This window comes from Oryx dammah, unplaced genomic scaffold (genome assembly GCF_014754425.2).
Source record: "Oryx dammah isolate SB20612 unplaced genomic scaffold, SCBI_Odam_1.1 HiC_scaffold_23, whole genome shotgun sequence".
Taxonomy (NCBI): Eukaryota; Metazoa; Chordata; class Mammalia; order Artiodactyla; family Bovidae; genus Oryx; species Oryx dammah.
The window spans coordinates 55,623,287-55,729,481 of record NW_024070207.1 but is presented as its reverse complement, the minus strand read 5'-3'; the positions used below and the strand labels follow the sequence as shown (position 1 = coordinate 55,729,481).

The 106,195-nt window shown below is 48.9% G+C and overlaps 1 protein-coding gene and 1 pseudogene across 7 annotated transcripts; both read right to left on the bottom strand.

The window, feature by feature from the left end:
* Nucleotides 1-184: 184 nt before the first annotated feature.
* LOC120881581 lies at nucleotides 185-1,397 on the bottom strand (annotated as a pseudogene).
* A 10,390-nt stretch (nucleotides 1,398-11,787) lies between these two features.
* Nucleotides 11,788-78,179, bottom strand: ZNF185 (zinc finger protein 185 with LIM domain). 7 transcript variants are annotated; one of them, XM_040265484.1, is made up of 24 exons: nucleotides 78,093-78,179; nucleotides 66,431-66,506; nucleotides 66,167-66,290; nucleotides 65,887-65,952; nucleotides 64,077-64,118; nucleotides 63,897-63,974; nucleotides 63,305-63,394; nucleotides 62,382-62,468; nucleotides 61,616-61,699; nucleotides 61,343-61,384; nucleotides 60,016-60,090; nucleotides 54,805-54,891; nucleotides 51,550-51,654; nucleotides 49,614-49,712; nucleotides 47,149-47,244; nucleotides 46,266-46,355; nucleotides 39,945-40,139; nucleotides 28,291-28,482; nucleotides 24,556-24,666; nucleotides 23,477-23,557; nucleotides 21,403-21,474; nucleotides 20,293-20,395; nucleotides 15,254-15,352; nucleotides 11,788-14,324 (listed from the first exon to the last, which is right to left on the bottom strand). In XM_040265484.1, exons 2-23 carry the CDS (start codon nucleotides 66,462-66,464, stop codon nucleotides 15,254-15,256), a joined length of 2,052 nt encoding a protein of 683 aa, XP_040121418.1. In that variant the 5' UTR covers nucleotides 66,465-66,506; nucleotides 78,093-78,179; the 3' UTR covers nucleotides 11,788-14,324. The 7 variants fall into 7 exon arrangements, with proteins under 7 accessions (XP_040121418.1, XP_040121420.1, XP_040121419.1 ...); XM_040265486.1 differs by having other exon boundaries at nucleotides 61,343-61,381; XM_040265485.1 differs by having other exon boundaries at nucleotides 64,077-64,115.
* Between the last annotated feature and the right edge of the window lie 28,016 nt (nucleotides 78,180-106,195).

The following is a 106,195-nucleotide window of genomic DNA, read 5'->3' as shown; positions in this document are numbered from 1 at the left end:
GGCTTCCCTGCCCCTCTGCCCCACTCAAGGCCCCCACTGTTTGTGTGGACTGCCTCTTCCCCCATTACACTTTTTCTATTGCCTGCTAGCAGAGGGTGTGCCTGGATATGTTGAGCCTATGCTTCCTAGGCCTTGGGGTGGTTCAGTGGCTCCAGCCCCTCTCTCGTTCCCGACTCTTCTGCTGTCAGCTGGGCCTGGGCTTTGCTGGAGGCTGGTTCTTGGCCCTAGGAAATAATGCCTGGCTGTGGCCTTCCTCCCCAGTGTCACAGCTGGAGGATAGCCGCCTGCACTTCAGAAATGGGACGGTTCCTTCCTGGATGGTCTGAGTGCTGCTCTCAGCAAATGACCCTGCCTGCACCATGACCTGAGGGATCAGGACATTGTCTTCTGGCGCCCTGCAGACCCTTTCTGCTTGACTCTGGTTCTCCTCAGTCACTGCCATGGTGGCCTCACACTCCTCTTCATCTCGAATGAGCTTCATTAACTGCAGGAAATTGGGCACACACTCTCACTGATCCAGTAGCTTGAGCTTGCCCTGGAGGGCAGTGGTCATGGAGGCCTGAGCTAGGATGTGTTTCAGGCAAGTCATGTCTGTGCTTCTCACTGACAAGGGGCTGTGCTGCACTGCTTTCTGAATCAGGGGCTTTAACTGTACCAGACTTCTGGAAGGTCTGGGCTAACTTAAACTGTAAGGTTCTATGGGCCTCTTTAGCCCCAAAGATCTGCTTCAGGGCCCCCAGGCCCTCCTCCACTGTCATGGAGTCACTGCTGGCCCTCAGCACCTGCATGATGGACTGGGCAGGGCCGCACAAGCTCTGCAGCAAACACCACCTCTTCTCTACCTCATGCACCTGCCATAGCTGCATCATCTCAGTCACCTGCTCCAGCCAGGTTTCAAAGCTCTCTTCACCTGGGCCTGGGAGAGTGTTTCCTGAAAACGTCTTGAGTTTTCAGTACCACAGGCTTTCTTTCAGAGGCTGCAAGACTGGTTGCCTGACTTTATCCACGCCCTCCAGCTCTACACCCTCAGAATGAGTGCTGTACCCCAGGGTTTTGGACACATCTACCATTCTTTGACTCTCATCTTTTAGGAAGTACTTCAGTCTGTTGATAAATTCCTCATCTGGGCTACGGGTTTCACCACTTCCCAGGTACCTCCCTTTTGTAGGATCCAGCTAGGCACTGTAACATAATTGATGGTGTCAGTCAATTCAAGGAAAACTGCCTTAGCGTGGTCTTCCCTTCTGAACACTGTGCCCAGCACCCTGTAGGTGCAGAGGGACTCAGCCCCTCCTCAGGGTCTCTTTAATTTCTGCCTCACTACACTCCATGGGGATCCCCATGATTAGCAAGGCCTTCCTAGGGTCCAGGTCCATTCCTCTGCACCAGTCCTTCAACAGTCACAGCCATTGCTCCCAGTTTCTATGGACTGGTCTAATACTAAGGGCAGTAATCAGCTCACAAAGTGTGACGAGGAGTCAAGGAATTTTGGGTCAATGCCAAGTATGAAGGCAGAGTCGTTTCTGTTTTCCACAGCCTATAAATGCAAATGGAGTGAGAACATCATTAATGCCCACCCTCCCAACCCCCACCAAACCCCCTTCCCTTTCTGGTCACAGGGATTCAGCCCCTGTTTCCCAGGGCTTCCCCAGTCATTTGGTGGAAGGGTTTCTTTAGGCCCAGCTTCCCCCAGCTCATCCTGTCCCTGCTGACCTCCACTTGCTGTGGGCTCTTCCTCAAAGTCCCAGGACTCTGCTGCTTGTCCTGGAGGTGCCTGTGGTGAAAAGGCCAGAGGTAGAGGTAGGAGGTGGGGCCTGACAAAGCCTGTGTGTGTGTGTGTGTGTTTGTGTGTGTGTGTGTGTGTGTGCTCACACCCATGCTCTGGCTCAAGGCTGTTCAATCCCAGGGCACCTGGTACCCACTTCTCTGGGGCAAAGGTTAGAGGATGAAGAGGTCCAGTTCCCTTCTTTCTTAGAAAATGCCTAACAGATGAGAAAGATGACTGGAGCTCTGCACAAGGCAATGAACTGATGGGTGAAGAGAATGTGTGACAAGCTGTGGTGTTGCCATGGATACTGAGAACAGCATGGGCCGTGGGTTTGCATCACTGAGGGGTGTCATGTGGTAGGTAAGGTTAAGGAGCAACAGGTGATGTCATTGGCCTCTAACCAAAGAAGTATCCTTTGTTGGGGGGGAGGGAAGATGGGGGGTGGGCAGCAAGTATCAAGAGCTGAAAACAGGAACCTATGGTTTCTAGCTGTTTGGAAGCTAGACTCAGAGGCAGAAAAGAGACCCAAAAAGGGTCTCCAGTGCCACACTGCAGGAACAGACGACTCTGACCCTAGGTGTGACCCTACCCTGCAGACCCTGTAAACCTTGGCAGGCAACCCCACCCCTCCTGCTTTTTGCCAGGGCTACAGAGGCCTCTTCCACCTGTTCACCACGCTGGTTAGGGATCCAGTGGCAGTGCAGATGCTAGAATTCTACCCACAGGCAGCACCAGACCTGCCCTCCAGCGCTGCGCACAGGCAGTTCCTGGTGCTGGGGCAGTGGACACTGCTTCATTGGATCTGTTCCGGGCAAGGCCGAGGTTCTGCCTCACAAGCCCCTGCTCAGGCTGTGCCAATTCGGAGTCTACAGAAGCGCTCACAAGCACTCTGGTACAGGGGTACAAGAAACTGCTCAACTGGTATTCAGTGCTAGTGCAGTTACGATTATTACTGCAGTGCGTGTGCTTAGTCGTGTCCGACTTTTGCGACCCCATGGACCATAGCCCATCAGGCTCCTCTGCCTATGGGAGTTTTCAAGCAAGGCTACTGGAGTGGGTTGCCATTTCCTCCTCCAGGGAGTCTTCCCAACCAAGGGATTGAACCCGCGTCTACTTGCATCTCTGGCAGATTCTTCTGCCCAATGGCTAAGCCATTGGGAAGCCCTCAATTATTATTACTCTGCCCTCAATGCCAGCCCTCTTTTAAACCTTAATCTGCCTGAAATGCAGGAGACCTGGGTTCGATCCCTGGGTTGGGAAGATCCTCTAGAGAAGAGAACGGCTACCCACTCCAGTCTTCTGGCCTGGAGAATTCCATGGACTGTATAGTCCATGGGGTCGCAAAGAGTCAGACACAACTGAGTGGCTTGCAGTCCCTCTGCTGCTGCTACTGCTGCTAAGTCACTTCAGTCGTGTCCAACTCTGTGCGACCCCATAGACAGCAGCCCACCAGGCTCCCCCGTCCCTGGGATTCTCCAGGCGAACACTGGAGTGGATTGCCATTTCCTTCTCAAATACACAAAGTGAAAAGTGAAATTGAAGTCGCTCAGTCCTGTCTGACTCTTAGCAACCCCATGCACTGCAGCCTACCAGGTTCCTCCGTCCATGGGACTCTCCAGGCAAGAGTACTGCAGTCCCTCACTGGCTCTTAAACCTTGCCCCCGATATCAAGTCCCACCTCCACCAAAGCGCAACTAGCCTTAAGTCCCACCCCATGACACAGAGCCTCCCTGCACGTTTGACCCAGGTCGCCACCAAGCCCCACCCCGTCCAAGTCCCACCTCCAATGAAACACCACCCCCAGCTGAGCTCAGCCCCTGATGCCAATCCCCACCCCAATGAAGTCCAATCTCTGCCCCCACAAAGCCCCACCCCTTCCTGTGACCCAACCCCCATTCAAGTCCCATCCCTAAGGAAGCCTTGCCACTACCTAAGCCTGATCCCTTCTCCCACTCAAGCCATGTCCCCACCTCTTCCCAAGCACAATGCCTGTCCTAAGGCCCGACCTCACTCAAATCCAACTACTGTCCCAAAGCCTCCGCCTTCATTTCCCTGTGGTCCCCACCTTCACCTAGGCCCACCTTCCCAAATCCCTTTACACACTCTCTACCTCAAACACCCCTCAATTCCAGAGCGGGAATACGTCTAATCAGTGGAAGTTGGTAGAGGCCAGGAGAGAAAGGGCCGAAGCCACTTCCCCTCCAGGGTAAGGCCCAGAGCTACCAGTCCTGACTGCAATGGCTGTGAGCAGGGTTAGGTGTGCAAGAGGTTCCCTTGCAATTCCAAAGCTGGTCACAATGTCTGGAAATGGCACGGTACTGGTGCATGCCAGGCCTGATAAACGGCATGGTCCTGGTGCATCAGGCCTGATATAGTGGGATCCCACTTCCAGGGGATCTTGATAAAAATGCAAGTTCTGATTCAGGAGGACTGGAGTGGGACTGAGATTCTGTGTTTCTCCTTTCTAGAAAGCTGGGTGGTTACTGAGCAAGATACTTGCAGAATCCCCTTTAAGTGCAGGTATTTCCTATGTCTGAAAAGGGGAACACAGACCTAAATATGCCTGACTTTACTAGAAAGTACTATTGAAAGCCTGTTAAATCAGTCTCCTTCCCATGCCAAGAAAAAGTGGTTACCTGCTGGTGTCAGAAAATCACAGACCCTCAAGTGGGGCATTTTACCTGAGGGCTCTCATAACACAAGTCCTATGGCTCTGTGAAACCCCCACTCAACCACATGGCATTACAGGTATGATAGGTATCACAAAAGGTGATACCATGGGAAGAGGTGTTCTGATTGTCATCCTAGAAAACAGTGGAGGTTAAGAAACATGTCTGAAAACATATTACATTATATTGGTTTCAAGTGCATAACATAATGATATTTGTACATGTTGCAAAATTATCACTATGATAAGTCTAGTTAACATTTATCAATGCACATAGTTTTTTTTTTTCCTGCAGTGAGAATTTTTAAAAATCTACCCTCTCAGCAACTTTCAAAAATACACAGTACATTACAGTCTTTTTAACTATAGTCTCTATGTTGTACATTACATCCCTAGGACTTATTTATCTTACATTTATGTTTATGTGTGTATATGTGTATATAATATGTCCTACCCTGATGGTATTACCAAATTAGATTATGAAAGCCCTTCAAGGAGCTCCGTTATGATTGGTTTAGAGATGAAGTGGTTTTTATGAATTGAACACTCTTAAAGTTCTCAGAAATTAATGAAAGTGAATTTACTCTCACACAACTTTATTTTAGCAGTAATCATGTTTTATATATATTATGTCAGCCTTAAAGATAGTTTCCAAGATCTTTTGCTAACTTAAAACTTGAACTTAAACTAAAATAACTATACAAGATGTGCAGGATATGTTTTTGTTAAGGAAAAAGAATTTTTTCCTAAAGTAAAATGACTGGTTGTTCCTGAATGAAAAAGATGAAAGGGCAGGACAAAACCTGAATGGATATGGTTCACAGAAAAGTGATTTTCTTTCTTGTGGTCTAAGCTGGCTAAAAATCAACAAATTTGTATATAATATTTTAAAAACTGAGCTATGATATCAAATAGTACACTAATGCAAAACTAGAATTTGATTTTTTCTGTTAAACTGGAAACAATTCCTTAGATTATTGGTAGTAAAATTACTAAGGTTGTAAAATGTTTTTTCTTTACTTTTTGAGTCATCTGCCTAGAAAGCAAAGATTCTTCCTTATCAGAATAATTTTCTTTCCTTTATGTTGACTTTATCATGGCCTTCAATCAAGACTTGTCAATTTTGAAAGCACTAAGGTTCTTTATAATTGCATTTCATTCAATAAGTACTTTCAAAATATTTTGTCACTTTGGTTAAATAGACAAATAGTGTTTGTTATGGACCTATGATCTTATTTAACCCAGTGTTCAAATTTCCTGACAACTCTTTTTTTTTTCTTTTTTTTTAATTTATTTATTTTTAATTTTTACTTTACAATTCTGTATTGGTTTTGGCATAGATTGACATGAATCCACCACAGGTGTACATGTGTTCCCAAACATGAACCCCCCTCCCACCCCCCTCCCCACAAAGACAACTCTTTTATTTTACTTTCCCCACACTCAAATCCTAAGTGATATATTCTTTGGTTTTTTCCTCCGCCATGCCAGGAGGCTTCTGGGATCTGATTTCCCTGACTAGGGATTGAACCCGGACCCTTGGCAGTGAAAGGGCCAAGTCCTAACCACCGGACAACCAAGAAATTCCCGTGAGTGATATAGTCTTTATTCTGAAACCCTATTTGAGTTTTCCCATAAAGACCCTGGAAAATCACAAAGGATCTTTCACCTTGTAAAAATTTTATTTGATATATTGAGTTTCATGGGAGGCTTTGTCAAATCACAAGAGATGCCTAACCTAGGTTACATTTGTGTGGACAAAATGTTATTGAAATCAATGTTTCAAAAACAGTATGAATTTCCTGGAGGTTTGTCAATGCCTTTACTGTTTATGATATGTCTTGGTGCTGCTTTGCCTGATATTAAACTGTTTAAATTCATGCAAAGATGGGCATGATAAAAGAACAGAAACAGCAAGGACCTAATAGAAGCAGAAGATATTAAGAAGAGGTGGCAAGAATACACAGAACTATACAAAACATGTCTTAATGGCCCGCATAAGTCATAAGTCATGACCCACGATGGTGTGATGGCTCACCAGGAGCCTGACATCCTCGAGTGTGAAGTAAGGTGGGCCTTAGGAAGCATTACTACATACAAAACTAGTGGAAATGATGGAATTCCAGCTGAGCTGTTTAAAATCCTAAGGGATTATGCTGTTAAAGTGCTACACTCAATTTGCCAGCAAATTTGGAAAATTCAGCAGTGGCCATGCACTGGAAAAGGTCAGTTTTCATTCCAATCCCAATGCCAACAAATGTTAAAACTTCCATGCAGTTGTGCTTATTTCACTAGCAAGGTAATGCTCAAAATCCTTCACACTAGGCTTCAGCAGTACATGAACCAAGAATTTTCAGATGTACAAGCTGGATTTAGAAAAGGCAGAGGAATCAGAGATCAAATTACCAATATCCACTGGATCATAGAGAAAGCATGAAAAAAAATCTACTTCTGCTTCATTAACTACACTAAAGCCTTTGACTGTGTGGATCACAACAAATTGTGGAAAATTCTTCAGGTGATGGGAATGACAAACCACCTTACCTGCCTCCTGAGAAACCTGTATGCAGGTCAAGAAGCAATAGTTAGAACCGAACATGGAATAACGGACTGGTTCCAAATTAGAAAAGAAATATGTCAAGGCTGTATACTGTCACCCTGATTATTTAACTTATATGCAGAATACATCATGCAAAATGCCAGGGTGGATGAATCACAAGCTGGAATCAAGATTACCAGGAGAAATATCAATAACCTTAGGTATGCAGATGATACCACTCAAATGGCAGAAAGTGAATAGAACTTAAAGGACCTCTTGTTGAAGGTGAAAGAGCGGAGTGAAAAAGCTGGCTTAAAATTCAGCATTCAAAAAACTAAGATCATGGCATCCAGTTCCATCACTTCATGGCAAATAGAAGGGGAAAAATTAGAAACTGTGATTTTATGTTCTTGGGCTCCAAAATCATTGTGGATGGTGAGTGCAGCCATGAAATTAAAAGATGTTTGTTCCTTGGAAGGAAAGCTATGATAAACCTAGACAGCATATTAAAAAGCAGAGATATCACTTTGCTGACAAAAGTCCATTTAGTCAAATCTATGGTTTTTCTGATCTTCCTTGTAGCTCAAACAGTAAAGAATCTGCCTGCAACACAGGAGACCTGGGTTCAATTCCTGGATTGGGAAGATCCTCTGGAGAAGGGAATGGCAATCCACTCCAGTATTCTTGCCTGGAGAATCCCATAGACAGAGGAGCCTGGCAGGCTACAGCCTGTGGGATCACAAAGAGTCAGACATTACTGAGTGACTAACACTATTACTACTATGGTTTTTCCTGTAGTCATGTACGGATGTGAGAGCTGGACCATAAAGAAGGCTGAGCACCAAAGAATTGATTCTTTCAAACTGTGGTGCTGGAGAAGCCTCTTGAGAATCCTTTGGACTGCAAGATCAAACCAGTTAATCCTAAAGGAAATCAACCCTGACTATTCATTGGAAGGACTGATGCTGAAGCTGAAGCTTCAATACTTTGGCCACCTGATGCAAAGGGCCGACGGATTGGAAAGGACCGTTATGCTGGGAAAGACTGAGGGCAGTAGAAGAAGGGGGCAACAGAGGATGAGATGGTTGGATGGCATCACCAACTCAATAGACATGAGTTTGAGCAAACTCCAGGAGATAGTGAAGGACAGGGCAGTCTGGCATGCTGCAGTTCATGGGGTTGCAAAGAATCAGACACGACTTAGGATTGAACAACCACAAACAGTGTAGTGCTATCAATCATAATTCTAGTTATCTTTTTTAATGTTGCACGCCACAGAAACAACCAAATTTCCTTGTCAGGTGCATTATTTTTGTGTTGAACTCTCATTAGATCTTTAACTATGGCATTTTAAATCTTTTGTCTTGCACTTATGCTTCCCCAAAAGCGCTTGCAATCACCTATAGGCCACAATGCTTTATCTTCAAGAAAAAGGGACTGTCTCAGACCCTCAGGTAAAGGACTTTGCCAAATGTTCTGAGGCACAAGTTTCTGATGCCATTACTTAAATAACTGAAATCCTATCACTGCAGTGAGCCGGAGTTTCCAGAACTCTAGGGTATAAGCTGATAGATTCATGAGACTGCTAACCTGAGACTAAGCAAACAAGAATTAATTACATAGGACTTAATGAACTGATGGAGGACGATTATGGGTTTTGTTTGGAACATTGCTGATGCTTTCATGCTCTATATTTTGGATAAAAGAAACAATTTCTCATTTATCTTAAGCTATCTATAACTCTTAACAATATAGTAGGCACCCAGAAGAGCAGGTCAGCAGACAGGAGTTCCTGGGCAGCGGGGGATGGGATGAGGAGGGAACACAGGGAGCATTCATGAGTGAAGCTGTGTTCAGAGGATATTCAGAGAAAAAAGAATCCTGCAGATGTCATTAGATAATGGGCCTGGCACACAAGGTGCTTCTTGGGCTATAGCACTATGCAGAAGGTCTTCAGTGTATACAGTGAGGAAGGTCTGGCACAGGGATTTTTCATGGGACAGATGGCATGGTGCAGAAGCCACTCACAGGCAGGGTATACGGTGCAGAGGAAGGCTGGATGGAGACAGCATTTACAGGGTAGCCCATCAGAAAAACAGTGCCACTCTTTCCTAAGCAGGAAGGGTTGAGAACAGGAAATCAGTGGCTTTCACAACCAGTAGAAGGTTGGAGCAGTGAAGGGGAGGGAGGCTGCTGCTGATACACTAGGAAAAAGCCCCCAGTGATTTCAGCTGCAGGCAGGACTGTCATGGATGATTCTCAGGAGGTTTCCCAGAAGTCACTGGGAAAGAAACCAGGTATAACCTCTCTCTGACACTCCTTAGTGCCCAGTGCTGCTGCCAGAGAATAAGGGCTTCTTCATCTCTCAAAGTACTCTAGTAGCTGGATAATCAAACCTGGAGGCACTTTGATGAGGGATTCTAGAACATGTAGTTCCTAGGACTATCCCTTATATTGAGTAGAAAATGTACAAAGGGGCAGAGATGTGGCCTAGTTGCTAACAGCCAATCCAGCACGGTCCAACTCTTTGACCATTCATCATCCATAATACTCTTCTCTCCATGATTTTCTTCCAAATGGTAACAGTAGCACCACCATGCTTCTGCTTAGCATGATGCAACCATTCCTCATACAGGTGAATGCACTTCTGTCTTCTCCAGGAAGGCAGGACGGCAAAAGTCCCATTAGATACACTCTTATTCTCTGGGGGATGTCTGTTCCTTCTCTAGTTCTGCTATAATTACACTTTGATATACTGTACTCTATAGGTTAAATTATATTATTAATTATCACCCACACAATTCAAACACAGCATTTGGAAATGGGAGAAATAAAAAATAATGGGCATGAGATTCAACCATATAATAACAAAGCAAGACAAAGTATGTGTAGCTTCTATAGTTGTTATTTGGGCAACTGGCCATGGGGTCATACTCAGTATTTATAGCTTCCTTCTTCCACTAGCACTTCAGTTCCCTATGACCTCATCTAGATGTTTGTGATTGTTTATGTGGTGGTAGGATACAAGTCTTTATTCCTAACCAATCCGATCCCTTACGACTCCTGCCTGCGTGAGTCATTATAGTCATCCATTACATTATATTATTGGATATGGGAACACTAAGAGACACTTTCATATTTTTCTTCTAGGTTCCAAATATTGTCCTTCTTGCCTCCACGGTGTAGTAGTAACTCCATTCCCCCTCAATAATCAGGAGTAGTCAGCCAGGGGGTAAAATAATACCTGTCTTGTTGATTCAGTGCCAAGAGGGTCCTCAAATGGCTGGGTGGCAATCTCAACTTCAAATTCAATATAACCACTGTTGGGTCCCCTGGTGGAAGATTTCCTCACTGGGAAATTCATGGGGAAAAGATATTGTGCAGAAAAACAGGACAAGAGGAATGTGTTGTGTGGAAATTCACAGGTGGAATACCTTCATAAGTAGAGTCCCCCAGAGGACCCCATGTGGGGTGTATGGGTTGGGGGCCCTCATAGGTGTGGATCTGTAAAGAGGGAGGAGGACTAGCAAAGGCTGAGTGTGGGGATCAAGTGGCTTGCTGGGAACCTGCTCTGCTAAGTCATTTTTCAAAATAACACTACCCTGTTTGGGCGGGAGGGGGGGTGATTGTATCACTTATTATCACCAATAGAGTCCTGGAAATATCTGGTTAGGAGCTATTGTTATAGATCTTGTCCTTCAAATTGGTAAAGCATCTTCTTCATTTCCCAATGGTACTCATGTAGCCAAGATGGTGGCTGAGGTTGTGGTGAGAATGTAGCTACAAGGATACTAGTTCAATATTTACTGAATACTGGATCCCAAAGTCCCTACTCAGTAGTGGAGGGATTTCTCTGTCATGTCTTCTATCTTTGAGCTGATTTCCTGATCAACCCTTTTTGGCCTCAGGTGGGATCAAGACATAGATGGCATGTAAATTATATTTTTGGGTACAAAACTTGGAAGCATGGATCACCTGATATGAAGAATGGCTGTTCAACAGGATTCTGACAGCCTTGGCCACTGGCACTAATGAACAAGATGAAAAGTCTTTCCTGTTGGTACACATCTGGAGGAATGGGTTGGAATGTGTGGTTGAGTGGGCACCTTTGAGGAGAGGGTTTGAGAGATGTCTATTCAGAATTACTGCCAGAGTTGATGGGAACAGGGGTATTTAAATGGGAAGAGTTGACAGAGGAAGAATCCAATAAGCATATTTATATATTTTAGGGGCTAGCATATAAGAGAGGGATTATAGATTATCAGTGGATGATAGTTAAAGGAAACAGGTTATAACTCAACTGAGGAATGCATTTCCAGAGACAGAATGGGCTTGTAAAGGACTGTGCTCCTGGTGATTGCAAGTACTCAATAAGGACAAAGCAGCCACCTATCAGCAATGAAGGCATGGGTCCAAAAGAATAAAACATTACTCATTAAGATCTGACAAGTCTAAAAAAAAAATCTGACAGGTCTATTGAATAGGAAGGAACTCCAAAAGGGAGGGGGGATATATGTATATGTATAGCTGAATCACTTTGCTGTATAGCACAAACTAACACAACACTGTAAAGCAACTACACTCCAATAAAAATATTTTTTTTAAAAAAGAGATCTGACAAGTCTAGAATTGCACACCTCCAGTGCATGTATAGTTTCTAGATAATGCTGGGGCTTTTTTTGCTCTTTATATTTGATACTTTTAAAAGTATTTATTTGATTTTGTAAAGAGAATGGCTTCAAGTAATAGGAGAAAATTAATCACACAGCCAAATGCACCAAGTTATTACATTTAAAAAAGGAAACATTAACATTTACACATAAAGTATCTCACCATTTATTATGTTTGTATACGTTACTGTGAGTCAAGCAAGTATGATTAAAAATTCTAGGCAAATAAAAAGAAGCAAAGTGTAATGCAACCACCTCTCTTTCTTAAGTCTGCAGAATTGTGAGCCATTTCAACCATGAAAGATTTTTTCAGATTAAAATCAGTATCTTGCACATTGGTTCTAAAACTCCCTTAAAGACAGAGTGTATCTTGAAGGTGGGGAAGCCAGCCTGTCTTGGACCTCTTTCCTTTTCACTAATTCATTCAGCACCCATGTGTCAATCCCTATCATGTGCCAAGTCCCAGGCTGAGGGCTAGTCTTGAGGAAAACCAGCTCATATTTTGTGTCAGGACATGGCATGCTGTGCCAATTTTCCCCTCCAGACCAAATCTGATGCACATTCATGTAAATAAATGGAATATTCTCTGATCATTTGGCAAGAAGAATAAGTCCACCATCCAGTGTGCACAGGGCTCAGAAACTGGACAGAGATTTTTAATTAAATCAAGAGAAGGGGTGGTCCCAAAATGGTGGAAGAATAGGACGGGGAGACCACTTTCTCCCCCACAGGCTCATAAAAAAAAAAAAAAGATTATTTGAATGTGGAGAAACATCCACAAAACAACTTCTGAACGCCAGCAGAGGTCACCAGACACTCAGAAAGGCAGCCCAATCTCTTTGGAATCAAGAGAAAAGGTCATTTAAAAAAGGCCAATCATTAAAATGATTTGATCAGAAAAACTGTCAGTTTGTCCTTTTGCGGAACTTACACAGTGAAAGTGAAAGTCACTCAGTCTCATTCTACTCTTTGTGACCCCATGGACTACACAGTCCATGGAATTCTCTAGGCCAGAATACTGGAGTGGGCAGCCTTTCCCTTGTCCAGGGTATCTTCCTAACCCAAGGATCAAACTCAGGCTTCTTGCATTGCAGGCAGATTCTTAACCAGCTGAGCCATAGGGGAAGCCCAAGAATACTGGAGTATGTGGCCTATCCCTTCTTCAGTGGATCTTCCTGACCCAGGAATCAAACTGGGGTCTCCTGCATTGCAGGCATATTTTTTACCAACTGAGCCACCAGGGAAGCCCAATTTACACAGTAATTCTGGTCCCAAAGGTGGAAAAGCCCAGTTGCATGGGCCTACATCTGTCCATCAGGCCAACAGGAGTCCCTGTTCCAAGTTCCTAGGGTCTTGGTAGTTGCTGTTAGCTTGGGACAGAGTCTGGACTGGAAAATGAGACATCACTGAAGGCCCTGTGCTCAGATCAGTGAGCCCACTGGAGCTTCGTCTGGGTTGACAAGCTCTTCTTTGGGAAGATCTGTGAGTCAAATCTCTTCCCAGCTAAGATTATTTCAGTTCAGAAGTGTTTTCATGGAAAAGGAGGGTGAGGGAGCCCAGTTTGGCTCTTCTTGTATTTTACCCAGAGGAGGAGTGCAATTTCCCACCTGCCTCTCTTTGTACAAGTGTGCCTCAGGAAAGGTCTGAGGGGGGCAGGTTCCCCGGGAGGACTAGGCAACCTCCACCCAGGCTCAGGACTATGGCTACAGTTACTGGAGAGACACAGCAATGGTTCTGACTGCTTATCTGAGCCTCAATATCCTCATTTGCAAACTAGGGAGAAGAATACCCTCTTCACAAGATTAGAATGGGGATTAATGCCATCACTCTGTTATAATGCCTGCTATGTAGTAAGGCCTCAAGAACACTAGCTAATTTCTCCCCCTTCATAATCTTGCTGGAGTCTATACACTCTAAGACCTACTTTAGGGGATCCCTGTGTAAAGTTTAGGGGTTGGAAATTGAGGTCAAAGGTATCAATCAGCTATCAAAATTCAGACACAGATGTCCATTTGGTCAGTAGGCTCTTCAGAATTATATCATAGAGAATTTAAACCTAATATGTAAACTTTCTAATACATGCCCACATGCTTACGGGGAAGAACTCAGCTATATTGAAAGGTAGGTAGGAGGAGGTAACTAAAATCTTCTATGTAACTCAATTCAAAGCAACAAACTAGTTGTAAAAGGATATGGAAAGTTCAAAAAATATATATATGGTAAATAGACAAGCTAAACATTAGCCTATGTTGCTCCCTAGCATTCAGTGTGTGCAATTTACCCACCAGGGATCATCGACATTCTTTAACCTAGCCCCTAAGAAGCTTCAGGGGGGTCTCCTTCTGCTTTCAAGTCCCAAAGTCACACTCAGGCCATCTAAACTCATCAGGAAGCTGACCAATCTTAGGGAAGTCAAAACGGAATTATGGTTCAACACTCTGCTTGAACCTGAAGTAAGATCATGGATAAGAAGTACTTTTTCAGCTATAAAAAGGTACACACACAAGGAATTATCATAACATCATCAAGATACGCTACTGGATGTAAGTAAGTTCAACTTAATAAGGGCAAAAATATGAACAAATCAAAAGCATGAGGAAGGAAGTAAGGGAAGAACCAGCAACTTGGGGCAACTGGGGATAGTCAAACTTGTCCAGGAGTCATCACTTTCTTCTCAGCCTGGAGGAAGTAAAAGAAAATAGAAGTATCCATAAGATTGGAAACACACACCCAATCCAGTGAGCAGTCAGAATATCTTGGGGAGGGCGACTGCTCCAGGCATGGGAAGTAATAGTCCAGATCAATGTGTCTTCTGGAGAAAAGGCAGAACAGGCTTGTAGGTGGTGGAGGGCCTGGTTGCTACCCATTCCCATTGCCTTCAAGAGAGATACTATGTCCTGTGCTTCTAGTTGAACAGGTGCTAAGGAGGAGGGGCTGCCAGGATCACTGGTCCCCATAAAGCTCAGACACTGAGGTCAATTCCACTGGTTTTTAGCATGCAAACCTGTGTTCAAGCAGAGTTGATAATGTGGACCAGAAGCTGCCCAAGCACCAGGACAGCACCATCACTTCCCACACATGCCCACTTATCCTGGCCTTTACCTGCTGCTGGTCCCCAGCTAAATATCTTGTTTTACTGAATATCTTGGCTGTTGAGTCCTGATCTGATGCTATCTGAGCAATGGTAGAGGAAGCCCAGGGGACTGTAGCAGAGAAGCTGAATCTGAAGTCTTGGGTTGAGGTCCTGGTTGTGCCATCTACCAGCTAAGTGCTTCTCCATGTCCTTTTCCTTTAGGTCTTTACATCCTTGTCCCCAGATGGGCCAATGACCTAGCAGGGCAGCTAGGGGGCTTAGGTGAGGTGCTGCATGGAAGGTGCTCCTTGAGAGGAAGAGACAGTGGCTTCTGCAGCTTGCAAATGTCCATGGGAAAGGTCTTCATCTGTACCACCTAAGACTTCAAAGTGTCACAGGGCATAGGGACATGAGGACTCAGGCACCCTGAACATAAAGGCTAGGAGAGATAGCAGTGCCTCAGGTCAAGACTCAGGGAGACACTAGGGCACATTTCTTCCCCCTAGTAAATTTCCTGCTGCTTAGCAGCACCCACCTAGAACAGCTTCTCATAGCATTTCTCACAGTGGATGGTATCACGGTGAATGAAGATCTGATCCAGAAGCTCACCCATTGGTTTACTGCAAATCCCACACTGAAAGAGAAAACATGCTAGAGGTCAACATACAAGTGCAGCAATCTAAATGAATGGAGTGGGCAGGCACCAAGCTGATGTCACATCCTGGACTTTGAAGCATACAATTAAAAATGGCATAAACAGAGACAAATCTCAAACAAAAACAAAAGCAACAGTAAACCAAAAACAAAAACTAACAGGCAGAATGATCACACGGTCGTTAGGAGCCCAGGTTTCAGAATTGGGCCTGAGTTTGAGCCCTAAATCGACTGCTCCTTAGCTGGCTGGGCTTGGGTGGGTTACTGAGGCTCTCTTTCCTCATCTATTGGAGAGCTTTAATTGTGATGTTGAAAGTGAAAGGAAGGTGATATGAAGGTGCAATGAGAGGGAAGGTGATTTCAGCAGTCCAGCCCCTCTGGCCTGCCTCTCCAGCCAACTTCTAAAGGATGAAATGTCTATCCATCTGCTGCAGCCCCTCCTGTTCTGAGAGGTTAGAACAGAGGGGCCTGCAGACAGTCTCAAATAAGAGGAGACCAAGAATCCCCATATGTCTGGGGCTCCAGCTATCTCCAGGCACACCCTGGACAAGCCTTCTGCTTCTGGCTGAAAGTAGTGGAGATCAGCTGCTAAGATCCATAAGTCCCTCTGCTTATTCTCACCCAGCACCTCTCTGACGTCTTTCTTCTTCTACCTTTCATTTCCTGTCTCCTGGCCAATTTTTCACTGTAAATTAATGAGCCCTCTGTCATTTTAGTTACTGTAGGCCAGAGCTTGAACCTCAACTTAGCCAACTAGTGGTGGTGATGCATTTAGAGGATAACCTCTGCAAACAGAAAAAAAAAAAAAAATCAACAACCCCGGCTTGCAACGTCCCTCACGCTGTGGAGAACAAGGAGCCTAAAAGGCTGTTATGATGCTGTGGACATTAAGTGTCCTCTCTTTATTCCTAAACGTAGCAATACAAATTAGTGTTTTAAAATGTTATGCCAATCTAACAGAGGTAAGATAAACCTCCAATAAAGGACAGTGACAGATGAATTTATACAGATGAACCTGAGCAGTGGACTGGCATTTCCTGAGAGGCCGCAGAGTACAGCTCGGAAAATATTCACTTTGATTTTGGAGCCAGGATTTTGACCCTCAGTTCTGAGCAGCTCTGTGATCTTGTGAAAGTGATATCCTTTCCACCTCTGTGCTCATTGCCCCCAGGGGTGGGTCTCAGGCACCCTGCCCATATTCTAAGAATTTCCAAGAATACCAGGTCTCACTGTTTTGCCACAATTCTAAGTTTCCCTGCCCTGTGTGTGACCCAGTTGGGCAAGTTTAAAATTCCTGCCACTGTGGGCCTCCTCCTCCCATGCCTGCCAGCCTCCTGCTGGCCTCTTCATTTGTATTCCCTCTGCATGCATGATGGATACCTGTTCAGCCACCTGGAAAATACCCCGGGATATATCTTCATCTCTGACTCCAGACCCACCTCCCTCACAAAGCCTTCCCTGGATGCCCACCCACTCCAACTCTACCTTTCCTCTAACACTGGGCTCTGTGGCACCAAATGTGCCAAGAGTTGCTTAAGTAATTCTGCTCTGTGTTTAACAGGGGTGCTCTGTGATTAAGGTATATAAATAAAAGTTGAAACAATTCTCTGGGATTTTTTATTTAACATTCTTTCCCTCTGTTAGCCAAGTTCTAATTATATAATATGATATTATTAACTACAGACACTGCAATGTAGATCTCTAGAACTAACCCATCTTGCATACCTGACAGTCTATCCTTTGACCATCACCTCCCCATTTCACCTCCTCCCCAAACTCCTAGCAACCACTGTTCTACTCTCTTCTAAGGATTTTGCTATTTTAGATTCCTCATATAAGTGGTACTAAGAAGTGTTTGCCCTTCTCTGTCTGGCTTACTTTGCTTAGCACAATGTCCTACAGTTTCATCCATATTGCTGCAAATGACAGGATTTCCTTCTGTCTGTAAAGGCTGGATCATATCCCATCTTAATGTATATACCACATTTTCTTTATCCATAAGTCACTGCATATTTAGATTGCTTCCATGTTTTGACTATTGTTGACAATGCTGCAGTGAACAGGCAGTGCAGAGACTGCTTTGAGAGCCTGATTTCAATTCCTTTGTGTATATACATAGAAGTGGGATTGATGGATCATAGCATAGCCCCATTTCTAATATTATGCTTGACGTGGTGTTAGGATAATGCTGGCTTCATAAAATGAGTTTGGAAGTGTTATTTCTTCTATTTTTGGAAGAGTTTAAAAGGATTGGTATTATTTTTTCTTTCAATATTTGTTAGAATTGCCTGTGAAGACCTGGCCCTGAGTTTTTCTTTCTTGAGAGGTGCTTGGTTACTGATTTAATCAATTTATTATTGGTCTCTCCAAGCTTTCAATTTCTTCTTGGTTCCATCTTAGTATGTTTCTAGGAATGCATCCATTTCTTCCCAGTTATCCAATTTATTGGTATTTAATTGTTGATAACTGTTTCTAATAACTTTTCACTTAAGTCCAGGAATCATGAAAACAGATGGGTCTTTGCCAAACCACATGTCACAGTCTCTCTCTGCACCTCTACTCTTGAGTCAACTCTGCATCTGCACAGACAGAGGGGCTTCCAACACCTAGCATTTTGTTCCTTTCCTCCAATGTTCTGAGCCTCTCTCTACCTCAGCCTCTGCTCTGGCCAGACTCTCTGTGGACCAGCAGCTTCAGCATTGTCTGGACTTCTTAGACAAGCCAATTCTCAGGTCCCACCCAGATGTACTGAGTTAGAAACCTTGCTGGGGCCCAGCACTCTGTCTTAAGAAGCCCTTCAGGGGATAGTGAAGAGTGAGTCACATGCTCCAGTGTGAGAACTGCTGCTCTAGACCTCATCAAAACCAATAAGTCATTTGCCCCTCTCATGTCCCCCAACTCACTTGGATAGTCTCTGCCATCACTTCACTGTTATTGTTCCCTTGAGCACAGACTAAACCATGCCAACTCACCTGGCATAGCCTCTGCCCCAGTAAATGCTAGTAGTCCCTGTTTCACCTCTGTGGCTGAACCTGGCTAGGGAACAACACACTACATGCTAACTGGTCTCCAAAGGAATGCACGAGTCCTCGCCTCAAGCAGGCTCTGCGGGGCCCATCCACCCTCCTTGTCTCTGAGACAATTTTCAAATCCTCTCCTTTCTTCTCAAATGTCCAACACTCCTCCCCATCCCTTAAAGGTGATCCTGTTTTCTCATTCACTGAGAAAAACAGAGGCAACTACTGAAGAAGTTCCTCATTCTTCCACCCATCAACCTGGGAACCTCTCTATAATGACCCACAGATTCAGCCTTTTCTGTCCCTGTCATGTGTTAACTGGTGCCCATCTTTCTCTCCTCCAGATGTACATCAGGATCACCATCAGCATCCATTTCTCCTGCACCATCAGTGTCTGCTTGCTACTCTTACCACTCCCATTAGCATAAACCCATGCCTGGCACCTCTGCCCCACTGTCCACTTGCACTGCTCTCTTACAAAGCCAACCCATCAGGAGAGTGTTTCAGAGTGACTCTGTCCATTCCCACATGAGCCCACTCCAGTCAGGCTTCTATCCCCATCAGTCCACCAAAACTGTTCCAACTGTGGTCAATGACCACCATGCTGCAAAGTTCAAGGGCAGTCCTCAGGCTTCATCCCATTCAGTCTCTCAGCAACCACTGACACTGGAGACCACTGGAGTCTCTGTAGAAACTGTGTCACTTGGGGCATTATATTCTGTGTGACTTCTCATCCTCCTCTGTAGACCCTCTCCTCTTCCCAACCTCTAAATGGTAGAAAGACACAAGGGCTCAGCATCAGCCCACATCCCCAGCTACTCACACCCTAGATGATTTCATCAGCCCTGGCCCTTCCCTGGAACACAAACACACATATCCATATGACCACAAGTGCTCCCCATGTAGCTCTCCCTGAAATTTCACTCATCTACACCTCCCCTTTGCTCAAACCTGCTCCCCTACAGTATTTCCCTTCTCAGTAAAAGGCACCATTATCCTTTCAGGTAACAGCTGGGCCCCAAACTTTGGAGTATCCTTTGACTCCTCTCATTTTTTCACACCCCACAGACTGCCAGCTCTATTTTCAAACAGTATCCCCAATCCAGCCACCATCTTGACATCTGCCATGCCAACTCCCTAATCAAGTCACTGTTTTGTTTTCTCTAGCTTCAGTCAGACCTTGTGTTTCTACCACCCAAACCCTCTAGTAGGTTCCAGCTTCATTTAGAATGAAATCTAAAGTCTCTCTGTGTCCTCCAACACCTACATGATCCAGTTCTTTGGCATCCTTGTGACTTTATCTCCTACCACTAATCTCTCACTCATGCTATTCAGGCCATGTCCTGCCCCAAGGCCTTTGCACTTGTTGGCCCTCTGTTGGGAATAGACTTTCCCCATAAGGCTGATTTTGTTTCCCCCACAGTATTAAGCACATAGAATTGCCAACACTCATTAGCTCCTTTAGACTTGAGAGCTCACTCAGCTCCCACTTCTGCAAAGCCCCTGAGATGGAGCATGAGCATTCAGAAATCAAGCCTTCTCCACACTCTGTGAACCCAAAAGGAATCCTCAGCTCTGGATGATGTTCTTGGCAACACCATCCCTCTTCCTTACTGCTGCTGCTACTAAGTTGCTTCAGTCGTGTCTGACTCTGTGCGAACCCAGAGACAGCAGCCCACCAGGCTCCCCCGTCCCTGGGATTCTCCAGGCAAGAACACTGGAGTGGGTTGCCATTTCCTTCTCTAATGCATGAAAGTTAAAAATGAAAGTGAAGTCGCTCAGTCATGTCTGACTCTTAGCGACCCCATGGACTGCAGCCTACCAGGCTCCTCCGTCCATGGGATTTTCCAGGCAAGAGTACTGGAGTGGGGTGCCATTGCCTTCTCCAACCCCTCTTCCTTACCTTAAAGCAATAGTCATGGCAGCAGATGCCAAGGTGTTCTAGAGTAATCTTTGGACAGTCTCGGATCTCCCGGTTGCAGTAAGTACAGATCCCTCCACTTGTTCTGGGAAATGAAAAAGAAGAATCCACGGTCAGGCTGGTATACAGGCTACTGATGTGATGCAGCCAGACTCTGTGCTTTTGATGCAGGCAGCCTGACACCTATACCTGTAGTGTGCAACTGGCCATGTATAGCCTTGGGCCATGCTGGACCTCAGCCCATTGTAGACCCTCACACTGTTTCCAGAAACCAGTCACATATCTTCACCCTACTCTCTATCATACACGTGGACACTGCAATGTGATTCTTATTCCAGGCAGCTTGCTTCCCGCTGTCCCCCTGCCAAACATATCTGCATGGTGGGCTATTCCTCTCTAGAATGGGAAGACCCATGTCTTCTCCTACAGGAGACATGTTCTTATATGCCCTACCTGGTTCCCTGTCTTCATGATCTTTCTCTACATGCCTGGGACCACTGGGTCCTGCCTGGAATATCACAGGGACAGCAAGGAATATCGCAATGTCAGTGTGGCTGTGGAGCCTACTGGGACCTCATACTGGAGTCCTAGATACCGACTTGTAGATTGAGTATCTCTCCAGTTCCAGGATTTCTGCCTTTGTTCCTGGAGTCACCCCTGCTTTTCCCCCTCAGACAGAACTTGCCGAACGTCCCTGACTGCCCTGCTGCTGACCCAGGGCTCATTTTCTTGCATTGTTACTAAAGACTCCTGCCCTCGTCACAGCTCTGTTCCTCCCTCGTATTTTACCACCACCAGTTCCAGCTCACAGTTAGATGGCAGAGCAGTCAGGGCCCTGGGGTTCATCCTAGCTCTGTCACTGATTCACTGTGTTTGCCTTCTGGTCTTAGCTGGATTCAAAGGCTTTGGTTGCCACAAGTGTGACACCTGGATGAGGGAAGCATGTCCTATGCTGTGGTGTGACACATCACATCTGGAAATGGATCAGAAGTAGCAAAGCAGAAGACAAAAGCAAATGGACTTAATGGCTACATCTCCCTCAGCTGCTTCTCGTCTGTAGACCTGTGTGCTCCCTGGTAACAGCAGACTTACCTCTCAGAGTATGGAGTACCATCATATGGGAGTTTCTCCTCCATGTTGCATGAGTCCTCATTGCTGCCAATGCTGCGGGGAGTGTGATGGGAGAAAGGAGGGGAAAAAATGGGAGGCAGATCACTACTGCAGTCACTAGTGGAGAATGCTTTTCTGATTAACCCTGTGGCCACAAGCTGAGATGTGACTGCCTGACTTGCCATTGTCTGTTATGCTAAATGGTAAGGGAAGCTTTAAACCTGGTGCCACCAAGGCATAATTCTTGCAGAGAAGATCCTTTACCTTGGGGGCAAAGAAGACCTGCCATGATGAGGAAGATGACAATGTGTGGCTAGGATTCTGGAGGCTGTGCATACCAGAACTGTCACTTTCACTGACCAGGGGGAAAGGACCATGACTTTTCTCCCCACATATATACCTGAGTTATAATGTGACAGTCACCAGAAGCCCACTCACAGCAGAAATCAGACACTAAGAATATGAACAAAAAAGGAAGGAAACATTCCAACATAATACCTGTGCTTGAGTTACGGAGTGCAATTCAGGGTGGCTTTTTTTTTTCCTTTTTATGTCTTTATTTTTCAGTAATATGACTTCTTACATAAAACTAATGATTAAAAACTATTTCCAGGGAAGGAAAACTAGCTACAAGCTCTAGGACATGCTTTGGTGAAGCTTCCATTCTCATAGGAGCTGTGCGATGACCTCCTGAGGTAAGTAACCTGGCTAAGGTCATGCTTCCAGTAAAAGGAGTGAACTAGAATTTCAGCCCAGCTTTTGATTTCTTTTGAGCACTAAGCTTATTTCTAAACCTCCTGGAATGTAAAGCAAAAGGGGAAAACACACTGAACTACACAATTCTAAGTGTCCAATTAAACAAAGTACTGTTGAGACTGGAAGAAGAAATACCAGATGGACAGTGTTCATAGAGGCAAAGATAGCTCTCTTGAGGGTGCTGGAGGTTTATAACAGTAAACAGTATTTCTCATATAGAAACCCCCCAGAAAAGTCTATAGAGACAGAAAATAGTGGTGGCCAAGGACTGTGGCTGGTGGTGTGTGTGGCAGGCAGGAGGAGGGGGAGAGCTGCTAATGGGTCTGCAGTTCCCTTTTTGGGTGATAAAATTTTCTGGAATTGGATAGCTGTGATGATCTCACAACATTGTGGATGTACCAAAAATGACTGGGCTGTACACTTTAAAGAGTGAATTTTATGATATATGAATTGTATTTCAAAAAAGCTACTGGGGAAAAGTCATTCTAAAGAGTTACAAATGAAGAAACTGTGACTCATAAAAGTTGACCATCTTTCCCAAAATGACCTAACAAATGAGGGTTGAGTGTGTACTTGAACTTGATCCCCATGCCCATGCTCATCATTCCACAGCAGCAGTGAAAGCTGGCCTGGAATCCCCAGAGGCTGAATCCTGAAATAAAGCCAAGATGTTCCTTTCTGTTACTAAAATCCTAACCACAGAAGTGAGGGGATGTGTCATTTTTTAAAATTCCCAGGAGAACACTGTCTCAGTGTGGGTTAGTTTTTAGCTGAGGTGGCACAGAGGTAGACTTCAATACAGCATCAGGAAGCAAGCAAAGAGAAGATGAGTGAAAAGTTATGCATGTATCTGTGTGAACACACACAGTCAAATGTGTGTTCAAATGAAGCAAATAGGCATGCTGGAAGGAGCTTGGGATCTGAAGAGAGGAGCTCTGAGTTCTGGAAGGATGGAATTAACTAGACAGTTCTTAAGGGCCTCAACAGCTCTATCAAGAGTGATACTCTCAGGATTTCACAAAAAGAAAGTTTGTAGTCTACTGAGAAAGACAGGTAGAAATGGATGAGGCTGGAAGTGGAGCATAGGATGAAGTAATGATAAAAGGGGAGCACAAGACATCAAGTTAGGTAGAACAGCTGGAAAGGTATATCATGTCCATGGGCAATTAAATCATCCACCTATATGATAAATGAAGGTACTCGGGCCATGTACTTAGTGAGGTACTGGGGATGCAGGAATGAGAACAGCACAGGGCCTGGCAGGAGAAGGCCATGATATGAAAGATCTGGGACTTCTTACCTGCCATAGAATGAAGACAGTGGCTTCCTGGAAGATACCTCACCAGCATTCACATACTCCTTCACGAAGAGAATCCCTTTGCTGTAGAAAAGGCATAACAGAACAGAAATAGGTATACTGGAAGATTCCAGGGGACTGGGCCTGATCTAAAGTAGGGGTCCAGGGCAGGGAGATCCCCCATTTAGTGGACTTGGGCTGAAATCAAAGCTCATGGGTATAGCTGGCTGTGTGCAGATTTGAGAGCGCTAGAAAGACACTCCCTACAGCCAGTGGTGGTACACTACTCTCCTGAGACTTTAGTCCAGTGGATTTTCTATCCTCCTCTCTCATCACATTTTGTTTCCATTTTGTCTGGGACTGAGGTTGCTTATAAGCCTCAATCCTAGATTTTCAAATCTCTACCTGCAATCTAATCTCCCTCTTCTCTCCCTTCTCACTCATGGAGTTCCAGAGGTCGAGAAGTTGCCTCACCCTGGACAAGCCACTGGCATCATTGGAAACAAGGTCTACTTCATGATAGACTCATAATGACCCCAAATTTGGCCCCATTTCCATGCTCTGCACTCCAGCCTGCTGGCTTGATGGCAGTAGAGGCTCCTCTGATCTCTCCTACACACACACACACACACACACCTCTACCTCACTCAGCCTCCTTGCAATGACTCTCTTCCTGAACTCTAACATGGCAAGGGGGCCAGGAGCAGAGGTGAGGCAGTAGGTATATGCCTCTTCTCACAACAGATAATGTGTGAGAGATAGACGACATAGGCCCTGGCCTCAGAGGTATTTCTTTGGCCTTTTCAATCATGTTCCCCAAGAGACACTAGCAAGGTCCAAAGGATAGCAGAGCCCTAGAAATTGACACATCAGCTTCTCACTGGGAGACTCCATTCAGGCCTCCACACAGGAGTTTATACTAGGGGAACCTGGGCTACACTCTGTGGCCCCTTGACCAGCAGGCTGCTGGGAATTGCAGGAGGCACTAGAACTAATGTCAAGGAAGTAGCATGAGACAAAAGCTGAGTCCTTTAGCTCCAGGGAATAGCCCAGAGAACATCTCCCAGATGGTCTCTTCTTACCTGGTTGAGCTGGGCTCCAGTTCGCTTGGGGAGGCTGGCATGTGTAAAGGATGCTGCTCAGGAGGGGCAGGGCTGGGAACAGAGACCATATGGCTCAAGGAGTTTCTCATCCTGAAAGAAGTGGAAGTGAAGTGAAGTGAAGTGAAGTGAAGTGAAGTGAAGTTGCTCAGTCGTGTCCGACTCTTTGCGACCCCATGGACTGTAGCCTACTTCCGGGGTCCAGCCTCAGCAGAGTCCAGGGATACCCTCAGGATGAATGGTGTCGGCGAACAAAAGAATGACACAGGGAGACCAAGCTTCGGTGAGCGAGGCCTGTAACTTTATTTTCAAAAGGAGCTTTTATACCCTGACTTGTACATAGAGGAAAGTGAAAGATGCAAAGTCACGCAGAGTCAGCTCAAACATTCCAGCAGTTTTGCCCTTATCGAAACCAGGATTTTTTTCTGCATACCTTTCCCATAAACAAGGGTCTTATGTTGTGTACATTATCTTCTGGCCTTGGAGGCCTGTTGACATTTTATGACCCTTTTTTGATAAAGGTTGATCAACCAGAAAACTTGTTTTCCCTTGAAGTGTTTTTTCTTTATAGCTCTATTCTGTGTCAGCCTCAGAAAGTACTAAACAGAGTTACATTCTCATGGAGCAAAGGTGTAGTGGGTTACAACAACAAAAAAAGAACTTATTAGCTCAAAGGTCTCCCAGGCACACAATGGATAAGGGATATGGGAACTTGGCAGCAAGCATTGGCTCAACAATGAAACCCTTCACCAGTATTATTTTAATAAAACATTTTCACCCCTTGAAGGGCTCTATATTTTTAGAATGCTTCGGCTTCCTGTGTCATGGTTTGTGAACAATCATATGCGTAGTTGCAAGAGTCTGGATAAACCTGCCAAGCAAGCTAGAATGCTAACAGGGGGCTTTGAATTGAAATGCTCCTTTTTAGAGCCCTAAGTTGATTTTCTCCAGAGAAAGGTGGTCGGGGATAGCCCCCTGTTAATGTCAGAAGAGTTGGTGAAAGGCATAATATAGTAAACAGTAGACAGACAGATTTTGGTTTGGGGTAGATGCTCGAGCAGGTCCAGGAAGTCCCTCGAGTCCTGATCCACCTTGCCTGTCAGGTCTCCTCCGCATGACCTTGTCATGGGTGGGATCTCCCATGCTGGCTCCCAGCAGCCTACCATGTTCCTCTGTCCATGGGATTTTCCAGACAAGAGTACTGGAGTGGGTTGCCATTTCCTTCTCCAGAGGATCTTCCCGACCCAGGTATCAAACCCAGGTCTCCCACATTGTAAGCAAGACACTTTACTGTCTGAGCCACCAAGGAAGTCCTAGAAAGAACTGGAGGGAGGGGCAAGTACATCAACATTGAGAACTGATGTGTTGCAGAGTCACACAGGGTTATCAGGGGTTAATGCCAAAACTGCCATGTCAAGGAGTTTAAAAGAATGCCAATGTTTTTTAAACAAACCTTGAAGATCACTGAGCTTCTGTTCTTTGAGGCTCCTGAAATCAATGGATAGAAGCACTCATTTTATAAGTCAGAGGCAAGACCCCAGCCTTCCAGTGTGTGCCCATAACTACTCCTACATCCAAGGGCCTTGGCCTGTGACTCCCTTGGTTATAGCATAGCTATAGGGCTTGCACAGACTTGACAAACAGCCCCTTCCTGCAATGAGCTCCCTGCCCCCTTCCTCCAGTGAAGTCTCTGGAGAATACAAAGCTGAGGAAGAGAGGGACAAATTAACTTAGGCATCACCAAGGAAGAGATGTGGATGGACCTTATTCTGGAAGAAGGACCTTATTCTGCCATAAGAAGAAGAAGAAAACTTATGGGCATAATGGTTTTTCTGAATCTCAACCCCTTGGTGTAACACACAACCCTTGGCCTGGAATTGGACCTCCTAGCCAGCTCACAAGGTGTTTTTCTGGCCAGGCCATTACTTGCTTTTATTCTGCCTGTTCCTGGATCAGCAGCCCCATACCAAAAGCTGCTGTAGCTGCCTGCCTATTACAGTTCAGGAAATTTTTTTAGGTTCCATCCCTGAGCCTTCCCCATTTGTGCCATCACCTCATGTCAACTCCCTATCTAACACTTTCAGCCCAGCTTTATGGGAACACACTGCCCTGGGTTAATTCTGGCTTCTCTCCAACATGGTGCCACTCAGATCATGTCCTGAGTTTGTGGCTTCATCCACCTGCCCTAGCCTCTGGGCTACCACCCCTTTGCCAGAGAATCCAGTGCACATGACTTCAACTAGTTTAAGAGTGGGGATTGTAGGGAACAATCATAATCTAGCACCTGCCCAGATCCCAAGCCCCATCTTTAGGGACTATGTCACATGCACCTGACCTCTCTGGTACATTTGCACAGAACACCACCTTCTCCTCTGGGAAGCCCTTCCAGGGTACCTGCCTTCTCACCCCAGGCTGGATGAGGTTCCCTGCCTCAATGTGCCCAGTCACCCTGTGCTAGTCCTATATCACTCTAGGACATAGGAATGCACCATGGAGACTGGAGGAGGTGGACTGGCTGGGAGGGGAAGCCCCATGGGAACCTGGAAAGACAGGTGGGGGGATAAAGTACAAAACCAGACAGTGGAAAGAAGATTGAGTACAAGAGGAAGGAAACAGCATCCATTTCTGACTGAGCAGCTAGCAAGTGTCTGGCATCCACTTATCCACACCCAACACAATAGTTCAGGCGACAAAAGAGCTGAAGCAGCAAGGAGACCTGAAGGATAAGATGAGCCAGTTTATCAAAAATGGAGAGGCTGCAGATATGACATGGTGATTAGCAACACAGGCCCTGGGCTGACTGTGTTTTAATCCCTATTAGGCCACTGCCTGGTTGGACGACTACTGGCCAGCTGTTCAACCTACTTCTGCCTCAGTTTCTTATCTATAGAACAAATAATAATAGCACTTTTCCCATATGGTTGGTGTGAGAATTAAGTGCGTACATATAAAGCATCAGAAGGATACCTGCACATTCTCAGCTTGAAGCAAATGCTGATGCCTATTACTGTGGTGTTACTGCTGTAGTAGTTGGTCATTGGTTCACTGTGTGCTTCATGAGGGTGGGGATAGAGGGCTGGCCATTTTGTTTGCTACCTACAGCTGGCTCACATGGAATATTTAGGGTCTTCTGTCCATGGAATACCCCAGGCAAGAGTACTGGAGTGGGTTGCCATTCCCTTCTCCAGGGGATCTTCCCGACCCAGGGATTGCACCTAAGTCGCCTATACTGCAGGCAGATTTTTTACCATCTGAGCTACCAGGGAAGTTCATTTGTATATCATTTCCCAAACTTGTGGCCACTCTGGGGAAAGATCTCTGGAGAGCTAAGGAACATGGATATGCTGCCATGCAAGGCCATCCTGGTGGCTGTGGCAGTGGAAGAATTTATTCACATTGTAGCACACTTTCCTCAGGAATCTTCCACCCCCATGAGTGGCAAAGGCACTCTGTATCCCTCTGCCAACCCAGATCTTCATGCTACAAATGGCTGTCAGGTTTGGTGTAACAGATTTGATGCTGTGGCTTCAAACTCAAGCCCACAGAGACCTACCCCTGGTATGCTCATTGCTGATCAGCTTCACAAGGACTCCTAGCCAATCACACCTGCAGAAGGTAACGGGCATGACTAGTGTTAGGATTTGCTTTGGAGTGTGGCCCCTGACAAAACTCCAGTTCAGGCAGGTTAGCAGGAGCCTGGCACAGAGTAGCCCTTACCTGTTGGTCGGGCTGTCCACTTCCAGGCACTGCTCAGGATTTCTTGGGCTGCTCTGCTCTGAGGTGCTGGGGTCTGTGCACTGCTGGGTGGGTACAGCTGGGTCTCCTTGATCATCTTGCAGGACTCCAGGCCTCCCTTGCCACGTCTCTCCCACCTTGGTGACCACATTCTTCTCAAAAACAACCAAGGTGCTGAGGAAGAATGAGTCCTTGGTCATCCACTGCACACCCATATCCCCTCCTGTGACCATAGTAGGCTCCTCTCCCAGGGGGTGGGGTTGGGGGGCACGGAAGAGCCTGGCATTGCCCCCACCTCAGGGAGCATTCATGTCCTCCTCAGGAGGACCCCAGCACCACTGCTCCCCTCCCATCGCAAACACAGTCCCCAAGAACACCTGATGACTTCAGTTCAGTTCAGTCACTCATTTGTGTCCGACTCTTTGTGACCCCATGGACTGCAACACATCAGGCTTCCCTGTCCATCACCAACTCCTGGAGCTTACTCAAACTCATTTCCATGAAGTCAGTGATGCCATTCAACCATCTCATCCTCTGACATCCCCTTCTCCTCCTGCCTTCAATCTTTCCCAGCATCAGGGTCTTTTCCAATTGGTCAGTTTATCTCATCAGGTGGCCAAAGTATTGGAGTTTCAGCTTCAGCATCAGTCCTTCCAATGAACATTCAGGGCTGATTTCCTTTAGGATGGACTGGTTTTATCTCCTTGCAGTCCAAGGGACTCTCAAGAGTCTTCTCCAGCACCACAGTTCAAAGCATCAACTCTTCAGTGCTCAGCTTTCTATATAGTCCAACTCTCATATCCATACATGACTACTGGAAATGACAACTGATGACCTCAGTGATGTTTTAAAAGACAAAGACCTCTCTTAGCTGGAAACAGTAGCATTTCTGTCCCCTTCATCCTGTTACCATCACTCCTTTCTCCAAATTTCCCCAGTCCCAGTTCACCTGTCCTGCTTAAATAGTCCCAAGCCATCCTATCTTCTCCCCAGGCTGAGGTGCTCAAAATGCCTGTGCACAAAAATCCAGCAGGGCACCAGCTCTCTGGCAAGAGGCTTCTCCCCTCAGCTGCTTTGGTTGGCTGTGTGTGTTAGTAGGTCAGTTATATTTGACTCTTTGTGACCCCATGAACTGTAGCCCACTGGGCTTCTCTGTCTATGGAATTCTCCAGGCAAGAATACTGGAGTGGATTGTCATTCCTTTCTCCAGAGGATCTTCCTGACCCAAGGATGGAACTCTGTTCTCCTGCATCACATGCAGATTCTTTACTGTTTGAGCTAACCGCACGACCTAGGTTGGCTGGCCGGGTCCGGTGGGGTGGGGGGCGGGCGGGGTGGGTAGGAGGGCAAAGGAGTGGGAAGAGAATCATCAGGGCTCTCTACATTCTCAAACAGACTGATGACCCTGCAATGCGCGGGGAAGGGCCATGAAAATCAAAAGGCTTCTGAGCATGCCCAACAGGTGAGGCTCAACCCACTGGTGATCCTTGCTTGTCATCTGCTGGCTAACATAGGAAAAGCCCAGAATAATCCCTGCCAAAGCTGAGCACGCCCAGGACAGCTATTTTCTTTATTGATAGTCGTATTTCACGACGGACATCGCGGTCAGAGCTCTCAGCTGCAGAAAATGGCCGCTGTTGCAGGGGCACACCTGCCAAACTCCACTGAGCATGAGCCCGAGGCACATGCACAGGCTCAGGCACAGACGTACCATTGTTGCACGTTTGTTGATCACAGTTAGGATCTCCTTGTCTTTTTTATTGCCAAGCAGTCATAGTTATTTTTAACGAAGTAATAGCACTTTCATTTTCCTCCTACACGTGAAAATTATGGGGGGAGGGTCTGCTTGCAGGTCACAAATTGCTCTCAGGATGTAACTTCGACTGCCCTTCCCATCCCTAGTCTGACCAAGTAGCTGCCACTACACTTCCCATCACTAAGTCTGCAGATAGAAGTGGGATAAAAGCAGAAGCATGGGCTAATAACTTAGATAGCCCGTTAAAGGCAAACAAAAAGGTCTTTCTTAACTTCAAACATCCCACCCCACTCCGACTCCACGGCTTCTCTCCCCTGCAACAGCCAAGCTTCTTGAAAGAGCTGGGTGCACTAGCTCTTCTTGCCTCTTCATTCCCATCTCCCTGTCAACTCTCCACAGAAGCTACTATTGCTTCCCAATATCCCAAAGTAACTGTGATTAAGGACTTCTCTTCCCCTAAGTTTCTAGGACAAATATATTGCCTTCTAGGTCCTCCCTTCACTGGCGGGGAGCTCTCCGTGGTCACAAAGCTTAAAAACAATATGCTGAAAAACCTAATTGGAAATGTTCTAGATATTTTGTCCAGGTAGATAACTTTTAAGGTACCCCAACTGACTAGTTTCTCCTTGGTCCCTCACCCAAAATTTAGTCTACAGTCTCCATAAGATTATATATATTAGGGCAAAAAAATTTAAAGCCTCCTGTACAAATATTAGCAGGAAGCTTTAGCCTTCATGTTGAGCAGGTGACCTCAACTTGTCCCATCTGCCAGAAACAGAATTCTGATAAAAATATAAAGTGTGGCAAAAAGGAGAACCAGTTCTTATACAAACCAATGAGTCTTTAATTTGTGTTTATACCTGACACATGGTTGAAATTTTAGAATTAAAGCCATAAGACTTCCATTTGAGTCTATCTGAACATTATGTACACGTGTATGTTATATATGTGTAATATCTCTTTACTTTTGAATAGAATTACCAAGTAAATTTACAAGATCACTTATCCTTTATTCCAGTTGACTTAGGGATAAATACTTATATAAATTAAATATTTCTAAAACTCATTAAAAATTTTCTAGTACTTTGAATGTACAGAAGAAAAAGTATTCTTTTATAAGAATTCTTTTATAAACTAACATTAATTTTTTAAAAATTCAAATTCAAAGAATTTAGGTAAATCCTTGGCAAACAAAGCTAGTCTAATATTGTTAATTTAATAAAAACAGCTGTCTTGTGAGTTGTATATTTGTATTTTATACTGTACAATGTACAATATATTTTATATTATATAAATTACATGAGAAACATCAATCCAATAATAATAAATAACAATAATACTAAGCAGAGCATTTCCTAAATTTAATGGGTAAAATGTTAATTACATAAATATTTCAGAAATCATGTAAAATTCTTAGAGATTTGTCAGTGCCCTCACTGTCCATGATATGCTTTTATATCTCAGAGTCCCAGTGCTGCCCTGAATTGCCCAGTGTTAGAAAACAACAGCACAATGTTATCAGTCATAATTTCAATTATTTTTAAAATGTTAATTTGGTTGCAATTTTACTTTTTAAAATTTAAATTCTGGTATTCTAAGCCAGTGGGTTTCTACTGGAAATTTTTATCACTTACCTATGGAATTTTGTTAATATACATATGTTCAAGACCTTTTCCTTCATTGGCAATTTGATTTCACTCATCTCCGAAATCTCATGATTTTAAATATGTTCTTACTACCATGTCTGTTCCTTTACTGGCTTGAAGCTTTCCCTTTTAAAAGGGCCATTGCAACTACTGCTGATAAACTTTTGTTGGAACAAGTATTCCCTCATGAGGAATTCTGATTCTTTCAAGTAACTGAGGAATAAATTTCACCAGTTAAGTCATCCAAGAAATCCTAGGTCTTCCTTTATACCTCAAATTACATTGTCTTTGTTATACTCAGGCATCGGGAATGACAGCACTATAAAATTATTCAGTTCAGTTCAGTCGCTCACTACTGTCCAACTCTTTGTGACCCCATGGATTGCAGCACACCAGGCTTCCCTGTCTATCACCAACTCCCAGAGCTTGCTCAAACTCATGTCCATCGAGTCAGTGATGCCATCCAACCATCTCATCCTCTGCCATCCACTTCTCCTCCTGCCTTCAATCCTTCCGAGCCTTGGGGTCTTTTCCAATGAATCAGTCCGTCTCATCAGGTGGCCCAAGTATTGGACCCTCAATTCAGTATCAGTACTTCTAATGAATATTCAGGACTGATTTCCTTTAGGATGGACTGGTTTGATCTCCTTACAGTCCAAGGGACTCTCAAGAGTCTTCTCCAACACCACAGTTCAAAAGCATCAATGCTTCAACGCTCAGTTTTCCTTACAGTCCAACTCTCACATCCACAGATAACTAATGGAAAAATAATAGCTTTGACTAGACAGACCTTTGCCAGCAAAGTAATGTCTCTGCTTTTCAATATGCTGTCTAGGTTGGTCATAGATTTCTTCCAAGGGGCAAGCATCTTTTAATTTCATAGCTGCAGTCACCATCTGCAGTGATTTGGAGCCCCCCAAAATAAAGTCTCTCACTGTTTCAATCGTTTCCTCATCTATTTGCCATGAAGTGATAGGACTGGATGCCATGATCTTAGTTTTTTGAATGTTAAGTTTTAAGCCAGCTTTTTCACTCTCCTCTTTCACTTTCATCAAGGGGCTCTTTAGTTCCTCTTCCCTTTTTGCCATAAGGGTGGTGTCATCTGCGTATCTGAAGTTATTGGTATTTCTCCTGGCAGTCTTGTTTCCAGATAGTGCTTCATCCAGTCTGGCACTTCGCATGATGTACTCTGCATATATGTTAAATAAGCAGAGTGACAATATACGGCCTTGATGTACTCCTTTCCCAATTTGGAATCATTCTGTTGTTCCATGTCCGGTTCTAACTGTTGCTTCCTGACCTGCATACAGATTTCTTAGGAGGCAGGTAAGGTGGTCTGGTATGCCCATCTCTTTCAGAATTTTCCACAATTTGTTGCAATCCACACAGTCAAAGGCCTTGGTGTAGTCAAAGCAGAAGTAGATATTTTTCTGGAACTCTCTTGCTTGTTCTATGATCCAACAGATGTTGGCAATTTGATCTCTGGTTCCTCTGCCTTTTCTAAATCCAGCTTGAACATCTGGAAGTTCATAGTTCACGTACTATCAAAGCCCAGCTTGGAGAATTTTGAGCATTACTTCGCTAGTGTGTGAGATGTGTGCAACTGTGCGGTAGGTTGAGCATTCTTTGGCATTGCCTTTCTTTGGGATTGGAATGAAAATTGACATTTTCCAGTCCCGTGGCCACTGCTGAGTTTTCCAAATTTGCTGGCATATTGAGTGCAGCACTTTCACAGCATCATCTTTTAGGATTTGAAATAGCTCAGCTGAAATCCCATTACCTCCACTAGCTTTGTTTGTAGTGATGCTTCCTAAGGCCCACTTGACTTCACATTCCAGAGTTTCTGGCTCTAAGTGAATGATCACACCATCGTGGTTATCTGGGTCATGAAGATCTTTTTTGTATAGTTTTTCTGTGTATTCTTGCCACCTCTTCTTAATATCTTCTGCTTCTGTTAGTTCCATACTATTTCTGTCCTTTATTGTGTCCATCTTTGCATGAAATATTCCCTTGGTATCTCTAATTTTCTTGAAGAGATCTCTAGTCTTTCCCATTCTATTGTTTTCCTCTATTTCTTTGCATTTCTTCCTCAAACTGAGGAGTTTTCTTATCTCTCCTTGCTATTCTTCGGAACTCTGCATTCAAATGTGTATATCTTTCCTTTTCTCCTTTGCTTTTAGCTTCTCTTCTTTTCTCAGCTATTTGTAAGGCCTCCTCAGACAACGATTTTGCCTTTTTGCATTTTTTTTCCTGGGCTCTTGATTACTGCCTCCTGTACAGTGTCACAAACCTCCATCCATAGTTCTTCAGGCACTCTATCAGATCTAATCCCTTGAATCTATTTGTCATTTTCACTGTATAATCATAAGGAATTTGATTTAGGTCACACCTGAATAGTCTAGTGGCTTTCCCTATTTTCTTCAATTTATGTCTGAATTTGGCAAAAAAGAGTTCATGATCTGAGCCACAGTCAGCTCCCAGTCTTGTTTATGCTGACTGTATAGAGCTTCTCCATCTTTGGTTGCAAAGAATATAATCAATCTGATTTTGGTATTGGCCATCTGGTGATGTCCATGTGTAGAGCTTCTCTTGTGTTGTTGGAAGAGGGTGTTTGCCATGACCAGTGCATTCTCTTAACAAAACTCTAATTAGCCTTTGCCCTGTTTCATTTCGTACTCCAAGGCCAAATTTACCTGTTACTTCAGGTATCTCTTGCCTTCCTACTTTTGCATTCCAGCCTCCTATGATGAAAATGACATATTTGGGAGTGTTAGTTCTATAAGGTCTTGTAGGTCTTCATAGAACTGTTCAACTTCAGCTTCTTCAGCATTACTGGTTGGGGCATAGACTTGGATTACTGTGATACTGAATGGTTTCCCTTGGAAACAAAGAGAGATCATTCTGTCATTTTTGACATTGCACCCAAGTACTGCATTTCAGACTCTTTTGTTGACTTTGATGGCTACTCTATTTCTTCTAAGGGATTCTTGCCCACAGTAGTAGGTATAATGGTCATCTGAATTAAATTCACCCATTTCAGTCCATTTTAGTTTGCTGATTCCTAAAATGTCAGTGCTCACTCTTGCCATCTCCTGTTTGACCGCTTGTAATTCACCTTGATTCATGGACCTAACATTCCAGTTTCCTATGCAATGTTGCTCTTCACAGCATTGGACTTTACTTCCATCACCAACCACATCCACTACTGGGCATTGTTTTCGTTTTGGCTCTATCTCTTCATTCTTTCTGGAGTTATGTCTGCATTCTTCTCCAGTTGCATATTGGGCACCTACTGACCTGGGGAGTTCGTCTTTCAATGTCCTATCTTTTTGCCTCTTCATACTGTTCATGGGATTCTCAAGGCAAGAATACTGAAGTGGTTTGCCATTCCCTTCTCCAGTGGACCACGTTTTATCAGAACTCTCCACCATGACCCGTCCATCTTGGGTAGCCCTATATGGCATGGCTCATAGTTTCATTGAGTTAGACAACACTGTGGTCCTTGTGATTAGTTTGATTCATTTTCTGTGGTTGAGGTTTTCATTCTCTCTGCCCTCTGATGGAAAAGGATAAGAGGCTTATGGAAGCTTTCTGTTGGGAGAGACTGACTGTGGGGGAAACTGGGTCTTGTTCTAATGGGTGGGGCCATGCTCAGTAAATTTTCAATCCAATTTTCTGTTCATGGTGTGATTGTGTTTCCTCCCTGTTGTTTGACCTCAGACCTAACTATGGTAGAGGTAATGAAGATAATAAAAATTATAAAATACAAAAATTAAAGCTTGCTAAACTGATGGAAAAACAATCTCCCATAGCCTGAGATTTTACCCTTGGCAGTGACTGTCCTCTGGTCCACTTCTGCTGGGCCATACCAACTGTCCCTATGTAAAATTATATGCAACCCACACATAAGAATTCTCTATTCTGTCTCAGCTCTCAACTATTCTAACTTGGCCAATTCAGACATTCTAAGATGCTGATTGGATTTTTTTCTATCCTCCATCCAACTCTCCCTCACAATTCTTCTGTTATTGTTGCCTGTGTCCTTGCAGTTCTCACTCTGCCCTCTTCTGTGCTTCTTGGAATCCCAGGCTGGTCAAGCCTCATCCACCAGAAGGGTGCATAAACTACCTTTCCTTCTGACATATGTCCAGGCTGAGGAATTGATTGTTACTTGAGACTATGAGGAGTAAGCGGCCCTTAATTCCCTGGCTCACACACTCCAAATGCCACATTTTCTGATAAACCTAGTCTGTTGAGATACAATGCCAGTGACTAGACCCAAAGACTGGAAATAGAGAATCATTTGGGTTTGTAAAGAGGGCTTGTCCACAGCCACACCTGGAAGCCAGAGCCTTGCCTCAGGTGCCCTTGTCTGTTGACCCATTTGAGATTGCTGCCTTGGTTTGGTATGTCTGTGAAGTGGGCATTTGTTCAGATGGCTCCAGGAAGTGCAGCGGCAACTTGGAGAGTTGCCCCACCACGTGAGCCAGGAGGGGTCACATACTGCACCTAGCCATGTACTTTCTGACTTGACACTTCCCTCTTCCTCATTGCTCCCCAAATTCTAGGTTCATTATTCTTATTAAACAGTTCTGTCTCCATCTCCACAGCTGCTATCCTAGTTAGCACCCCATCATCTCTTACCTGGAGGACTGGAATAACTTCCAAGCTCTTCTCCCTGCCTGTACCTGCCCATTTCAAGTCCAATCTTTTCATTGACACCATAGAGATAACTGTAAAGCACAAATCTGACCACATCAATCGTCTGCTTAAAACTTTCCTGGCTCTATAGGTGGGAATGGAAAATGCTGCAGCTGCTGTGGAAAAACAGTACAGTGGTTTCTAAAAACACTTAAAGTTATCATATGATCCAGCAATTTCACCTCTGAGTATATACCCAAAAGGACTGAAAGCAGGATCTTGAAAATATATTTGTACACCCATATTTACTACAGCACTATTCACAATAGCCAAAAGGTGGAAACAACCCAAGTGTCCACTGACAGATGAACAGACAAAGAAAAAGCAGTATGTCCACATTGTGGAATATTATTCAGTCTTAAAAAGGAAGAAAATTCTGATATGCTACACTGATGAACCTTTAAGACATTAAGACTAAGAGAAAGATGCTAGTTACAAAAGGACAGATACTGTATGATTCCGCTGCTATGAGGTATCTATAGTAGAAAATTTATAGAGGCAAATAGTAGGATGGTAGTGCCAGGGGCTGGGAGTAGAGGGGATGGGGAGCTGTTGTTTAATGGAAAAGTTCTGGACATTGGCTGTACAACACTATGAATGTGCTTAATGCCACTTAACTGCATACTTTAAAATGGTTAAGAAGGTAATTTTTATGTTATGTGTATTTTATAACAGTTTAAAAAGAAACCTTCTTGGCTCTTTGTCCTCTGCAGAAAGTCCAAGTCCGTATGGCATAAGGTTCTGACCCTGTCCACCTGTGCTTGTGATCACAGTTTTTGTCCTTTACTGGACTGATGTAGTGTGTAGTGTGCTGGCATCTCTAAGACCACCCTCAGGGTCAATGATTCACTAGAACTCCCAGGACTCAGCATATAGTCATCCTCACAGGCCCAAGTGACCTTATCACATCTCTGCACACCAACCCCCACTAACCTCACCAGCTGTCAGCTAGTTCCTATCAAACCTTGGGGCCATCACTACACACAGTTGCTCAAACGTGAAATCTTGGGAGCAGCCTTGGCTACCACTTTCCTTCACCTTTGATAAGGCAACTTGTCGGCTATCTCTTGACTGGGCAAACAGCCTCTTGACTGGTCTCCTCCCTTGTGTTGCTGTATATCTGCCCCGCTTGTCATGTCTCGTCTTTAGACTCTCCTTTGCAAAACCTGTCAGTGGCGCCTGGGGCCCTCAGAAGGTGGGTCATGCTTGTCAGCCTAGGAGTAGGTGCCTGCACAGCCTCTCTCATCACTTCTCACCAAGCCAACCATCAATTCTTCCTTCACTGCAGCCACCTTGAGTCTATATTTCCATCACAATGTATCCATCTTTCTGGCAAAGTCTTCCAGCTTCAACCTCATCCAACCTATACTCTCCTGACATCCACCCTAACTCCCCCCGCCAAAGCCCAATCACCTCCTCCTTTACCTACAGGTTGCATTTTTTACACCCTGTCTAACCAGAGAGCACACTGAGTACTGTGGCACAAAGTCCAAAGCTGTTCATTCAGTATCTTGGTCTGGGTCTCTACAGGGCCTGGAGTCAAAGATGGGCAAAAGGAATCAAAGACCAGTTGCTGCTAAGTCACTTCAGTCGTGTCCAACTCTGTGCGACCCCATAGACGGCAGCCCACCAGGCTCCCCTGTCCCTGGGATTCTCCAGGCAAGAACACTGGAGTGGGTTGCCATTTCCTTCTCCAATGCATGAAAGTGAAAAGTGAAGTGAAGTCACTCAGTCATGTCCCACCCTCAGCAACCCCATGGACTGCAGCCTTCCAGGCTCCTCCATCCATGGGATTTTCCAGGCAAGAGTACTGGAGTGGGGTGCCATTGCCTTCTCCGCAAAGACCAGTTGGATGTTCTTAAATAAGAAAATCTGTTACATCTAACACATGAACCTGGCACTAAAAATAGCCTCCTATTTAAGTATGGAACCTCCATGTATAAAAACCCCAGTATCATGAAGATTGTTGTTCAGTCTCTCAGTCATGTCCAACTCTTTGCAACCCCGTGGACTGCAGCATGCCAGGCTTCCCTGCCCTTCATTATCTCCCAGAGTTTGCTCAAACTCATGTCCATTGAGTTGGTGATGCTATCCAACCACCTCATTCTCTGTCACCCCTTTCTCCTCCTGCCCTCAATCTTTCCCAGCATCAGGGTGTTTTCCAGTGAGTCAGCTCTTTGCATCAGGTAGCCAAAGTATTGGAGCTTCAGCTTCAGCATCAGTCCTTCCAGTGAATATTCAGGACTGATTTCCTTTAGGATGGACTGGTTTGATCTCTTTGCTATCCAAGGGACTCTCAAGAGGCTTCTTCAGCACTCAGCCTTCTTTATGGTCAAGCTCTCACATCCCTACATGACTATTGGAAAAATCATAATCATGACTAGATGGACCTTTGTCAGCAAAGCAATGTCTCTGCTTTTTAATACACTGTCTATGTTTATTGTAGCTTTTCTTCCAAGGAGCAAGTGTGTTTTAATTTCATGGCTGCAGTCACCGTCCATAGTGATTTTGGAGCTCAAGAAAATAAAGTCTGCCACTATTTTCATTTTTTACCAATCTATTTGCCATGAAGTGATGGGATTGGATGCCGTGATCTTAGTTTTTTCAAAGTTGAGCTTTAAGTTTTTATTTTATTTGTCTCTGCAATAGGAGCCACAGCTACTGTTCCCTGTTTCCTGGGTTGGTAAAACACTCCTGTGTTCCCTTCTAGCATTTCGCTCTTGCTTGGATCTGCAGAAGTGATAAGTGCTTATGAAAGCACATTTGCTCTCCATGAAGTTTCCAAGCAATACAAACCTGCAGTGTTTCAACCATCTGTCAGCACATCCATAAGCTTTATAGGGCATGAATGTAATGTTCAGCCAGGCAGATGCCATCAGGAAAGCCTTGACTTGAACACCTCACACCCACACCACAAGGTCATCTCTAGTGACAATTACACTTGCCCTGTCACTCATGCATACTACACACCAACACATCACCAATCATAATCCCACTCCCACCTTTACTGCCAGTATCAGGGCACCTCTCTAATATGCTTGCACTCTCCTGTTTTCTCCCTGTCACTGTGACCTTCTCTCTCTGCTCCACCTTGTTGTACTCTTTCACAGTCTCCCCTTCCCCACATCCTTTCTAATTCTCTGACAGATGCTTTTTACACACACATATCGCCCTCATTTTACCTGGGACCACCCTCACCCCGACCTGTGGTGCTCCTATACTCTGGGACACCTCCTTCCTCCTCCACATATAAGAAATTAGCCAGGGTTTCTTACCTCTGGGAACAGATGACTGCTCCAATCACAGGCTCCATCTCAGTTCCTTATGCCAAAAGAAGCCCCTTGACACTGCTCTGTGCCCGGGACTCACCATTTTAACTGCATTCACCAGGCAGGAGCCTGAGTATCTAGGTGTGCAATGTGCCAAGCACTGGCATGGATGTGGGGCAAAAGTGGGTCCTACCTTGGTCATGGCCCCCGACAAAACTCCAGTTCAGGCAGGCTAGCAGGAGCCCAGCACAGAGTAGCCCTTACCTGTTGACCAGGCTGTCCACTTCCAGGCGCTGCTCAGGATTTCTGGGGCTGCTCTGCTCTGAGGTGCTGGGGTCTGTGCACTGCTGGGTGGGTACAGCTGGGTCTCCTTGATCATCTTGCAGGACTTGGGGCCTCCCCTGCCACGCCTCTCCCACCTTGGTAACCACATTCTTCTCCTCAAAAACAACCAAGGTGCTGAGGAAGAATGAGTCCTTGATCATCCACTGCACATCCATATCACCTTCTGTGACCACAGCAGGCTCCTCTCCCAGAGGGGGTGGGGAAGGAGCCTGGCATGGCCCCCACTTCAGGGAGTGCTCATGTCCTCCTCAGGAGGACCCCAGCACCGCTTCTCCCCTCCAACTGACAAAGGTTATCCCTGTATAAGATGAAGCCTGAGACCAGATGCTTTTGCCACCCTCCGAATCCAGCAAGGAGGCAGTGACCTCCCAGCTGTCCTCAGTATCAAGTTCTTTGGGAGATCTTCCATCCTTCCTGGCCTGACATCACACCTATACTTGCACTTCCCTCCCATCACCATCTCCATCCTGGCATGCTTCCAAGGGCCTTGTTCTCATCATTGGTGCCTCCTCCACATTCTGTGTGATGGTGCTGGTGCCTGATGGCCTCAGGCACCAAAGATGTCATATGCCCACTAGGCCAGTGGCCAAGACTGAGTCAGGTTATTGAGAACATGAGCCTAGCATTCCAGAAAATGACTATCTAGTCCACCATCACCTTGATCCTGTTCCATCCTGAACTCAACCCTGCCAATCAGCAGCCTGCCTCCAAATGCTGAGGGCTATATTGGGGGGGCTATATTAGTGCACGAAGATCATACCACCAGCTACCTCCAACCTTGGGGCTCTTTATTCATGGAAGTTAATTGCATAGTTGGCAGACTCACTGCCTTCAAGCTGGAATAACAAGAGGAGTGGAACTCATAACTTTTGGAAAGTATGCTCTTCTCCAATAGTGCCACTCCCTTAGCCAGAAGAATACCCTGACACACTCATCCCATTATGACATATAGGCTTGAGTCAATGACAAACCAAAAAGGCCTAAAGAGCATGTTTCCTGACTCTGGAAGCCCTGAGCTAGCTTTCAGTTCAGTTTAGTTCAGTCTCAGTCGGGTCTGACTCTTTGTGACCCATGGACTGCAACACACCAGGCTTCCCTGTCTATCACCAACTCCTAGAGCTTGCTCAAACTCATGTCCATCAAGTCGATGATGCCATCCAGCCATATCATCCTCTGCCATCCCCTTCTCCTCCTGCCTTCAATCTTTCCCAGCATCAGGGTCTTTTCAAATGAGTCAGTTCTTCACATCAAGTGGCCAAAGTATTGGAGCCTCAGCTTCAGCATCAGTCCTTCCAGTGAATATTCAGGACTGATTTCCTTCAGGATTGACTGGTTTGATCTCCTTGCAGTCCAAGGGACTCTCAAGAGTCTTCTCAAACACCACAGTTCAAAAGCATCAATTCTTCAGCACTCAGCTTTCTTTATAGTCCAACTCACATCCATACACGACTACTGGAAAAACCATAGCTTTGACTAAAAGGACCTTTGTTGGCAAAGTAATGTCTCTGGTTTTTAATATGCTGTCTAGGTTGGTCTTAGTTTTTTTTCCCAAGGAGCAAGCCTCTTTTAATTTCATGGCTGCAGTCACCATCTGCAGTGATTTTGGAGGCCAAAAAACAGTGTCTCACTGTTTCCATTGTTTCCCCATCTATTTGCCGTGAAGTGATGGGACTGGACACCATGATCTTAGTTTTTTGAATGTTGAGTTTTAAGCCAGCTTTTTCACTCTCCTCTTTCACTTTCATCAAGAGGCTCTTTAGTTCTTAGTATTCTTGCCTTGAGAACCCCATGAGCTAACTTTACTTAATCAGAGTCCTGTACCAACCCATGGCTCCAGTAGAATTATGATAATAGAAATTATCCTCACCAAGTTTGTGAATAAAGCCAAGATTCTCAGCAAAGAGCAATATGAATGTCCACTGTGACACACAGACACGTAGATGAATAAAGCTGCTTTGCCCTAGGCCTCAGAGCAGAGTCACCACAATTATAGAAGGTATAATCCACCTGACCCATGAAAAATAAATTTTAGTAAAACAGTCACAAGAAGTCTTGCTGAGCAATGTAACATCCGAGAAGTCCTCCTGGCCCCTAATAAACTGCCTAGAAGTCAAGTGTTTAGAGATAGGAAAGGTATTATAATACTTCTGGCTGTAACTAGATCAAAAATCTGAAAGCCTAGTCCAGCTACTGCCAACTGTGGACACAGTCATATTCATTACATGGAAGACAACAGCTCCTTCCACTTTTATGGTACCTCCATTAGACTCTTCCAATGATTGACAGCAGTTATCCACCGTGAATACATGTGTTTAAAGTTCACCTGTTCCTAATGCAGAGAGAACATAAATCTGAAAAGCCCAGACTTGCAACACAGAGGAAAACAGCATATGCTTTAAATGTAAAGTCTAATGACAAAAATTTACTGGAGAAGGGGTGATGGACTCTGTGTCTTATTAAATGAAGTCAAGCCAATAAATCTGGAAAAGAGGAACAGAGGCCAGCATTCCTCATGTCCTTAAATAGTTCTGGTGGAAAGAGGTATTCCTCTGGGGCTGGTTATTTAGCTTTAACTTTTAATAAAACGAGACTCCAACATGTATGTAGTACTTTGTGCCAGGAAATGACCTGCACACAAAACCATTTAACCCTCACAACAGCCCTGCGTGGTAGGATGTATTTTTGCCACTATTCTACAGGTAAGGAAACTGAAGCACAGAGATGAGTAAGATACCCAAGGCCACACAGCAAGTAAGGGACAGAGCTTACATTAGAGCCCAGGCACAGTACATGCTCACTACACTATATCACCTCTTCCTGTACCTGTCATGTACCGTGATGAAGAAAAACCAAAGTCAGATTAGTGCAGTTCTTCAACTTTGGGACAAAGGCACTGCTGTGCGGATCAGACCACCCAACCTGTTCACCTCCCTCCTAGACCTCTTGATAATGACGTCCTCTCCCCACGGAGCCCCAGCACCCTGACTTGGCAGGTCCGCCCAGGGTCCCTCGGGGTTGAAGAGTCGAGCCGCCCTCCCCTCATGGGTCCTGGCCACGGCCAGCTCTGAAGACCAGCGTCCGACGTCCAGAGATCACAAGGGCAGCTCGCCAAACAGCCCCTTTGGATCTTTGCGGGCACCCAGCTCCCTTCCTCTCTCCCGCCTCCGCCTGCACTGTGGTGACGGTGCTGGGTCAACTCCATGCGGGTGGGACCGCCCAGATCCTCCAGGCCATCGCGGGATGGGGAGCGAGAGCCCAAAGCGCCAAGATGGGCGGCCAGACAGAATTGTTATCTTCGCGCGCCATCTGGCGGCGTTTGCAGGAACCGCCCGCAAGGCTTCTCTCGCCCAGGGTAGCCATTTCGAAGTGTGGATTGTCGCATTTCCTAATAAGCACCGCGACGCGAGCATAGGGCCGCAGGAAATGGCGGCGCGCGCAGGCGCACAGGAACTGGACGTATACGCTCACCTCCCCCCCCATCCTCCCGCGGGGCACCCAGGCGCAAGCGCACACAGGAAGGCCTCTCGCTGGCCTAGAGCCAAAGGGGTGCAAGTGTGCGCATGTGCAAGCGCATACGTTCTGTGCCCACTGCTCAGATACCTGCAGCTAAGGTGGGGAGTCTGCGCGTCGTTTTTTCTTTCCAGTCCCTATCTTCTGACTTTCCGTTGAGATCAGCTTTAGGACAGCGTTTGTCAACCTCACCATTATTGAAATTTTGGCCTGGATAACTGTGATGGGAGCTATCCGGTGCACTGTCGGCCATTGGGCAGCATCCCTGGTCTCCACCTACTACTTGCTAGTAACACCCTTTCCCATTTGTAGCCATCAACAGTGTCTCCAAACATTGCCAAGCGACTCGGGGGTTGGAGGTGGGGGAGATGTCCCGTGTTCAGAACGGCTACCCTAGAACAATAAAGTCTAAATCTCTGCATGGGTTCTGGATACTTAAAAAAAAAAAAAAAAAAACTTCACAGGTGGTTATCAAGTGCAGCCAGATTTGCGAAACACTGATCAATAAAGTTTGTTTTGATTTTGCAAACTTTTAAGCAGAGTAAAGTAGTTGCAAACCTGGGCTCTAGAGTTAGCCATGTGAAAGTGTTAGTCACTCAGTCATGTCTGACTCTTTGCGACCCCATGGACTATAGCCTGCCAGGCTCTTCTGTCCATGAATTTCTCCAGGCAAGATACTGGAATGGGTTGCCATTCCCTCCTCCAGGGTATTTTCCAGACCCAAGAATTGAACCTGGGTCTCCTGCATTTCAGGCAGATTCTTTACACTGAGCCACAAGGGAAGCCCAGAGTTAGCCATATCTGAGCTCTATCTCTAGCTCTGCTCTTCACAGGAGCCCTCTGTTTCCTCCACTGTCAAATTGCATAGCAAGAAGCAAGATCCCTCTCTAGGTTTGAGGAATATTACATAAGATAATGGATAATTCAAGCTGATGTCTAAACCCCATCCCAGACATGTGCCACTGTGGCCCAGGAGAGCTCACCAATATGCTACAAAATAACCACACTTTTCCAGCTCTAGCACATGTGCCCTAGGCAGACAGTCCATACAAAGCCCACAGGGGCTTTTTCAATTCCCGCACATGTGCCCTTGATGTGCAGGTGTGTCCTCAAGTAACCTAAGGGATCCAGGAGTCCATTGAGGGTTCATAAATATTCTATACATACATACATCTATATATACATACCTACATCTATCTATACATACATACATGATTATAACAGACTGAATTATGGGAAAGAATTTGTGATAGATCTTGCTGTTATGCAACTTCCAACTGTCAATCAAAGCTGTCAGTCCATGCTGGCCTAGGTGAATATGTAAAAGCCCTCTCTCTTGAAAAACCCCTGTACTTCATCATTCTGTTGCCAGTGCCTCTCTTGGCTTGGCCCATGTCTCAGTTGAGGTGTACTTTCTGTTTTTTCCTTAATAAACTTTCTTTTGCCATGGGTAAGACCTCAGATTCTTCTTTGGTTCCTTACCAAGAACCGAGCCCCACAGGAAGGTCCTCTTTAACCCTCCCCAAATCTGGTAACAGGTGTCAGTTTTTGTTTTCACTCTGTTAACTTTCAGTGCAATTCAAAACATTAAAAAGTCACATACCCCCAGCATTGTGGTTTATGTAGGGGTGACAAATGTAAAAAAAAAAAAAAAAAAGTAGCCGTAATGAGGTGTGGCATTGCAGGAATTCACTCACTTTTTAAACACCTAAATCAGACCACATCCCTCTCTGGCTTAAAAATTGAAATAAGATGCAGTCTCCCTCTCATGCCTTACCAGGGCCCAGTTTCATCTGTGATCCCCCTCACCAGGTTGGCTCCAGCTACTCGATGCTTTGGAACCTGCTAAGTGTGTTCCCACCTCAGAGTTTTTTAGTTTATGTTTCCCCATCTCCAGTTCTTTTCTCCTTGCTCTTCCTAGAGTTGTTGGTTCCTTCTCCTCCTTAGAGGAGCTCTCCTGAGTCATTGCTCTACTCCACTCATCTAAGTAGTACCCTCCTCGCCACCATTACTCTCTTATCTTAGCAACCTTGTTATTTCTTTCAGAGCACTGTTCTTCCCAGGAGTCACAGAGATGTGACTTCTAGTCCTTTGTTCTTCATTATAATTAGGTGCAAAGCTCACGATTGTGGGGAGGACTGTATGAGAAACTAAGTACAGGTCTGTGCACACATGAGGTTCCCCAAAGTGAAGTGGCTGTTGTGATTATTAATGATATCTGGTACTAAAGGCCAGTCAGCCCATGCCTACTGTGATAAGCCTTTTCCACACTCAGCTACATACAGTGCCAAGTAAATACCAGGTTGTTTGGAGTCTTATGTATATACTGTTACCTTTGCTTGGAGGATTCCTGTTCACCTTTCAAAATTCAGCTCAAAATCACCTGTTGCACAAGGCTGTGTTCGGCCCCACTCCCCCTATTCCAGTCTGGGCTGGGTTTTGTCTGTGTGCTCCAACCTCCAGAACAGGGCAGGTGCTGTCCAAGTGGGTGCTGATTGAAAGAGTGGGTGACTTCCTGATTATGGAGGACTTTCTGGCTAGATGCAACAAGGTGTACTGGGAGGCTCTGTGGCCTTGGAGGCACAGGCCAGAGGTTTGTAGCTGGAGCTTCAGCCCTCGCCACATCCCTTTGGCTAGTAGGCATCACTGATCTCACCTTCCCAGCCAAGGGCTAATGCATACCTGAGCTGTGCCTCTCCACCACAGAAGCACTGTTGGCTGATGCCTTACCCCTTTGGATTTGTCTCCGTATCCTCCAGGTCTGCCAGGCTGTTGTTCTTCCTGTTGGCCGGGATAGCAGAGGCCGAAATGGCATCAGAGCTGAGGGAGGAAGCACACAGGCCTGCTGAAGCCTCAGACCAAAGCAGACTGGGGACCCGGGTCTTCCGTTTCCTGGCTGCATTCTCACAGGAAAGGGGGACCTACATGTGCCAATAAAGGCTGCTGTGAGTTAGAGCATCCTGTGAGCCCTGGCTGTGGCCTTAACACCACAGTTCAAGACTAAGCACTGGTCATGACCAGCTTGGAATCCCTAGGGAAGTGTCCTGCTAGGTTTGGGTTCCAGCATCTTTGCATGACTTACATTTCCTAGGGCTCTGTGGAAATCCAGAAAGATCTTTACTTACTAAATGCTCCCCAAATCCATAGCAAAATGGCTTCTCTCCACTGGTGGATTGGTAGATCAAATAGGGCAGAGAAGCGTGCAGCCTGGGAATGTACAACCTCTTCCCATTGCACTTTTGCACCTCCCCAGCCACCTCCAAAGGCTCCTTGGGACTGAGCCCTCTACTGGCTGTCCCTGGGATTCTTTCCCTTGACTACTCCAGAGCAGGGTCTCTTTCTAAGCTCCACCTTCCAATGTGTTCTTCTTTGCCGCCTCAGCTTGAGTCCCTGTGGCTATGTGCTAAGTTGTCTGGGTCACCTGACTTATCACCTGTACCTCCTCTCCCACTGCCCCCAGTGGGTGGGCTATGTCAGGGCCCCTTCTAGGCTTCCCTGTCTTGTGGTGATTGCCTGATGTGAAGATGTCATAGATAGAGCTGAGAAGTGCGAGGGGAAACCTGAGGTGCCAGAGGCAGAGAGGTTGATCATTGGGCAGTTGGCCCACCCTTACCTGGTGGTTGCTGGTTCAGGCTTGCAAGGTTGTGAGTTTGCACTGGGCACCTCCTGATCATCCAGGAGAGGGGTGAAGCCAGCAGGTGAGCACGGCCTGTGGAAGGAGGCCAAGCCTGGTCTTGGTTCAGGACTTTGTGTCTTTATGTCTACTTCCCCCAAGAGAGTGGCTTCTGAAATGGGGTGATAACTGTGTCTGCCTCATACGTTTTCTGAGAACAGCATGTGCACAAGTATGCTAAGTTGCCCAGTCATGTCTGACTCTTTGCGACCCCATGAGCTGCAGCACGCCAAGCCTCCCTCAGTTCAGTTCAGGTCACTCACTCAGTCGTGTCTGACTCTCTGTGACCCCATGGACTGCAGCACACCAGGCTTCCCTGTCCATCACCAACTCCCGGAGCTTGCTCAAACTCATGTCCATCAAGTAGGTGATGCCATCCAACCATCTGTCATCCCCTTCTCCTGCCTTCACTCTTTCCCAGCATCACCCTATCCCTCACCATCTACTGAAGTTTGCCCAATTTCATGTCCATTGCACTGGTGATGCCATCCAGCCATCTCATTTTCTGATGCCCTCTTCTTCTTCTGCCCTCAATGTTTCTCCTTCTGTCCTCAATCTTTCCCAGCATCAGGCTCTTTTCTAATGAGTTGGCTGTTCACATCAGGTGACAAAAATACTGGAGCTTTGGCTTCAGCATCAGTCTGGGCCCTAACACGTGCTAAAATGCTCTTGTGATTATTACCAGGCCCTGTGGCTATTTGTAGAAGCAGCAACCGTTTGCAGTCTGTCTGTGCCCATCAATTTGATACAGATTCAGTGGGTGCTGTCTTATGCAGCCTTCCCAGGTATAGGCTGAGTTCTTTATCTCTGCATGAATCACAGCACTCCACAAAGTCAGGCTCATGGAGCACCTGGTCACCTGTACTAGCCTGCACACTCCACCTTGTGTTTATTCCCAAACCCACCATAATCACTGAATTCAATTATTAAGTAAACTCAGGAAAATGAATGGAAAAGGAGAGTGCTTTTTTGTTCATGACAAACAACTTTTTCTTTGGAAAGATCATAAAAGCAAGTCTCTTAACAGTCATTGTCAAAATTTATAACTATAGAAAAGACAGTGTAAAACACTGCATTAAAAGTCATAAAATCTAGAAGATTCTTCAGATAATTCTGCAAGTTAATATGAGCTTCAGCTTCATTTTAAGGAAACTGAAAACAGAAATCAAAGACTTCAATTTGTCACTGGGCATGCGCAAGAAGGATTATCTGGATAAATATCCAAAGATGAAGTAATCAAGAACCAAGTCCAGTAATGTTGGACCAGAGAATGGAGTCAACCTGCAGGACCATGCTGGCCAGCACCGTGATACTGGCTGTGGGTGTAGGGCTCTTGCACAGCCCTCCCCACTAGGGGAAGCTCAGAGAACCAAGGCCCTGGCCCCGTGGGATTTCCTGGCACCAGAAGCCCCAGCCTGCCACCCTCTTCCCAGGTGGTCTTGTGCTCCTGATTTGGAAGTAGGGGTCAGGGTTCAGGCATCAGTTGCAAACTAGTAAACATAGGGAGGGCAGCAGCTCCTGGTGGGCTCGGACAAGTAGGGGCAGCTGAGAGGGCCAGTTGGGAAAGCAGAGGAGTCCCTCCTCAGACAGACTGCTGTAGGGCAGGGGTGCTGGCTGGCAAGTGCTTTAGTGGCTCTCTGCAGGCATCACTTTCGCAATTCCTCTGTGGCCATCTGCTCTGAACCATGAGGGCTGTAGCACAGCTTGGAGCTGAACTATCTCTGCCAACATCTGCACACCTGGACTTTTCCCCCCAGCAAGAGTTATGCTTGGTTTGGAACCACTTGGGGACAGGTGGAACCTTGCCACTCCACAAATCACCTGAGAAAATGGGCCCTGACTCCATCCAAGTACAAGAAGTCAGAGCCCAGGTGGATACACTCGTCTCCCACTTTTTCTCTCTGGGCCACTGCTCTTTCATTCACTGAACCTGAGAACAGAGCTGGCCAGAGAAGAAAGGTGGGGGTAGGAAGGAGGCTTTGGGGCTTCTGGAAGGGAAGGGAAAAAGCAGAGATGAAGGACTTCCTTCTAGCTTGCCCTTAGAGCTCAGCCAAGAAGCAAGAAGGCAGTGATTCACCCATCATTCTCTCCTTCCCACAGATCAACCTAGCTCCCCATGTCTACTTTGTGCCTACTTGGGAGGAACTTGAGAGCCAGTGGAAGAGAGTAGGAGAAGAAGCAAGATTTAAACAGAGGTAAATCTCGAGAGTGGAAAGTCCAGGGACAAAGGATGTGGTGGCGGTGGGAGTGCTGGAGATGGGAGAAGCAGTGGGCAGGACTATGGAAAATGAGCAGTGCTCCGCCCCCAGCAACCCAAGCAGCTGTGGAGGCTTGACCCTGGACTGTCACCAGGAACATGAAAGAATCAGCAACTTGGGGCCACTGGCCTCCCCAGGGTAGCTCACCTTCCTCTCCCAGAGCTGACATCTGCTCCAACCAAGTCTTCATCTGGGGAGCCCATGGCTTCTGATCCCATGTTGCCATCACTTGACTGTGCAATTGATCTGGATGGGAAAATAAACATTTGCTGATTTACTGGGTCTTGATTTAATGGAAATTTGATTTAATGTAATTTAATGTAAATTTGATTTGATGTAATTTAATTCAGTTCAGTTCAGTTCAGTTGCTCAGTCGTGTCCGACTCATTGCGACCCCATGAACCGCAGCACGCCAGGCCTCCCTGTCCATCACCAACTCCCAGAGTCCATCCAAACCCATGTCCATTGAATTGGTGATGCCATCCTACCATCTCATCCTCTGTCCCCTTCACTTCCTGCCCTCAATCTTTCCTAACATTCAGGGTGTTTTCCAATGAGTCAGCTCTTCGTATCAGGTGGACAAAGTATTGGACTTTCAGCTTCAACATCAGTTCTTCCAATGAACACCCAGGACTGATCTCCTTTAGGATGGACTGGTTGGATCTCCTTGCAGTTCAAGGGACTCTCAAGAGTTTTCTCCAACACCACAGTTCAAAAGCATCAATTCTTTGGCGCTCAGCTTTCTTTATAGTCCAACTCTCACATCCATACATGACCACTGGAAAAATGGGCTTTAATTTTATTCAAATTAACATAAATTAATTTAATTTAATGTGCTTCCCTTGTGGCTCAGCTGGTCAAGAATCTACCTACAATGCAGGAGACCTGGGTTCAATCCCTGGGTTGGGAAGATTCCCTGGAGAAGGGAAAGGATACCCACTCCAGTATTCTGGCCTGGAGAATTTCATGGACTATATAGTCCATGGGGTTGCAAAGAGTCAGACACGACTGAGTGACCTTCACTTTCAGGCGTCCTGAAAGCAGTCCTCAAGGATCAGAAGCCCAGGTCTTCAGTTGCCACGCTGTACTGCTTCAACGGAAGCCAGGATGATACCAGCACTATTTTAGCTTTCATCCCAAACTTGATGAGCTGGGAGCCAAGAAACAGAGCAAGGGGGCACAATGGGAGGTGGGTGGGGGGAATGACCAACAGAGAAAGGGCAAAATAGTTGGGGCCACTAATAAACCACAGAGATCAGGGCTGAGGTTCCACAATAAGAAGACGATGGCAGGTGGACAAGCCTGTAGGCTCTTCTCCATTACTAGCTACCAGCTTCTCACTGAGGACGTGCCCAACTCTCAGTCCCTGCCCACCACACCCAGGCTCCCCTGGTCGGGCTTCAGGGAGAGGTGAGTTGGATGGTTGCATGATGCTGGGCACAACCAGCCCCTCTGGACTCATCATTCCCTGCTATCATTCTGCCTCCCATCCCTGCACCCCTCCCACATCTCCCTTTGTCCACAGGCCATCCTGGAAGTCCCTGTGATGTGCTCTGCAAGGGCCCACACATCCTTTGATCACTGACTTCCCTAAACCTCCAGCTCAGTGGCCTTGCTTGCCATGGCTGTCCACAGGGTTGCTTTCCATAGAGTAAAGGCACAATGAGGTTGGGCTGAGGGCTGGGGTTGGGGTGGCCTGGCCTACAGTTTTGTCCTCCTCTAGAGTTTTGTCCCGGAGAAGGCAATGGCACCCCACTCCAGTACTCTTGCCTGGAAAATCCCATGGGTGGAGGAGCTTGGTAGGCTGCAGTCCATGGGGTCGCTAAGAGTCGGACATGACCGAGTGACTTAGCAGCAGCAGCAGCAGAGTTTTGTCCAAGTGGCTTCCTGAGGGATCTTGGCAGAGGCCAACCCTTCTCCAGGCCTTATGCATTCCTTCATTCATTCTTTCAACGGATATTCATTGCGGACCTGCACCCCAGACACTGGGGACACAGTGAGGAATGGAACAGCCCTGGTCCCAGCTCCATCCACTGACCTTGGATGGGGGGCCACATGGGCTCTGGTCTCTGCACTGAGTTACCTTTCAGAGTCTGCATCAGGGCTCCTGAAGGCTCCTTCACTAGTCAAGTTTCTCTTGGGCTCTCTGGGGTGAGGGACCTCTTTGTCTTTGGAAACTGAAGAAGACCTATAGTGGAAAGAAACAGAAGTTAAGCACCCATACTTAAGTGAGGGCAGCTACCTCATCCCCAAATGCTAACTTTCTCCAAAGACCTTAAATCCTGATGTTGCAGGATTGGCTCATTATCAAAATCTACTAACAACTACTATTGATTGACTGTCAGACCCCATTCTCATGACTGCGTGCATTAGCTCTTCACATCAACCCCACAACATGGTCACTGTTCTTATCCATGCCCACTTTCCAGATGAGCAAAATGAGGCACAGAGGACTTGGAGTGATTCGTCCCACGTTCCACAAGTAACAGGAGGAAGAGCTGAGATTTGAACCCAAGCAGTCTGGCTTCTTCAGAGTTTTGGACTATAATCTTCTATGGGGTAAAATTGATCCTACCCTCTTGATTCAAACTCCCTGTATTCTCTCTGAGGTCATCAGGGAGTCTCATGGTGCCAACTCCAACAGAAACACTCCCGTCATTGTGACCATTCAGGACCACTGACCCAGTGGGTAACTTCCACCTTTTCTCCCCCATCCATCTCCCACTGCTTCCTACTTGCCTTGCCACAGCTTCCTTATCTCTTCCACCTATTTTTCCTCTTCTGCCCCTTAAATGTTGGTGTTTCTGGCATTCCTCACCATCTGCATGCTTTGCCACTGACCTTGGTCACCTCCTCTGCTCCCATGGTGTCAACTGTCATTCTGAAGCCAATGACATCTGCCTTTTCCCACTTCTCCATATACCCACTACTTCCTGGACTGGCCCTCAGGAAGCTCACCCTCAACATGGCCAGAACTGACCACCCTCCCCAGCTGCCTCCAGGGGAATGACCAGGCAGCCACCACCTCCACAATATGGTCTGTGCTCAGTTTGCTGGCTCCTCTCTCCTCGAGCCCCTTGACACTGTACCCCATGTAAACATAAAACTTGAACCCCATTATTTCCATTCTCATCCCTCTGCATAGAACATGGAAATCTCTTGAGCCCTGACCTCTCTTTGAAAGCTCGACCACAAACTCTGAAAGGCCTCCTAGTAAGGTCATCATAAATAGTAATTTGTAAAGTACTAAGTATAGCATCCTACCCTGCCGTCTACCCCTAGCCCCACTACTGTAGTGAGTTATGGAGCAAAAAGTGTGGGGTGGGAGTCAGGCAGGCTAGGTGGGAATTGTGGATCTGCCTGCTCTCAACCATGGGACTTAGCAGTTACTGAACCATTCAGGATCTCAGTTTTCTCATCTGTAAAATGGACACAGTGATTGCATCTACATCCTGCATGGGGACGTGGGCTTGGATGTTTAGGGCAGGGCAGGGCTTAGTGAATTCTATTAAGAGTTTTCCCTCTTTCTTCCTTTTCTCCAACTTGATTTTCTGTTGGAAAGTGGGAGGGGGCACTCCAGGGGATCTCGGTGGGCTGTTATAGCTTTGTCACTTTCAGACAAAATGCCAGAGGTCTTATGGGGCACACAGTGCAGACCTTCCTCAGAGACAGCCTGGCTTCCTCCTGTGTCTCTCAGGGTCACTTTGCCCTTGTTTCCCAGGTACTGGTCACCTTAAGGAAACCAGTGAAGCAGCTTCCAGTGTTGCCATATTAAAGACATTGTCACACTGGGTGATTCTCAATTATTCCAGCAATAAATGCTACTCTGGTCCTGTTCTGGGACAGGCTCTGGGCTCTCCAGGAACTTGGGGTTCTTGGGGCAGAGCCATCTGTGTGTGGACAATCGTGACTCTGTGTAGAAGACTCTCTGTGTGAGCTCAGCATGGAAAGCCCTTCACAGAAAGACACACAGGTGAAGGAGGTGCAGCAGATGGGAGACGTCCTGGCTGAGACTGAACAATGCAAATGGGAAGGGCATCCCCAGCAGGGCCTGCAACCTGCACAGCCAAGTGGGGCTGGGGAAGGCTGGAGGGCAAGGTCCAAGGAGGAGGGTATATAAAGGGAGCCAGGAGGGGGTGGATGGGCCCCATCAGGCAAAGTAGATTTCAGGCTGCAGAGCCTAAAAGGAAGGGGGTGTTGCAGAGGTTTTCCCCAGGCCTGGCAGAGGACTACTGCTGCCGTTTAGAAATGGCACCCAGGTAGAAATATGAAGATTCTGGGATGAGGTGAGTGATAGAGGAGGCCTGGCCCCAGGGAAGGGAGTAGGGACAGAAATATCTCTAAAACAGAATGGACAGGACCCAGTGCCTGACTGGGCCTGAGGTGTAGAGAGGGTGGAGCCAAGGAAGAGAGTCAAGGGACCCACAGATCCATCAGGAGTCATTTTGGATATCAGTTCCTCCAGGAAGCCTTCCTTAACCACCCCCACCACCATGAGGGTGAGAGGCCCTTGCTTGGAGCTCCCACTGCCCCAAGGATTAGCCTGGGTATCCAGTCTGGCCTCCCTCTCCAGACTTTGGCCTCATTAGATGGGGTCCCAATCTGTCTGCTTCATTGCAGCCTCCCAGGTGCTGGCATGGAGGCAGGTGAGTAGCTAAATGAACAGGAGTCAAAGTGCCGCAGAGAAGCGCAGAAGTCTCCCTCCCTCCGCAGGTCTCTCCTCCCTGCTCAGATTTCCAATTGCTCCCACCTCAGCTTTGCTGGACCCATCCTCCCATCCCCCAAGCCCTGCCTGCATGTTACCTGACTGTCTGCCCCCTACCTCCAAGTAAGCCTGAGTCCACTGTGCTCCCTGCTGGTTGTGCACCTCCCTGAACCGCCCTACTCCTGAACTGTTGAGGCTGGTCCAGTGACCCTGCCCCATTCCTGGTGGCCCCAGTCACAAACAACTGCCTTAGTGGCCTGGGGGCGGAGGTGGGGTTCCACAAAGCCCAGATTCCCACCCAGTACAGCTGGCTGCTCCCATCCTCAGGGCCCAGCTGGGTGAGCCATCACCTCCAGGGGCTCCTGGCACATGGCTAGGTCGGCATCTCAGGCCTGACCACACATGTTTCTGTGTCTGCCTCCCCCCACCAGGCAGACAGTCAGCAACTCCAGACAGGGGGTCCCCAGGGCTGCGTCTATTCTCCCATGGAACCAAGTGCTTGCTCCCAGGAGTTCTGGAGGGAAATGGGATGGGGCAAAGAATCCAGGTTGCTCATTTCTCCCACCAACAAGCCCACAAACCTCATAACTTGCAGCCTGGCCCTGCTCCTCCCATCTCTAGAATCATGTGTACCTAATTCCTTCCAGGTGTGGGGCCACAGGGTGGAGTCCTGCTCTGAGTGTTGTGATCTGCAGGTGGACAGTCTCCTCACCTCTTGCACTGCAGCCAAAAGAGAGAGGTAGAGAGTTGCTGGTAAGAAAGTCCTCCCCTTCTCCACCTGTGCTGGGGGTCCCAGGCTGTCCTCTCTCAGGAGTGTCCTTGCTAGTGCAGTGGGACACCCAGACCTTGCCCCTCCCTTTTTTTCTCTTGTCTCCTTCTTAGACTTGAGTCTTCTTGGTGCTGCAGCTGAGCTTGGGCCACTGACCTCCATGTCCCAGAGGAAGGGGACCAAAGGACCTCTTAGCAGTCTCTTATTCTTGATCCCAGCCTCCTTCAGACACAGTGAGGGGCCTTCTGGGTACAGAGGTGAGCCCTGTCAGTGGCTGCACTGAAGCATCCAAAGTGGCAATTTGTTAGTTCATGGGCTGATGGGAACACATGGTGAGCGAGATGCCCAGGAAACCTACACACCAAATCTGGAGTGACAGCCAGTGAAAGGAGAGACTCAGGGCTTGAAGGTCAGAGAGCAGTTGCCCATGAGCTGCAGCCCGGGCAGGATCAGACATTCTCAGCCCTCAGAAGGTCCCTTTGAGCGTTCCCTTCCTCAGAGCCTGGTTGAGAGTGACTGCACACAGCCCTCCAATTCCACTGGATTTTGTGTCCCCACTGCAGGGCCTGACACCCAGGAGGATCTGGCTGTGATGATGGTTAGGGGTGAAGAGAATCTAGAACATTCTGGCTTTGTGGGGTTCCCCTTCACTCCAAACCACACCTATTAGGTCCACATTACAGCCACTCACTCCTTCCTTTGGTTGTCCCTGGCCACTGGGGTACAGGTAGGGGTGAGTCCCAGGCCTGCCCTGGGGAACAGGATGAGGGCCAAGTGGCATGGGCGTTGACACAAGTAACCTGTAGGGCCATGCCCAAATCAAGCCCCAAAGGCATCTGGAAAGTTCCATGGAGGAGTAGCTCAGCCCAAACTCACTGGAGGGAGACAGAGGGAGAAGGGAGGAGGTAGAGGCCGGCAGGGCTCTTAAAGACAGAGACCAGATTGACTGTGGCAAAGAAAGTCCACAAGACGTGCTTGAGGTGGGGATGGGGCCTTGACATGATCAGGCACGTAAGAAAAGACACTCGGGGGTCCCAGGAGGAGGAGGGGTGTGTGTGGGGTAGGATGGAGACAGGGAGCCCCTGGAGGGCAGGTCAGTGAGCTGCTCATCTCTGTACCTTCTGGGCACTGAGATGATGAGAGGAAATGGAAGGGCTCTGGCGGACAGGGCTTCTCTACACACGAAAGCCCAGAGGGGGCCTGGTGCACATGGGTAGCTCTGATCTCAGCCCATCTCCATTCGTGATGACCATGAAGACAGCCTGTTGTTCCTTTGTGCCAGGGAGCAAGGACACATTCCACTTGGGGATGTCACAGGCAAGTAAAGCATACCTTCTCCCTGGCATTTCTAGTTCCGTCAGACAGGAAACAGGAACCAAGCGCTGCCCCAGCTGGCGCCTCTTCCTCAACCCTTGCCTCCGGAGCGATTTTGACTTAAAGGCTCAGCCCCCATGGATCCTGCTATGGGTGGCATTGTGTCCATCCTAAAAGATGTGCTAAAGCCCCTGGTATCTGTGAATGTGACCTTATTTGGAAATAGTGTCTTTGCAGAGGTAAATATTATGATGAGATTTTATTGGAGTAGAGCGGGTGCCTTATAGAAAGGGGACAAATACACGGAGGAAAGACAGCCTTGTGATGGCAGAAGCAGAGGTCGGAGTGATGCATCTACACGCTAAGAGGCGCCAAGGACTGAGGCTGAGAGAAAGGCCTGGAACAGACTCTACTCCAGAGCCTTCGGAGGAGCACATAGCCCCGCTGACACCTGCCTTGATTTAGGACTTCTGGCCTCTAGAATTCTGAAAGCATGCATTTCTGTTGTTTAATCCACCCAGTTTCTGGAACCCTTTCACGGAAGCCCCAGCAAATTCACACAGGGGCCTTCCAGCCTCTCCTCCTCTGCAGCCAGCAGCCTCGCCCCTTTCCAGACCCTCAACCACCCACAGCTCTAGTTCAGTCTGAAGTGGTCGGCCAGGTTGAGAGCTGCTGGAGGCCAGAAGCTCTTATCCAGTGAGGCTGCAGCTGCAGGTGGGAATGCAAGTGGCCTGTGCCAAAGAACTCATCCAGCTAAAAGAGGGAGAGAACTCAGGGAGGGAGGACAGAGGAGCTCCTTCTCGGCTGCCCATGGTGGCATTTCCCTCTGACACCAATAGAGGGCAATATTGGCCTTTTCATTTGATGATGGACTTCCCTGGTGGCTCAGACAGGTCTGCTTACAATGCAGGAGAGAAGGTTCAATCCTTGGGTCAGGAAGATCCCCTGGAGACAGAAATGGCAACCCACTCCCATACTCTTGTCTGGAGAATTCCATGGAAAGAGGAGCCTGGCGGGCTACAGTCCATGGGTTTGCAAAGAGTCGGACACGACTGAGCGACTTCACTTTCTTTCACTGTCTTTCTTTCTGCAGCTCAAGAAGCACACAACCATACCAGCACCAAGGCACTGCACAAAGGACTTCACGTGCACTATCCCATTTAGTCTTTTGGACAGCCTCTGGAGATAGGTATCACTGCTCCCTGTTGCTCCCTATTTTACATATGAGGACCCTGAGGCACAGAGAGGTAAAGGGACTTACTCAAGGCTACACAGCCCATAGAGGGCAATGCAAGGGTTTTGCCTTGTACTAGAAGCTGTGCTCTTACTGACGGCTCCTTAGTTCCTCTGCCAGGCAGCATGCTGGGGCCCAGACTCACCTGATCAGGTGAAGCAGAGAGGCAAGAAAGCTTGAACAGTGCTGTGACCGGGGCAGCAGCCAGGCCTGGGGCTCTCACACAGGCTAGTGTCAATGAGAGGAGGTATCCGAGAATGTGCACTTTGGAAGATGGGCAGGAGTTATCCTTCACATCAAGAGTGGGGAAATGAGATGAACCCAAGAAACTAGGCCACATGGTTCATGGAGGCAGGGCCACTGCCACAAGTGGGCTGTTGAGGTGGGGAGGGAAAGGGACGGAAGAGATGATGGAGATGGGAGCTCAGATTTGGACACTTGGTACTGAGGGGCCTTTGGGGCACCCAGGCAGGTCAGGGGTCCAGAGCAGGATGGGGCATCCTGCTGTGGCACTCTTTCTGTTCCCCTGTAGGGTTTGGCGCCTGAGACAGGGGTGCCCCTCCTAGTTGGCCACAAACCAGCTATTTTGGTTCAATCCCTGTTCCCCAGTGGTCTGGGCTCCTTCAGGGATACAACCAGACCTGGAATTCTAGATAACTAGGCAGGCAGGAGCCGGGCATGGGGGGCTGATGGTGACCCCCTGAGTCACTGCAGGGCCTCATGGGGGTAGCGTCAGACAGGAAGGCTGCCTGGGACCAGCCAGCAGTTCATGGCGAAGGTACCTTGTGGTTTGCAAACACTAATGGAAGAGCCTTCCTGACCAACCACTATTGCATACTTATGGTGGGGGACTTGGTTATGGTGGCCCGACCAAGACTGACAGCCGCTTTGCTGTGACAGCCAGGTGGTAGGTAGTAAACATCCAAAGGAGTTTTCTGGAATAAATGCTAAAATGCCTGTCAATTGATAACACAACCTAGTTCTCCTTCTCTGTGCTTTAAGAAAGCATGTGAAACCAACATTAATTGCCTTGTTTTTTTTTTCCAAAACACAAATTAAGGAGATTCCTGGGTTGGGGATTCTGGAGAATAGAATGGTTATCCACTCCAGTATTCTGACCTGGAGAATTCCATGAACTGTATAGTCCATGGGGTCACAAGAGTCAGACAGGACTGAGAGATTTTCACTTTCACTTTCAAAAACGTGGTTTGTTTTTGGTAAATTGTGTCCCCTCCAAAATTTATATATTTACATCCTAATCCCCAGTACCTCAGAATGTGAGCTTATTTGGAATAAGGATGTCTCAGATATAATTAAGATGAAGTCATATTGGAGTAGGGTGGCTCCTAGTCTAATATGACTAATGTCCTTATAAGAAGAGGAGGTCAGGACACAGACACACTGAGGAAGACCTTGTGAAGAAATTCAGGAAGAAGACAGCCATTTATACACCAAATAGAGAGGTCTTAGTAGAAATCAACCCTACTGACATTTTGATTTCAAACTTCCAGCCTGCAGAACTGGAAGACAATACATTTGGCTATTTGTGTCAACCAGTTTGTGACCCTTTGTTTCAGCAATGCTGGCATACTAAGCCCTCGTATTCCATCAATGCTACCTCGTGAAGAGCTCTTAAATTTTCCTGTTGCTCTGGCTGTGACCTGTGGCTGGCCTTGAACTCCTGCAGTTTTCTCTCTCCTCCACCAATCTGGGCTGTAGCAGGTTATCATATCTCTCTCCTGGCACAGGAGAGGTGGCCCCAAGGACCAAGGTCACATACAAATGGTTGAGGGGCTCGAGTCAAGGAGGGGCGTGTGGACATGCAGTGGCATTACAAGACCCGTAACAGCCCCAGGGGCAGTGGCGTTCTCACAGGACTTAGCATGATTCAGCTCAGAGTACAAAGAGGTATTGATTGCCTTTTGCCTGCAGACAAAAGAGAGCACCATTATCTGCCCAACACTCTAGGGCTCAGAAATCAGGGCAAATCAAAGCCCTGCCTGGAGTGAGATCACCCGCAATCAGACTGTCCCTGCCCTGTCACCCCACTGCCAGAGCCTCCCATCTCATGGGCTCATGGGCCAGAGGCAGTTTCTGGCACCCACCTGGGCTCAGCATGAGCTCCACCCAAATGGCCCGTGACACTTTGGCTCTGTCCCTGTCTGCACTGGCAAAGAAGGAGGCAGAGGACAGCACTGGCAGGGTGAACTTGATCAACTTACAGGAGAGCCTTAGACGCGTACCCTGGCTGCAGACCACCTCACATCCCACAGTTGGCCACTACAGTGCTCAGTGGTGCAAGAGTTAAATTGACACAGACAAGCACCAGAAGACAAGACTGAAGCACTCTCTCCCAGAAGACCAGGCTGTTTTGCTCCTTTCAACCTCAGGACATCAAGCCAGACAGGCCCTTACTGATTTCGGTGTCCCATCCTGTCACTGGGCACATGGGAACACTGACCCTGAGGCCCTGTAAGGAGATGACCTGGCAGTCACCAGCCATGCGCAGAGGTGAGCAACTGATTACCTGCTTGAGCCAGCAGGGAATCTCGCCAGAGCAGGTGGGTCCTGGCTTTTCTCAGAAGACCCATCCTCATCCACCCTTTGGGAAAGAAGAGAAACAGATGCACTTGGAGCCTGAATGACATGCTTTGTTTCAGTCATGTTGGTGGCTGAGTGACTGCAGTTTGGGATAAGGACAGGACATGAGGTTGAATAGTGTCCTGACAAAATTCATGTCTGCCTGGAGCCTGGCAACGTGATCTTATTTGGAAATAGTCTTTGCAACCAATTTGTCATCAAGTTACAGTGAGGTCATACTGAGGTAGAGTGAGCCCTAAATGCAACAACTGGTGTCCTTGTAAAAGGGAAACTTGGACACAGACACACAGAGAAAAGAAGGTGTTGTGACAGTGGAGGCAGAGGTAGGAGTGATGTGTCTACAAGGCAAAGACTGCCAGTGACACCAGAAGGTAGGAGAAAGGCCTGGGACGGCTCTATAAGTTTCCTGAGGCTGCCATGACAAAGTACTACAAACCGACTCTTGGTGGGCACTTGTCTCTAAGATCATGCTGGCTGTATTCTGGTCAGCATTTTTGGTCTTCCCACCTCTGAGTCTGCACAGTTGGGCCCTCTGCCTGGAACACTAGGCATGCCAAGTTCCCCTTGTTTTTCAGTCCTCAGCTTGTCATAGATGTCTTCCCTCTCTATCCAACAGAATAGCCCTAAGTTCAGCTTTCCAGAAGTTTTTTTCCCTGTCCTCCCCAAGTATTTTCCTGTCCCAGAAGATGTCCTGTCCCCTCACTCAGCGGCAGCATCCTGATGTCCTGATCGTGGCCCACTGGCTCTTGTTCAGCCTTTAGGACCCATCTCCAATGTCATGGTCACTTCCAAGGGCCTGGTCAGCCAGGGTTCTCAATTACCCCTCCTGCCAAGGCATTGTCCAGCCAACCCCTGGTAGGGTGGGAAGGAGTGCCAAGGAACAACTGCTTTCTTCCCTGGTACCTACTCTTGCTGCAAAACCCCAGAGGCCAGTGTGCAAAACCCCAGTGTTTCCAAGAAACACTACAGCTCCATCTTGCGTCAAGGACCTGGTCCTATTGGCCACTGGCAAATGGAAGTTTCTCCTCACCAGCCGTGTTCTCTGAGTCAGGCTCCTGCTTATGCAGCATTGCTCGCAAGGGTCTTCTGTGCCACCATGGCCAACCATGGGCTTCCTTGGCTTCCAAACCGAAGCAGCCAACTCTGCACAACTCCCTCTGCTCAGGGACAGCAACTCCATCCCCCCTGCACCCACTCTCCACATACTCCACCCCTATGAATGCAAGAGCTCACCTCCCTTTGCCCACACTTACCTCTTGGCAATGAATGGGGCCAGTGTCTCCTGGGCAGGGCTGCTGAAGGAGGCAGAAAAGTGACGTGTTTGCAGAAGCCACAGACATGTGACATCATCCCCAGCACCCTGCCTGCCCTGATGGCAGCAGCCAGACCTCTCAGGTTTCCAGAAAGTACACGTGGGGTCCCTGTCAACCCAAGCAGAGAAAGAGCAGAGCCCTGAGGGGAAAGGACCTGGCCCAGAGTATGGAGCAGGTGGGTGGCCCTGCTGGGTCCCCTGCTGAGCAGCTCACCCAGCGTTCTTCTTGGCCGCTGACAGGACGTAGGAGTGCTCCCGGGGAGCTGTCTTCCTCACCACACTGCTGGCAGCCTCGGACCTGGGGTGGCACAGAGAGGGGGCAGCTAATGGATGAGGCAGGGCAGCTACTCAGGAAGCAGAAGAAAGCTTTAGTGACCTGCCCGAGAGCCCACACTTAGCAGGCTGCACAGTGGGAAATCAATGCCCGGCAGCCTGGCCTGGAGCTCTTAGCTCTTCCCTCTGCTACTGTTGACTCTGCCCTTAGCATTGCCCGTCTGTTGGGCCTTCAGCATGGGGGCCTTCGGTGCATTTCCAATGTCAAGGACAGGCCAGCAGATGTTGGCACTGGGGGGTGACAGGCTGAGGTTGGGACCTAGCTGTGCCCAAGCACCCAGCCCTCACTTTGGGACAAGGGGCACAGGCCCCTCTAGAGCTTGGCCCTGTCCCCACCCATATGCAGGTGGCTTGTCCCTGGGCACCGGGCACTGCCTACTTTGGTCCAATTTGCTCAGGACCCTTTTGAACAAACTAATAGAGAAATTCCTCGTCACCTCGGTTCTGCCCTCATAGAAAGTTCCTAAGAGGGGGCCCCCAAGCAGGCCCAGCGCTGAGTGGGTGGTTCAGGGACTCCAGGAATGCTCCCTGTTTCTGGCAGCCACCCTCCGCCAACAGGCAAGACAAATGCTCCATATGTCATGCACGATCCCTGTCTCCCCAGGCGGTGGAGACTTGGGCATGGGACACCCAGCAAGCACCGTTACCTCCGTTTCTGCTCATCAGAAGAGAAGCGTACTTCTTCCTCTTCAGCAGCTCTTGATGCTGAGCTGCACCTGATGTTGTAGGGGGCCCTGGTGTGGGGGATTGAAGATGCTGCCAGTCATGGCCCCTCCTCCCTTGACCACCCTCACACCATCCTCTGTCATGCCCTCTGCAGCTTGGCCTCCTAACTTATAAGAACAACAACATGTGTTAGCCTGGCTGCCCCTGGACTCTGTTCAAGCCACTCCTTCCTCTTGGAAAGCTAGACTTGCTATCTCTCCCTGTTCCCACCCTTATTGTCCCCCAAGACCCAGTTCAAGCCTTATCCCCTTCTGCAGAAAGATTCCATAGTTGCTCCATGTCAGTGGATGATGGTGACAGGGGACAAGCAAGATGTTGGGCCCCTGGGAATGCAGGCACAATCCACATCTGTCCAGACCCTGCCCTGCTGGGTCCACAGGAGGGGACCTTGTGTGGGGCCACATGGGGAGCTCCAAGGGGGACCCCAAAGATTGACATACAAGAAGCAACCCACATTTAGTTACAAAGTGCCCATAGCTGACAGGCTGCCAGGGCCAGCAGCACTCTTGGACACATCAGGTGCTAGGCCAGCCTGGCCCAGTCCAGGAAACAGTCAGGGCCATGACCCAAGATGCTTTCTCTAGACCCACCAGCTCCTTCCACAAGCTTCCTACAGCCCCTGTTTTGCCTGAGATCAGAAGTATGAGGTGTACAATGTCCAACTTTCTGGGGCTTGCCACCCTCTGGTGGGGTCCAGGCCACAGTGGCAACTGGCAAGGAGGTCAGAGTGGCAGGACAGCAGTCTGCATCGTGCTCAAAGGCGAGCAGGCAGCTGCCCTCAGCGGGCCCCATGTTTGGGCCCTGGAAAGAGGAAACCAAGTTAGGTCTGCGATTGCCTACTCACAGCTTCTTGTAATCCTCTGTGGTCATCTTGTAGCCAGAGGAGGAGGGGCGGGGAGGGCCAGTGGGAGCTGCTTTCCCCAGACTGGCCGTGCTAGAGAGACAAGGAGTTTTCAGGTGTGTACCCGCAGGCCCCCTCTTGCTTCTACATTTGCCTACATGGCCCAGCAGGCACGTGGCAGGTGGACAAGTGGGTGCTGGTGCCCTTTCCTCTTTGCTCTAAGCCCTGCCAGATACCCCGGACATGTGCACCACCCTGAGCAGGGCCACCCTCTTGCCATAGACAGGCCCAGCCCCCTTGGTCCTGCTTTTCTGACACCAGGTTCAGCCTGGTGTCAGCCTGTTGAGAAGATGGCGGCCCAAAGCACACAACTCAGCACAGCTGATCAGCAAGTCTGGGCTCTGCACAGCCTCTTCCCTGTGACTCTGTCCTGGTGACCCTGTGCCATGACTGGCACAAGGACAAGGGCACTGGTGGTGTGGTCCAGGGCCATTCTTTACACAGGAAGAGACCTGACACCTACCACCCCCTCAGTGACAGGCAGTGGACTCCCATACCTCCCACTGGACAACTGGCCAGCACTCTGTGAACATACCTTTTGGGGGCTCCATTGGCCTTGGGGAAGTGCTGGTGAGGCTGGGACGAGCTGTCCACAGGCTTGGTGAACACTCCACTGAAAGAGAGTCCAGGAGAAGCAGCCTGGTGAGCCCCCTGGGAGAAGCCAGGGCCATGTGGGTGGGCATGGGGAGGCGAGCAGGCTCCTGCAGTCACCTACCGGATGATATAGCCCATGGGAGCCCTCGTGCTCAGGGGCCTGCTGAGGGAAAAGAAAGTAGGATGTGAACTGAAGTCTCATGAGTGGGCCCAGGCTGCCCGATGACAGTAAAAGGGGTAGGCTGGTGGGTGTCCCAGTGTGGTCAGAACAAGGGGAGCAAGAGGCGCCGGTTGCTTCTCAAGACAGCCAGCCACATCTGCATCCCTAGCCAGGATGCGTGTCCTGGTCTGCCTGTCTCCCTCATGCTCCCCAGGAAAGGCTGATTCTTCTGGGCCCTGGCTCACAGCTGGTGCCCAGGAAGGTATGTTCCATGGCTGGGCATGAACACAGAGGTATCCCATCCAAAGTCGTGTTTCTCCCTGTTCTGCTGGGCCCCAGTGCTCCCCTGAGCAGGTGTTCTTCTGAGATGGATGACAACACTCCCTACCTCTACCCTCAGAGCTGACCCAGCTCAGGCTGGAAGCTCTATGGTCAGAGGCTGGGGGCTGAAGCCATGTTAGGTAGAACCCCTAACCTGATCTGATGCCCCACTCTGCCCAGTACTCTCCAAGAAGACTCATGAGGGCCCAAGGGGTGGAGCCGAACCAGGAGCCAGGGAAGGCCAGCTATCCTTTACTTCCCATTCTGCTCCAGCCTCCCTCCTCCAGCTCCAGTGGGATGCCTTCACTCCCCGCCTCGGGGGCAGGGAGTACTCAGAGGAGTCGGGTGAGGGATGTGGGCAGGGAAGAGTAGGCTGGAGTAGTGTAGGATGGTCTTAAGACCACCCCTTTAAAGGGACCCACGTGGGCAGGTGGCACGGGTACTGCCCTCCATCCCCACACCTCACTTGGGCTGGGAGCAGAGCAAAAAATGTCACTTATTGCCTGTGTTTTCCAAACATACTTCCAGACCAAAGCCCAGACTGAGAACTGCACCCCCAAAGTAAACATACCCCACAATGAATAGATTATCTTTGAACTATGCTCAGGCCCTTGCCAACTGCCGACTGCTATCACACTCGGCAATTCTATCTTTTAAGCTCATCTCTCTACTTGGGTCAGGCCCATTTACCCTGCTAGGATATCAGTTCCCTGAGGAAAGGGTTGTGTCCTCTGTGCCCAGTACAGGACCTGGTAGGTGACAGGTGCTGAGTCACTGAGAGATTCTGGGCAAGGCCACCATGACCAGAGGCAACCCGTTGGGCTAGCACTGAACTTGGACCCCACCCTTCCAGCTGTGGCCACTGTCCTCAACTGCCAACTGCTGGCTCTTTGGAACAAGGATCAAGGCTGAATTTAGTGCCCCCACCCCCTGCCAACCTCAACCCTAACCCTAATTATCTATCCCCTAACGCTAACCCCCTACTTCTTAGGAGTAGTTCCTCCTGATCTGGGCAGGATGTGCTGACACTTCAGAACCGCCCTGGACACTCTATGCAAAAGTCCTTGAAATAGAGAGGAGAGCCAGCTGTCAAAACATGTCATCTTGAACTTGGAGACAGTTGGAGCAAGTGTTTGAGTCTGCCCTGGCACTCTGATTACCTATGCAACGGAGTCATATGTGACTCTTGAAGACCCCAGAGGATCTCAGAGACATTGTCTGCACCCCTTTGGGGGTGTTCAGTGACACTTTTGGTCTCAGTTCACAGCTGAAGTCACGGAGGTGTAGCTGGAGAGGCAGCTGGCCCCAGGGGACCTGCATGCAGTCATTCCTGTGCTCCTTTTCCCAAGAAGTGGAAAAGCCGTCCTTCTAGTGGAGTTCAAAGGCCTCCCTGTCCCCCGAGGACTGCAGTGCGGGCCCACCCACCTGCCATCTGGGAAGCACCTCTCACCTGGCCTTCGGGACCTCCCCAGCTGATGAAAGCGAGGTGGCACGAGTCCAGCCGGAGGGCAGCTCACTGAGCAGAGAGGGAACACAAAAGGGGACTGCTACATATACCTCAGGAACTTGGCCCACCATTCCCATCGCACCTTCTCCTTCCCCGGCCCGTGTCCACATTGCACACTCTGGCAGCGGGCTTTTCCCACCCTGGGACTGGTTTAATGTAACCCATGGAGTGCCATCCCATGCCCAACCTGTCGCTGCCAGCCCTCCCAGCCTCCCAGACTTACAGGGTGCGTCCCTCCGATTCATCCTGTTTGGTGATCCAGCTCTTGTCCCCCTTCAGCGTGGTGCGAACCTTCATCTGCTTGAGGACAGTATTGCGCTCCTCCTCGCCTGCTGGGAGAGGCTTCCCTGGTGGTGGCAAGGCCAGGCAGCCTCATCAGGGGCGCCCCACCCCAGGGCCCTGAGGCCTGCTTGCAGCCCTCCCCATACACTGCTCTCACTCTGCTACTTTGTGGCCAAGTCCAGGCCCGGGGGCACCCAGACCTCACCTTTGCTGCTTCCTCCAAGAGCTGAGATGTTCATGGCGTTCACTCTGAACGTCCTTTCTCAGATTCAACAGGGCTCCTGGGGGCAAAGGCAAGCACACGGTTTGTTACTTCTTGTATTTATAATGGCTTATCACCATAAGGTCCTTGGCACACTGAGACCTTCAAGACTGTCCTGTGGGCATGGGGAAGCCAGAGCTGGTGAAGTCTGGCCAAAGGGCCCCTCTGGGCAGCACATCCTACATCTGCCCAGGGCCACTCACCTTGGGGAATGCATGGCCTGTCTGTTGGGGAGATGGCTGAGACAGTCAGGCCACCAACTCTCTTAGAGAACTCTGATGGCCAGACTCCTGCATGGTTGAGTGTTGGCAGCAGTGGTCAAAACTAGTGGATCCAGGAAGAGGGATGGGGGGAGGATAGAGGCTGGGGGACAGTCTCTTTGGGGTTGGGCTGTCTCTCTCACTCCTTAGTGGCCATCTGACAGACCTTGAAGGGGTCATCTAACCTCTCCCTCTGACTTGCCTCAGTGTCCTCATTTATAAAATGGGAATTAAAAAAAAAAAGTCCACCTTTCAGGACTGCTGTGAGGACAGAAGACACCAATATTCTTGCAACTGCCCAGCACAACCTAGCACAGTGATCACAGTGACTCTCAGCCTGTCCTTAGTCAGCATGGCCTGGAGGTGTCAGCCCTGTGTGGCTCGAGGGTAGGCTCTGTGTCCAATGGGCAAGCCCTTGGGCACCAGGTGAGGTGTTCTGTGCTCTAATTTCTCTTCCTCACTTTGTCTTCTAGCCTCTTTGTTGCCTCTCTGCCCCTGAGGCAAGTACTGCCCTTCCATGGCCTGTGAGGGCTAGGCCATGGTAGTCTCTGAGGCCTCCCAGGTCCAGGAGGGGCTGGAGAAGGGAAGCCAGCTCTCCAGGATGGAACTGACCGAAGATGGCTTGAGTCAAAGCACTGACCCACCACAGCCTGTCCCTTGGGCCTCAGAGGGACAGGAGGCTTCGGTGAGTGGCCATGACAGGAAGCAGAGCCCCTGGCTCTGCCCACACAGCCCTAGGCACAAGGGTCTCCCTTTTAGAGGCCCGCCATCTTCTGGGCCCCTGCAGGGCCAGGGCCTGAGCGGTTGGGCCATGCTGCTAGCTGGCAAGTCCAGGACATGTTTGCACGAAGGTCAGGGGCACAGTAACATGGGCAGGGCAGGGCAGGGCGCCAAGAGCAAACCAAATTTGCCATGTCAGCAAGGGCTGGATTTCCCATAAACTGCACTGACTGAGCAGCCAAGGAGGCCTGAGCCTGCCGCGTGCCAGGAACGGCACCTCATCATTGCGAGTGGGAGCCCTGCGTGCCTAGCCCTGCACTAAGGCTGCCACATCACAGCTCACTCCGGAGGTGATCCTAGGACCACACTGCCCACTGACCCATCCCAGCAGCCCCTGGAGCAGCCCATTTAGCCACCTGAGATCTTGGTCTCAGGCTGGTGACTGACTGACAGGCCTTGGGGGGTTGGGCCCTTACCTCTTCTGGGCCTCAGCTCAGGACCTCCCACTACTTGGTTGGAAACTCATCAGTTTCCCCTTAACAGGCATCTTGGTCATGCTGCCTAGAAGTTTTCTGTCAAATCAGAACCAAACAAGCCACTTACTTCCCAAATCAGGGCAGGTGCATGCACATGCCCAATGATACAGGCAGAGGGGCCACAGGGGACTCCCAGGCCAAAGTGGCAGGGGCACTCACAAGAGCCCATGACAAGGGAGTGGAGCTGGGTGGTTCCTGCTCCAGACTCCATCTTCACAGTTTCTTGTCCTACCTCATCAGGCAAAGACCAGGATGGATGAGTCCCAGCCAGATGGATGCACACCTGAGGTCTGAATCCGTGTTCCAGTTAGTTAGCTTCTCCCTCCACTTTACCACTCCCCTCACACCTACAGTTCACAGGCCACAGTCACTACCAGCTGCCATCTGTGCTTCCTTCTGGCAGCACTCACTGCCCCCTGATTCTTCTTGGCCCACATCAGCCCTCGCTTCTCACTCAGCTTCCTCTGGCTCCCTACCATCTCTAAGACTGGGGAAAAACTCCCCTGACCCAGTCACTCTTCCCACTTCAATGTCAACACTGTGCTCCAAGTGGACCATATGCCTCAGCATCCCTGGAAGCTGGCCCTGCCAGGTCAGTCCCCTCCTGCCACCCCCTGCCCCCATTTATGCCACTGGACTAGGGGTTGGCGAGGGCCATGCTCCTGATTTACACAATATCACCACCAATCTTCTGACCCAGTTCTCCTCTCAGACCTACCATCCCCTCCCTTAGTCTGACCCATCTCAGAACTCAACCCACACTGCAGACAGGGGCAGCTTTGCAGGATGGGGTGTGGACCACTCAAGAGGGCTCTTTCCTGGAAGGCTCTCAAACCAGGCTGGCTGGCAGATCAGTCAGGGCATCATTTTGGAGGACAAGTCTCCTTGTGTACTGAGAACCTCAGAGAGGGCAAGGCCATTGATCCAGCCGTTCCCTTCATAGCAACCTCTCCTAAGGAGACAAGTGCATAAGTAGAACTCAGTATACAAGAGGGTGTCATCTCAGTGTTGAACATGATGGTGAACATTTGGTGATAATATAAATTCCCAATAGTTGTCTTTAAGCATATGATCTACCGTTCAAGCAAATAGTAGGCAACCATTACAAATGATATTGATATATACAATATTTAACAAACTTTCATGTATATTGGTTTCTATATATTATTAAGTGAAAGGCAGCTTTTAAAACAATATCTGTAGGATGTGTTCATTTCCTTAAACTATATTTACATAAAAATGCACAGGAAAAGAAACATCTAAAGGATGTATACAAAGCATTTTAGTCCTCTGTGTATGATCATCTTCCACACCCCATCCTGAAAAGCTGCCCCTGTCTGCATTGTGCGTTGAGTTCTCAGACAGGTCAGACATGCACATGGCAGGAGACACACTCCTAGAAGCTCAAAACCACAAGGACACAGTAGGGCAGAAGGAGCACACTTTGCAGACGCAGGCTCTGACACCAGGGCAACCTGCCTGCAGTAAGTATGAGAAAACTCAGCTGGGAGAGGTTGGGCAAATGGCTCCAGGCCACACTTCCAACACTTTCAGAGGGTGGTGGACCCAGCTAGAACCTAAGCACCCAGCTGTGGCTGCACAGTAGCCCTGCTGACCCCAGGTACGACATCACAGAGCCTGGGGTCCAGGTGGCCAGGCACCAGTATGGTTCTGGCTGCACAGAGGAGACCTTGAACTTGGATCAGCCATGCACATGGTGCCTGCCTGGCCTCTCAGCCTCATGACTGACTCCAAGCCCCAGACCCCGGCATCCTCTCCAAGGTGGGCAGCCAACGCCCTGCAGCCCCAGCCTCTACCCTTTCCATGTCCAACACACCAAGGTCTCTCATGGCCAGGGCTTGCACTTGAATTCAAGAAGACATGGAAAGAGAGAAACTGTTCTAACTGCAGACTCATGCACCTCCCCATTTACCCCATGCAGAAGGTGGAGAACAAGACAAGATGGATGCCACATCACCCAAAGCCTCTACCTCCAGCCACCTTCAAAAGGCAGGAGAATTCCCGCCTGATCAGGCCTTCCAGTCTTCCTCCTCTGGGCACTTGGGCTTCTTCCAAACTCTTCTAGGCTCTCATGGCCCATGAGTCCCACTCTCTGAGCCTCATCTGTGAAGTGGTGCTGAGCCACCAACCTGTGGCAGGACACCCCCAAGCCACACGATGTGCCCCTCCCTGTAATTTGGTGCCAGCTCTGTCCCATGCTATGGCTTGGTATCTAGATGCTAGTAGGTGTCCTCACTGTGCACCTTTTCAGGACGACAGCCCTGAATCTACCTTGATAGGGAGATGGCTTCTCATTTCTTAGAAAGTGTCACATCACTCTGCCTAAGCGCCTGTCTTGGGCCACAAAGGAATAGGTGGCTTCCTTACCACCTTCCATCCTCTCTCTCAGCTCCACTAGGCAGAACCCTTTCCCTTGCTAAATCCAACCAAGGCCCTATATCTGAACTTGTCCCAGGGCAGCTCTGGACCAAATACAAGTCCTCCTGAGCAAGTCAGGCCACCCTCTGTGCCCTTTACTTCCTTCTCCCTCCCTCTTCCATTCGCCTGCACTTGTCTCGGGGCAGGCTGGGGCAGTGTCCCTGGCAGGGCTGGCTGAGAGAGGCTCTCTCTGATGCCGGTAGCTGCCCTGCACCTTCCTCCCAGCTGCCTCAGCCTCGCAAGGCCTCCTGGCAACCTCCCAGGAAAAGAGCTTCTGGCCTTGACTGGATAGAGAAATGTGAAGAGCCAATGAGAGGGGTGTGCGGAGCCTGTGGTCCCAGCCACAGTGAGCCCGGAGGCATCTGAGGCCATCAGCGAGTGGGGTCAGAGCTGAGGCAGAGGAGCTGGTGAAGGCACACTAGTGGCAGGGAGGGACCTGGGAGAGCTGGCAGACAAGGACACCAGTGCTTGGCTGATGTATGAGGAGACAGAGATGGAGAGAGAAACAGCAGGAGGAGGGGTCACCCCGTCACCCCACAGGCACACGCTCTGCCTCCAAGATGAGAAAACTAACTGGGAGAAAGTTTTCTGCAATCACCAACCTACCTGACTTCCCATGTCGTGCCCACCCACTCTCCCAAGCAGGCTTCTGTGTCTCTACCCTTGACAAAAGGCCGTGAGCTTCAGCCCAGGTGGCACCTCTCACAGGAGTCCTCATGTCCCCCTGGGGTCCCTCTGTTCTGTTGCTGCTCCCACACTCTTCCTCGGTGCTCCCTGGCCCATCTAGGATGGGCTTTCTTCTTCCAGACAATGGGAAGAACACCATGGTGGGGGCAAGGCGGCAGGGCTCACGTGAAAGTCGACAGCAGGCTGAGTGACTGTCCTCCCACCCTGGGCGGCAGGTGCTGGGTACCAGGCAGGGACCTCCCAGGTGAACTGGGAGGGAAGAAGAACAAAATACCTTCAGCCTTGCCTTCAGGAGCTGCAGCCAGAGGGCACAGGAGTCGGGGCTTCTCTGCATGTGTATGTGCTGGACTCTGGCCACCATGAGCAAGCATGAGTGGGTGCACGACTAGCAGGGGAGTGAGGGCAGGCCTTCCTCCCAGAGAGGAGTTGGGACACTCTGCAGCCAGGAAGCTGACAGGAGGTCCAGCTGTGTTTCCGCATGTGTATGGACCTTTTGCAGGGCCCCATCTCTGGCTGGCAGGGATCAGACACAATGCAGTCTCTTGGCACCAGAGTCCTTGGCTCAGCTCCGGGCAGACACGTTAGGCATGGTTCAGAAATCAAGAGTGAGAAAGCAGTGGGACAGGGCAATAGAGCATAGCTGACCATGACCCATGCAGGCAAGCCCAGTGATTGAAAACAGATGTGACAGGGACATCTGGGTGAAGTCATTGAGGCCTTGGGCCACCCAGTGCAGGGGATGGTTGCTGGGCCAACTTGAGGCAATGTTCTAGTAAAGCTCTGTCTGTGAGCATTTTTATGGGTCTCTGGCTCACCCACCATTGAATGAAGGTATCATGACTAAATCATGGAGAAACAAAACCTGCAAGGAGGACCCCGGCTGTCACACCTGTTCCCTCTGGCCCTCTTATGACAAACTGCTTGAGGATCCAGTCAGCTCCCCTGGCCAGAGTCCCTCCATGCCTACCTCTTGGCTGAATTCAACCTGGGAGCCGCCACCCTCAGTGAGAAGGGGAGATAGGGAGGCAGGGAGGACACCTGTGCATGACCTTGCGGCTGTGCAACAGCTCAACACACCAGAAGACTGGCCCTGCCGATGGGGGATCTGGGCCCCAGCGGTGGGGCTGGTATTCCATGTACTCCATGAATAAGAGCCTCCAGGGGTCCCAGCACTGGGGAACAGGGTCAAAGAAAAGTCCCTGTGCCTTATAGCCACCTCCCGGAAGAGACAGCTGGGTCCTCTTTGGCTGTGTTTAAAGCAAATGCCTCTGAGCTTTAAGATGAGGGTTCATCCTTGTGTGTGAATGCCTGTGAGAGACCCCTCTCAAGGTCCTTCAGGGTAATGATGGGTCCCAGGGGACAGGTGACAACGAGGTAGTCAAAGCCCACCTGCTGGAGAGCCCTGTCTCTAGGCTTCCTTAGCGAGCTTCCCTCTGCAGGTGGCCCAGAAGTCCTGAGCCTTAAGGAAGGGGCAGCAGAAACAGAAGCTAACAGGACAGTGACTTCACAGGAGAGGCACACCTGCTGTCTCTTCCAACTCACGTGCAAAGGAAGGAGCAAGAGACACAGAGTCCAAGTCCCGTGGTGTCAGAAAAAGTCACTGGACCCATCACTTACCCTGTCTGGCTGAGGATGAAGCCCGGGTCTCAAAGCACTCCCAGACCCCTGTGCCTGGCCATGAGGGGGTGGCACCAGCTTCAGTGAAGCTCATAACCAGGGCCATAGCCTCCCATTCTTCCTTGGCAGCATCCCTGGAGGTCAAAGGCCCAGCACCCTAGTGAGGACCTGCACCCAGACAAACAATGCTGAGGCCCCAGGCAGGACGTGGAAGGGAGCAGGAAGGGGGCTGGGGATCCCTGTTTGGTTATCCTCATCCGATCCTTTTCTCAATGCACAACCTTGGCTGAGTATTGAAGTTTGGACCCCGGTCAACTTAAGCCGCCACTGAGTCAGCTGACCTGATTCCCCAGGCCAAAAGGGCTGGAACGATCAAACATCCCATTTTGTCAGACAGTCTCCCGAGACCAACTCTCAGGAACGAGGACATCCTGATTCCCAGTCCCGGCAGCTGGCGAGAGGACAGTCAGCAGAGAGGTTGTTTTCCTCCAGGGGTTCCTGGGATTCAGAGATTCTCAACAGCAGTTTAGGGGGAAGGGGCCCCTCAGAGGCCTTCCAGATTGATGGCTGAGCAGCTGGGTCATGTCCAAGCCCCTCAGTCGGCTGAGCAGCACACAGCTCCCAGGAGCCCTGGCCAGCCTTTTTGCCCTGTGCAAGCAGCAGAGCAGAGCATCTTGCCGGCTCATGATGCTCCCATCCTAGGCCTCACGCCTGGAAGCCAAGGGGTGGCAGGAAGGAAGCGCACCACGTGGAAAAAAGAGCTGGAGGAGACTTGGGTTGCAGAGGGGGAAAATGTAATATGGAAAAAAAATGCATGGACTGGGGGGAATATTTGTAAATGTGCTTTACAGGTAAATGACTTCTGCATGAAAGTCTGGAATTTTACCTCCCCTCATCCCACCCCTCAACACCCCAGAATCTAGACTTCTTGGCGTCAGCACCAGAAGGGCCTGGGGAGGCAGATGTCTGAGGCTGGCCAGCTCCCTCCAGGAGGTGGGGAGTTCAAGCCCCAGTAGGACACAGCCACCTGGCCATCCATCACTTTTGTGCCCCTTTTCTAGCTCTCAGAAGGCTGGATATAAGCAACTGCTTTGGGCAACTGGGCTATTGCAGAGGTGGCTTGGCCTCAAGGACCAGCAAGGGCTTCTGGGCAGGACCCTCTGAGACGTCTCTGTGGAGGCCAGGGGGCTGGGCAGAATTAACATGCCCAGGACCCTTTACCAGAGCCACTGACAAGAGCTATCCGCAGTGTGGCCACCTCCCCTGCTGAGCCTCCCAGCACACACTCCAGGTGTCTCTGCAGCCTGGAACCAAGGTGGTCTTCAGTTCATTCCAGTGGGGCCCACAGACAGTCAAGAGGCTTGAAAGATGACCCAGGGGTCATCAGAGCCCACTTCCACTCCAGTGAACTCTCTCCACCCCAGGAACACCCCTGCACCCTTACTCCTGCCACCCATTCAGCCTCTGCTAGAGCAGGTCCAATGACAGAGAAGTCCTCTCCACTTGCCCCTGGTCATGGGAGATCACGAGTGAGGCTGTCATCTGCCTTCCCAGCCCCCTCCTTCCTCACTCTTGTCCACTGCAGATCCCGGCTTCCCAAATTTTCATTTATGGTCACATTTTCATTTATCCCATAAGGCTTTTCAGAAAGTTGAAGCCTGACCCAGTGCTGAGCAGACAGACAGGGGCCTAGAACAGCACTGCATTCCCCAAGAAGGTGCCTTTGGCTCGGGTGTTTCTGAAAAAAATGAAAGAATGAGTAGGAGCTCACTGGGCAGAAGTAATGAGGCAAGTCCTGGTTTTGCATTTTGTTTTGTTTCAGTCTTAAACCCGGCGCTGCCTGATGTGAGCATTTGTACCTGGGATACCCATTCTGGTGGTAGGAATCCTCAGGCCTGTTCAGTGGGAAACTGACCGAGTCATCAGAAAGTCCCGTGCTGAGCCAACAATCCCGGGGATCAGATCAAGGGGCCACAGAGAGCACCCGCGGTGCACCCACAATGCAGCCAGGGACTGCCAGGGACAACAAGCAGCAGCGGTGGGGAGCCTACACACCATTGCTCCCAGAGGCCAGGCCTCCTCTCAGACCCAGGCTGTGGCCACAGAGCCACAGAGCCACCTTGGCTGCCACCACTTCTTGCAGTGGGTTGTGAGCACCCTCCTCACAGGAAAAGCCTAGGGATTGTTTCTGAAAGTGGCCTCTAGGTCCCTCTGGCATCTAGGTCTTCCAGGACGTGTGCTTAAGCTGTAGGTTCTGGCTCCCCTAATTCCTTATAGAGTTTGAGAATGACACCCCCTGGGCCACTGGTCCTTTCACTGTCCAGCCGGTCCCACCTCCTGACCCTGCTGTGGCCCTTGGAAGGTGACAGTCACACAACTGTTCCCACATCAGTGTCCCCCTTCCTGAAGAATATGACCAGAAATGTTCACAGTGAGGGATCCAGATATGTGGGGGGGGAGGTCTTGGTACCATTCTTACCACTTTTACGTGAGCTTTTGATTACTCCAAGATAAAAGTTAAACACGTGAGTGAAAATCGTCAAAGAAAGCAAATCAGATGCTAGTTAGTAGGCATCCAGAAATGACCAAGAATGAAGTGTACTGTGGCAAATCACTTAACTGTGGGTACACACAATATGTGCATCATTGGCACAGACTAGCAGGGATTTTAAAATGGTTTTTCCTCAGGTGGGGAGGCCATATCCCTTCCAACCTGGCCTCAACCTCACTCCTGGCGACCATGGCTCTGGAGGAGGATATGGTGACCCTGGCTCCACTGACAGCCCTGAAAGCACAGCGCTCCTGGCTTCAGCCTCCCTTCTGGACAGGTGACACGGGGCCTCCAGAGCTTTCATGATGTGCTCAGGTTTGCACAACTAGACTGTGTCCAAGCTGGGGTCTTAACCCTGTCTGGTCTCCCAGCTGCTTTCCTACCACTCGACTGTAAAGGATCCTGCGTGTCCCATCACACACCCTATGACCACCAGTCAACCTCTTCTGAGAGTCACTTTCAGGCACACGGGTCTCTGGATGGCTGCCCTTGTCCTGGCATTGGTCAGCTCTCTGCAAGTGCAGCAGGAAGGGATGCAGAACCCCTGATGGATCCCAAACTTCAGGACGCAAAGACCTTGGGCGCCATATGGGTTGCTGCTCAGGACTCTGGAACCATGGAAAGCAGCTCTCCTCTCCCTCAACCACACTCCTGTCTGATGCCAGGGGCAGGGGCTGGCAGTTGGGGCAGCCTCATTCAGCATGCAGAAAGCAAGTGGGTATTACGCATGAGCTGGCACCTTATGAGCTGTGGCCTGAAGCAAGATCCAGTCCAAAGGGATCAGTCAGCCATGGAGGCTGAGTGGAGAAGGGAGACAGCAGGCTTCCAGCTTCCGGAGTGCACTGGGCCAGATTTGAAATTTTTCTTGGCATCAACTGAGGGCAGTTCGGGGACCAGGTGCCGATGCCTACCATGGGCAGGTCCCAGGCCCGCTGCTGGGGGCCCAGACTCTCTGTCCTGCTGAATCTTAGGCCACAGGGGTGCTAAGCAGAAGCACAAGGCAGGCTGGAGGCCAAAGTGAAGCATTGGCTGCTCCTGGGATAGTGCCCTCAGGTTGGGGCACTCCGTCTGGAATCTGGCTCAAGTTGAGGAGGAAGGGAGGTGGACAATTTCAAAGAAGAATGTGCGGGCCTTGACCGGGCGGTTCCTGAGCTCCTTCTGCTGCTTCCAAGTCCTCCTCCTCCAGAAGTATTTTCTGATCCTCCCAGCCAGGCCTGCTCCCCCATCCCAGGCTCCCACAGCCCCTTGTGCTAATGCTACTCAGGGCGGCAGCCCTCAGTGTGGTCGTGGTCCACCTCTGTCACTGAGTTGTGTGTGTCCAGAGGGTACAAACGAATAGATCTGAGCACTTGCTGTGTGCCTGGCCCTGTGCTTGGTGCCTCACATCAGCTCCCCACAGTTGAGTACAGAGGCCCCAGCAAGGTCCTGGCTTCTGAAGGCACAAGGGCTAGGTCTGGGAACTGATGGACAGTGGGAGTAGGGCAGGTGAGATGGTTCTGCTCCTTCCTATCCTGGGGTGGTCTAGGGGTGATGAGGTGAACAGCACAAGTACCAGGGCCAACCTGCAGGCTGGTTCCTGGTCTGTGCATCTATGTCCTGGCCCCTTGCTTTGAAGCAGTAAGCAGGGCCTCTGAACTAGTTTCTGAGTTACCCCTGATTTTTCAGATGAGGCAGTGGAGACCCTGGGAAGGTAAGGCACTATTCCACCCCCACCTTCCACCACAGCTCTAAGTGAGCTGGTAATGACGAGTGGGAATGCAGAGCTCCTCCCAACTGTCCAGGCCTGTTGGCCCATGGGGCCGTTTTCTGTTCCCAGCCAGGTACCATGATCAGAAGTCCACAAGGCCATGAGGCCCAGGCGGGACTGGGTCCAGGTGCCAGGAGTCTGGACCACCTCTGGGTGGGTTGTGAGGGGCTCTCTCTCAGGGTTTGCTGAGTGGTCCTGAGATGTGTCTATGTGGCCTTTCACAGTGTGAAGACCAAGAGCAAATGGCTCAGCGTGAGCACAATTCCTATTGCAAAGCCCTGGTACACTCACCACCGACCTCATGTGAGCCCCCAGCAGCCCTGGGTGGGAGGCAACCAGGTATCTTACCCTCTTGGACACCCCCTGCTCAGAAGTAGCAGAGTAGGGAGAGGAGTTGAGCTTTTAGTCTCTTTCCAAGGCAGAGGTATCACTGTGCCTTTCCAAAGAGGACAAGGCTCTTGGCTCCCCTGCCCCCGAAACAATCTAGCCACAGAGCCTGCTCATGGCAGATCCTGTTGATAACACCCAGCAGTGCTTGATTTGGCGCCTTCGGTCTGAGCAGCTACCTTCCCAGTGGCCTTTCAGGAGACTGCCTGGTGCCCAGCACACACTCATCACAAGTAACCAGTGAGCCTCCTGGTCTGGGCATCAGGGTGAGCCAGGCTCTCGGTCTTGGTTTTCTCATCTACAAAATGGACACAGGAAAAACTAGCTGATCTCAGATTCCCTTATTCCCGCGGCCTGCAATCAACTCGCAGAGCACCCTGGCCCCAGGCCATTTACTAACAATCACACCCTCTCTAGCAGAAAGAGGGTGGGCCAGGCCAACCTTAGGTGCCTCTCTTCTTAGTCTCTTCACTCACAGTGAAATCAGAAAACTAAGTATCGTCCCTCAGCCGGCAGAAGCCCTTAGAGAGAGTGAAGATTATGGATGGGGAAACTGAGGCCCCAAGTCATCGCTGTCACTCGGCTGGGCTCTGCCCGAGTTCCCTTCCACCGCGGACTCTGCCGGCCGCGTCGATGGCGGACGGCGACTCGACAGCCCTACCTGGCACAGGTGCCCAGCTCGCGGGACGGGCGTAGGGTCCGGCGGGCTCGGGTCGCGGGCTCCCTCCGGTGGGCAGCGCAGGCCTGGCCGGGCTGTGGAGCGGATGCGGGGCGCGAGGCGCGGTGGGGAGCGCGCGGGTCGGCGAGGAGGCGCGGACTGGGCTCAGCCCGCAGGAGAACAAACAGGTTTTCTCCTGCGCCCAGAGCCTCGCCCCTCGCCCCTCCTCTCGGCCGGCCCCGAAGCTCTGCCCTCTCCTGGGGTAGGTAGATGCGCCTGGCACATTCCGGACATTCCCCTGCCAGGGTCGTCGGCCCACAGGCCGCTTCCCGACCCCGCCCCCCGGGGCCGCTGGAGAAATCAAGGCCGGGGCTCCCCGCACCGAGCCCAGAGCGAGCTCCCGAAGGCTCGGCCGCGGTGGAAAACTTCCAGGCAAATTCCTCCTCGCTCGCGGCCCCCTAGCTGGGAGGCCGCCGCCACGTGAAGGGCCCGGGCTGCCCAGTTGCTCCCAAGCCCGCTCCCGGCCCGATCTGGCCCCGTTCGGGGCGATGACTTGCGCAGATGCTGCCGGTTCATTCTGTGGAGAGCTACTGTTCCCTAGATCCATTTTACAGATGGAGATACCAGACAGGGGTGAGGAGGCGGACTGGTGGCTGTCGGCTCAGATCATGGAGGAAGTCCCGGAGGCTGGAAAGGAGAAGAAAGGCAGAGAGCCTACTACCCGGCGGCGCCTGAGTTCTCACGCTGGGAAACCCTCCTGGGAAACTTGGGGTTCCAAAGGCACTGCAGCGAACACCCTGTCCGCCTAGCCAGGGCACTCCCACAAACTCAGTTGGGGGGCACAGCCAGATCCTGAGGTCCAGTGCGGTTTCATGAGTGTCATTCATTCATTCCTGCTTTTTGAGTCCTCGTGTCATTGTTATGCTTGCTGTACTGGTGACAGTGAAGGCACTGGGCTAGGGGCTAGGATGGACTGAGTGTCAGAAGAAGCCCCTACCCTTACCTGTGGGGCTTCTCTCTCCAAGAGACCACACAGAATTGGCTAGGAGATGGTCTATGAGGATGAGAGCATCCAAACCATGGAGCAATGGGTTCTCCTTCAACAAACTGCTGAATCTAGGTCCCAAGGGTCTTCCAAATCCATCCACTTCTCTCCACGCCCACTGCCGCCACCCTAGTTCAAGCCTCTTCATTGTTTTCCCTGCCTCTGGTCTTGCCTTCCTTCCCATCCAGTCTCCACACAGAAGTCAGTCGAGGACTTTGCACATGGCTGCAAAGCTGCCTGTAGCTCTTTGATGGCTTCCCATCGCTCTCAAGATAAAAGGCAACCTCTTTAAGGGGCTCAAGGACTTGGCTGCAGACCCAGCCACTCTCTTCCCTTGGTTCAATATGTTCCAGCCACACTCACCTTCCGCTTTCTGAATACATCCTGTCTCCTTGATGCTTTTACTCCTGGTGCTCAGACTCCCTAGAATGTCTTTGGTCCCCTTGTCTGCTTAGTGAGCACTTAGTCATTGTTCAAAACTTTCCTCAAGTGTTTGTAAATTCTCTCCTGACTGCACAGGTCACCCAGGCAAGTAGATCACTTCCTTGTCCATGCTTCCCCAGTTCCCTCTGACTGCATCAATCAAGCATAGTGGCTGTCACCTTTTATTGTTCTAGATGGTGAGCTTGGGGAAGGCAGGGCCCTGTCTGAGTCATCACTGGACATGGAAGCCAACATGGGGGGTTGGGGAGGATTGGGAGGTGATCGACACTCAGGAAGCTGTCCTTGCTCTTCTCCGGCTTTATCAGGTAGAGAGGAAGCGGCCCTATATCTGAGTGAATATATGTGTGGGGTGTGGGAGTAGGGATTATATCTAAAGTATAAAGTCACTTCAGCTCATCTGCGTCTCTTGCCAACAAATGTTTCTCTGCTTCCAGTCTGGGGACCAGCATCTAATACCTCCCTGCCCCTGATCTCAGGTTGCTGGTCACCGTGGATTTGACTTGGCATCCTAGCTCCTAAAGATGATACTCACTATATGTCCTTGGATATGTCTCACCCCCTCTCTGGGCCCCCTTACCCTTCCAGAGCCCCTTACTTAAGAGGTAGAAGGTAGAGGTCACAGGGATGCAGTAGATATAAGGATGAGAAAGAGGGTGGCCCTCCTCTCGAAGGCCACCAGTAGGAAATGGAAAGCTCACTCCAGAGAGCACAAGCGAGAGTGGTGTCCAAAGCCAACAATGGCCAGTGAGCAAGGGCTGCCTGGGGCTGGGTTGCCCCAGGGCCTCACAGCTCTTCCTACATACCAGGTGATTCAGCCCCCACTGGGTCAGTCCTGCCATGACAGCACCAGCCAGAGGGATTGGCCTTTCCTTAACTCCTCCCTCCTTGCCAGGCTGCCAGGCCCTGCAGCTGATCTTGCCTGCAAACAAGTTTGACTCGAAAGGTGACTGCCTTGCCCTACCTTGCCCTGCCCTGCCCACCTGCTCACTGCCCCAACGGAGCCCCCTCACCCCTGCCAGGGCCACCTCCAGCCATCTCAGCCAGGCTTCGAGGCCCTTGCCAACTTCATCAGCCTCCTCTTTGACTCCTCTGCTCTCCTTGCTCTCTGGCAGACACACTGAGTGCTCTTATCCCACCAGGGCCCTGGACAAGATGTTTCCTTGCTGATGAACTGCCATCCATTCTTAGCCAGAACACTGGGTCCTTCTTGAACTTCCCCTTGGATTAGAGCTGGAGGGCCAAGACTCTGGTGGCTCTTGGTTGCCCCCAGACTGGGCTCTACCCTTGCCTGGCTTGAGCTTGGCCCTGTCCCTTTCTACTCTCAGCTCCTCTTGTGCCTTGACCACCATCTCTAGCTCCAAGGCTGACCAGCCCTCCAGGCTCTGGCAGAGTCCTCCTGGAGTGCCCCAGCTCAAGTAGTCTCCCCACAACAAGACCTTGCTCTGAGGGTAAAAGTGCTGCCTCTAACACTGATGGGCGGGAGGGTGCAGCCAGTCTGGGCTGCCTGAAAGAGGCAGTAGTGGGCAAGTGGTGACCCCCTATGCTGAGGGGAGCCAGGAACCAGGAGCAGGCAATGGAGGCGAGTTCTTTGGGAAGCAAGCAGATGACACGGGGACAGGCGGCAGTCTGGAAGGAAGTGGCCAGCAGGGCTTATCGGCTCCAGGAAGGCCCCATTCAGGTCTCCAGGGCTGGGAACAAAACCCAGGCAAGCCAGTCTAGCCCAAGATTTCCCAGGTTAGGGAGAGGGATGACGGGTAGGGCCTGACAGTTTTCAGGCTGAGGTTGAACCTGAAAACAACCAAAACCAGCCCAGGCAGAGTGTCCTCACACCGGAGGGTACTGGAGACCCATGCTGGATCCAAACCCTGCCATGGTGCAGATGGGGAAACAGGTCCAGAGTGGGATGGACTGCAGCCCACAGGGGCCACACAGCCATTCTGAGGCAGAAATAGGACTAAAACCTGGGCTCTGGTTGCTGTGGATGGAACCCCCATCCAGTTGGGGTTCTCAGGTTCACATGTGAGGAGGGCTGGGCTCCTGTTTGCACCCTAATCCCCCTCTGCCCTCCCTCTTTCTAGGGCCTGCCTTGACACCTCATCCTCCTAAGCTCTTCAACCAGTTTCCACTTGTTGGGTGACTCCACTGGCTCCAAGCAGGGTGGGTCCCCTCATGACAGGGGTCCCCAGGTGTGGTTGTAGCCACAGTGGCCCCTGTGGAGCCCCAAACCTTCAGGCCCGGCCTCTGAGTCTATAACCAGCTCTCAATGTGGCTGGGAGCAACCCTGCCTTCTGGGTATTGCCTGTGAGGCCCCTGCACTGCCCTCAACCTGCACTGCTGGCTTAGGAGCTGGACCCCTCCAGTGTGTGACATACACACTTATACTTAATCATCAAATGCCCCCCTTTAGGACCTCCTTTCCCCACCACACTGCCACCCGCACCCAGATCTGGTGGGGAAGGCAGACCAGTTCAGGTTCACGGTGCGGAATCCACGCCCAAGCAGTTCCTGCCCTGTGGACAGTGCCCCCACCTCTGGGAGCAGAGAGATTGTACAGGCAGGCCTCCTCAGCCGTGCGCACATCTCCCACCCCTGCAGGCTGAACTCCCCTGCTGCCTTTTGAAACTAGTGCTTCAAGAAGCCCAGGAAACACTCGGCAATCGGTCTTGGCCTCTGTGACCTGATGCCCGGAACACAGACTGCCTTTTGTCTCTCGTTGTGAAGCAGCCCCGGGCCAGGCCTCCAGAGCACGAGTGCACAAGCTGAGCCAAGGCCTCGCTGGCAGATAATCCCCACATGCCCTAAAGAATGGCTTTTTGCTGCTTTAAAAATCATCCACAGATCGGAAAAAGAATGTTCTAATTGGAAAACCTTCCCGCCATGGTTTTCCGGAGTTTTAGTACAGTTGGCCGGCAAGGAGGCTCCTGGGAGGAGGAGGAAGGGAAGTCATGAGGAGGAGACAGTGGGCAGGCTGCCCAGCACTGCTTCGTCCCCAGAGCTCAGCCGCTCTCAGCAAGGGGCCATGCCTGAGGGATCTGGGGGCTGCCTGGTCCTCCTGGGCTGGGGCCCAAGCCCTGCTCCCCCCCACCTGCCCCAGAGGCTCCACTGCTGCCCCAGAAGCAGCCCAGGTCCCTGGGCTATCTGGCAGGCCTGGTGCCCACTGAGCATGGTGATCACAGGGCAAGAAGAGGAAAGATGTGAAAGCTACCACCTGCTCAAGAAACGGGACGTTTCCCTCCACCTGAGTGGGGCCCTGGGCTGGGAGACCTAGTGGGGCATGCAGGATGCACAGGAAAAGTGACTCTGGATCAGCTGGATCCATCTAGCAAGGGAGGATGCTCCCGCTCAGAGGCCCTGCTAAGCCTGGCTTGGCTAAACCGCTAGTGGGAGGAGCTGAGGCCACAGCAACCTGAAGGTCTGTCGAGCTCCAAGAGTTGCTGATTTGTTCCTTCACTAGGGCCCGTGCCCACCTGGGAAGGGGAAATGCAGGAGGGCCAAGTTACTGTGACTCACCTTAGTTTTTCTAGAAACCTCCCTGGGTGCTTAGCTGCCTTGATTTCCTCAAGGGGAGCAGCCTTCGAGAGATTGGGGGTGGAGGGGGACAGTTCAGCGGCCTCCTCGTCCATCTGGGCAGACCACCTTCTCCTCGCGGAGGAAAGGGAATTACAGCAGCTTGAACTTGGAGACTATGAACTTGCCACATGGCTTTAGGCTCCTTGGCATTGCACCCTCCTTCGTGCCCCTTTCTTCCCCCCTTGTGACCTTTAGGACTGCTGCTCCCACACTAGCATACCTCTAGAGCTCCACTGGCTACTCGTGATTATTTCAATTTAAATGTATTACAGTAGAATAAAATTGAAGCTTTAGTTCCTCAGTCACAAGAGTCACATTTAGCCCCATGTGGCCATGGGCTCCTGTAACAGGCAGCACAGATAGACAAGAGTTCATCCCCGCAGCAAGTTCTGCCATACATCACCAGTCTAGCTGCATCACTTCTCCTTAAAAGGAAGCTCTCAGCTTCCCCCTTAACTGAGCCTGGGGTCCCTCCACTAAGTGAGGTCCCCCCACAACCTCAGCCAAGGGAGGCATTCCCTTCTCCCACATGCCACTTACTCAGAGTAGACTAGTCTGTCTTTTGATGAACACCTCTCCTCCTTTGAGGCTCAGGTGAATATTCAGGCAAGTGTTTGCACAGGACACATTGTTCTTTTCCAGCCGGATCTCGCTGCATGTGAGAAGGTGACTGGGAAAATTGGAAGGGGGTGCAATGACGTGGAGCAGTGAGGTGGGACTTCAGCGTCCCTGCCAGTGGACTGTCCTCCTCCTCAGGCCTCCCAGTTCTTCAACCCCAACGTCGCTGAAGAACCTGTCAAGTCCACTGCAGCTGCCTCTCCCCACAGGGGCAACCTACATCTTGTTATCACCTCTGAAGCCTGTATTGCAAGGCTTCCACTTTCTAACCCCTGTCTCCTCTCTTTCCAGTGGGCTTGTTCACATTAATTCTACTTCCTGATGAGACATAGAGTCAGTTCTCTTTCCGGCTCATGGGGATCTCCTGTCTGTTGGTCTGCTTTCTTCCCATCCATTAGCTCTTTCCTCCCTTCCTGGCCCTCTCTGTCCAGCATAGAGTCAATGGCCCATCAGTTTAACACCTCTTTTGTTAACATCTGAATTTCCCTTGCTCCACAGACCCTCTGTCACCTTCACTTGACACTCAGATCTGGACAAATCTAAACATCTGCTTTCTTCCTGTCCACCTCAAGGTGATGAAGGTGCTGGCAAAGGTCACATAACTGCAGAATGGTGCCAATATCCATTTCTGGATCGTAATCCTTCTCACCTCTGCGAGGATTTCCGTCTTTGTAATTGTCCCTTTCTTTTCTGCATCAAAAGAAGGTCCACTTTATTTGGAGCATATCCATCAATGTTAAAAAAAAAAAAAAAAAGGAAAGTCGTCTCACTTGACCCTGCTCTTATCTCCACTTAGTGTCTCTTTTCTCTGCTCCTCTACTGAGCAAAACTCCACGGAAGAGTTGTCTACATGGGCTGTCTCTGCTTCTCATTCCCTCATAAACCCATTCCCATCAGGATTTCAACCCTACTGCTTCCTTAAAATCATTCTTGTTAAGGTTACCAGTGATTCTCCATGTTTCCAAACCCAGTGCTCACATCTCTGCCTTCACTTAACCTCTTAACCACAGGTGATCACTCCTTCATGCCAGAAAAACATGCATCCCTTGGTTTCCCTGACTCTCCACTTCCCCAAGTGTATTGAAGGTTAGGAGCACAAACTCTGGAACTGGACTGTGTGAGTACAAATCCTGGCTGTGCCAGTTAATAGCTGTGTGACCTTGGGCAAGTCACTTGCCACCTCTAGGTTTTCGCCTGTATGAAGGAGGTGAGAATACCAGCATCTACCTCTTAGGGCCGTTGTGAAGGTTACATTGGTAAGAGAGTGCTGAGAATAGAGCTTGTGACATTGAGAGACACTCACCACATGGATGTTGATGGGGTTTGAGACATGCTACCAGCAAACATGGCATGTTGAATATTTTAAGATGAGAGAGTTTGAGAAAATGGCAGAAACAAGAAGGTCTCTCTGACCTTCCCTACACTCCCACCTTTCTCCTGGAAGCAGTTCATAAGACTCTCAGGTGAGAGGTGCCCTCCTGATACCAGGACAAAAGGAGCGTCTTATCTCTAAGACGGGGATAAGGCCAAGAAGAATCTGAACAAAGAGGCCTTGCTAAGTTCCCCTGAATTTACTGCACTTTGCTCAAAACTCTTCATCCTATCTTTGGCTTTGCATGACTTTCCGTTCTCCATTAAACCTAGAAAAAAAAAAAAACAGAATTAACCATTTCTTCAGGTCTTCATTTTCTTATGAAGGCTCTCAACTTTATATTAAATAAATGGGTACTCCTTTCTGTTGTCAGTCTAATTTTCAGATCTAGCCAGGGATTCCTACAATGTCCAAGGGTTGACTGAAACTAAACACATCAAATAAAACTCCACACCCCTCAAGTTTCTCTTCTCTTAGGTCTTCCCCATCAGTGGCACCTCCCAGCTGTGCATGCCCAAAGGCCCAGGCTCCTGGCCCTCATCTCCTACATCCAATCAATCAGCAAGTCCTTATTATGGCTCTACTTCCAAAATATACCCAGAGCCTGATCACTTCTTCCCGCTTCCATTGCCAGCACTCTCCTAGTCTAAGCCATCACCCTTGATCCCCTGCCCCCACCACGGTCTTCTGGCTTCCACTCTTGCCCCATTACATCTATTGTCCCCTGTATTGTCAGTCTGGTGACTTCACTCACCCAGCTGTCCCTCTGAGACTCCTCTTTCCCTGTCACCCTCCAGGTCTGATGCCTGTTGTGGTTCCAGCCTCTTCTCCCAACTTCCAAGCTCCAGATTCCCATCATACTGGACTTCTTGCTGATCCTCACAGAAACCTTGTTCTCTGTCTCCAAGCCTTGGTGTTGACTGAGGTCCCCCTACCCTGGTTAACTCCTACTCTGCACACACCTCTAGCAGGAAGTTGTCCCTAACCATGAAGACCAGTCAAGTGTCTCTTCCTGGGCTACCCTTCAGCTCCAGCACTCATTACCCTACAGAATCACTGTATTCTGTCTCCTCCCTTCCTCTTGGATATAGGAAACATGTCTCATGCTTGCCTGCTCACTCAAGCACTGGTAGGGGTCCTGAGTGGTCACACACGAAATATTTGCCAAATGAATGAAAGAAGGAATAAAAGTTCATGTCAAATGTGGTATGTTATCAAATAATACACTGACTTTTCAAATCAGGGATTAAAACTGTATCACTCAGTAGATGACATTGGAACTACTAGTCATGTGGAAAAACAAGCTGGATTTCCTACTTCAAAATCTGCACTGAAATAAACTCCAGATGGCTCAGAAATTTCATGTAAAAAAAAATGAAACCATAAAAGTACTGGAAGGAATCCTGGGATGGGGACAGCCTTTCTAAGTATGTCATGAAAACCAGGAACCATAAAAGAAAAGAGAGAAATTAAAAAATTCTGTATGCCAAAACCCATCATAACTGTCATTAGACAAATGACAAACAAGGAAGACTTATTTGAACTGCATGTGACAGCAAAAGACTTAATCTTCCAAAAATAAAAAAGGGCTCCTTTCAAAGCCAGCAATAGGAAACATAGGCCAGCAAAGAAGGGAACAGACAATTCACAAAACAAGGTTTGCAGGAGCCCCATTAACATGTGAAAGAAATGAAAATACAGTCTCAGAGAAGTTAAAGTTACATTGGATCTGCAAAATCCAGGGTTATCTGAAGTGTGGGAAAATGGTCACCCTTAGCCTCAAGGGTCCTAGAGGTGGGAGGATGAATTTTAACTTTTGTAGAAATATGTAACAAGAACTATGAGGACTCCCTTTGACCTAGCAAAACCAACATTCAAAAATTCTTTTTGGGAATTCCCTGGCAGTCCAGTGGTTAGGACTCTGTGTTGCCACTGCAGGGAACATGGGTTCGATCCCTGGTCAGGGAACTAAGATCCTGCAAACCACGTGGTGTGGCCAAAACAAACAAACCAAAAATTGAATCACTATGCTGTATGCCTCAAACTAACATGACATTGTAAATCAACTCTGCTTCAATAAGCTTACTTTTCAAAAATTAACATCTTTTTATCATCTGATATCTATAAAGTGGTATATATGTATATTATATTATATAAAATGTGATGGATATAAACATCTGCCAACCAGCCAGCACCATTATCTATGACTTTTGTCCTGACACTCAGGATGACCTGTCCTGGCTTGGGCCCTTGACCCCATCTCCTACCATCTACTCTGGCCTGCTAAGAGGTTTTTTTCTACCTTTTTCTTGGGTCATCAATTGTTTCCACTTGGTTGGATCATTTGATCAAAATGCAAGCTACTCTTCATTTATTTCCCTCCTCCACTTCTCAGTAGCAACCATGAAGAGAAGAACCTACACTTTCTCTTACTCCTCTTCTTCCCTTCTATCTTATGGACAGCAGTTAACAGAAATGGCTCTTTTTATAACTAGTGCTCTCCATCTTGCTATATCCAGTGGTCAACTTTCGTTCTAATTTTACTGGATATGTAAGCATCATTGGATACAGGAATCACTCCTTCTGGAAACGCTTTACTCTTGATTGACCCTTTCTCATTGTCTCCACTCTTTCCAACCTCCTCACTTTGGAAGTTACCAGGACTCAGTCCTTGGAACTCATCTCAATGATATTCTTTTTTATGGTGATTTCTATTCATCTTGCCATCTTGTGTCTTTAAACACCATCGGAAGGCTGATAATTCCCAAACTTACATCTCCAACTCAGGACTTTCCCCTCAATTTCAGATTCCTATATCCCAAGGTCTATTCAATGCACATTGATTAGGCATTGTATTTGGTGACCCAAATCAAACTCCTTTTCAGCCCTTCCAAACCTGTTCCTCCCACAGCTGTCCCCACCAAAGTTGGGGTTACCAAGATTTGGCCACTTCTCCTCATCTCTACTATTTGGTGAGCTTCTGATTGTTGTGCCATTAAGAACAAGTCTGCTCTGGAATTCTTGTACACATCTCCTGACCACATGGACAAGAGATTCTTGAGGTGAGTGGTTCTCAAACTTCCGTGGGCCTCAGAATCCCCTGGAGGGCTTGTTAAAATGAAGAGAGCTGGACCTCACCCCTAGAGATCCCAGTTTGGTTAGGAATGCATTGGCATTTCTAGCAAGATCCCAGGTGATGCTCATGTTATATAAATGAAAGCGTTAGTCGCTCAGTCAGGTCTGACTCTTTGCAACCCCATGGACTGTAGCCTGCCAGGCTCCTCTGTCCATGGAATTTTCCAGGCAAGAATACTGGAGTGGGTAGCCATTCCCTTCTCCAGGGGATCTTTCTGACCCAGGGATCGAACTAGGGTCTCCCACATTGCAGGTGGACTCTACCATCTGAGTCGCCAGAGAAGCCCAATGCTCATGCTACTGGTGGGGAAATCACACTTGGATATTCAGAGCTCTAGGGTGTATTATACCCAAGAGTAGAAATGCTGGGTCCTAGGATATGGGCATGTTTGACCTCACAATAGAACAGTGATTTTCCTTTGGGTCAGCAGTGGGCGAGAGCACCCAGTGCTCCACATTCTGGCCAAGACTTGACATGGTCAGAGGCCTTACAGTTGCCAATGCAATGGATACAGAGGTGTTACTGTTGCCAATACAGTGGTTTTGAGTTACTGGCATTTATCTTCAGGTGGCAATTACGTGTGGTTGAGAGAGAGAACATGAGTACAAGTACACTTATTGCAACGTTATTTTTTATATTAAAAAGCTGGTAACAATGTAGGTTTCCATCCATATGTACATTCAAAGTTTATAACAGGATAATATGAAGCTGATTGAGATGATGATTATAGGTCTCTAGATATGAACATGAAAAATGTCTATATTGTTGAACAAGAGGGAGAAAGCAGTTTCCATGAGGTACATGAGAGCATGTATAGTGCGAGTTCATTTCTATAAAATTGTTTGAATGCATTGAGAAACACCTTGGAAACACTTGGTATGTCTAGGAGATGGATTTTGAGTTACCGTGACTTTCTTTTTGTGTGTGTATTTTCTGCAATGCTTGATTTATTTTAAAATATGCATCTTCCTTTTGTTTAAAAAAGTGATTTTCAACAAGTGCATCATTATATTTCTGTTTGTATATGCCATAAAGTATCTAGAAGGTTTCACATGAAAATGATCAGAACGGCTGCCTCTAGGCAGTGGGTTTGTGTGGGCTGAGTGGGAACATACTTTAAGTTTTCTTTTTATTCCATTCTGTACTCTTTGAATTTTTATGGCAGTGCATTACTTTCATAATTAAAAAAAAACACTAATAAAAACAAAAAAGAAAAGAGATCTATTCTTACCACACAAGCAAACCCTGCCAGCCCCTGCCTCTACCAGCCCAGCTCAGCCCACCTAGCCATGCTGAGGCCCCAGTGACTTCACAAGGAGCCCACTCAAGTTGTGCCAGGCTGCCTCTGGCCCAAGAACTTTCAAGATGTGGGGCCAGGGCCAGCTGGTGGGCTGCCCAGGAGAGATTTCCTCCTTCTGGGTGCTGCCTTGAGGCCAGCCATGTATCACGTCCAGAAAGTGTATTTCTGTGGACTCCCCCACCGTATGTGTTGGAAGGACAGGACAGCCCCTCAGAGGGCCCACAGAGAAACCATTAACACAGCCAAGGAAGTGAGTGACTGTCGAGGCATGGGGACAAGCTCCAACAGTGAACAGCCTGTGTTTCTACTGAAATGCTTTTCAGTCTATAAAGGTCAGATTGAGGAAGAAATAAAGTGTACACGATGAGAATGGCATAGAAACATTGAACATGGGAGCATCTACAACACACTTGGATGGCAGAATCAGGGGTCACTTGGAATGAAGAATGAATTAATTTGATCTAAAACAAAAAGATCTTCTGGAGAAAGGAATGGCTACCCACTCCAGTATTCTTGCCTGGGAAAAGCCATGGACGGAGGAGCCTGGAGGGCTACAGTTCATGGTGTTGCAAAGAGTTGGACACGACTGAGCGAATAACACTTTCAAAACAAAAAAAGACTTCACACAGCAGGGACTGGATGAACAATGGATGCTTTCACCTCACGGTAGCTCCTCTGAGCTGTTGGCGACTGCCTTGGCAACACACGTGGTTCAGGTTCTTTCTGGACCACATCATGTGGCAGTCACATGGTTTGCCTCTGCCTCCCCCATGGCCCATGAGCTCTAGAAAGGAGAAACTGGCTTCCATTCATAACCCTCCTCTTCACGACAGGCACAGGGCACTACTAAGTGCTCAGTAAGTGTTGGGTCAACAGAATGGGATCACCTCCAGTACAGCAACAAAATGCAGATGCCACTTTGCAAACACTCATTTTCAAAATTCAAAGCAGAGTCACAGCTGGATGTGTCCTGGCATCACAGTCCCACCATCAGGGAGTGGCTTGACAGAGGCAGCACTCTCTTGAACACATACTATCTCTGTAATAGAACAGCCATACAGCACACAAACTGTGTGGGAGTTCACTGTGCCCCTCCCCTCCCCTCCCCAACCTGGGACGGCCTTAGCAGTCCTTGCATGATGACTGCTTTTGGCCATTCTTAACACTTGTGTGAAAGAAAGAAAGTGAAGTCGCTCAGTCGTGTCCAACTCTTTGTGACCCTATGGACTGTCGCCCACCAGGCTCCTATGTCCATGGGGATTCTCCAGGCAAGAATATTGGAGTGGGTTGCCATTTCCTTCTCCAGGGGATCTTCCCAACCCAGGGATCGAACCCAACAGTTGTGTGAGATCAGTGCTTGTTCACAAGCAGAAGCCCAGTAAATACTTGGTGTGTTTAGAAAACAGGTTAGATTGTGCTTTTTAAAGGCTGGGGGAGGGGAGCGAGGCTCTAGAGGGAGGGGTATGTCTATAATTATGGCTGATTTGCATTGTTGTACAGCAGAAACCAACACAACATTGTAAAGCAATTTTTCTCCAATTAAAAATAAATCAAAAAATTAAAAAGTTACATCTTAAAAGTCTCTGCATGAGTTCATCCCAGAAGGTGCTCCCTGAACCTCTTCCCCCACCCTTTCCCTGTGATACAGGACAGGCCTCAGAGGAAGACAAAGCTGCCTAAGAGGCTTAACAAGTCACTAAGTCCTGAGGTGAGAACTAGAGCTGGAGGGAGGAAGATCCACTGGGGATGGGATGGGAGTCAATGGGGAGGGGGCAGAGCATTGCTGGGGGCAGGGGCAGGAGTGGGGAAGTGAAAGAGATGGTCCTGGGAAGATGACTGGAGGGAAGCCTGACCTCAAGGAAGGAGGAGGCAGAGGCAGCAGGTGACATCACGTCTCCCTGGGGTGGTAGAGAGCTCCTTCGGGTCACAGGTCTGGGCCCCTGGAGGCACCCACAAGGGACATGGGCTGCTCTGTGGGTGTTGGGAAAAAGAGAGACAGAGGGAGAAAGGAAAGAAAGTAGGAACTCTCCTGTCAATAAAATGGCACCATCATCAAGGTTCTTTGAAGTTTGTTCCCTAGAGGTAAAAGTTGGACTCACAGTTTTTTCGAGATGAATGTCTTTATTCTTCTATGATATTCCCCTAGGGGAAAAGGTGGGGGAGGAAGAGGGGAGAGCCTGTGTTCCAGAATAATAGGAGGCACAGAAAGAATCTCAAATGCCAGGAATCAACCATAATGTGGGGATGCAGTGGAGAGGGGGCTGGGGTGGGGCTCCTGGTCCAGGAACTGAGGGAGGAGGGGGAGAGATCAGGGAAATGGCATGGGCAGGCTGCCCTCCCTATGAAATCAAGACTCCACATAAAGCTAAGTAAATGTGGAGTCATGTTTGTCCATCTTCTATTAGCTCATCTTGTGGCCACTTTGATGTACGTTTGTTGCAGCAGCAGAAACATTCCTATGTGGCTGGGATAGACTTCATCTGATCTTCCCCTGGCCTCACAGCTTCAACAAGGGAGGCCCCTACCAGCCCTGTCCTCCCAGTGTTCAGAGGAGTTAAACTGTTGGGTTCACCCACAAAGAGAGGGGCAGGTGTTTACTGACAGAAGAAGAAATGGGCTGAGCCCAGAGGGAGCTTGGGTTGGGAATGAGAGAGACACATAGAGGGTGCCCACTTGCTTCAGTTACTTGCACACATCGTTTATTCAAGAATTAGAGAAGCCTCATGAAACAATTGAGGAATGAAGTTGGGGTAGGAATCGACTCTTCAAGAGTGCCCTTCTGAGGGTCAGGGAATGAAACTTGTTTGGGAAGTAGTGAGACTGAGGGCCGGTGGGGCAGCCAAGTGGAGGAGACAAACTGACATGGGACAGTACAGGGCTGGGGCTCAGAGGGACTGTGCAGGGTGGAGGCCCAGCATGTGGGGGCAGAGATAGCTCACAATGGCCACTGGAGGCCACAAAGAACATGGCATCCTCTGGCAGCATAGGAAGGGCTGGGTGTAGACGAACGGAGGCCAGTGAGGAGCCCTGCTCAGCTTAACCAAAAGGGAGCTCTCATGAGGAAAGAGTCTGTGAAGAAAGGTTCAGAGATCAGGCATCAGCAGTCACATTTGTCAAGGCTCATCTAGTGGCCAGGAGGAGAATAAGCAAGATAGCCAGAGCAGAGGGGAACAGGATGCCTGCGGCTCTCTCCCGCTTGCTCCCAGGGCTGTTTGCACACGACTGCTTTGTTCCCACTAAGAGCTTGAGCTCTTCTACCCCCGGCAGACAACAAAATGTGAGGCATTAAGGGCCCTCACAGTCTAGGGTCATCCACCAGCTGTGGCAGCCAGGTGCTCTCCACTGTCATGTACAAAAGGTACATACAAGCCTCGTCATTGTCACCAGCCACTGCCACAGCCCCTCCCCAGCCCTACTCCTCTCTCCTCTTGGGGAAAGAAATAGCAGGGGCTGGCCTGCCCATCCATGACAGGGCACTGACAGTGGACATGCTCCCAAAGAACCCTTGAAAGAGCTCACACCCCCCTCCATGAAAGAGCCAGTGTCCCTTAATTTTCCTGAAGAAAATATAGTGGCAGGAAGGGCTCAGAGGAGCCATGGTTTCGGGGAGGCTGCCCTGGGTGGGATGCAGGGAGGGGAGAGTCAAATCCAGTTTGAGACTGACATTTCAATAAGCAGAAAGGAGACACTTCTGAAACCTGCCCTCTGAGGACAATACTATGATTATCCCCATTTTATAGATGAGGAGACTGAGGTCCAAGTTCGCATAGCTAGTGAGTATGGGAGCTGGGATTTGAGCCTGGGTTGTCTCCAGGGCCTGGACTCTTAGCTTGCACATCTATCACCTCACTGGGTTCAGACTGGGGAAAAGAAATTCCCTTGGGGAGGGTCTCACCTCCCTTCTTTCTGGCAGTTTCTAAGGAGGCTTTCTTCCTTTGGCCAAAATTAAATTATCTGAATCCTGAAGCTTGTAAATATATGAAGCTAATGCCACCTGCTACTTATGCCAAAGTTTAAACATCAATGCAAAATGCCACATTTGAAAGAAAGCATGTGTTTGACTCTTAGCAGGATATTTCTAGAAAGATCAGGGAGTGACTTGAATTTGGGCACCAGCCTCCAGCCAAGTTCTCCATGGGTGTCTGTTTTTGATGAGGGGGCAGCTCCCTGTGGGTCTGAGCAGGGCAGAGCTGCTGCCCTGGCCCCCAGGTTGCCTGAAAAATGCCCACCCTCATTCCCCACTGACTGCTGCCAGCACACATTAGGTGTCTCACCTGAGGTCAGAGGAGCTGTGACCCTTTCCGCCCCCTTTAGGCTATGGCCCAGGACATTTAGGTCATTTGGCCAAGGCCACACAGGTGACGAGTGGCTGACTCTGGACAGCAATCTGAGGCAGCTAGAACTCTTCAGGAAAGTATCTGCTGGATCCCATGACATTGCCTCAGGAGATACAGCTGCCTGGCTCTGGAAGCCTTCAAAGGCACAGTACACACATGTGGACGCAGCTTTGATATTTGACAGATTCTACTTCTCCTCTCAGTGAAAGTGAAAGTCACTCAGTCGTGTCCGACTCTCTGCGACCACAAGGACTATAGAGTCCATGGGATTCTCCAGGCCAAAACACTGGAGTGGATAGCCTTTCACTTCTCCAGGGGATCTTCCCAATCCAGGGACTGAACCCAGGTCTCCTGCATTGCAGGCTGATTCTTTACCAGCTGAGCCACAAGGGAAGCCCAAGGGCACTGGAGTGGGTAGCCTATCCATTCTCCAGTGGATCTTCCCCACCCAGGAATGGAACCAGGGACTTCCGCACTGCAGGCGGATTTTTTACTAACTGAGCTATGAGAGCTCAAAGTTTGTCTTAAGAGGAGCCTATCTTGAGCTGCAGGGAACCATATGCAGAGCTCCTAATTTTTAGCTTAGAGATGAGGTCTGACAATTCACATTTTTAACAACTCCAGAGACTCGGGTGTGCTCCAAAGATTGAGAACAGCGGCTCCCAAGGCAGGTGTGCAGGTGGCCTGGGGAAATCTCAGGAAGTGATCCAGGCCAGCTCGTCAGGCTTAGGTCCTGGGGCATGAAGGTCATTGAAGGATGTGCACTGATTTCAAATTCATTTCATTAGAAAGTTTGACTGTTGGTGTGCTGCTTACTCCTCAAATTGAATTTCATCATTTACAGACATATGAGTTGTCCCAGTAAGATGCCAGCATGCTTGGTCAGGATATAGGATTCTTTGACTATGGTCACTTGGCTAATATTTTGCTGAATGTGTATGGGTGTGTCTGTGTGTTTATTGTAAGCAGAATTAGTCTATTTTCCTTTTCCATTCTATTATTAGGGAGTCTTCCTTCTTTTCCTAGTGTCTGGAAAGTATTGTTTTTGTCAGATTGGAATCGTTTCTTTGGATGGTTGATAGAGTTCACTACTGAAATCATCTTTGCCTGCAAGTTTTGTGTTGGGGAGGGGCGAGTATATCAGTCAGGGTTCAACCAGAATCAGTAGGAGATGTATAAAGAGATGCAGTGTCAGTAACTGAGGGCTGGCTAGGAAGCCTAGAATCTGTAGCGCAGGCTGTGAGGAAGGACAGGCTAGAACTTTCTGGCAGGAGCTGAAGCTCTACTCTTAGGGCTTTTCAATGGATTGAATCAGGCCCACCCAGATTATCCAGGATAATCTCCTTTAAAGTCTACTGATTATGGGCTTTAATCACATTTATAAAATACATTCACAGCAACAACTAGATGGGTGACTGAGTAACAGGGTACTATAGCCTAGTCAAGTTGGCACATAAAATCAGCCATCATGGGGTGGTGAAACTTTTAAATGCTCATCCCGTTGTTAAACAGTTATAAGGCTATTTGGACGTTTCTAAGTTGCATTATTTCTATGAATTGTATTTTATTTCAAACTTTCTGTTTTTGCTCATAACTTCTTATTATCATTTAAAGTTCATAGCATTTATAATTATAGTCTCCATTCCATTCCTGTACCTTCTGTCTTCTTTCTTGATTAATCTCACCAAAGTTTTGCTACTTTTCAAACAATAAAATGTTGGTTTTGTTCACCCTCTGTATTGATTGTTTTTCTTTTTCATTAATTTCTGTATCTTCATTCATTTACTTTTGGGGGGGGAGGGCAGTTATTTTCCTCTTCTTTTTCTAATTTCTTGAGAGGGATACTTAGCTCATTAATGTTAGCCTTTTCTTTTATAACCACACACATTTGTGGTTAATATTTTCCCCTAAGCACAACCTTGAATGTATCCCACAAATTTTGATATGTAGTATTTTCCCTATCAAAACATTCAGTATATTTTCAACTTTCTATTATGATATTTTGACCTATAGTTATATAGAAGCATGTTGCTTCATTTCCAAACAGGATGTGGGTGAAAATGTCAAGATAGGAATTTGGGAGTAATATTATTCAACTCATAGCACTTGATAGTGGCTGGGATATACTTTTATATCCTCTTTCCCTGGTCCCTACTCCCAGCTTCAATAAGGGTCAGAGAAATATACATATTCAACTTTAATAGACAAGGTCAAATAGTCTTCTAAAGTTCTTGTACCCATTAAGCCTCCCTCCAGCCATGCATGAGAGTTCTAGTTGCCCTCACATCCTTGACAACATTTGGCATTCTCTGTTTTTTAAAAATTCTAGATCAGTTCAGTTCAGTCACTCAGTCATGTCCAACTCTTTGCAACCCCATGGACTGTAGCACACCAAGCCTACCTGTCCATCACCACCTCCTAGATCCTATTCAAACTCATGACCATCTAGTCGGTGTTGCCATCCAACAATCTCATCCTCTGTCATCTCCTTCTCCTCCTGCCTTCAATCTTTCCCAGTATCAGGGTCTTTTCCAATGAGTCAGTTCTTCACATCAGGTGGCCAAAATATTGGAGCTTCAGCTTCAGCATCAGTCCCTCCAATGAATATTCAGGATTGATTTCCTTTAGGATTGATTGGTTGGATCTCCTAGATCTCATAGTTTTAATTTGTGTTTCCTGAGAACTAATGATACTGACCACCACACAAAACAACGGTGTGTCCTGATGAACAGAAATTCTTCATTTGCATGTAGTTTTATCTTTAAAATTTTACAGAGGGTGAATGCAGTATTTGGTGAGAGGATCCTTACAGAAGTAATTAAGGAAAAATGAGGTAGTTACAGAGGGTCCTACCAATATGGCTTCTTAAAAGAAGAGGAGATGAGAACCCAGACACACACAGAAGGAAGATCATGTGAGGACACAAGGAGAAGTTGAGTGAGAGAAGCCAGACATGTAAGAGCACATACTGTGTGGTTTCATTTATGTCAAACATAAAAATGGGAAAACCTAATGTCTGCTACTAGATAGCAAGAGAGGGGTTCCCCTCAGGGAGGTAGTGCCTAGGACAGGACCCGGCAGACAGGCTTCTGGGGTGCTGGCCTGATTCTGTTTCTTGACTTGGGTGCTTTTGCATAGATAATGTTCTCTATGTGAGCTGACATCAAGCTGCACATTTATGTATGGTCTGCACATTCATTTTAGGGTTTATTTCACTTCTATACAAAGTAAGAAAACACAAAGGCACCAAACTTGGAGTTTTGGGTTTTATTTTTTTAAATAATCTGAAGGATTGGAAGATAATTAGCAGGAATGGCCTTCCTTTCTTTGTTATTGGACAGCATCAGCTTTTTATTTTTTTCCACTGATGGTGTCACAGGGCACCCTGTTGGGATACACACGTGAGGGATTGGCAAGAGCAGATCCACCTGGTGCCCAGAGCCCCTGGTTGTTGGGTGGGGAACGAAAGGGAGCCTGCATGGCGTCAGGGAGACCTGGTTAATCCATGGCAGAGTCCAAGTTAGGACTCCAATCCCATCCTGGACTCCATGTATCATAGCATGCCCTCCGTCTAGTCCTCGGGGCCCTCAGTGCAGTGGGGACAGTGCCAGCCCTACCACTCCTTGCATCCAGTGGGCCTTGATCTGAGTTTCTCCCCACTGTGACTTGGGGTAGGCTCCTGACTCACAGCCTCACAAGCAGCTACTTGCCCAGCTCAAGTACTGCTTGCCGCTGAGGTTGTGAATATAAAGGTCAGGAGAATTCTCTTTGGGCTCTACAAGTCAGGAGGTGCATAGGCCCTGAGGGTCGCAGAGGCCTACAGGGCCATCCTGTGGGATACTTGAAGGTACGTGTGAGTGTCTGCAGGCTATAAGACATTTCAGGGCTGTGCGGTTCTCTCTCTCTCGCTCCCTCACAGACACAGACCCACACACACACATACTTGAACACAGAAACCATTAGGGTCACCTGTGCTTGATTGGCTAAGCGTGCCCACAGCTGGCCGTTTTCTGAAGCCCGTGGAGCTGAGCGGGGAACGGGGCCTCCCAGACTGCTGCTCTGGGGATGGTTGTGAAAGGCACAACATGTTACCACAAGATGAAGCTCACAGCTCAGCAGTCACCAGACTTCGCTTGTGGCTAGATCCGGGCACACAGTGGAGATGATGTCACTAGAGCTTCACGTTATTTCATCCAATTAACTGAGAGTTAATTAGTATGTCCGGAGTGCTTTGAAGCTGAAGGGCGCTGTTTATTCACGACTGGGGTGGAAGCAGTGAGCTGAGAGGCAGCACCATGAGCATGGACAGAGAATGGGAAGGTGGGCCAGGTTTCTGCCCCTGATTGGCTGTGAGGTTACTAGGAGACAGGTGTCAAAGTGTCTGCAGGAGTGTTCTGAAGCTGCCACAATAAAGTGCCACCCATGGTGGGAGTAAGAGGGGAGCTTAAAACAACAAACATTTATCTTCTCTAAGTTCTGGAGGCCAGAAATCTGACATCAAGGTATGTGCTGGGCCATGCTCCTTCAGAAACCTCTCTTGGAGAGAATCCTTCCCACGTCTTCCAGCTTCTGGTGGCCCCAGGCTTTCCTTGGCTTGCAGCTGCATCCCTCCCACCCTCTGCCTCCATATCCACATGGCAGTCTGTGTCTCTCCTCTCCTCATTAGGGCATCCTCTTATTGCATTAGGGTCCCCCGGAATGCCCTCATCTCAACCTGCCCTACCAAGACCCCACTGCCATGTCAGGTCATGTTCAGAGGTACTGGAGGTTAGGGAGGAACACAGTGGCCCTTGAGTGCTTCATTCTTGTGACTTTCCCTCCCTTGCTACTTCCCTCAGCATAGGCTTTTACAAGGAGCTGGACAGAAGACTCTAGGAGGGGATTATTATTGTAATAGGTATTCTTTCATGAATAGGCTTTTCTTCTTAGACCAATCTCAACCATCCCTGAGTGTTGGCCCCTTATCTGAGCAATGAAGGGGCTGACCTAGGTGCCCTCACTCAGTTACAGACCCTGGAGGAGAAAGCTTGGCCAACTGGGTGCTGGAGTCTGGCCCCAGAAGACTGCTACATGGAGCCTGGCTCTTCCCAGGCAGTCCTAGGCCAACTAGGATTCATGAAACATGGTCCTGGAGAATTTCCTCAGCTCTGGGTCATTACTGTGTTGCTTGGTTTTCATGCCTGTGGCCTCCTACAGCAGAGGCCTCCTCTGGCTGATACCCCAGGAAGTTTCTGCCTCCCCTTCAGTTCCATTTAGCTCAGCTCTATGGAGCACTCACGCTGAGGTGGGGAGAGGTAGGCTCCATGGGGCTGGCACGACAGGGGTCACAGGGAACTTCTGAGCATGCCCTGTCTTGGAGGACTCTTTAGTCTAGGGGGACACAGGGAGAAGAGCCAGGAATCTTGGGCTAGAGCCATTGGTGGAGGAAGCAGGCACAGAGGGAGCTTCAGTTGGCCAGGCTGCTGGCCCAGAAGAGACTTGTAGGAGTTCGCCAGCAAAGGGGACAGGAGGCATTCCAGGGAGGGGCCCTTACATGCTGCCATGGGTCTCCCAGGCCAGGGAGGGTCCCTCTAATGATGCTTGGCTGTAGATGTCAGATGTTCTCTTGGGACCCTCCACACTGAAAACAGCCACTCAACATTCAGCAGTCTGAGCCAGAACGGGATTTGGAAAAGGGAGTAATCTGACAGTCATGTTAACAGGACAGGGACCTCTGGAGCCCTTGAGCTGCAGTGCCACAGGGCGCCATCTCCCATCTCAGAGCCATGGGACCTTGGGGCTTGTCCCTGCCTCTCTTGCAAGGCCAAGTCTCTACAGGCTTGGTCTCGGTACCACCGGGGCTCATATTGGGAGCCCCTTCAGTCCACTGTGGCTAGATGGCCTTTGGCTGCATGGCCTTAGCTCAGCCTCTGAGCTTCTCTCTCCTGAATACTAATCCCAGCCCCAAAAGGGGCACAGAGAACATGTCCATATCCCAGTCCCTCCCCTACTGGGACATGAGGCACAGCCCCAGGATCAGAGGCCTAGTCCTGGGCCTGGAGGCAGTGCTGAACAAAGACTTGTTCACCTGGGACACTGGATTCTCAGGCCTTTCTGAACCCACCCTACAGATCCACCTACTTTTCCCAGCATCTTCTAAGTCAGTGCCGTCATACTTGTGAACTCTGTACAGGTTTGACAACCATCACTTGGTGCCAAACCAGCCCAGTGAATGATCTGAATAGTATTTGGCAGACAGGGCTCCAGGGATCTAGCAGTTTGCTCAAAGCCCTTGGCCCATCAGAGGCAGGTTAGAGTGTTAGGTAGGCAGCCCTTTGGCACTTTACCAAGGGCCTCGCCTCTCTCCAAGCTCTGCGGGAGCTGCCCCACCCTGGCTTCATGGCTGCTGAGCCTGTCAGGACTTGTCTGCCCTTTGGCCCCCTCTTCCAGATGGAGGCCTGCCACATACCAGGGCCTAGTACCTTCTCTGCTTCAATGGCCTGCTCAGCACCTTCTGTGTGCATCTACCCACAGGGCTTCAACTCTCCCTGGCCACTGCTTAAGTGAGTTGTCTCACTGTCTTGTCCTTGCATTCAGATAGAACCTCACGCTTGACTGGTTTTGGCAAACCTTAGAGGACCAGGACATTCCTGCCCCAGTGACCATCAGGCCACAGTAATCCTTTTCAGAATCCCATGTACCTCATTAGCTACTGTGATAGGTTGATTGATGGCTCCCAAAGATGTCTACATGTTGGGGAGAGAGATGCGGCAATGGAAGCAGAGACCTCCACTTTGAAGATGGAGGAAACAGCTACAAGTCAAAGCTTACAGGCAGCCACTGGAAGCTGAAATAGGCAAGAGAATAGATTTCCCCCTAAAGCCTCCAAAAGCAACCACCCTGTTGGCACTCTGACTTTGTTTCAGTGTAACTGATGTTGAACTTCTGACTTCTAGAACCCTAAGAGAATAAGTTTGCATTGTTTCAAGCCACAATATGTAAATAAATGAACGTAGCTGTGTACCAAGAAAACTGTATTGACCAAAGCAGACAACAAGCAAGACTTGACACTGACTTCACAGTTTGCAGACCTCTGCTCTAGAGGAAAGGAGCACTTGAGTGGGACTCTCTGAGTAAGGGCTCTGTCTTGGTCAATTGTGTATCCCTTTGGACTTAGCAGGGAGTCTGTTAACAGTTTCTGAATTGATGGTCCCCAACCCCTGCCACGCCCCCTCCACCCCATGGAGAAGAAAGCCAATGGCTTGTGCATCTCCTAGTACCTGCTAGACAAGGCATCTTGCAAGAGTTGGGAGATAGGCTGCAGTATAAGACAAAAGGAGGGATACTCTTCTCTCCTTTTCTCCCCTACCTAGGTCCCTCTAGAAAGTTCTCTGGGCTTAAGGAGCTAATGTGAACAAAACTCCTGGGGCTGAGTGAGAGTCAGGCCCAACAAAGGTAAGTCTAATTTGGAGTCCTCTGAAAAGGAAAGATATAAGCATCTGAATGCAGAGTTCCAAAGAATAGCAAGAAGAGATAAGAAAGCCTTCCTCAGCGATCAATGCAAAGAAATAGAGGAAAACAACAGAATGGGAAAGACTAGAGATCTCTTCAAGAAAATTAGAGATACCAAGGGAACATTTCATGCAAAGATGGGCTCAATAAAGGACAGAAATGGTATGCACCTAAAAGAAGCAGAAGATATTAAGAAGAGATGGCAAGAATACACGGAAGAACTGTACAAAAAAATTCTTCACAACCCAGATAATCATGATGGTGTGATCACTCACCTAGAGCCAGACATCCTGGAATGTGAAGTCAAGTGGGCCTTAGAAAGCATCACTATGAACAAAGCTAGTGGAGTTGATGGAATTCCAGTTGAGCTGTTTAAAATCCTGAAAGATGATGCTGTTGAGGTGCTGCACTCAATATGCCAGCAAATTTGGAAAACTCAGCAGTGGCCACAGGACTGGAAAAGATCAGTTTTCATTCCAATCCCAAAGAAAGGCAATGACAAAGAATGCTCAAACTACCACATAATTGTACTCATCTCACACACTAGTAATGTTCAAAATTCCCCAAGCCAGGCTTCAGCAATACATGAACTGTGAACTTCCAGATATTCAAGCTGGTTTTAGGAAAGGCAGAGGAACCAGAGATCAAGTAGCCAACATCTGCTGGATCATCGAAAAAGCAAGAGAGTTCCAGAAAAACATTTATTTCTGCTTTATTGACTATGCCAAAGCCTTTGACTGTGGATCACAATAAACTGTGGAAAATTCTAAAAGAGATGGGAATACCAGACCATCTGACTTGCCTCTTGAGAAACCTATATGCAGGTCAGGAAGCAACAGTTAGAACTGGACATGGAACAACAGACTGGTTCCAAATAGAAAAAGGAGTATGTCAAGGCTGTATATTGTCACCCTGCTTATTTAACTTATATGCAGAGTACATCATGAGAAACACTGGGCTGGAAGAAGCACAAGCTGGAATCAAGATTGCTGGGAGAAATATCAATAACCTCAGATATGCAGATGACAAAAGTGAAGAGGAACTAAAAAGCCTCTTGATGAAAGTGAAAGAGGAGAATGAAAAAGTTGGCTTAAAGCTCAACATTAAGAAAATGAAGATCATGGCATCTGGTCCCATCACTTCATGGGAAATAGATGGGGAAACAGTGGAAACAGTGTCAGAGTTTATTTTTTGGGGCTCCAAAATCACTGCAGATGGTGACTGCAGCCATGAAATTAAAAGACGCTTACTCCTTGGAAGGAAAGTTATGACCAACCTAGATAGCATATTCAAAAGCAGAGACATTACTTTGCCAACAGAAGTCTGTCTAGTCAAGGCTATGGTTTTCCCAGTAGTCATGTATGGATGTGAGAGTTGGACTATAAAGAAAGCTGAGTGCCGAAGAATTGATGCTTTTGAACTGTGGTGTTGGAGAAGACTCTTGAGAGTCCCTTGGACTGCAAGGAGATCCAACCAGTTCATCCTAAAGATCAGTCCTCGGTGTTCTTTGGAAGGAATGATGCTGAAGCTGGAACTCTAGTACTCTGGCCACCTCATGTGAAGAGTTGAATCATTGGAAAAGACTCTGATGCTGGGAGGGATTGAGGGCAGGAGGAGAAGGGGACGACAAAGGATGAGATAGCTGGATGACATCACCGACTTGATGGACGTGAGTTTGAGTGAACTCCAGGAGTTGGTGATGGACAGGGAGGCCTGGCGTGCTGCAGTTCATGGGCTTGCAAAGAGTTGGACACGACTGAGCGATTGAACTGAACTGAACTGAGACCATCAACTAGGCAATGCTTGTGAAAAGAGGTGGATGCTGGTGATGGAAGGTTGTAGTGTCTCCACTCCTAAACATCTATTTGTGTTCATTGGGCCCTTCACTTTGGAAAGCCTGAGATGAGAACCTGTGTCCCTTGAATCTACAGCATAATGTTGGGTACACTCGCCTGGGGAACTGGGAGCAGTGCTCAGTGCCCTTGCCTGAGGCTTCCCCAGGTGGTCAATGTGGGTATTACCGCCTTTCTCATCTCAATGCCCATGAGTCTAGTAACCATTACTGATCACCTTCTCAGCTATGGTTCGCTCATAGCTCAGTTGGTAAAGTATCTGCCTGCAGTGCAGGAGACCCCAGTTTGATGCCTGGGTCAGGAAGATTCCCTGGAGAAGGGATAGGCTACCCACTCCAGTATTCTTGCCTGGAGTATTCCATGGACTATACAAAGAGTTGGACTCTACTGAGTGGCTTTCACTTTTCTCAGAAGTAAGCACCACCCGGACTTCAGGGACAGAGAAATGCATCAAAAGCCCCTGGCCCCTGGCTCAGAAGAGAATGGGCAGCTAAGGCCATGAGTACTGTATGATTGAGGAAGGGCTTTGATGGCATGTAGGGCAGGCTCTGTGGGAAGCCAGAAGAGAGACATCTTCATGGGGAAGAAAATGATGTTGGAGGTGAGGGTTGAAAGCAGAGGCTGCAGGCCCAGTTGTGCAGGGGAGTGGTGCTCAGGAGCACAGGGAGCTGCAAGCCTACTTTCTAGAGTTGGTGGAGGGACAGAAGGTGGGGGAGGTCACAGAGAGAGGCATTTCAGTTCAGTAGAAGGGACAGCTTCTAACACCAGGCTGTCTCACCCAGCAAGCAGAGAAGAGGCCGAGAGCTCCTGTCAGCAGGTAGAAATGCACACCATAGTTTGGAGGGTTGTGGCCAAAGGCCTGAACCATTCCTGCACTGTCTGCCGAGCCAGCCTCTGCCTTGGTTCCAGTCCTTCCCCAGTTTGGAGTCAGGGACCCTACAGATGGTGGAGCTGGCCATAGGCAGCCCCTGTCCCAGGCACACACTCTGGCCTCTGCCCCCTTGGCTTGTCCACTTTGGACCCTCCATCCAAATCAGGCTTCTCTACAGCTGTTGGCCCCCATCCCCACTGGCTCGAATTCTGTGTTGGGTCACAGTCATGTTTCAAAAGCTGATGATGGCTACGTGCCTCACCTGCCAAAAGACACACACTCACAGATGCCCAAAAGGCTGCGTCCAATTTATGGGGTTCACAAGACCTCCCGAATCCACACAAGAATGCCAGGCCTGGAACCTCTGCTCCAACTAGGCCCGCTGGCTGCTTCCTTTGCTGCAGCTGTCATTCTAGGATGCCAGGCCAGGCAGGTGGTGACCTGTTTCCTGAGCTCCGCTCTCCACTGTGGGGACACTAGTTGGTTCTGCCTGCAAGGAGCTCTCGGCTTGGGTGGGGAGACCAGAGGAAAGACGATTTCCAGTCAGGAGAATCAGGGTAGCATGCATGACAGGGGCAGAGAAGATTGGCTGCAGCATGCAGGTGTCAAGCCAGGGGGAGAAGCTGGCAAGGTGGGCTGGGCATAGGCTGTTATGGATAGGTTGCAGAATGGATTCAGGAGAAAACTGGGCCCCACTAAAGTGTTTTAGCAGAAGACAGACAGGGTGTAGATCTGTTTTAGGGAAGGACACCTGGATGGGTGTAGAGTCTGGACCAAAGCAGGCAGACAGATCAGCTCAGCCGTCCCAGTATATCTGACCCAGGTATAGATGGGCCAGGGGCAGAACTAGGTCAGCCTGGCTGGGGAGGGGATAGGGCCTGAAATGAGAGAGCTCTCCAATGGACATGTGGCACTGGGTCTGTAGCTGTTCCCAAGCTTGGAAACAAGGGCCTTCCCTCAGGTCTGATTCTGCAGACAGGTGCCACAGGGGAGAGGCACAGACTGGGTCAGTTACCCAGGGGTCATTTTAGGGATGTGTGCTCCAAGGCTATGGTGGCAGGAAAGAAAACAGGATGGTGAGGTGGGCATGTTCAGCCTTACAGGGGCTGAGGTGAGGTTCTAGCTGGACTCACTGACCTGCTGGGAGACCACTTCAGTGGTTCAGAACCAAAGGCGGGGCTTGTGAAACAGAATCAGTACTTTGGTGAGCCCCCACTTTCTGACAAGTCCCCAGGGGTGTGTGGAGCCCGTGGTTCCCTGCTGGTCACACTTTCCCCAAACAGGTGGGGGCCCAGAGCATTTTGGTCCTCGGTGCTCCTCAGTGAGGTCCACCACCTTCAGTCTTCCCGGCCTGAGACCTTCCTTCCAGTGGCTCCAAAAGTGGAGTCTTCCATTCTGTGCCCTGGCCTTCTCCTCCTTCTCACCCAGCAGAGGAATCCTACAGCAAGCTGACTCCTTTTCAGGGCCTTCCACCAAGACTCCATTTCTAGTTCCATGGATGGCTGCATCACTGCTTGAAGTGTTACTTCCTATCTGGGCTCCTAGGCTTTTTAGGGTGGCTAGAATGTTGGTGGCTTTTTGCCCCATTGCTTGAACTGTCAATGATTTCCCAGGCTGATAAGATAAAGTTTACCCAACCTCTTTAGCTTGACCAAACTTCTACTAGGGCTTCCCTGACAGCTCAGTTGGTAAAGAATCTGCCTACAATGCAGGGGACCCCATTTTGATTCCTGAGTCGGGAAGATCCGCTGGAGAAAGGATAGGCTTCCCATTCCAGTATTCTTGGGCTTCCCTGGTGGCTCAGCTGGTAAAGAATCTTCCTGCAATGCATTAGACCTGGGTTCGATCCCTGGGTTGGGAAGATCCCCTGGAGAAGGGAAAGGCTACCCACTTCAGTATTCTGGCCTGGAGAATTCCATGGACTGTATATAGTCCATGGGGTTGCAAAGAGTCAGACACGACTGAGCAACTTTCACTTTCAAACTCCTACCGCTCCATGTTCCTCCAAGTCACAGGACACAACACACTGCTAATGAAACTATGACAAACCAATGCCCGTGAACCCGACC

Coding starts and splice junctions, on each gene's coding strand:
- ZNF185 (XM_040265484.1), bottom strand. CDS start 66,464: ATGAACATCTCAGCTCTTGGAGGAAGCAGCAAAG. Junction 65,953..66,166: donor GAATCGGAGGGACGCACCCT/GTAAGTCTGGGA, acceptor CTCTCTGCTCAG/TGAGCTGCCCTCCGGCTGGA. Junction 47,245..49,613: donor GTCAGCTCTGGGAGAGGAAG/GTGAGCTACCCT, acceptor CTCCTTCCACAG/GCCGTGCTCACCTGCTGGCT.